Source organism: Brachypodium distachyon, chromosome 2 (assembly GCF_000005505.3).
Source record: "Brachypodium distachyon strain Bd21 chromosome 2, Brachypodium_distachyon_v3.0, whole genome shotgun sequence".
NCBI classification, from domain to species: domain Eukaryota; kingdom Viridiplantae; phylum Streptophyta; class Magnoliopsida; order Poales; family Poaceae; genus Brachypodium; species Brachypodium distachyon.
Genome location: NC_016132.3, coordinates 33,463,677 through 33,601,126, shown reverse-complemented (window position 1 = coordinate 33,601,126; position 137,450 = coordinate 33,463,677). Strand labels below are relative to the sequence as shown.

General features: G+C 46.7%; 15 protein-coding genes, 1 long non-coding RNA gene and 1 pseudogene across 26 annotated transcripts; 10 read left to right on the top strand and 7 right to left on the bottom strand.

The window, feature by feature from the left end:
- Positions 1–3,737: 3,737 nt before the first annotated feature.
- Positions 3,738–6,865, top strand: LOC104582732. Its single transcript, XM_010233345.2, has 3 exons — positions 3,738–4,013; positions 4,829–6,263; positions 6,544–6,865. Exons 2-3 carry the CDS (start codon positions 5,462–5,464, stop codon positions 6,576–6,578), a joined length of 837 nt encoding a protein of 278 aa, XP_010231647.1. The 5' UTR covers positions 3,738–4,013; positions 4,829–5,461; the 3' UTR covers positions 6,579–6,865.
- A 3,082-nt stretch (positions 6,866–9,947) lies between these two features.
- Positions 9,948–13,218, top strand: LOC100839090. The gene is made up of 2 exons (XM_003568757.4): positions 9,948–10,155; positions 12,682–13,218. The coding sequence occupies exons 1-2, from the start codon at positions 10,041–10,043 to the stop codon at positions 12,882–12,884; spliced, it is 318 nt and encodes a 105-aa protein (XP_003568805.1). The 5' UTR covers positions 9,948–10,040; the 3' UTR covers positions 12,885–13,218.
- A 2,225-nt stretch (positions 13,219–15,443) lies between these two features.
- On the top strand, positions 15,444–22,921 carry LOC100825198 (ent-copalyl diphosphate synthase 1, chloroplastic). Of its 2 annotated transcripts, XM_024460334.1 has the most exons (12): positions 15,444–15,741; positions 16,347–16,472; positions 18,470–18,561; positions 18,660–19,365; positions 19,476–19,936; positions 20,073–20,188; positions 20,311–20,409; positions 20,508–20,750; positions 21,113–21,181; positions 21,822–21,948; positions 22,040–22,288; positions 22,522–22,921. In XM_024460334.1, the coding sequence occupies exons 1-12, from the start codon at positions 15,657–15,659 to the stop codon at positions 22,744–22,746; spliced, it is 2,598 nt and encodes an 865-aa protein (XP_024316102.1). In that variant the 5' UTR covers positions 15,444–15,656; the 3' UTR covers positions 22,747–22,921. The 2 variants fall into 2 exon arrangements, with proteins under 2 accessions (XP_024316102.1, XP_014753747.1); XM_014898261.2 differs by lacking the exon at positions 21,113–21,181 and having other exon boundaries at positions 15,451–15,741.
- A 2,774-nt stretch (positions 22,922–25,695) lies between these two features.
- On the top strand, positions 25,696–29,984 carry LOC100838785 (heat shock 70 kDa protein 14). The gene is made up of 9 exons (XM_024460180.1): positions 25,696–26,865; positions 27,705–27,914; positions 28,040–28,135; positions 28,233–28,454; positions 28,789–28,983; positions 29,057–29,203; positions 29,289–29,438; positions 29,523–29,653; positions 29,774–29,984. The coding sequence occupies exons 1-9, from the start codon at positions 25,696–25,698 to the stop codon at positions 29,982–29,984; spliced, it is 2,532 nt and encodes an 843-aa protein (XP_024315948.1).
- Positions 29,985–32,600: 2,616 nt separating this feature from the next.
- LOC104582731 (heat shock 70 kDa protein 15) lies at positions 32,601–37,937 on the top strand. 2 transcript variants are annotated; one of them, XM_010233342.3, is made up of 10 exons: positions 32,601–32,762; positions 33,149–34,381; positions 35,340–35,549; positions 35,684–35,779; positions 35,870–36,070; positions 36,391–36,585; positions 36,699–36,845; positions 36,931–37,080; positions 37,163–37,293; positions 37,373–37,583. In XM_010233342.3, the coding sequence occupies exons 2-10, from the start codon at positions 33,212–33,214 to the stop codon at positions 37,581–37,583; spliced, it is 2,511 nt and encodes an 836-aa protein (XP_010231644.1). In that variant the 5' UTR covers positions 32,601–32,762; positions 33,149–33,211. The 2 variants fall into 2 exon arrangements, with proteins under 2 accessions (XP_010231644.1, XP_024315949.1); XM_024460181.1 differs by lacking the exon at positions 32,601–32,762 and having other exon boundaries at positions 33,212–34,381; positions 37,373–37,937.
- Positions 37,938–40,004: 2,067 nt separating this feature from the next.
- LOC100838473 (noroxomaritidine synthase) lies at positions 40,005–42,082 on the top strand. Its single transcript, XM_003568755.3, has one exon. The coding sequence runs from the start codon at positions 40,287–40,289 to the stop codon at positions 41,883–41,885; it is 1,599 nt and encodes a 532-aa protein (XP_003568803.2). The 5' UTR covers positions 40,005–40,286; the 3' UTR covers positions 41,886–42,082.
- A 180-nt stretch (positions 42,083–42,262) lies between these two features.
- LOC100824901 (60S ribosomal protein L18a-like protein) lies at positions 42,263–51,625 on the bottom strand. Of its 5 annotated transcripts, none has more exons than XM_024460055.1 (6): positions 51,429–51,624; positions 51,176–51,358; positions 50,074–50,207; positions 49,741–49,873; positions 49,559–49,676; positions 42,263–42,743 (listed from the first exon to the last, which is right to left on the bottom strand). In XM_024460055.1, exons 3-6 carry the CDS (start codon positions 50,081–50,083, stop codon positions 42,651–42,653), a joined length of 354 nt encoding a protein of 117 aa, XP_024315823.1. In that variant the 5' UTR covers positions 50,084–50,207; positions 51,176–51,358; positions 51,429–51,624; the 3' UTR covers positions 42,263–42,650. The 5 variants fall into 5 exon arrangements, with proteins under 5 accessions (XP_024315823.1, XP_024315824.1, XP_024315825.1 ...); XM_024460056.1 differs by having other exon boundaries at positions 51,176–51,323; XM_024460057.1 differs by lacking the exon at positions 51,429–51,624 and adding an exon at positions 50,734–50,798 and having other exon boundaries at positions 51,176–51,413.
- Positions 51,626–68,494: 16,869 nt separating this feature from the next.
- Positions 68,495–70,090, bottom strand: LOC112270533. 5 transcript variants are annotated; one of them, XM_024458167.1, is made up of 4 exons: positions 69,138–70,090; positions 69,016–69,040; positions 68,817–68,927; positions 68,495–68,652 (listed from the first exon to the last, which is right to left on the bottom strand). In XM_024458167.1, the coding sequence occupies exons 1-4, from the start codon at positions 69,218–69,220 to the stop codon at positions 68,641–68,643; spliced, it is 231 nt and encodes a 76-aa protein (XP_024313935.1). In that variant the 5' UTR covers positions 69,221–70,090; the 3' UTR covers positions 68,495–68,640. The 5 variants fall into 5 exon arrangements, 3 of the variants coding, with proteins under 3 accessions (XP_024313935.1, XP_024313934.1, XP_024313933.1); XM_024458166.1 differs by having other exon boundaries at positions 68,817–69,040; positions 69,138–69,207; positions 69,690–70,085; XR_002962775.1 differs by having other exon boundaries at positions 68,757–69,040; positions 69,138–70,087.
- Positions 70,091–76,307: 6,217 nt separating this feature from the next.
- Positions 76,308–92,493, bottom strand: LOC100824283 (annotated as a pseudogene).
- A 2,027-nt stretch (positions 92,494–94,520) lies between these two features.
- LOC100823977 (cation/H(+) antiporter 1) lies at positions 94,521–97,027 on the top strand. Its single transcript, XM_024459396.1, has one exon. It carries the CDS (start codon positions 94,521–94,523, stop codon positions 96,813–96,815), a length of 2,295 nt encoding a protein of 764 aa, XP_024315164.1. The 3' UTR covers positions 96,816–97,027.
- Positions 97,028–97,329: 302 nt separating this feature from the next.
- On the bottom strand, positions 97,330–98,194 carry LOC100838176. Its single transcript, XM_003568754.4, has one exon. It carries the CDS (start codon positions 98,129–98,131, stop codon positions 97,709–97,711), a length of 423 nt encoding a protein of 140 aa, XP_003568802.1. The 5' UTR covers positions 98,132–98,194; the 3' UTR covers positions 97,330–97,708.
- Positions 98,195–98,687: 493 nt separating this feature from the next.
- On the bottom strand, positions 98,688–103,559 carry LOC100837872 (protein SLOW GREEN 1, chloroplastic). The gene is made up of 4 exons (XM_003568753.4): positions 102,726–103,559; positions 99,290–99,436; positions 99,132–99,212; positions 98,688–99,034 (listed from the first exon to the last, which is right to left on the bottom strand). The coding sequence occupies exons 1-4, from the start codon at positions 103,470–103,472 to the stop codon at positions 98,849–98,851; spliced, it is 1,161 nt and encodes a 386-aa protein (XP_003568801.1). The 5' UTR covers positions 103,473–103,559; the 3' UTR covers positions 98,688–98,848.
- Positions 103,560–103,776: 217 nt separating this feature from the next.
- LOC100837563 (hypoxanthine-guanine phosphoribosyltransferase) lies at positions 103,777–106,028 on the bottom strand. The gene is made up of 3 exons (XM_003568752.4): positions 105,553–106,028; positions 104,315–104,479; positions 103,777–104,140 (listed from the first exon to the last, which is right to left on the bottom strand). The coding sequence occupies exons 1-3, from the start codon at positions 105,859–105,861 to the stop codon at positions 104,027–104,029; spliced, it is 588 nt and encodes a 195-aa protein (XP_003568800.3). The 5' UTR covers positions 105,862–106,028; the 3' UTR covers positions 103,777–104,026.
- Positions 106,029–107,608: 1,580 nt separating this feature from the next.
- Positions 107,609–113,207, top strand: LOC100837256 (ubiquitin-conjugating enzyme E2 2). Its single transcript, XM_003568751.4, has 6 exons — positions 107,609–107,841; positions 109,144–109,277; positions 109,367–109,392; positions 111,398–111,487; positions 112,117–112,205; positions 112,880–113,207. The coding sequence occupies exons 2-6, from the start codon at positions 109,153–109,155 to the stop codon at positions 113,006–113,008; spliced, it is 459 nt and encodes a 152-aa protein (XP_003568799.1). The 5' UTR covers positions 107,609–107,841; positions 109,144–109,152; the 3' UTR covers positions 113,009–113,207.
- Positions 113,208–116,109: 2,902 nt separating this feature from the next.
- On the top strand, positions 116,110–118,101 carry LOC112270880. Its single transcript, XR_002963452.1, has 3 exons — positions 116,110–116,353; positions 116,472–116,628; positions 117,176–118,101. It is a non-coding gene; the product is annotated as an uncharacterized LOC112270880 (long non-coding RNA).
- Positions 118,102–118,658: 557 nt separating this feature from the next.
- On the bottom strand, positions 118,659–123,235 carry LOC100836951 (60S ribosomal protein L18a-like protein). Its single transcript, XM_003568750.4, has 4 exons — positions 122,907–123,235; positions 122,673–122,799; positions 122,037–122,151; positions 118,659–119,066 (listed from the first exon to the last, which is right to left on the bottom strand). Exons 1-4 carry the CDS (start codon positions 123,067–123,069, stop codon positions 119,007–119,009), a joined length of 465 nt encoding a protein of 154 aa, XP_003568798.1. The 5' UTR covers positions 123,070–123,235; the 3' UTR covers positions 118,659–119,006.
- A 1,750-nt stretch (positions 123,236–124,985) lies between these two features.
- On the top strand, positions 124,986–131,644 carry LOC100836453 (FACT complex subunit SSRP1-B). The gene is made up of 16 exons (XM_003568748.4): positions 124,986–125,180; positions 126,787–126,972; positions 127,215–127,320; positions 127,403–127,539; positions 128,029–128,112; positions 128,191–128,282; positions 128,390–128,498; positions 128,601–128,687; positions 128,782–128,874; positions 129,583–129,780; positions 129,856–130,007; positions 130,104–130,257; positions 130,355–130,450; positions 130,546–130,716; positions 131,041–131,119; positions 131,280–131,644. Exons 1-16 carry the CDS (start codon positions 125,127–125,129, stop codon positions 131,411–131,413), a joined length of 1,932 nt encoding a protein of 643 aa, XP_003568796.1. The 5' UTR covers positions 124,986–125,126; the 3' UTR covers positions 131,414–131,644.
- Positions 131,645–137,450: the final 5,806 nt, after the last annotated feature.

The window sequence follows — 137,450 nt, the reverse complement described above, 5'->3', positions numbered from 1 at the left end:
GCGAATAAAAACTTACCAAGGGCACACGTTTCTTCCGGCTGAACGGAACCATGCCCCAGCCCTAGTTCTCGGACAAGTTCGTCTTAGCGATCGCTTTAACTCGGCGCCGGACTTCGGATCTATCCAGCATGATGGTCGAAACCCGGTTCGAGTCAAACCGGCCGCTATGAAAACACATCTTGTGTGTCCGGCGTTGGAGCTGGCATACCCGCCGGAACACAAATGTCGCCAGCAGGTCGTCGGCCATCATCCCGTTCTCCTTGAGCGCTATGATGCCGGCACGAACCTCATTCATCTCCGGAAGAGAGTCCTTGGGATCATTCTTCCAGTTCTTCTTCTCCTCCGGTGGACCGACTACGAATCCCGGCAGGTTGATCCTGTCGGTGTCGGAACCTTGAATTTGAGGGAAGAAGGTCTTGAGCCATTTCTTGACGTAAAAGAAGGTCTTGAGCCGTTTCTTGCAGGACTAAAGACCTTGAATCCGAGGGAAGATGGAACCTCGACGGGGTATGACGGTGGTGGCGGCGCATTGGGTCATGGGCTTAGCGGCGTCGGGATTGTCTTTGTCGGGAAGGACTTGGGGCCGGAACATAAAGTATTTGGCCCACAAGTCAACAAAGGGCCAGTGGCCGAGATAACTCTCACAGCAGGTGACAAATTCCGAGAGAGTGAGAATGGCGTTAGCCGGAATAGTCTAGGAATTGCCTAATGAAGTCGCTAACCGGGAGCCCGAACCCGCGTTCGAAATGAGCAACAAAGACGACACACTCACCGGGCTCGGGTGTCGGCACGACCTCGTCGCCGAGGATCCGGCATTCCACCTCCTTCGGGATCCGCTGGGTGCGGCGGAGCTAGTCAATGTCTGCCGGCGACACGTCGGAGCCCTCCCATCCCCGTGGCCAACGGTAAAACCACGCACGATCATGGGGGCATTTAACCCCATAAACGGTGCACGCGCGCGATTACTGCGCAACGTGGCGCAGTAAATCCCGCCGAATCCGAGGAGATAAGGCTCCGCGTGGAAACCAAAATTCCTCCTCTTAATGGCCTGTCGGTTTTCCTATCTGATAGGACGACACGCTCGCCTCAAAAGGCGCGCCGGCAGTACTTCTAGTCTTATCTTCCCGTTATTAAAGCAGAGCGCAGAGTATGAGCGACAGGCGGCATTAATGTCGGCAGAAACGGGTTTTCTATTGCCGGCCACGATGAAGAAAGGAGTCTCGGCTCAAAGCTGAAAATACCACGCCGACTAAAAATGTCGGAGTTGCCAGATCTTGGCTAATAAAGCTCGGAGTCGTTTCGGCATTTTCCTTGGTTCAGCCCTACTAGGCTTTGGATCGCCTAAGTCTTGGGAAACTGTCGTGGCCCGACATCTTTTCCTGCCGGACCGCGATAGCTTCGGGGACTAGTGTCGGGGGGATGACCCCGGGTAGGGTCATGACGACACGTATTAGCCGAGATAACGAGAGCAAAGCCGGAACAGGCGAGTACGCAGGCATCTTTAAGCCAAATTAATAACAGGCCGGCATACCCTTGGTATGCCGGCATACCAAGGGTATGCCGGCATATCTATCTTGTCTTATGTGATTGCAGGATAAGCACAAGTAATCTGATCTCGGCCAATGCCGGGATGCGTCAACGGTCTTATCCTGAGCACATGGCTCAAAGAAAAGCAGCGCCCCCTTTATGACGGAAAAGCAGTCGTTGCTCACATCGCGGTGCCAGGCGACTACACAGTGACGCGCCGAAGAAGGACCGATGACGAAGGCCGGGGCGTGGCTACAGTGCGCGCCGCCTGGCGCTACGAAAAGTAAAGCTTCTTTGTCCCCTGCCGTGCAACCCGAAGGGAACCGTGAGGTGTACCCGGCGGGCCCCGTAGAAGATAGGATTTGCTTTTGGTCCACATGTTAGTGTGACATCGGCGGCCTATAAATAGGAGCACCACCCCTCCTGAGAGAGGGATCCTTCACTTAGTCATCTAGGGTTTTCCCCTTCTTCTTCTTCTTCCTCAAGAAACTGCTCAAGGAGCACCATTGTAGCCCTCAGAATCTCGGGTAATACAACAAAGTAGGAGTAGGAGTTTTATGTCATTTTGAGGGCTCCGAACCTGGGTAAAACTGTCTGTGTTCTTGTGTTATGCGTGGTTCTAATCACGTCCTCCCTCCTCCGGTTCCTCCTTCGTCCATCGGCCCCAGCATAAGTCATCCTATGGCATCTACCATGACACCACCGCGACATTTTTGGCGTCTTGATGCCAAAGGGGGAGAAGAAGTCAGGGGGAGGATTTCGCGTTTATTTGACTCAGGGGGAGTTTGCTTTTATCTGGTTCTTCTTCGTTCTTCGTTGTTTGAAAACTTTAAGTCCTGTCCGTCCGTCGTGGTTTAAAAAATTTGGCTGTGTTCAAGTACACTTAATATTGCCTTTGCATGAGGTTTCTGCAATGCCTATAATAAATTTAATCTTCATGCATTTTCGTTCCTCATGCATGCATGTTTACTTCAATACTTATTGGCGCTGCATCTGTTTGCTTCAATTTATGAGCATGTATGAATTCTTATTTATTGCTGCTCTAACTCTGTACACGATGCACACCCTTGCTTCTGAAGAATATGAAGATTTCCTCACACTCCTAAAGCTCTTTGCACTTGCATTCAAAAGCAATCTTAAATAGTGCATATCTTCAAGGGGGTCTTCATATAACTCAGAAGCTAAAACCTTCACACTTATTATTCACATCTTTGAAGCTTTGACCAGTGTTGTCATCAAACACCAAAAAGGGGGAAATTGAAAGGGAAACCTTGCCCCAGTATGGGTTTGGATGAATGATGACAATATGGTTGAGGAACTAATGAGTTACACGGAGTGTTTCAGGTTTTAGTTCCTCAGAAGAATGGGCTTTGCCAGCATCGACGACCCCTAAAAATTGAAGTACAGTTACTGGCTTGAAGTATGAAGAACTCAGTGAAGAATGGAGAAGAATGTGAAGCGTAGTTTTCTTCATAAGTCTTTCCGTAGTCTTTTCCTTCACTTTAGTATAGAAACGCCGTACTATTAAGAGGGGTTTGAAGTGTGAAGCTGATTGAGGTGAAACATAATCTTCATATTCAGCTTAGGCGAAAACCTTTTTCTGTGTGAGTGTTTTTCGTCGGAGTGAAGAATGAAGCATTTCAGGCTTCACAAAAAATTCCGCTTGAAGTTTTCACTTTGATTTCAAATGTGTTTGAAAATCTTTGTCGCTTTATGTTTTGACCACGTAATCTAACCGTTGTGAGACAAAGAGATAAAGTGTGAGCTGGAGTCTCAAGGATCACTTTATCCAACGGCTCACAACGGCTAGATCGGCAGAGGCCAAGACTATATAAGACGACTCACCCCGATCGATTTCGGTGGTGATTCTGAAGGAGATGTTTTGAAGTACATCCGAGAAAACCCTTAGAACTGAACTGAGCGTGAAGAATGGGATCCTCTCTCTAACTTGAAACTTGTTACTCTTGGTTCTTGTGTTCACTACTACTGCTAAACTTGTTTATCTTTCTTCATTCCACTGCAACTCTAAAACTTGCTAAGTATAATCTTTGTTATTGAAATACCGTGACTGTTTTCGGTCTTCGGTCTTCATTTTTTAAGAAAATTTAAAATTTGTCACGTTCATCCACGTAATTGGTGTTTCAAAGAGCTTCTCGACCCGACATTTATGGAAACACCGCCAGGGCACACCATATTTACGGGCAGATTGCCATTGCCCCCCATCCCTCAAAAAACAAATCCAGACTCTCACCCCCGAGGCCCTGACCTCGGCGCCGACCCCCTCCCTCCCCTCCGATTGCTCCCAGCGCTAGGGTTGGGCCAGCGCCGCCGCCCCCGCTCCCCCATCTCTCCGGCCGCTGTCCGGCGAGGAGCTCCTCTCCGCCCTCTCCATCTCCCCCGGAAGTGCCGCAGCTGCGTCCCACGGGCCCAGATCTGCCGGCAGAGCCCCCCTCGTCGCCCGCTGTCCATGGCCCATATCTTTTCAGGTTGTTCTAGTTATAGTTGTATTTTGCCATAGCCAGTGAGGATATATTGATCTGTCCATTAACTTGAGTCTGCTATTGTTGGTATCTTGTGGAGCCTTGAGGTGTTTCATCTTCAGTGGGTCGTTTAACTAAGTATACAGAAAATCGTCATGGTCAATTAGTATTATGTATGTTTTGAATTATTTCTTATCTTTACATCGGATATGTCCTTCTGGTTTAACTTTCACTTATTTGAGCTGATGTTCATTTCATGTCTATACCAAGGCAATTTGGAGTTGGAAATATATCAAATCTCTATTTTTTGATTCTTCTGAAAAGGGAACCTATCTGGCTCATTTTTGTATATGTTGGTGAAGTACTGCAAAGCCCTAAGAAAATCTTGAACAAGCATGGGATATGTATTTATTAACTTGCTCCTTCATGGCCAATCTGGAGCCGACCAAATACCAATCTTCTAAACCTGCCAAACCAGATACCTGATTTGTGTGTGAATGTTGAACTGCTGCATGTTCTTAAGCTCTATGCACTGTACCTTCTTCAGTTTTTACTATTGCTAGTTTGCCTAAGACAGACAGTGCGGATACAGTGACCTATGCATCAACTTGAGTTTGCTGGTGTTCTTATCTTCTGGAGTCTCGGTGTGTTTTCTTTAATTATCCGTCATCATCAATCCATGCTTCTAATTTAAATTTCAGTTATTTCAGATGTTGATTATTCCATGCTTGGAAATACTGGCATCGTGAAATAACAGTAGCGCATCAGTTTTAGCTATAGCACATGATTTCTGACAATCATAATTATCATCTTCATTTCAGATGCTGTACTCAGTGGACAACCTTGAGATTGGTAGTGTCTTTGAATCTGAAATAGGATGAACTGTTGATTCAGTTGGAGCTGTTCTGTTCTCATGTGAGCTCAGTGCCAAGGGTGGCATGGTAGATGAAAGGCACTGGGATAAAGAGTTGTTCCTCACACACCGTGCGCTCTCCTCCCAAAACCCTCGTCGCCGCCATCGCACCATGCTGCCACCGGCAATGATGGGCGGACTCGTCGACGAGGTCTCCCTGTAGCAACCTGCACAGGAAACCACACCCAGCCACTCTGTTCTGTGCTCGCGCTCTTTCCTTAATCCCCAACCCGCCCAAAACCCTCGTCTCCACCGCCGTACCATGCTGCCCCTGCCGCCGCCGCCGGTGCTGCTGAACGAGCTCCTCGAGGAGGTATTCCTCCGCCTTCCGCCGGACGAGCCAGAGCACCTTGTCCGCGCCTCCTCTGTCTGCAAGCCGTGGCGCGGCATCCTCGCCGACCCCGGCTTCCGCCGCCGCTACCGCGAGCTCCACGGGACACCTCCCGTCCTTGGATTTTTCCAGAACATTCGACGAGGCTGCTGATTCCTCCCTGCCTCTGCCTTTCGACCTGCCGGAACTGACTTCCGCAGGTGGGTTGCGATGGACTGTCGCCACGGCCGCGTCCTCTTCCGCGCCAGAAGTCAGGACACCAAGGCGCGTTATGAATTCGTCGTCTGGGACCCTATGACGGGCAACGAGCGTCGCGTCCCCTTGCCGGACATGAGCCTCATTTGCTTCACAGCGACGGTGCTCTGCGCCGCGGAAGGCTGTGACCACCATGGCTGCAAAGGACAAGGTGGGCCGTTCCGCGTGGCCGTCATTTCTACCACAAGGACACGGGTGACCAAAGCCACAGCTGCCTGCTTATACTCATCAGAGTCTGGCTTGTGGAGCGAGCTCACCACTGTTGACAATCTCGATGCCTCGGGCCAGAATACGATTATGACGAGCATCATTGTGGATAATGCGCTCTACTTCAACAGCATTGGAAATCACATTGTCAAGTACCAACTAGCCACACTTGACTTGTCACTGTTTAAGAAGCCGATCAGGTGCGGTGGGGAACTCATTACAACGGAAGACGGTGGGTTGGGATTTGCTTCCCTGAATTACATAACCTTAACCCTGTGGTCAAGGGAGACCAGCCCTGATGGAGCCATGGGATGGGCACAACACAGGGTAATTCATCTCGTGAAGCTGCTACCTCATTCTGCCCTCTTGACACTCAGTGTGCCTTACATCATAAGTGCGCATGTCTTCATGGATGGCATCCAAGTAATTTTCCTGGGCGCATATTTTAGTGTCTACATGGTCGAACTCAAGTCAGGGCGATCCAGGAAGGTGCTTGAGCAGCTCGGCAAAATTATGGACATATTTCCCTATGCGAGCTTCTGCATTCCAGGTATCACTTGCATGCATGTAACCATGTGCAATCCTTTGTTGCGATCTATCTATGGCACATAACAACATAAAAAATATGGCACTTGGCAATGTGACCATATGGATGATGATGATTATATGTTCTCAAGAAAGAGAGGTGTTCTTTTAGATTACATGTTTATCTTCTATTAATGTTTTTTTCTATTTCTGGATTTACCTAGTGCTGCTTGGGTTAGTCTGACTTGGGTCCTTGTGATTGGGAGTAATCAAACCAGCTGATTTTATTTTCTAAATTCTTTCAGCAATGGAAGCAGCTTCTACAGGCCAGGGGCAGTGAGTTGGTGTTTCGAGTGTTGGCAAACTCTAGTTGCTAGAGCAAAGGCTTCTGAATGAATAAGAGGTGGTACTAGTGATGTTAGAGTTGACACAAGTGTGGATTTGGATATGTAAGAGTACTGCTGATCTTATTCTGGGTTTATGGAACTTGCTCGTTGGTGTAGTTTGACGAGGGCTTCTATGTAAGCTGGTCTCCCCAGCATGATCCTCCTCAGTATGTAGCTCAAACTGTCAGTTCCGAATTTGAAATGAAAAAGATTGTGAATTAAAGCTTCATTTTGACTGAAATTATCTATGCTTGTGAAAATAACTTCAGGAAGTTCACTTCGTAACGGCATATTTCATATTCTGTGAGTCACTGCTACCTAATTTTGCTTTCCTTAATTTGTTGTGCCTTGGAAATTGCTGTGTATAACTTGAAATTTATTGATTTATTATCATGCTCCTTTAAGGCCAATCTGGAGCAAATTGCTGTGTAGACCAAACACCACACTTTTTTTTTAGGAATAAACTCTTTGCACTGTATTTTGTCACTTTATCATGGTTTACATAGACAAATTTAACGAAGTGAACAACTAGTCATACAGCGTGTGAATGTTGAACTGTACATACACTTGCGTGTGTGAATGTTGAACTATGGTGTGTTCCTAACTCCTAAGCTCTATGTACTGTATCTTTTTTCAGTTTTTTATATTGCCAGTTTGCCATAGACAGACAGTGAGAATACAGCTAGTGACCTCCATCAACTTGAGTCCTCTAATGTTGTTCTTATCTTATGGAGCCTTGGTGTGTTTTACTTTTAAGTTGGGTCATTTAACGAAGTGAACAACTAGTCATCTTGGTGAACTGCTATGTTCTTCCCGGTCAAAAAAAAACTGCTATTTTCTTTTTTTCTCTTAATTATCCATCATTACATATTTGAACAGTAGCGCACTAGCGCATCAGTTTTAGCTTTTTTTTTTTCGAAAAGGAAGACATCCCCCGGCCTCTGCATCGATTGATGCACACAGCCGTATCAGTTTTAGCTCTAGCACATATTTCCTGATAATCATAGCTATCATCTTCATTTGAATCGGTGGAGAACCTTCATATTGGTAGTGTCTGTTTGAATCTGAAACAGGCCTGATTGGTGCCTTATCTTCTGATGAAAGGGTGGCACTTTGAGGATACTTTGGTCAACGGCAAACTGTTGGTTCAGTTGAAGCTGTTCTGTTCTCATATGAACTCGGCGTGGCACGGTGGATGCAAGGCGCTGGCATGATGAGTTTCCTGAAGTTGTTGGACCCTGGCCCTGTAAGTTGTATTCAAGCTGTACTCAAATATATTCCGTTGAAAAGAACAAAATAATATTTCCATTGCATTTTGTTTGTTTGTTTCCGATGCATGCAAGCAATGATTCACGGGCAGACAAGCTACAGACGTTGGATTTGAAAATTTCAAACATAATATATAGACATGTGTAGTAGCATTGATGTCCTGATCTTTTCAAAACATTTGGATTTGGATAGTCTGAAATATTCGTTCTCTGTTTGGATTTCGAAAAGAAATATTATTTCCTATCCATAATAATGTCGCAGATTTAATCTCACTGACTTCGGGCCCCACAAGGAAGAACCTTAGCTCGAACTATTCTTTTTTGACATAGAAGAATCTCTACAAATCACAGTTACATAGAGGCATCATAGAGCGTGGAGGAGAAAATTACGCAAAAACCATCACATTTGAGGCAATCTTCTAGAAAAACCTCTCAGTTGTGCTGCCACTCTCGTCCGCCATGGACAACGACCACCACGTGGAAGCAGCCGCCACCCTCCACCGTGGATGCTGCAAAGACCGTCTTCCTTCTCCTCCTCTGCTTGCTCGGTAGCGTCGCCAAGACCGCCATCCCTCATTTTCCTCCTTTACTCGCTTGGCGGTGTTGCCAAGACCGGCACACCCCGTCCTCCTCCCTAATCCTCCTTCGCCTGCTCGCGTCGCCGCCAAGATCTGAGGGCTGCTTGCTCGCGTCACCGCCAAGATCTGAGGGCTGCTAGCGCGTTCGACACCCTGTGCGGCAGCACTCCTTGTAGCATGTCACTTTATTTATTTATTTTTTGACCGGAAACAGTAGAGTGGCTCCTAGTGTGGTATATTAATAATTAAATATCTACAAATACATATGTACAAACTGGGACATGTTCCAGGATTATTTATAAAGCGTCTATCAAAACAGGTAAATGTGAAGAAAAGTTTTGTGGTAACCTAAAACCAAGCAGTATCAAATTATCCTTGAGCTTACACCTCCAGACCTGAAGTGAGGCAGCCTCTCCCTTGAAGATTATTAGATTATTTCTAATCTTCCAAAAGTTCCAGGCAGCTAAAGCAAAGACTTCAAAAAAAATAAAGGGCTACCAAAATTTGCTCTAATCTCAGGGAGAATCTCAGCAGTCAGCCACAATGGGCATCCAACGCCAATGAATCCCATGCTGCAAGCAACAGTCAAAACTGAAAGGGCAGGACGAGAAAAGATGATCTAGCGTTTCTTCGTCTTGAGCATCACGCATCACACACACTACAGATCATCCCCAATAAAAAAGTGACTCCTATTGAACATGTTCCTTGTTTTGAGTCTATCACTCAATAACAGCCAAGCAAAGATTTTAATCTTCATAGGCACTTTGGATTTCCAAATCCATTTAAAAGGTCTGGGAACAACCATTCTTCTAAAGTAGAACTCATAAAACTTACTAGAAGAGAGAGAAGACATTACCCCGGACAGGCTGCCAAGCATCAGCACAATGAAAAGAGATGTTAGCCTTCAGAATCTCCTGATCAAGCAGATCAACTTCAGCAAATACTTCGGGAGAAAGAGTAGATGAAAAGAATCATTCAAGCTCCCTTGATTGCAATAGGTTTCCAATGTATGAATGCATATGTTTGTTAGTTATTTCTAGTTTACCCTTTTTTGTTTTTTACTAGGATTCGACATGGAGGCATTCCACGGAAAGGGAGTTTTGTGCATTTGCCATTAGACTGATTTTTAATTTGTCTTATTTCATCATTTATTCATGAATTACAAATACGCTAATACTTCATTCGTTCCACAATTCTTATCTTAAATTTGCCAAAAAATAGGTGTATCTATTCTTAAAAAATGTCTAGATACATATAATATTTCGACAAGAATTATGAAACGGAGGGAGTAATTCGTTGATGTAATCGTGCGTATGCCACTCACCCTCTGGCGGGTTGGCCCACATGTGAAGATCCTTCCTCATTCTCACCGACAAACTGGTCCCACATGGCATCCATCTGAAAGAAAGAAAGGCCTCAACATCCTCGTGGAAACTCGATGGGCTGATAGAAAATAGTGTAGCCTATTTCGAGCCCACGAGCTACTTGCGTGGGCACCAACTCGCATCTAAACCCTTCCCAAGTTCCCATACAGCCCCAGAGAGAGAGAGAGAGAGCGCGGGGGAGAGAGATGTCTCACTCGCCGTCGGGATCAAGCGCGCCGGCGCGGTCGGCGGGGGAGGAGGTCTCCGCTGACGCGGCGACGGAGGAAGGTGGCGAGTCCAAGCTCTCGGCGCTTCTCTTCGGTATGTTTCCCCCCCTAAAACCCTAGGCTTCCCGTAACGTATTGGTGATTTTTCGTGCTTGGTCACTCGCCTCTGCTTTCCAAATTTGTCCGGCGCGATCGCTCGGGCTCGCTCTCTGGGAGTGCGGTTTGGGGTGGGGCGGGGGGGGGGGGGGGATCGACACCGGCTGTTTAGAAGTGTGATTTTGTCCTAATCCATTTTTCTTGTCGAATTCGTTTGTTTCCCCATTCCGATTTAATATTTTCGGACCAATTAAAGTTTGTTATGTCCTTCGGATCATTTCTCTTATTTAAGTAAATTTGAATAAGCAGTTTCAAATTCACAAAGATGAATCCGCTCCACCAATCGCTACCTCGGTTCACATGCTAGATTACATCCAAAACCTCTCAAAACTCGAGCTTCTCCCTCTTCGGACTTCCTTCCCAACCCTACCCACTTACCCTCAGCATTGCCGCGCATATACCCGTTAAACTTGATACTGCCTCAGCGCCGCCGTCAACTATACCAAGTGGAAGCACTGCTTCTTGTACCTCCTCTCCAAGTATGACGCCCGCAATCACGTTTGAAGAGGAATTTTCCTTGCACCTTATGGACAAGGAATGGCGCAAGGCTGACGTCACCATCGTCCTGTGGATCTGTTCCACCATCTCCAATGACCATCAGGACATCATCACGGAGGCTGACGCAATGCTTTCTACGCCTGGCGCAGTCTGCACCTCTCTTCTTCCACGATAATCAACCTGACCGCGAGCTCCACCTCTCTTAGGAAATTTGGTATATTGTCAAGGGCGACATGTCCATCACCGAATAATTCGCCATCTCGAAGCCCTTGCCGATGCACTCGCGGATGTCAGCGTCCTCATGTCATGCTCGACGGCCCTGACGACCGTTTTAAGGTGCAGCAGGAGCTTATCCCGTCATTGGATCCATTTCCCTCCTTTATGCAAAGAATTCTCATGAGGTAGGTGCGTGGATCTAGAGAGAAATCTCATGAGATAGGTGAAAGAGGGAAACGGGTCCAATGATGGGATATGCTCATGCTGCACCTTAAACAATTGTCGAGGCCATCGAGCATCTGCAGAGTGAGAGCCTTGTCAGAGATGGGGGCGTCGACATCTGCGAGTGCATCGGCAACAGCTTTGAGACGGCAACAATATTCGGTGACGGACATGTCGCCCTGGACAATAGACCCAATCTATTGAGAGAGATGGAGCTCGCGGCCAGGTTGATTGTCATGGAAGAACAGGTGCAGGCAGCGCCATGGGGATTAAGCAGTGGCGTCGGCCTCCATGATGATGTCCCTAGAGGTCGTGGAGTAGATCCACAGGACGATCGTCATGTCGTCGTTGCGCCATTCCTTCTCCATAAGGCGCGGGGAAGATTCCTCTTCAACGTGATCACGCGCTTTGTTCTTGGAGAGTAGGCACAGGAAGAAGCGCTTCCACTTGGTATAGTTGCCGGCGGAGTTTAACAGGTATATGCACGGCAATGCTGAGGATATGCATGCTCTGGGAGGGAAGTCAGAAGAGGGAATTTTCCATGAGCGATTTGGGAGATACCAGCACCATTGTGCATTGCAACACCTCAGATTTATTTCTCTCCCAGCAACTGTATGCATTAGAATTTCTAGACCGTGCCAGTATGCTGAATTGCAAACTATTTCCACTCCCATTGATATTCGCTCCAAGCTCTATATATGATGGCCAACCATTCAATGATCCAACTTTATGCCGCAGCCTTGCAGGAGCTCTCTAATATCTCTCTATGCTGTTGTACTTATACATGTAGTTCTGTACACCTAACTGAATGCAATATGAGGAGATTTTGGGTATTCAGTTACGGTGATAGCTTCCAGGTTCTGTCGATGTCGCTGCATGATCGGCTGTCCAGAGGAAAAAGAGACTAGGTAATCTCCCAGGCCATTGCGTGTTTCAATCACATGTGGATGGAGAGGAATTACCGAGTTTTCAACAACAAATGCTAGTCGACAAGAGAAGTTGCAGAGGAGCTCAAGCTAAGTTCCTTATCTGGCAAGAGGCGAAGCTGCTGGCAGGGTTTTGCATGGGGTATATGTAGACCGTGTGTTTGACTGGTGCTATGCCGCAATGCTTCCCTTCTTCTACATGCCTTCTCTAATCTTAATGAAATGACACATAATACTCTTGTGTGTTCTTGAAAACACAACAACTGGTGTCACAGATGCTGAATTTCTAACGGCTTGCTTAGGATTGCGATTTGGTCCTAATACATTTCCCCTTGTAGAGTTCGTTTGTTTGACACCTTTGTTATTTATCTAGTACATGTACATCCGAAGTGGCAGCATCATATTTGCAGGAAAAAAAAGGAGGGATACAGGTTCATAAGATTCCAGCATCCCTGAACACACACGCTCATAGATATGAGTTTACATTGCCTCCCTTGTTGTTTGGAATCCTAGACATTGGAATGCTGTACATGTAGCACGCTTCAGGTAGGATACAGGTTCTGATTTTCTAACACGCCCTGTGCATTAATTCTCCTCTGCAGACGTATCGCAGCATGTTCAGGATGGCCTCCAGAGCATGCTGAAGATGACCGGCGAGATCGAGCAGTGTGGGGGCGAGATCGAGGCAGAGATCGAGCAGGCGAAGGAGGGTGTGGCTGACAAGTGCAGGATGCTCGAGGAGGAGAAGGAGAGGTTCCAGAAAGTGGCCCTCGCCGCGCTCAATATCCTGAGCGGCGGCATCTGAAGCCATGAACCTGCCTCCAGGTGAAACAAGACCGATCCCTGTAGCTGCCGTCCTCTGCAGATCACAGTTTGTGTGCAAGCCTGTACAAGGAACCTCCAATAGTACTAGACCATATGTGATTTGAGTGTTGCCAATTGTCGATTTGTCACCAGGGTTAGACACCTTTCTTCTGCTTATAGCCTGTCAGCCATTTGGACCAGCGCCACGGTGTTGTGAATTCTTACGGGCGGTATGATCTAGGGGAATACGAAGTACGTAGTACTATCTGTGTTAACACAGAGCTCAGCTTACATTGTTACATATAAGTAGTACAGGAGAGCAGATAACTTGCCTATTTTAGTGCAGAGCTCACAGCAAATGATTTGCTGCTGCTAAAAGCTGCTTTCATGGTCGATCGTCACCGGCTTTAGATATGTACAGTTCTATAAAATTCAGCAGACCGACCTGGCGGAGCCTTTCGAAAATGTGGCCTAGGGCTAGGAGACGTGCCTGGATAATTTGGTACAGATTACAAAGGTTTAGACGGCAATGATTTAATTGACGCGCTGCCTAGGGTTCTGATATGTATTTCCCGTTCAACAGCCTGCATGCTCTTCTATTCGGAGACAGGCTAAATACTCGCAAAAATCTTCATCGCAAGTCACTAATTCAATCTGCAGCATGTGAAAGATGCGGCCACTGTTCTGAGGGTCGACATCACCAATTCCTAACGACCTAACGTGCCCCCCTCGCTGCTCAAGTTTGGAATGTGCTCAATATATAACTGGACGCCTCCGCTGTTTAGTCCCTTTGGACAATTGTTCCAACACTCCAGCCTTATGGCCTTCAGTTCTTACTAGTATTCTCTGGAGAATTTGGACTGCTCGCAACGCAAAGTTCTTCTCAAACGAAGATGTCTCACCTCTCGGGTCTTTGAGACTCATTATTGAGTAGTACTTTAAAATAATATATTCAGGTGGGACCGTCTTCCCCAGATTGCCTAAAAAACTATACGCTTGACGTTAGCTAACAAAGTACAAAAATTGTTCTCCTATGTTTTTCTCGCTCAACAACCTGAGTGTTTGATGTTAGCTATAACAAACTAAAAAAATGTTGGAACATAATACCTCCATCCTTAGGAGCATCTTTGATAATACACGGCAGCGGTTACTAAGAGCACGATATGTAGACATTTTTTACGACGTGGACGTGAGAGACGAAGAAAAGTGAAGTAATGGCTATTTGTACAAGAAACTACTTTCGTGTACCAAGACACAAATAACAACCAAATGCTTGTTGAAGAGACCGATTGGTACTAAAGCACTTACTTTGTAGCTCCACCATCTCACATGAACCGTACCACTAGCTTGTTAGGGCATCCGCACTAAGTAGAGTCAGTATTGATACGTGCAATGGCTTGTGTCTTTAAATTGGCTCTAGATAATATGTAGCATTAAATATAATATTGCGCAATGGTTAAAACATCGACTCTTAGTTGAATCTCCGTCGATTCTTTACTTAAGAGTCTGACTTTTCAGTTCCCTTCTCTCTCCTATTTCTCTTTTCTCCACACAAGCAAATTTTAAATAAAAGTCGGTTCAGAGTCCGCCATTGCGGATTCCCTTATATGTTAGTATCAACTCTTACATCTTTTGGAGATGTTGTTATTAGTGATGCAAGAAAATATTTTTTTGTCCTCACAGTAATGGCTAAATAACCACTTGTTTGGATACCCTAAATAAATATAAAATGTGCTAACTTTGTTTTAAGTATGCTATGAAGATATGTATCATGACAAAATTAATAAAAATAATTTATAGTTATTATAGATATTGGTAGATTTTTCTATAGAACTTGTCAAAGTTTAAATAGTTTGACTTAGGATAAATCATGAACATATTATACTAGGAATGAAGAGAGTACTTATGTCGGTCCTAGTTTTGTCGTGTTCGCAACAATGCGTCCAAAAGTACGTAAAAACGGATCGCTAACCGAATAAACGGTTTGAGCTACAAAACTTTTCAAACTTGGAATTACTCCCACCGACAATTCTTGTCGTGAACTAAGGTCACGACAAGAATTTAGGATCGGATGGAGTTCCATCCTAACATGAAGCAGCAGTTTTTGGCTGACTGATGTCTGAAAAAGCGACTCCTTGCATGGCGACATGCAGCCCTCGGCACGTCTGCTCTCCTCTGATGAGAGAAAAACAGAACGTTTTCTAATTAGAATTCCTAATATGTCGGAGTATATCAGTACCACAAATTTCCGAAGATAGACATTAGGTTCCCCTTCTTTCCTGTATTTCCTGTCTGTTAACTCTGAAGAGATTATCATGAAATTTTTATTACTCCTAGAAAAAAGAGAGCTCTGGACTGACTCTAGAGGGGTATCTTGGTGTGATGGGCTTGGAGAATGTCACTCTCGGACCACCCGTTCACAAAGCAAACGTTTTAAGGTTTTTTGTCCACTACTATGAGCTTTCCCCCCGCGGGAATCATTCCCTTCTCACACACACAACCCCGGCCTTCTCCTTCCCTTCAACCTCCCCCGGCCCCGGCCCCGGCCCCGGCCTTCTATATATGCACACGTATCCCTCCAAATAACCCCTGTGCCGTTCTTTTTCGGCTCATTAGCTGCCCCCCTTAATCCCTTGCCTTAACCAGCTAGCTACCAGCGCGATCATCACCCATCAACCCTTACCGCCTTCCTCAGCCAGTGTAAGAATAGCCCAACCCAGGGTGTCGGCTAATCGCGGCACGTGCATTGCAGGGGCCTGCGCAGCTATATAGCATGCAGCTCCTCCGCCTCTCGCCGCCGGCGAGGGCGCCCTTCGGCGGCCTGCACGCCGGGCCACTGCTTCCCGTTCTCCTCAAAGGTGATATATATCCACATCTATCTATATATACATGCATGTATGTACGAAAGGGGATCGATTAATTTCCATGCTCTTGAAAAGCATTTTGTTTCGACATCTTGGTTTTCCTTTCCCCCGGCCCGTCGATCGATTTCTTCCCCTCGGAGATTTGTGTGTCGATCACGTTGCGTGGGGTTCAGCAGGAGCTTTCTTGTCGGTCATCACGCGCAGATTGTGATGGTTTGCTGCAGTTTGTTTGCTGCCGTTTCTCCCTGTGGTGCCACGCTGCATGCCGCACGCGGTGAAACGAAAACCGACAAGGAAAAGCCTTGTTTCCATCCCCTCTGCCCGCTGTGCGCATTAACTTCTGAATTAACCTTCTTCTCCTTCAGATCATCCTCGTCCAACTCACCTTCTTATCTGAAAAAACAAACCAGGTTCTTCATGTTTAATTTTTTTTCTCTTCTATTTTCTTTTTCTTTTTTTTTTGGGAGGGGGGGGGGGGGGGGGGTTGTTTGGGTTTGGTTTTGGATAGCCGAAGAGAAGGGAAGGGACGAAGGGCACTTGTGACTATCGAGATTGGCTCTGATCACTTTTCTTCTCTTTTGTGGGGATTGAACAATCAGGTCCATGCCGTAGCCGCGGGAAAGGAAAAGATGCGGCCGCAGCAGCAGCAGCCGTGGTGGAACCCGCCGGCACGCGCGTCGCTGGCCGGAGGATGGCTCACCCCACAGCCGTATCCAGTGCTAAAGGTATGTAGTTATGTGCCTTGCCTTCACTGGGGCCCACCCGACTATATCATCTTCTTGCAAATGCGCTGGCTCTTCTCCATGCTTTGGAAGGTTTTAACTGGAAATTTTTAGCGTTTCTTTCCTTTAGCGTTACTGCTACTAATAGATGACAATGGAGATTTTTGGAAGGTTTTAGTGGGAAAGTTTGACCACTTATCTTTGTATGAGCATGCAAATGAATATCCCAGCTGCTCTACAATTGCTATCCGCCGTAAAAAAAAATCTACTGCTAATAATTAGGGGTCAAAGATAGAGAAGTTTGGTTGGACTTTCTCTATTGTCATCATGCATATCTTTTTTTTAAGCGGCGGAAGTACTGCTACCACTTACTTATCCTAGCCGGCCATCCTCCCGGCCGTCTTTTGTTTCCTGGGCATACGCCACATTTACTTGCTGAAAATATTTTACTACCGAGAAATTTACAAGGCATACGCCAAGCAAAGGAAAGATACTGGTGCTATAATTAGCGCCTTATCACCTCCGATAGTATAGACCCAATTAATGATATTTACCATCCTATCACCTGCCTCTACTTTTGGCTAGCTTCGTCGTTACAATATCGTGAATCTAGCAAACAGCTAAGCATTGCTAACTTATATACACGTATGGATTGTATATTCGTTCAATAGCTGAATTGCGCGCTAACCGCCTGTCTATTTTCTCAACAACTGAAAAAGATCTAATCTAACCACTCCCCCTCCGGCCCTCCCAATTCGTATACTCTTACTGGATGCAAAAACAAATTATAATACTAGACTAAATAATTTTTGAATGATCACCGGGGGGAGACAAAGTGAATCCACACAAACACACATTAATTCGGGTGACAAACTTTGACCACTAATAGAATCTTTGTATAAACATGTAAAGATTATCATACTGTAAAACTACTGTTTTTGCAATTTCTTATATACTCTTTGGCTACATTTACAATAGTTTTTTTTTCATTAAACAGTGGTCAAATATAGAGAAGTTTGGCCGGACAGATTTTGGCGAGCGACGTCATGTAGTACTCCGTATTTGAAAACGGAGGTACTGGCACCTGCTAATCCGAGCTGGCTATATCCTGTTTTTGGCGTCTTTTGCTTCCTGTGCCTACTCCACATTTACTAGGACCAAAATTCTTTTTGCCCAACATGGGCATCGGACCTGTACTAATATACTCCTCCATTAGTACACGTTAAATATATGCAACATAATCTATACTAGGATTGCGGCCATGTTGACACGTCACATGCAGAAGTTAGCCACTAGTTTTATACTAACTCGATCAGGATTGCAGAAGGGCCTCTCCTCCGGCGAGTTGGTGCGCGAACAATCCCATCAATTCAACTTTACTGTTTGTCCTATGAAGAAGAGCTAGAGGGCCGGGCCGGACTCAAATCTCCATCAAAATGCACGGTCGAACAAGATAGGATTTCGCTTTTGATCACATCCTCCCAAAAGCTACAGTAGCACACAAGCTAAAAAGCTGTTTGATCGATATTCTTGGATCGTTTGGTGAACTTGACCCAATCTCAAAGCAATCTCTCAAGGACGGATGCATGTTTCCGACCCCCCGCGAACTTGTTTTCCAAGTACGGGGCCTGCCGGACGGTGTTCTTTCTGGCCGGGCCGGGCGGTCGAGGACCAATTTGGTCGCCGAATAAAATGATCAATGGAAGATTCGACTAGGACTGGCACGTGAAAGGCCAGGATTAGATTGGGTGTACTTATGCTTAAGATCATACATATATATATGCCCACAAAAAGAGACGATCAGGAAAGTCTCATTTGATCTCTTTGGATAAGGTATCCCTTTTCATGCCCCCATGCGTGAGGGACCAGCAGGCCAAGGAACGGAATTCACTTGGCTCTGTCGCAAAATATTTACGACTATATATATACACGGTGCTTGAATCTTGATTAAAGTACAAATAAGTAGAACGAGTTAGTAAATTTTTTTACTGTACCTGCAGGGATACAAGCCAAAACCGCCGGAAACGAGGTTCAGATTTTAGAACGGCCCGAAGAACGCGACCTCGACGACGACTACCCCGTGATTCCCGAGGCAAATCCTTTGGTTCCACATTATATCGGTTTTCTCTGTAGTTCGAGGTATCGATAATTAACTGACCAAACTGTCTGAACATTAATAATCTCCATCAGGTTCCAGGGGCAGCAGACTCCCAGCCGCTGATCAGCCAAGTCCGGTCCATGCTTCGTTCAATGGGGGACGGCGACATCAGCATCTCCGGCTACGACACGGCCTGGGTGGCCCTGGTTCCTCGGCTCGACGGCGGGGAAGGGCCGCAGTTCCCGGCCACGCTCCGTTGGATCTCCAGCAACCAGCTCGCCGACGGCTCCTGGGGCGACTCCGCCCTGTTCTCCGCCTACGACCGGATCACCAACACCCTGGCCTGCGTCGTGGCTCTCACCAAGTGGCATCTCGGCCCCGGCCAGCGCGCCGCGGGGCTCCGTTTCCTGGAGGAGAACGTGTGGCGGCTGGCCGAGGAGGACCCCGAGTCGATGCCCATCGGGTTCGAGATCGCGTTCCCGGCTCTCCTGGAGGCCGCCCGGAGTCTGGGCATCGTTGGGTTCCCGTATGACCATGAGGCTCTTCAGGGGCTTTATGCCACGAGAGAAGTGAAGCTCAAGAGGATCCCGATGGAGATGATGCACCGGGTCCCGACGTCGATCCTGCATACACTTGAAGGGATGCCTGGGGTCGACTGGCACCGGATCCTCCGGCTCCAGTCCGGGGACGGTTCTTTTCTCTATTCTCCCTCGGCTACTGCTTTTGCTCTTACGCAGACCGGTGACAGGAAATGCTTGGAGTACATCGACGCCATCGTCAGGAAGTTCGATGGAGGAGGTAATTAATTAAGAGACGGTTCCGTCTCGATCCATAATAAGTGTGGGGATTTAGTACAACTGCTGACTGTCGCTGATCGATCTTCATTTCGACGGGCCATTGATTTTCAGTCCCCAATGTGTACCCTGTGGATCTGTTCGAGCACCTGTGGGTGGTGGACCGGCTGGAGCGGCTGGGCATCTCGCGCTACTTCGAGCAGGAGATCCAGCATTGCCTGGACTACGTGAGCAGGTACTGGACCGCAGAGGGGATCTCCTGGGCGAGGAACTCACACGTCAAGGACGTGGACGACACGGCCATGGCGTTCCGGCTGCTGCGGACGCACGGATACGACGTGTCCCCGGCCGTGTTTGACAACTTTGAGAAGGACGGGGAGTTCTTCTGTTTCGTCGGCCAATCCACGCAGGCCGTCACCGGGATGTACAACCTCAACAGGGCCTCGCAGGTGAGGTTCCCCGGAGAGGACGTGCTGCGGCGTGCCGGGAAGTTCTCCTACGAGTTCCTTAGGGAAAGAGAAGCCAAGGGCACCATCCGGGATAAATGGATCATTGCCAAGGATCTGCCAGGCGAGGTAAGTAAAAATTTGTCTGACATGATCAAATTCAGTTTAATTTACATGCAAAAGCAATGTACTCGTACATTATATTATCTTGTTTTTTGTGGAAGAAATTACATTATGTGGATATATAACGGCTATGATGATCTAGGTGCAATACACGTTGGACTTTCCTTGGTATGCAAGCCTGCCTCGTGTAGAAGCAAGGGCCTATCTGGATCAATACGGTGGTGACAATGATATCTGGATTGGAAAGACACTCTACAGGTAAAATAGTTTATGACCGAGAACATCAAATGCAAACTATTGTTCTTGACAGATACTTTCTTCAGCAAAAAGCGATGTAAATTTCCCCATGTACTTGATACGAATGACGACTTTGCATGCAGGATGCCACTTGTGAACAACAATACCTATCTTGAGCTGGCGAGACGTGATTTCAATCGTTGCCAAGTTCAACATCAGCTTGAGTGGCATGGCCTGCAAAAGTACGCATAATAATCTCACAAATCATCTTCCTAATTATATTTTTCCTGCATAAACATGAAATGACTAACTCTTAATTTGCCACCATGCATGTATTCAGATGGTTTGCTGAGAATGGCCTCGAGGCTTTTGGGGTGGCTCGAGAAGATATTTTGAGAGCTTACTTTCTAGCCGCTGCTTGCATTTTTGAGCCAACCCGTGCCACAGAACGACTTTCTTGGGCCAGGGTGTCAGTGCTTGCCAACATTATTTCCAAGTACCTTGGTAGCAATTCGTCGGGTAAAAAAATGATGGAACGATTTACGCACAACAGTCTCTACGAAGGAAATTGTGATGTATCATGGTAAGTATTCTGAACATGCATAGACCACTTTGATTAATTGTTCTTCTGATCTTGAAAAACTGCAAAGCACTATCATTTTTTTTTTGCAGAGATTAAACACTTGCATAGTTTTATGAGAAAAACTTATAAAATTTTCAGTCTAAATTTAGTCATTCAACGACAAAGTCAGGAAAACCTAGTACTTTGTGAAACCTAGTCCATCGTACTGTTCAGAGTGGTTTCATCGATGATGTGGCCTGGTTTTGGCCCAAGCTTGACGGGGTGGCAAATTTTGATCATTGCCGTTGCATGTTAACGTCCATGTCATCTAAATCACATAAAGATAGTATTTCAAAACTAAGCAGACTCCATATGATTGTTAGGGAGGTGGCGCTGTCCAATATTCAACAAAGAGAGCTCAGTTTTAGAAGTACTTCCTCCATTTCACAAAGGTTGGCGTACTTTGTTTCGTTAAGACAAACCTTTGACCAAGAATTACTCTATTAATATGTAAGTTACATGATACAAAACCATGATCATTAGCAAGAACTTTTAAAGACAAATCCACTGATATAAATTTCATGTATGAAAAAACACATATCAATAGAGTTTTCATTGATCAAAATTTTGTCTTAACGAAACAAAATACACCAGCATTTGTGAAATGGAGGGAGTATTGATTAGGAGTGATACCCATGTCGTTATTATGCCAAAGTCAAAACTAGGCCACGTCATCACCAAAGTCACTATAACTAGGGCGATGGACCAAATATATCCGGTTTTACGTACAAGTTGAGTAAATATGTTTTTCCGCTTTTGAAGTTGAGTAACCATTTTTAGATTTCCGCAATAGTTGAAGGACGGAAAATATGCTTCTCTCTAGATTTATTTTGCTTGGCGTGGTGATTGTCACATAATGTCTTTGTATACAGTAACCCATCATTATCACTGGCAGTAAACAAACATGGTCCTTCACTAATGACTTAGTAACCCATCATTATCACTGGCAGTAAACAATCATGGTCCTTCACTAATCACTATAACCTCATTTTGTATTAAACATGTTTCATATAATGCAAATTTTGCGTCTAGGCTTCAGGGAGATGCAAAGGGAGAAATTCTTGTGAGGGCACTTCAGCGGCTTATTGATTTATTGGTACAAGAGGCACTACCTATTGATGAAGGACCAATGTACATCCAAAACTTGTTACAATCCGCTGTAAGTTAAACAAAGAGTGGTTGCACCTGTTCGCAGTTAGTTATATTATTTTCTCAGATAAACATTCTAATACATATCTTCTACCTTGTAGTGGATCGAATGGATGACGGAGAAGATAAACACAGAGGATGATGTATATGGTACTTCAAATGTGGTGCCAACAGGGTCGTGCATGGTTCATGACAAAGAAACATGTTTGCTTCTAGTTAAAATTATTGAGATTTCTGCTGGACGAATAGGTGAAGCGGCATCTATGATAAACAACAAGGACGGCACTTGGTTTATGCAACTCTCATCTTCTATTTGTGACAACCTTCACCACAAGATGTTACTTTCTCAGGTAACTCCTATGCTCCATGTTATTCTCTTGAAACTTAGCACAAATCCTTGATAAAGGAAATCTGAGCTCTCTGTAAAAGGTAATGTTCAGCCATCTATAGAGTTTTCGAAGAAAAAAAGAAAGTAACAACTTTGATTAAAAGACTTGAAGCTGTTATTTGAATCAATATTATTTAAATATCATTTTCCTACTTTCAATATTATTAATCTTCAATCGATGATGAAAATTTACAGGATGCTGAGGAGAACAAGGCGACAATTAGCCACATGAACAGGAAAATTGATTTGGGTATGCAAGAACTTGTCCAAAATGTTCTTTGGGAAGATGATGACAAAACAAGCAAAAAGACGAAGCAAACCTTCCTGAGTGTTGTGAAAAGTTGTTACTATGCTACTAATTGCCCTCCATATATAGTTGATAGACATGTTTCAAAAGTTATTTTTGAGCATGTTGTTTGAAAGATTCCCTATCGCGTACAGTTTTTAGGGTCGTGTGTGAGATTTAGTAAGGACAAAGAAAAAATGTTGAAAAGAGTGCAAGGAAGGATGCATAAACAAAAATTTAACCACGGGATGTTAGTGTAAGACTTTTCAAGTTAATGTGGATCTTAGCTTGAGGCCGCTATTTGTAGGATATGCGTTGTTGGTAGAGATTCCGAATCAGAATTTGGTTTGATCGGTCACTAGTGCAGAGTCACCTATACAAAATGACAAGCCATCCGAAAGAGAACTAATCGTAGCCCACCAGAGAAAGAATCTATTTGAGACAGTGGGGTTGGTACGTTTTTGAGGATTCGGTTTTGTCAAACCCAACAGGCTTGGAAAGATTCCAAGATGGGCCCAGTTTCCTAACCACATTCAAAAGGTGGCTCGTGGTATAGCGTCACAAGTGGCATGTCCGCTAGTGGCATGAAGCGTTACGGGGGGGGCGAGCAAGCGCCCGTCAACACAAGATTGTCGGAAGTGTGACCCCGGGTATGAGTTTTCTGGACAACACTGATGGCAAAGATCCACTAAAAGGTGCGAGATGTCCCTTTTGGACAATTGGTGGCAAATATCCACTAAGAGGTGCGAGATGCCCATCCGTCAGTGCTGCGTGGATTTTCACCGACAGTCCTTTCATGTGGCCGTTAGTGGTGTCTATCCCAAAAGTTCTACAAATCCTAACCCAAATCTTTGTCTCTCTGTAGCCGCCAACCTCACCCTGGACCTTGTGTCGCCGCTTCACCCTCGCCATCCGCCGGAAGAAAATTCACTCTTCATATCCTGGCAGTACACCCTAGTCGGAAGTACAGAAAGGAAGTTCTACTTTCAGGCGCAGAAAATACAAGCTTGTTATGTTAGTAGTATTTTTATCTTTATCTTTATCTTTATATATATACTTATAAGGATTCGAGTTGGTGGTCGTTCATTCACCTTACCGACACTATTTACTAGTTTGTTTGAGAATCACTTAATTGGCACACTATTCTATATGGTTCATACATGTATGACAATCTTTTGATGGTATCTGATTTGTTTGACGTGTACTTTTGAGATAATTTTTCTCACTTAAATATTTTAATATAATAATTCTTATTTCGCATAAAATTGAACACATTTAACATAAAAATATCTAAAACAACTAATGTTTGTAATTTTTATTTTTAGTTCCGTAGCCAACCACGTGCATTCAGCCAGCAGAACATTAAGGCCTCCTTTGATTCATGGGCAGTATAGCAGCGCTCGCCACTACGCCCAAAATTCAAAATAGAAAATCATTCCAATTTTTCGGGCAGGAGACACTAGTTATGCGCACGTTGTCGCACCTCCTCCATTGGCCTCCAACCTCCATCATCGCTAGACTTACATCAACCCGGTTGTGTTAATGTTTACCTCATGTTTGCGATTAAAAGACAGAAGTTCATTATTCAGATCTCAGCGGTCACTATATAAAAACAGAAGTCCACCACAGAATAAAAATTCAAAAGTTTGCGATGCAAAACGACGTTACTCCGATGCTTAGTTTATACTGCACATTATAAAATTCCAACAGTGACGGCCCACGTTTCAGTTGTCAGCGCAACATTTCCAACCGGAGCATTTTTTTTTTTTGAGCGATCCAACCGGAGCATATGGTCCATTGCCCCCTGTCCGCGGTCCACGAAACTGGCGGCCCATATGCGACGCTGGGTCGCTGGGAACGCAGACTTGTCGGTCGCACTCGCACCTGAGGGTTCCCACACCTTCTAGAGTATTCGCGACGACCACCGCCCCGCCGCCGCCAACACCACCACAGCGCGCCGTATATACGTCCTCCTCCTCCCGTTCGTCTCCTCCTCGTCAAGGAAATAAGGTGCTCCCAAGACAACCTCTTCTACGTGCGGCGCTACCAAAATCAAAGCTCCCAGAAGCTTCTCCAGCCTCGGCATCGGCCTTCGCACCGCCGCCGGTATGATCAAATCCGCCCCCTCTCACCTTCCGTTTGTGCTCTGTTCTACCACGGCTGCTTCTTCGATGCCGAACTCTGCCTGCTCGGATCCGTTTGCGTTTCCAGCATTATAGGCCACTTTCTGTATAAATATCAGGATTAACGATCTCTGCGTGTTACCTTGTTGAGGACTAGGCTCCGATCCGTAGAGGCTTTGCTGTTGATTTAGGGTAGCCACAATCAGGCCACAATGTAGATCAGATAGCTATATACATCAAGGACCCGTTGCCAAATTCCAAAAAAGTGGGAACGACAAATTTGAGAAAGCAACAAAAAATTCGAGCAATCCGCCAGCATCCCACCTCCGGTTCTCCCGCCGTGGCGCGGACAAAAATTACATCTGTTCTTAGAGATTCTAATCAAACAGAAGAAGGGCCAAGATGCAGGACTACATCAAAACCCAATATTTTTTTGGATCCAGCAAATCAAGAATTAATTCTTGAGCAGTTTGATCAACATCAGACTCTTCAAATATTCGTCTAGGTGTATATTGTGATCTAGATCTCCTTACCAGCAGAAAAGTTTGATCAGAACAGTTTGAACAGTGTGGAGCATAAGCATTAAGCACTGTGAAGACCAATCCGCTTCTTCTGCTAGGCTTGGGAAAAGAAGGTTGTTGGAGCTTCGACGTCCTTGTGTGCTAGATAATGCCTAGGTGCGAAATTTGCATTTCGCATGCTGTGGATGTCCTTAGGGACAAGTGGGATTAGGTTCGCAAGGGTTTTAGAGCAGGGTTTGTGGCGGATTTCGGTTAAATTTCATGAGTTTTTCAGGTCTGGGTGCATCGAATGGAGAATTTTTTAGGTTCATATGGTGAGATTTATGTGTTTCTATTGTTTAAAGAGGAGTTTAACTCGTAGATCTTGTTCTGCGCAGGTCTATATTGTGATCTAGATCTCGGAACCAGCAGTGACCGAAAGCTACAGTTTGGGTCAGATATGAGTGTTGTGGGGTTTGATCTGGGCAATGAGAGCTGCATTGTGGGGGTTGCACGGCAGCGTGGTATCGACGTGGTCCTCAATGAAGAGTCCAAGCGGGAGACCCCGGCTATTGTCTGCTTTGGCGACAAGCAGCGGTTCATTGGCACTGCAGGCGCTGCAAACTCCACAATGAACCCCAAGAACTCCATCTCCCAGATCAAGCGCTTGCTAGGCCGCAAGTTTACTGATCCTGAGCTGCAGCATGATCTCCAGTCCTTCCCATTCCATGTCTCTGAGGGCCCTGATGGGTTCCCGCTCGTCCATGCTCGGTATCTGGGGGAGGAGCGCTCGTTCACCCCCACACAGCTGCTTGCCATGGTCCTGTCCAACTTGAAGGGTATTGCTGAGGGTAACCTGAACTCTGCTGTTATTGACTGCTGTATTGGTATTCCAGTGTATTTTACTAACTTGCAGCGGAGGGCTGTTCTTGATGCTGCCACCATTGCGGGTCTCCGGCCTTTGCGTTTGTTCCATGAGACCACCGCTACAGCATTGGCATATGGGATCTACAAGACTGATCTCCCTGAGAATGATCAGCTGAATGTCGCATTTGTTGATGTCGGGCATGCCAGCATGCAGGTCAGCATTGTCGGGTACAAGAAGGGTCAGCTCAAGATGTTATCACATGCATATGACCGGTCTCTTGGTGGGAGGGACTTTGATGAAGCCCTGTTTAAGCACTTTGCAGCAAAATTTAAAGAGGAGTATAAGATCGATGTCTACCAGAATGCCCGCGCCTGCATTAGGTTACGTGTGGCTTGTGAGAAACTCAAGAAGATGCTCAGTGCCAATCCAGAGGCACCAATGAACATTGAGTGCTTGATGGATGAGAAGGATGTGCGAGGTTTCATTAAGAGGGATGAGTTTGAGCAGATCAGCGGGCCAGTACTAGAGCGTGTGAAAGGGCCACTGGAGAAGGCCCTGGCTGAAGCTGGCTTGACTACAGAAAGTGTGCACTTTGTGGAGGTTGTTGGTTCAGGCTCTCGTGTTCCTGCAATAATGAGGATCATCACTGAATTTTTTGGGAAAGAACCAAGGAGAACTATGAATGCAAGTGAATGCGTGGCCCGGGGTTGTGCTCTTCAGTGTGCTATTCTTAGCCCTACATTCAAAGTGCGGGAGTTTCAGGTACTACCTTGTCTCCTTTGCTGTCCATTTATGTCTTCTTTTCTTTTATTCTAATGTTCTTCTGTTGTATGTTAAACTTTCTGTACATGCATGATCCTTTATATGGATGAGATGTGGAAATAGATGTATCACTAGAACAGCTAGTTCTTTTTTTGCCGTTATAGGACAGATAGTTTGAACTTTTCATGTTTAATTGTTTTGGATGTCATTTTATATTCCTGTGTTTTCATTATGCTAAATTGTTCTTTGTACATCTCATGTTATTTTGGTCAGAAGTAATATTAAACTCCCTACTCAGGAGTCGTGCAAAATAGTCATTTTGAATAGAGTGTTTCAGTATCTTTGCCTCCTCCTGGCTTTAAGTAAATTAGGAATGGTGGAAACACTAAATTTCTTGTGAATGATGGAATAGGTGTGGTTGCTAATTATGTTGGTGTAGACGGTACAATTGCTGCACTCATTTGAAGTGTTAGTTTTAGTTAGCAACTTCATGTGGCTTGCGATGCAATTTGAACTAATTTCCTTTTCTGATGGCCCACAGTTGGTTATCTCAAAACATCTTAAGGGCACATTATATTCTCCTGGAAAATAGTTCCTTAAGTTTGCTAAGATAGACATTGCTGGTGATTTTTGTTAATTTTGATTTTGATTTGCATGATTGGCTATCAAGTGTTATATATGTGAATTATCCTGTGATTTTAATTTCTGGTTCAAATTGGCATTTATGCCAATATGTTGCTCATATCTGAGTGATTTTCGTATGCTTGAGATCATGGCAAGTGTATCTTGTCTGCTAACCCTGTAGTCCAAGTTTTGACATTGACTTGGATGTTTTGCAGGTTAATGAAGGGTTTCCTTTTTCCATTGCTTTATCATGGAAGTCAGATGCTCAGAGCAACGAATCCCAACAAACAGTTGTATTCCCCAAGGGGAATCCGATGCCTAGCATCAAAGCTCTGACATTCTATAGGTCCAATACATTTGCAGTGGATGTTTTGAATGTTGATACAGATGATTTGCAGATAACACAAAAAATCAGCACTTACACGGTGGGTGTTATTATACCTAAATGTTATTCAATACACTTGCAGTGTGCTGGAGGGCTTGATGTAAATTCTGGTCCTTGAAAATTTTGTAGTGGGAGCTTGATATTGTTTTACCTAACTCTATGCAGATTGGCCCTTTCCAACCTAGCAATGGTGAGAAGGCTAAAGTGAAAGTGAAAGTTCGTCTCAACATCCATGGGATCGTCTCTCTTGAATCAGCAACGGTAACTTTTAAATTTTAATACCCTGTCCTGTAATCTTACTCTTAAGTAGCATACCATGTCTGATGTGGTTAGTACTATATCCTTCTCCTGTATGTAGATGCTGGAAGAGGACGAAGTGGAAGTTCCGGTTTCATCTGCGAGTGAGGTGCCAAAGGATGCAACTAAAATGGATACAGATGATGCACAACGAGACCCTGCTTCTGGTAATGATGTTAATATGGAGGATTCGAAAGGTGCTACGGATACTGCTGAAGGTGCTGTTGAAAATGGGGCACATGATTCTGAAGAAAAATCTGTTCCAATGGATACTGACACAAAGGTATCATTATTTCACTCATTGTTGACAAAGTTTGGGATTAGTACTTTTGGATGGTCTTCTGCTTGCAGCATGTTTTGAAGAGCTATTTTTCCCTGTTGCTTTCCTTTTATGTTTAGTTGTTTACCCACTGGTGTGAATCAACATCACAGTGCTTGGTATATGACAACATTGATAATGTTTCCTACAACGAATTTGAGAATCGTCCATATGGTTCTGAACTGCTGACTAAGAAGCTGTCATCTAATTATTTTGGTCGAAAGAAACATGGAATGTTCTCCTAGCTATATGATAATATTACAGTTTGTAATCTGTGAAATAATTTTGTTTGTTTTAGGTCCAGCCATCAAAAAAGAGAGTAAAGAAAACCAATGTGCCTATCGCTGAATTGGTGTATGGTACGTTGGGGGCTGATGAGCTGGAGAAAGCTGTTGAAAAAGAATATGAAATGGCTCTTCAGGACAGAGTGATGGAAGAAACCAAGGAGAAGAAGAATTCTGTGGAGGCTTATGTTTATGAGATGCGTAACAAGGTACATTCAGTTGCATGCTTGGATTATTTTTTCCGTCTGAGCAGTACCTAATGTCATATTTTCCTGTATTCAGCTCTCCGAGAAGTACAATGATTTTGTCATGTCGGAGGACATGGAAGTGTTGATGGCTAAGCTTCAGGAGGTTGAGGATTGGCTGTATGAAGATGGTGAGGATGAGACCAAGGGAGTCTATGTTGCAAAACTAGAAGAACTGAAAAAGGTATGCTTTCACTGCACTCTGTGGTTGACAGTTTGTTTTTGTTTGTTGAGGTACTAGATATAACTCACACTTTGTTCTCCTGCAGGTTGGTGGTCCTATTGAAATGCGATACAAAGAGTGGTCAGAAAGGGGTCAGGCTCTTGAGCAACTGGTGTACTGCATCCGCAGTTTTAGAGAGGCTGCATTGTCTAGTGACCAAAAGTTTGATCACATCGACATATCAGAGAAACAGAAGGTACACTGACCACCGCATAAAAAGCTACCATGGTGGATGACAGACGAGGTGTTATAAGTTTCTAATCTGTAATTTTTAATACAGGTCGTTAATGAGTGCTCGGGTGCAGAGACTTGGCTTCTTGAGAAAAAACAGCAGCAAGATGCTTTGCCAAAGCATGTTAATCCTGTCCTCCTTGTTTCTGACATAAAGAAGAAGGCTGAAGCACTTGATAGGTTAGCTGGTGACCTGTACTTGTCTTTATAATAACCCTGTTAAGCTTACTTTAATATCCCCTGTTAAGCTGACTTTTTGAGTTGTATTTGGTAATTGTCATGAATTTTTTGCCTTTGTAGGTTCTGCAAACCGATTATGACCAAACCCAAGCCAGCACCCAAACCACAGACCCCGCCACCTGTGGAGACCCCAGCACCCGAGGCCCAAACACCAGAGCAACAGTCAAGTGGAGCCGGTGAGGCTGATGAGCCGGCCAATGACGGAGGGGCTCAGGATCAGCCTGCTGCAGAGCAAATGGACACCGATAGTGCTGAGCCATCCTCAGCGTAAAGACTGTCTATCAGATGAGTTCATATGTCTACCATGATCGGTTGCATTCTCCTGTGGTTTTATCTGCATACATTGTGAGGATATGTTGTGGAACATGGAGAATTCTGCAGTGTCCTAGCCTTCTTTGTTCCGAAGAATAGTTTTCTTGATGAAGAGTGCTTGGATGATTCATACAGGATAAGAGTATCCATTCAGGTTTTAGTGACCCTGTTCTCACTGTAATTCTTATTGAAGATGGTCCAGAACGTTGCAAAAAAAAAATTTGACGGTCCATTATGATTCTGACTCTTTTGGTTACTGCAAAAAGATATCTGTAATTCCTGTTAGTTGAATAGTTCTATTTTTAGAATCGAATGCGGCAGAAGATCTGATCCTCTTGCGTTTACTTCAGAGCTGTTGAAACTGATAAATATCTCATTTTGAACTTGAGAAAGTTAACATATGGAGTATTCTTTTCGGAAGAAGTTGGATTGTTTGATTGCACACGATTGGCTGCGTGTTGCTTTCAAAGGCCCAATTTCACTGTCACCCAAAATGGATGTTTTCACTCAGTTTTCAAATGAGTTCCAAGTAGATCATGCTATCAATCTTGATAAATGAGTCTTTTTCTTTTGAAATACGCTCACTGTTGCTTTTGCTGCTAGGCTGGAGTCAGAAGACACTAGGGGGCATTCCACCTCTGAATAGGGATGTCGACATGAGATCCGGTGGCTAATGGTGTCTGATGTTAGATTTGCACCAAAATAGATTTTTCATCTGACAGTGTCATGCTATACATACTCTATAGATGGACTCCACTCCTGTATGATGTATACGAGGAAAATGCACCCCGTTGGTCAAACTTGTCGCTGTGCATATTCGTTATCGTACTTGAAAATTGCTAAAGTCAGGTGTTGTAACATGGCAAACTTGAGCATCTAGGTCAAAAAATATGATTTCGTAAGTTCAAGTGTTGACGACTAAATGGGTTTGACGGCCACACAATCTTGCGAAAACTTTTAGGCATGGCTGTAATGTAAAACGAGGTTAGGTTAAACATAAAAGAGGAAGAACCCCTTTCACTTGTTTGGAGAAGGAGAACAAGCTGGAACGGGAACGGAAGGCGAGACTGATGGGCGACCTCGCCCTGCGGTCGCGCCAGGTCGCCGTTTGGAACGGAGCCCCTTTCACTTGTTTTGAGAAGGAGAACAACCAGTTGGAGCGCAACTATGCCGCGCTCTGGCGATCCTTTGACGCCCTCCTCGCCGACCCAGACACACTCCATCGCGACGAGGACGCCCCTCCTTCCCGAGGTCAAGGAGTTGAAGGCGAAGCTTAGGGATGAAGAAAACGAGATGGCGGCGAGTTTCTCAGCGCTCCTGGAGTGTTACCAATCCGCCGAAACGCTTCGCATGTGGGGCTCGCCTCCCACTCTTTTCTTTTATTCTTTCCCTATCTCTTTCGTATTCCTGACCTCCTCTTTCCCATCGCTTCCTGACCTCCTCTTTCCCCTCCGCCGACGTCCTCCAATCTCTTCCATCCTCGCAAAGCTTCTCCTATATGTGCCCTACCCCCATGGATCATCTCGTGCGTTGCCCTAGCTCCCCCCCCCCTTTCGGGCGAGCCCACCCCCTCCTCCTCCACACGCCGCCGCAGCTCCATCTACCAACCCCTGACGTTGTTTCTTCCTGCACGGAAAGCCATGGTCCTCCCCACGCTACATTGAGGCCGATATATGGATCTGCCGCCGGGATTGGAGATCAGTGGATTCCTGCCTCCGACCCGGATCTGCACCGCTCTAGCTCCCTCCCAACAGGCAACCGTGATCCTTGGCGCGCCGCCGCCGCCACTCCTTCCCCTTGCAGGTGACTGTGTGTTCTTGTGTATGTCTACTTTCCTTTTTATGTTTTCCAAAGTTAATTTTTTTAGAAAAGCACTAGTTTGAAAAGGATAAAAAAAGGTATTAAAAAAAAATGCTCCGGCAGTCTTCAATTGTCAAGATAAGTCTTGACGGAGCTCCACAAATTAATCGCACCCTTGATTTTCCCCTCCAGTTTTGTACCACGCTTGATGAATATTGTAACCATATTATCGAAGCAGTAGGAGGTTCTTTTTCTCCAGTTCTGAATTCCTAAACATTTCCAGTGTGTTTGGCTCTTGCAAACATTTGCCTTATCAAAAGTTTGGCAACCGATATTATTTTAATTTTTGGTTGGTTGGTATATAAAAATTTAGTTCCAAAAGAATCTTACCAACCTCCTCATATCTCTCTTCACAAATTTTGCCAATTTTTTAAACAACCATGAATTAACAAATTCTTAGCCAATTTTTGACTATCCAATGGTCGGCAATAATTGTACATTCTTGATTCACTCCCTCCGTCCTGAAATAAATTTTTTTTGAGCGGATAACTGTCATTCATATTACTTTTACTTGTCACAATTTTGTATAGATTTTTTCTCAAGAGGACACAATTTTGTTCAGATACGCGAATGATGATGAAGCAAACAATGCAACCTGATATGATCCGCGCTCGTGCCCGCGGCCCACGAAATTCACGGCCCATATACGCGACTCTGGGAGCGCAGAGCTGCCGCACCCGAGGGTTTCCACATCTTCCAGAGGATTCGCGACGACCCCCACCACAACGGCGCCGCGTATATACATCAGCTCGTTCGTCTCCTCTCCTCGCCAAGGGAAAAGTGCTGCCAAGACAACCTGTGCTACGCCGCTACCAGAACTTGAGAAGCGAAGCTCCAAGAAGCTTCTCCAGCCTCGGCATCGCCCTCCGCACCGCGGGTATGATCCAATCCGGTCCCCGCCTTCCGCTTGCGCTCTGTTCTACCATGGCGGCTTCGTCGATGCCGATCTCTCTCTGCGTGCTCGGATCCGCTTTGCGTTTTCAGCATTAGATCATTCCTCTGTATAAAAACATGGGGTTAACTCGCGTGTTACTTTTGTTGAGGACGGGGCTGCGATTTGTATAGGTTTGCTGCTGTTTTACCGGCGTGGGATTGGGTTTGATAGGGTTTTGGATCGGGGTTTGTCGTGGATTTGGATTAAGTTTGACGAGTTTTTCAGGTCTGGGGGCATCAAATCGAATTTTTCTTGGGGTTTATATGTTGGGATTCATGTATTTCCGCTGTTTGCAGAGGGGCTTAACTTGTAGATCTCGTTCTGCGCAGGTGTATCTTGCGATCTAGATCTCGGAACCAGCAGCTACCGAAAGCTCCAAGGGCGGGTCGGAGATGAGTGTGGTGGGTTTTGATCTGGGCAATGAGAGCTGCATTGTGGGGGTTGCACGGCAGCGCGGTATCGACGTGGTCCTCAATGAAGAATCCAAGCGGGAGACCCCGGCTATTGTCTGCTTTGGCGACAAGCAGCGGTTCATTGGCACTGCAGGCGCCGCAAACTCTACCATGAACCCCAAGAATTCCATCTCCCAGATCAAGCGCTTGCTAGGCCGCAAGTTTACTGATCCTGAGGTCCAGCACGATATCCAGTCCTTCCCATTCCGTGTCTCAGAGGGCCCTGATGGGTTCCCGCTTGTACATGCTCGGTATCTGGGGGAGGAGCGCACATTCACCCCCACACAACTGCTTGCCATGGTGTTGTCCAATTTGAAGGGCATTGCTGAGGGTAACCTGAACACTGCTGTTAGTGACTGCTGCATTGGTATCCCAGTGTATTTTACTGACTTGCAGCGGAGGGCTGTTCTTGATGCTGCCACCATTGCGGGTCTCCGCCCTTTGCGTTTGTTCCATGAGACCACAGCTACAGCATTGGCATATGGGATCTACAAGACTGATCTCCCTGAGAATGACCAGCTGAATGTCGCATTTGTTGATATTGGGCATGCCAGCATGCAGGTCAGCATTGTCGGGTACAAGAAGGGACAGCTCAAGATGTTATCACACGCATATGACCGGTCTCTTGGCGGGAGGGACTTTGATGAAGCCCTGTTTAAGCACTTTGCAGCAAAATTCAAAGAGGAGTATAAGATTGATGTCTACCAGAATGCCCGTGCCTGCATTAGGTTGCGCGTCGCGTGTGAAAAGCTCAAGAAGATGCTGAGCGCCAACCCAGAGGCACCAATGAACATTGAGTGCTTGATGGATGAGAAGGATGTGCGAGGGTTCATTAAGAGGGACGAGTTTGAACAGATCAGTGGGCCAGTACTAGAGCGTGTGAAAGGGCCACTGGATAAGGCCTTGGCTGAAGCTGGCTTGACAACAGAAAGTGTGCACTTTGTTGAGGTTGTTGGTTCAGGCTCTAGGGTTCCTGCAATAATGAAGATTATTACCGAATTCTTTGGAAAAGAACCAAGGAGGACTATGAATGCAAGTGAGTGTGTTGCCCGGGGTTGTGCTCTTCAGTGTGCTATTCTTAGCCCTACGTTTAAAGTGCGGGAGTTCCAGGTACTACTTTGTCTGCTTAAGCTTGGTGCTGTTCAGTTGTGTCTTATTTTTTTCTTGCTCTATTGTCTTTCTATCGTATGCTAAATTGTAGACATATTACATGTTGTACATGCATGATCCTTTATATTGATGAGATGAGATGTATCACTAGAACATATTTTTTTACTGTAATAGGAGAGCTAGTTTGACATGAGCTTTCTGTAGTGTATGAAGTCATATTGAACTTTTGATGTCTATTTGTTATGATTGTTGTTTTAACTTTCTGTGTATTCTTTGTGATATAATTGTTCTGCTACATGTTACTCCTTCCGATCCTAAATTCTTGTTGTCGATGTTTTAAAACGACGACAAGAATTTAGGATCGGAGTGATACATTATTTTAGTCAGAAGTAATATTACTCTCCCTACTCAGGTTGTGATGTGAAATATTCCTCCGATCCATATTAATTGTCTCAAATTTGCCCAAATATGGATGTATCTATGCCTAAAAGGCATATAGATACATGTTATATTTTGACAACTAATATGGATTGGAGGCAGTAGTCTTTCTGTATAGTGTATCAGTATCTTTTCCCCCTCCTCGCTTTAAGTAGAAACTTGGAAGGTGTAGTCTGTACAATTGTCATAATCACATTTACACAGCAACTTCATATGTCTCGCTATGCAATTCAAGTAATTCCGTTTCTGAGGACCCCTAGACGGTTACTTAAAGAATCTTAAGGGCACATGATATTCTCCTGGAAAATAGTTCCTTGTGCCCACTATAGATATACCTTGCTGGTGCTTTTTGTTAATTTTGATTTGCATAGCTGCACTATTAAGTGTTGTATATGTGAAATATCTGTGATATTAATATCTGGTACAAATTGTCAATTATGCCAATATATTATTCGTTTGCGAGTGTATCTGCTCTTCTAATCCTGCAGCCTAGTTTTGACGTTGACTTGATGTTTTGCAGGTTAATGAAGGGTTTCCTTTTTCAGTTGCTTTATCATGGAAGCCAGATTCTCCAGGCAATGAAGCCCAACAAACAGTTGTATTCCCCAAGGGGAATCCGATCCCTAGCATCAAAGCTCTGACATTCTATAGGTCCAATACATTCGCAGTGGATGTTTTGAATGTTGATACAGATGATATGCAAATAACACAAAAAATTAGCACTTACACGGTGGGTGTTATTAGTTCCTTTGCCCCAATTTTATTCAATACACTTGCAATGTGCTATTGGGCCTGATGTAAACTCTTGTCCTTGAACAGTTTCTATGGTGGCTAATTTCATTTTTTTTACCTAACTCTATGCAGATCGGCCCTTTCCAATCCAGCAAAGGTGACAAGGCTAAACTGAAAGTGAAAGTTCGTCTCAACATCCATGGGATCGTCTCTCTTGAATCAGCAACGGTAACTTTGAATACTGTGCCCTGTCATCTGACTATGAAATAGCATACCATGTCTGATGTTGTTAGTATGCTATACTTCTCCTGTATGCAGATGCTGGAAGAGGAGGAAGTGGAAGTTCCGGTTACGAGTGAGGTGCCAAAGGATGCCACAAAAATGGACACAGATGATGCTACTGGTACTGATGTCAATATGCAGGAATCTAAAGGTGCTACAGATACTGCTGAGGGTGCTGCTGAAAACGGGGCACAGGATTCTGAAGAAAAATCTGTTCCAATGGATACGGACACAAAGGTATGGCTGTCCACTGCATTATTGACAGACTTTAGAGGGTCTTTTGCTTGCAGCATGTTTTGAAGAGTTATTTTTCTTTATTTTTTGTTTACTTGTCTACCGACTGGTGTGATGCAACTTGGCATAGCTTGCTATATGATGTTAAGAATATTTTCTACAATGAATTTGACAGCCGTCCATATTGTGCTTATTCCTCAGAAGATGCCATCTAATGATTTTAGTAGAAAAGAAACATGGATTGTTCTTGTAGTTCTAACTATAGTATCTAGTTCTTGGTCGGTATGACCACACAATTTGTGAAATAATTTTGCTTATTTCAGGTCGAGCCATCAAAAAAGAAAGTAAAAAAAACCAATGTTCCTGTCACTGAATTGGTGTATGGTGCGATGAGTGCTGCTGAATTGGAGAAAGCTGTTGAGAAAGAGTATGAAATGGCTCTTCAGGACAGAGTGATGGAAGAAACCAAGGATAAGAAGAATTCTGTGGAGGCTTACGTTTATGACATGCGTAACAAGGTACGTTTAGTTGCATGCTTGTATTATTTTTTTAATTTTAATGTCTGAGAAGTTCCTAATGTCATACTTTTTTAATGTCTGAGAAGTTCCTAATGTCATACTTTCTTATTCAGCTGTCTGAGAAGTACAATGATTTTGTCATGTCGGAGGACATGGAAGGGTTGAGGGTTAAGCTTCAGGAAGTTGAGGATTGGCTGTATGAAGATGGTGAGGATGAGACCAAGGGAGTCTATGTCGCAAAACTAGAAGAACTGAAAAAGGTATGCGTTCTTCACTGCACTATATGGTTTATGGTTTGTTTTACTTGTTGAGGTACTAGACAACTTACACTTTGTTCTCCTGAAGGTTGGTGATCCTATTGAAATGCGATACAAAGAGTGGGCAGAAAGGGGTCAGGCCCTTGAGCAACTCGTGTACTGCATCCGCAGTTTTAGAGAGGCTGCATTGTCTAGTGACCAAAAGTTTGATCACATAGACATAGCAGAGAAACAGAAGGTACACTGACCACCAAATAAAAAGCTACTGCACTGGATGACACAAGTGGTAATCGGTTGCTAATCTGTACTTCTGCATACAGGTCGTTAATGAGTGCTCGAATGCAGAGACTTGGCTACTTGAGAAAAAGCAGGAGCAAGATGCTTTGCCGAAGCATATTAATCCTGTCCTCCTTGTTTCTGACATCAAGAAGAAGGCTGAAGCACTTGATAGGTTAGTTGGTGGTTCCTGTTAAGCTGACTTTTTGAGTTGTATGCGGTAATTGTCCTGAATTTTCTTTTGCCTTGTGTAGGTTCTGCAAACCGATTATGACCAAACCCAAGCCAGCACCCAAGCCACAAACCCCACCACCTGCGGAGAACCCTGCACCTGAGGCCCAAACACCTGAACAACAATCAAGTGGAGCCAGTGAGGCTGATGAGCCGGCCAACGAAGGAGCTTCTCAGGATCAGCCCGCTGCCGAGCAAATGGAGACTGATAGAGCCGAGCCATCCTCCGCATAAAGACGGTGTACCAGATGAGTTTGTCTATGATCGGTTGCATTCTCCTCTGGTTGTCTGCTAGGGCAATGTTTTCCATACTTTGTGAGGATTTGTATTGGAACATCAAGAGTTCTGCAGTGTTTTAGCTGTCTTTACCCCTACGAGTAGTTTTATTGATGGCGAGTTCTCGGATGATGCATGCAGGATAAGAGCATCCTTTCAGGTTCTGTCCCTGGTATCACTGTAATTTTTATTGACCATGGTCCATAACGTTGTAATTTTATTGACGGTGGTCCATAACGGTTCTGAATTTTTTTATCATTGCAAAAAGATATCTTTAATTCCTGGCTATTATGAGGGTGGAATGTTGTAGAACATCCGAACATGTCACGTGTACTGGGTGTCGATACAGGAAAAGAAACTCTTTTTATAGGACAGAAATTTCATATACTCTTTTTCGTTTGATGGTACAGCTGCACAATCCTTTCAAATGCGTGATTGGTGATATGGTTCAAACATTACAAGGTCTCAAGGAGCGGCTTTGAACTAGCGTTGAACGGAGGGAAGTATTTCATTACTACTCCCTCCGTTCCATAATTCTTGTATCAAATTTGCTCAAAAATGAATGTATCTATTTCTAAAATACGTCTATATATATGTAATATTTTGATAAGGATTATAGAACGGAGGTAATACAAGAATAGAAATCGTTACATTTCATTCTACCAAACAATATCTTGGTTTTAGTTTAATATTAATCTCTTGCATTTGTTGAGCTATTTTTACTTCATTGTTTGTATTTTACTTTTGTATCTGGAGTTTTTTTCGATACTAGTGTTTTTTTTACATAATTCTTGATTCAAATTTGCCCAAATATAGATGTATCTATTCTTAAAAAACGTCTAAACATATGTAATATTTCGACAACAATTTAGTATTGGAGGGAGTACTTCCTTTGTTCCTTAATAAAGCTCATATAGTTTTATGCATTAGACCAAAACAACCATAGTGCACAGGTGATATTGGGTCAAGAGCCAATATTGGCCGGGTGCTACAGGCACAGAATAAATGAAAAAAGAACTATATAAGATCTTTCATGAAACAGAGGGAGTAGGTGATAGATTTTGCACCGTGCATTTGTTATATCATTTCTCAATAAAGTCGAGAAATAGGAGTGACATGCACAATGACAAATTTCCACTTATTTTTAAGGCAAAAACTTACAACCTCAACCACTAGTTCTCAGATGGACATCACTCGATCGGATCCAGCGGCTAGCGGGCCCTGTGTGCCCAGATGTGATGATACAAGGGCCATGGTGAGGACGTGGTCTCGTCGTCACGGTGGACTACCGGTGCCAATGCTGCTCCCACCCTCGAGGTAATGCATCATGCGGGTGAAAACCTAAGGTTCATAAAATTTGAATCGAACGACAACAATATTATCAACATTTTCCTTCAAAATCCTATCTGACGGCATGGTAGCATGGTGATCTTTGGCTGTGCGAATGTGTCTGACAAGGGTGTGCTTTGGTGTGATCTCGGCGGTAGTGCCTTTCGCCTTCACCAACAACACATTGGTATTATGTTGTAGTCTCGGTGCGTGTGGCCTTTTGGTTTGGCAGAGGACAATCAAAATGGTGTTGATGTGTGATCTTGGTGGGGTTTGACCTTTTGTCTATGTTGGTGATGCGTCTAGCCTGTGTGTTTCCCTTTGACTTATCGGCGACAAAGTGTCATGGTATGGACTTAGCAAATCAATGAGATCATGCTACTTGTTGTACATTGCTCTTGTTGGTGGTATTTGGCAATAAAATAGGATAATAAAATACAAACAATAAAGCAAAATAGAAGAAACAGTCCTGTTGGAGTAGCCTGTTAACCTCAAATACCATTCCATTTTCTCAAATTCCATCTCAAATCCATCACAAATTGCATCCAACCATGGTGGAGGGGGAGCACAAGAGAGAAAGAAGGAAATTTGGTGCAATTTTTTTTCTTTTTTTCTTACTCAATGACTGGGACGATGCTTGGGTGATGTACAGCGCACTCACTGACACATGGGACCGGGTGTCAGTGACTGTTAAGTCACGCACTGTATGGCACCGAAGCAGGATCGCAATCACTGATGTGGCATTGTCCGGACAAGGCAAATCGAAACCAATTTAGCTAGCATCGGCGAATCCCATTGGATGTCTATTTTTTGTTCGTGGATAAAAATGCACAAATGGCTAATGTTCTTGGAGATGCCCTGTATGAGGTCGAGTGGGCACACGGCATGCAGGATGGGGTGCAATCCAATTTCGGATGCCACTAACGTGACCTGATTTGTGGTTTTGACCGTTTGATCGCGATACGGTTGAGAGAAATATCTCCGGTCGGAGCAAAAGAGTAAGCCGATCCGCGCCCGTGTCGCTGAAGCACCAAACAGAACAGCGCCAAAACCAGCATCACCTATCCCCTCGCCGCAAACCACGATTGATTTCTATCACGAACTTAGCATGAACCATTTACCGTCCGCAGCAGCACACTGCTTCCGGTTTCCCCCGTCAGGCACTATCGTTGTGAATCCCCCCCTCCGAGGGCACGGGCACCACTCCCACGGGGAAGTAACAAGTGCCAGTGTCACCGATCAGTACATTAATCATCAGCTCGCACGCACCATAACATATTAACATGCACTTTGGCAGGCAGCTAAGCTAAACGTTTGCCCGCGCAAAGCAAAATGGGCATCACCATGACGATGGGCGCCTTTCGGACCTTCTTCCTCTCCTACCCCGAGTTCCTCCTGGCCGCGCTCTGCTTCGTCTCTCTGTCCGCGCTCCGCCTCGCGCTGCGGTGGTGGCAACGGCGCGGGGGCAGCAGCAGCTTGCCCGTGAGATGGCCCGTCGTGGGCATGCTCCCGTTCGTGCTGCGCAACCGCGGCCGCCTCCTGGACGCCGCCACCGCAGTGCTGAGGGACTCCGGCTTCACATTCATGTTCGGCGGCCCGTGGCTCGCACGCGCCGACTTCCTTGTGACGTGCGACCCGGCCGCCGTGCGGCACTGCCTGGCCGCCAACTTCTCCCGCTACGACAAAGGTCGCGACTTCGCCGAGATGTTCGACATCATCGGCGACGGGCTCCTGGTGTCCGAGGCCGCGTCCTGGGTCGGCAAGCGCCACATCGCCGTGTCCGTCTTCGCCGCGCCCGCCTTCCGCTCCTTCGTCATCTCCACCGTCTTCCGCCAGACTCGCCGCCTCCTTGTCCCGTTCCTCGACCACCATGCCGCGACCGGCATCAGCAGCAATGCCATCGAGCTGGAAGAGGTCTTCATGAGGTTCGCGCTCGACGTCACCTACGCCTCGGTCTTCGCGGCCGACATTGACTCGCTGTCCATCGAGGCGGCCGGCGCCCCGTTCCCGCCGTTCGGCGAGGCGACGAGGATCACGGGCGAGGCCGTCATGTTCCGCCACGTGGTGCCGGCCCGGTGGTGGAAGCTGCTCCGGTGGCTGAACCTCGGCATGGAGCGTCGGCTCGCCGAGGCCAGGAAAGTCCTCGACGAGTTCGTGTACCTCGAGATCGCGAAGCGGAAGGCCGACCCGCTCCTCCAGGGGGAAGGCGGTGGCGACCTGCTGTCCATGTACATGGGCTGGGCCGCCAAGGCGGACCCCGCCATGACCGGCCCGCAGCGGGACGCGTTCCTCCGCGACGCCGCCGTGGGCTACATGTTTGCCGCCAAGGACCTCATCGCCGCCGCCCTCACCTGGCTCTTCTACATGCTCTGCACGCACCCGCGCGTCGAGGAGAAGATCCTCCACGAGCTCACATCCCTCCGCCGCCCAACCCCCACCGATTCCCCATTCACCGTGTTCGACGGGGAGGCGCTGCGGTCGGCGTCGTACCTCCACGCGGCGGTGCTGGAGACGCTGCGGCTGCACCCGCCGGCGCCGTTCGAGGAGAAGGAGGCGCGCGGGGACGACGTGCTGCCGGACGGGACCAGGGTCAGCGAGGGCACCAGGGTCGTCTTCTGCATCTACGCCATGGGCAGGATGGAGGGGATCTGGGGAGAGGACTGCATGGAGTACAAGCCGGAGCGGTGGCTCTCCGGGGGCGGCCAGGTGCGGCATGAGCCCAGCTACAAGTTCGCGGCCTTCAACTCCGGGCCCAGGAGCTGCCTCGGCAAGGACCTCGGGCTCACCAACCTCAAGATCGCCGCCGCCGCCATCGTTTACAACTTCCGGGTGGAGCTTGTCGAGGGGCATGCGGTGGAGCCCAAGGACTCGGTGGTGCTCCATGCCAAGAACGGCCTCATGGTTAGGGTCAAGAGAAGGGTTCATGAATGAGTTACGAGACGAGCCGAGAAGGCTTTTCGTAGCATGTTAATTACAGTCGACACATACAACAAAGTGCGTGGAGCGAATATTTCTTAGTAATGGATTATGATTATCACCATGTGTAAAAAAAAGCATGTACGGAGTATTAGGGTTAACTAAGCCTACATTTGCAAGTATTATCATGGTCAAGTTTGTCTGTTTGGATTTGTCATATTTGCAAATGTTAATGGAAGAAAAAGGATTGATTGATTTTTATTTAACCCTACATTATGCAACTCGTGCATACAGTTCGGCAGTTGAGGTGTTTATCTTTGGTGAACAAGAAGAACACCAGACTTCATAATATCGCAATTACCATGATCTTAAGAACACAGCATGCTGATACATATACTAACTCTTCCGCTTACTAATTCGCATAGACAGAATGCTAATATACAAATAAAATTATTTCAGTGCTAGCTGATATATCGCAATTTGCACATGAAATCTTTGAATTGTGCCAGAAAGAATGAATTCCAAGTGGTTGGCACTTGGCAGTATAAAAAATGATAACAGGTAAATCTGTAGGTACAAAATTGTACAGTTATCTACACTCAAGATCAACTGATAGCTGACAGTGCCGATATGCTATCACGCTAAGGCCAATCCTTCACGTTCTCCTGGTGATTCCAGCAATGGATGAATAAAGGAATCTAAAGAATATCTCTGTCAAGTAAATCATTCTTCAACGATATGCACTGAATATCTTGCAGCTAGCTACTCTATACTTTCCAGTCAGCTAGCACAGCTATTCAAAAATCGTTTATTTACGCACATTATCAGTAAAACAGAAAGGGCAACAATAGTTGCTGCTGTAAAGATGGTTGCCTGCACAAACCGAACCAGAAGAATCATGAGAAAGGAAACTCCACGCTGGCAGAAACTGAATACAAAGAAGAAGAAAATGAAGGAACTAGAGAGGCCCAACAATGAGTTCATATATTATATTTACTTAAAAGCCCTTACATTATAAGGAACTAAAGAAGGCCATGCAGGCAATGCATCACTATTTTTTTTTCAAGAATGCGACTCAGCGGGCGCATCATCAATTAAAGAAGGAGTTGGACAGAGTGCCAATTACAACACCGCGGAGCGGTTACAACGCCACTGAGTGGCTAAGACAACAAGAGAAACTACGTGGCATCTAGCAACCCACTCGCCAAAGCGGCCGAGAACGCAACCCCTCCTCTGAGAAGCCCGGCATTCTCCCAACGCACCACCTCCTCCCAGATGCACGCGACCACCCTGTGGACCTCCGGAGAAGCCCCGTTGAAGACCACATCATTGCGGTGCCGCCAAATAGTCCAAAACACCAACGTGACCGCCGTCCTCAAGTCCTTGGCCACACCATGCAGCCCGGTGATGCCAGCCCACCAAGCCCGGATGTCCGCATCCGCACTCGGCCTCCACCCCTCCCGGTTCCACGCGACAAGCACCACCTCCCACACCTGTCGGGCGAAAACGCACCCCAATAGAAGGTGGGCCAAGGTCTCCGGCTCCAGATCGCAGAGGGGGCAACGCGAGGGGTGGGGAAGCCCTCGCCTTTCAAGCCGATCCGCCGTCCAACATCGGTCATTTGCCGCCAGCCAGGCAAAGAATTTGCACTTGCCCGGCGCCCGAGAGCCCCAGATCTGCCTCGCCAGGGGCTCCACCGTTTTGCCCGCGAACAGATTCCGGTACGCTGACCTCGCCGAATAGACCCCATCTTTCGACCAGTTCCACACCAGGGAATCCTCCACATTCTCCTCCAAATGAAACCCCTGAAGCCGAGTCCAGAGGACAAGGAACTCGCTGATCGCTTCCTCCCCAAGATCCAGCCCCACATCCATGAGCCAAGCGCCATGAACACCATCGCGAACGGTCCTCGTGTGTAACAACCGGGGGCGCACCACAGCCGCCAAAGACGGAAACTCGTCCCGGATCCGGCAACCATCGAGCCACCTATCGGTCCAGAAGAGGGTCCCACGGCCATCACCCACCCGGGAAGAAGTTGCCGCCTCGAAGATGTCATTGGCCAGCCCCGTGGTTGTGACGGCGAACTCCTTCCAAGGTTTCGAATCATCCACCTTGTCCAACCACAGCCACCTAACCCTCAATGCCGCATTGAGATAGCCGAGATTGGGAATTCCCAATCCACCTAGCTCCTTCGGCTTGCATACCTTGTCCCAAGCAACAAGGCAATGCCCACCATGCGCCTCCTTACGCCCCTTCCACAAGAAACCCCTACAAAGCTTTTCCACGCCCTTCAAAACCTTCCCGAGAAGATCCATGGACATCATCGAATAGACCGGAATGGCCGCTAAGGTGGATTTCACGAGCACCAGTCGGCCACCCTTCGAAAGAAGAGGAGCCTTCCACGCCGCCACCTTACTCCCCACCTTGTCCACCACGGAGTTCAACTGGTTAGCTGTGACCTTGCGGACCCCAAGCGGAAGCCCCAAGTATGTGCAAGGAAAGCTGCCCACTTCGCATTGGAACAAGGAGGCAACAAGCTCGCCTTGTTCCTGGAAACAACGAATGAGGTGGGCCGAGCACTTAGAAAAGTTCGTGCGTAGCCCCGACGCCATGCCGAAGTCACTAATGATGGCTGAGCAGGCCAAAAGGTCCTTCCGAGTGGGTCGCAGGAAGGTGACCACATCATCCGCAAAGATGGAGGTACGATGGCGAAACCCACGCTTCGCCAAACGGGAGAGCACACCCTCCGCCGCCGCCTTCTCGAAAAGGCCGTGGAGGATGTCCATCACCAGGATGAACAACATCGGCGACAGGGGGTCCCCTTGCCGAAGTCCACGCCTATGATCAATAGGGTCGCCGGGGATCCCATTCATGAGCACTCGAGTGGTGGCCGTCGAGAGAAGCCCACAGATCCATGACCTGAAGCGAGGTCCAAAGCCCCTCCTCTCAAGAGTCTCAAGGAGGAACCCCCAATCCACAGTGTCGAACGCCTTCGTGATGTCAAGCTTGAGAAGAACGGCATCAATCCTCGCACTGTGCAACCGCCTCCCCGTGCCTTGGACCAGCATGAAGTTATCATGCAGGCACCAGCCCTTAACGAAAGCGCTCTGATGAGGGCCCACCAAGCGCGGGAGGTGGGCCGCCACCCTCGTCGTCACCACCTTGGCGAACAGCTTCGCCATGCTATGAATGAGGCTCACTGGACGAAAATCCCGAACCTCCTTCGCATCTAGCCGCTTCGGAAGGAGGGTGATGAACGCCCTGTTAATGGCCTCCATCCCCCTGACATCGAGCCTAGCCATAGCCCGAAACACATCGACCACATCCTGCTTGATAATATCCCAGCAGACCACATAGAAGCGCCCAGAGAAGCCAACCGGCCCCGGCGCCTTGTCCAGCTCCATGGACTTGACCACGGCCCAAATCTCTTCCTCCGTAAAGTCGGCCTCGAGGCTCGTTAGATCACAGGTGGGAACACCAAGAGCCTCGAGGTCCAGCGTGAAACCATGGTGCGGGGCGGCACCAAGAAGGGAGGAGAAAAAATCATCCACCGCCATCGCTTTGGCCTCATGGTCCGACACCACCACCCCATCCACTAGAAGCTGCGAAATGAAGTTCTTCCTCCGGCGGTGGCTAGCCTGTAGGTGAAAAAATCTAGTACAGGCATCCCCCTCCTTCAACCAGAGCAGCCGCGACCTCTGCCTCGCCATCGTCCTCTCCAAAGAAGCCAGGCCAAGGAGCTTCTTCTTGAGGGCCCACCTCAACGCCCTCTCCTCCGTAGACAGTGAACGGCTCTCCATCGCCACATCGAAGCGGAAAATGACCTCCGTGGCCACAAGGATCTGTTGTTTTGTGTTCCCCACAAAACGGTCGCTCCAGCTTTGGAGCCGTTTTGCCACCGCCCGCAGTCTCACATCCACCCTCTTGAAGGGGTTACCAATCGCCGGCCCAGCGTTCCAAGACTCCTGAACCACATCCATGAATCCATCCACTTTGGGCCAAAAGCTTTGGAAGATGAATCTACGGCCCCTCAACAATTGGGCCTCCAACGAGAGGAGTAGTGGGCTGTGATCCGAAGTCGCAGTGCTAAGAGCAGAGAGGAAGGAGTCCGGGTAGCTAGACTCCCAATCCACGGAGGCGAAGACCCTGTCCAATTTCTCCAAGGTCGCGTGCTCCCTCTCATTCGACCACGTGAACCTCCGGCCATTCAAGTAGAGAGCCTTGAGGTCACTAGGGTCGACAATAAGATTGAAGTCCCCAGCCAAGATCCACGGCCCAACATGAAGATCACGAATATCCCTAAGCTCTTGCAAGAAGAGCACCTTGTCCTCATCACTCTGCGGCCCGTAGACCACCGTGAACCACCAACTTGCCTCTGTCCATCTTGGAAAAAAGCCGTGACCGCATTGTCGAAGAGGTGTGGGTTCGAAATAGTGACTCCACCACTCTTCCAAGCCACAACAATCCCTCCACAAGTGCCATCCGCCGGGAGAAAGAAAAAAGAATCAAACCCCGGGCCCAAACACTCCTCCACCATGTAACGAGTAACCACGTTTAATTTAGATTCCTGAATCCCTACAACATTAGCCCTCGACGAGGCCACCACTTGGCGAACCGCTGTACGTTTAGCTCTAGAGTTTAAGCCACGTACATTCCACACCAATAAATTCAAAGTCGTAGAAGCCATATACAAGCCCACCCACCACCGGCCTAAGGCCCAAAATGGCTCCTCGTGAGCTATCCGCTCGCAGCCACCACTCCTTCACCCTCCTCCAGAGGAAGGGCCTGGAACTCCCATCCAAAAAGTGCCATGATGGCCCCCAGGTGCTCTGAGCTCAAGGGCTGCTCGAAGAGGCGCAGGTAGGCTTGCAAGGCCTCATCGCCAATGCGCTCACCCTCCCGTGCCAGCCCAAGACACCGAATCAACACCTGTTGCTGCCTCTTAACACCAGCCCCCGGCTTGCGGCCAAGTGCGCGCCAAGGAGATGACGACGTCGTTACCCGTCGCCTCGCACGTCTCGCCGGAGGCTTGGGCAGTATCTGAGTCATCGGGCGTCGGACGACAGTCCGAAAGAGCTCAACCGCCTGCCCTTCCTCCACCAACCGCAAATCCTCTCCCGGTGTTGCCGGCGCCGGCGACACGCTGACCCCGAACATGCTCAAGCTCGGCTGAGCAGATCAAGGCGGAGAAAGCGTGCCCACCACCCGCGCAGAAGAGAACTCCGTCTCATCCAAGGTCCAGCACCCCGCCGACCTCTCCAGCCTCCAGGCTGAGCTCGCAGCCGGGTAAGAGGGCCCGTCGGGTCTTGCTCCACCGCAGGTGAGGAAGATCCCTCCAGCCCGTCGTCCACAGCAGGGGAGGAGGACCCCTCCAGACCGACGTCAATCACCGCCGAAAGGGAAGAAAGGGACGCCTCAAGGCGCATCGGGTCCCAATGCCCCCCTGCCTCCACATCCCCACGCTCCGGGAGAAGAAAGCAGGCCTCTGTCTCCAGAGGAGAGGCCGGCCGCGGAACAAACGCCGGTGCCGTCGCCGAGAGGCGGGACTGGCCGACCACTGTGTTTGCCCCAGCCTGCACCCTGCGGCCAGCATCCACGTGTGGCCCCGGGTGGTCGCCGACGTCGTCACTGTCAACACGCCCGCGCGAGCACTCTAAAGAGTTCCGCCGCGGCCCACGTGCCTGCCGACCCGTCCCCGGGTAGTACCCCGGAGCACCACCATCACTGTCGTCGTCCGACACCCAATCGCCGCGCGACGAGCAGTCTATCGACTCCCCCACCTCCTCCACTTGAAGCAAGTGAATGAGGACCTTGTACTCGAGCAGGTCCACCACCTGCGGAACCATCTGCTCCGGAGGCACCCTCAAGTCGTCATCCACATCTTCCTCCACCGGTGCCGGTGGCTCGACGACCTGGTAGAGTTTCTCCTTTGGGATCATGTTTCGCCGTCCACGCGAAGACCCAAAACCGGCCCATATCCACCTGGTTCGCAGTGTCCGTCCCCAACCTCTCAATCGAACATGCCAACCCCAACACAGAGGCAGCAGCTTCCACGCTCCAAGTATGGGGCGGAATGCCTTCAAGTTCAAGGTGAACCCGAAACAGCTGCGACCGTCCCACCGCCTAACGAAACCTATTCCATGGCGCGAAGCTGAGATTGAAGCCACGGCCTCCAATCACCTCTGCAGCCAGCACCGCATCCCGGCCCTCACGGGACCGGAAAACCACTAGAAAATCATCTGGCTAGAAGCGGTGGGTGGAGAACGAGCCCTCCAACGCCGGGAAACGGTTGCCGATGACCGAACCACAAGGCTTCACTACAGAGTCTCCTCCTCATCGTCAATGGCACGGGTTCGCTGGACGATGCAGGTCTCCACCCTCGAACGCGCCGACGCCGCACCCCAGGGCAGCGCAATTGAGGAAGGCATCGTTTGGGGCAGGCCAGCACCCGGCGCCACGACATCCTGCGACTGGACAGCGGGTACCAGAGGCCGCGTCCGCGCCGAGACCCCGGCGGTTGCCCCAGCCTCCTCTGCCACAGGCGCCACCCCTGCCGCCCGCGTCGAAACCACCGCGGCGACCGCCAGCGCAGGCGCCGCGGGCCAGCAGCCGAAGCACGCGCCACATGTCGAGAAGGAGCAGCCGCGGCCGTCCGTGCCGACACCTTGGCCACCGCCGCCTGCGACAGCCTCACCGCCGGCCCGAGTCGCGCCAGCAGGGCCACGCCAGGCCGACGGCCACCAGGGATCAAGGAATGCTCCCCAGCAAGAGCCGCAACAACGGGCGGCGGGGGTCCCCTGACCCGTCTCGCCGGCGATGAGCCCGAGGAGCTGCGACACTCCGAACAGAGGCGCGCGACATGCCCCTCCCCCTTGCAGCGGAGGCACACCGTGGGGTTCGGGCAAAGGGCCGCCACATGATCCTCCCCCAAGCAGTTGAAGCATCGCCCGGAGAGCTCCTGCGGCAGGAGCTGCCGGACCGACATCGCCGGGAGAGGCGCTAGGGGGCGACGCCTCTTCTTCTTCTTGCCCACACGGTTCCAGGCACCGTCCGCCTCGACCGAATCCACACCAGTCGGCGCCGCCGCTGGCTGCACCACCACAGAAGCAATCTGTCGAACAGGTGGCGCGCGCTCCACCTGCCTCTCCACCGAGTTCTTGACCGGCGGGCTTCCACTGCGCAGCACCTCGCAGTACGACCGGCCGGAGTCGCTGCTGTCCGAAGACGGGCTCGCCTCCCTCCAGCGCCGCTCCATGGTGGAGGGGCGAGGGCTCGCCGTCGGGGTGGCCTCCATCGCGCGCTGAGAGCACGGGGAGCCGAGAGGGGAGAAGGGAGCGGGAGAAACGGAGGCTGGGAGGAAGGGCGGAAGGAAGGGAGGTGGCCGACGGGGCCGGAGTGGCCTTCGTCGGGGAAGTGGACGCCGGCGCCGGGGTGGCGGCGGCGTGGAAGCCCTAGTCGCCTACCTAGTCGCGAGAGCCAGCTTCTCTGTCGCCTACCTCACTGCAAATTAATTAGTACCGAGTTCAATGCATCACTATTGCGAGTTATAATTATGTGCACAGATGAATGATGGACTAACTATTTACACGGGTAGGATGAAATAACATTTATCGTGTTACTCATATACTAGATCTAAATAGATGTGATCTGCTTAGTAAGTGTTGTGTGATGACAAATAAAAAACTAACCAGAACAGCAGAAGCAGCAAGCCCAGGACGTTCTCGAGGATCCCGGTTGTAGTACTTGCAGCAATAAAGAAGAGCTGCTATGTACCAAATTAAAGGGCACAGGAAACCTAAGAGAAAACTGCAATAACTTCAATACATTAAACACGAACGGAACAAGAGAATGGAGGAATAGACTGCCTCACCAACACCATCCAATTCCACAACCAAAGAAGGGAAGGCTTCTTTCGAACATTGCCAACCTTGGGTTTTCTTCATCGCCAAGTAGTGTGTACTTGCCAAGGCACACCTGGCAGCGGCAAAAATCATCTGAGTTCCCTACAGAACACAGAAAAATGAATTTAGTTAAACCAAGAAAAATAACATTACCAGGAGACCTTTACTGATAAACACTCTTCATTACAGAGGTCCTTTCCTGATCAATGATCATGCTTTTCATGAAATGAGAGTGGGACATGCAACCAATATCTGATAGGCATCTCACTCGAAGCTCATGAGCAGGTTCAAGAAAACAGTACCTCCCCTCATATATACTATAGTTGTTCGGTTGATGAACCAACAGGAAGAAACTTGGAGCTTCTCAGCATTTTGTAACTCTTTGTTGTAACAGCTAATGGAAACGATGGTCTAAGAATGTCATCACATGAAGCAGCTGGGCAGACGAAACATGAGAAATTAGCATGAAAATCTGGTGGCATCTAATCTGGTTATGTAGAATAAAGTACATTTGAAATCAATAAACAGTTTAGATAGAGCACTACAGAAACCACGATCCTATACAATTTTTCACAATTCAGAAATATGCCAAGTGCAATTGAACAAGGTAACTACTGCATATACTCGAAGAGCGATTCCGTCATGATGAATGGGAAATACAAAGCTCACTGAAGCAAGAAAAGCTTCAAACTTTTGTCATCAAGAAAATATAGCAGGCTAGAACAGCATCCAAATGTAGAACACTATGCAATAGAAGATAATACTCCCTCCGATCCATGATAAGTGTCTTTGATTTAGTACAACGGATCGGAGGGAGTATATATATCACAGTCACCAAAGCTTAAATCAACCAGTGAAGCTAACTAATTTTCTTGATCGCTTGTTAGGTTCACAGCCTTGGAGTCAGAGTCACTAAGTTTGCCAAACATTTCTGCCTTATTTGTCTCGAAGAGAAACATCACCGTCAGTACGTCACAAAGAAGCTTGCACAAGCAAATCTTGAGATTCTTGAAACAACCCCATATGCCTGCGTGTTAGAAATAGCTAATTTTTTTAGCATGCCTAAAGTCCTAAACAGTGGCTATGAACCAATCATTTGACTAGCTTGGTCAAACTTGCCTAAGACGATTGTAACAAGCTGGAACAAAATTTGTGCCTCATGGACATCCATTTTGACCTTTCTCTGGAAAGATGGCAGATTAACTATACCCCTAGGCCTGTAGGTGTGATTATTCTACCGGTAATATTCTGAACTGGATTTCAACTGAAAGAAATGCAATGTGAGGAACGGAGCTACGCTCTAATGTCCTAAAGGGGGCGGATCTAGATCGGGCGCCACTGGCACACCCAAGATTTGCAGAATTCAGATGGGGTTTAGCCAATGACTGGATGACAAAAGCTCACCAATGGCCAAGATTGCGGACAGGTTGAGACAGCAGACGCCGCGACGAGCCGACGAGGTAGAACGGGGACGGCGATACGTGCGAGAGGCGGTGGGCTTCGAAGCAGGGTCGGCGTCGGCGGTGACGCTAGTCTACGGCACGGCCAGCAGCTGTAGGGAACAGCGGCGGGTCGGATTGGAGCTTGCTTGGGTAGGTCAGCAGGAGGTCAGGACTCGGGGGAGGAAGACGGAGAAAACGAAAGAAAGGTACCTTACCTGTACGGGACCGGTGGAGAGGGAGAGAAGCCGTTGACTGGAAATCTCGGATTCTCACACTGGAATTCTGGATCGAGATTTGATTCAAAAAGAAAACGATTACCTAACATTATGAACCATAATGAAAATACAAATGGTTGTACTGTACGTTGATTTGGCTCTGATGCTTGCACGGTGCAGACTGCAGATCCATGTGTCTGGATTGCTGCTCTTGTTGCTATGGCCTACACAGCGCCGGTCGTGGGGTTTCGAAGGCAAGGGGCCCAGCGGCTATATAGCGCGTTAAAAAAATTCAATTTCATAGGCAAAATCAATAATATAAACATTTTCATAGCAAAAAAGAAAGGCTAATCTTCAATGACCAAAAAAAAGTTTTTAGGAAATGAGAGAGAGAGAGAGATTTGCAGAAAAAAATGTCTGCAATCTTTCCTAAACACGCCGACTAATGTTTGAAATAAACGTCAGGTATATATATAGCAGGCTAACCCTAAGCATGTTTAGAGAGCTCCAAGAAAATGTCTGAGAGAGAGAGATTTACAATATAGTCAGCATGTTTAGAGAGCTCCACGAAACTCGGTGGATATCATTGCTCTCCAAGATTGCAGAAAAAACCATGATACTAAACAAGAATTCTTACAAATAATTGTAGCTACAATAGACTTTAATTGTTTTACGAGAATGTATTTTAAGTCGTAGGACAATCCAAATGCGTATGTTACTGTCACCTAATAAGTCAACCATTTAAATACAAAATCCCCGTACCGATCCATGCATCTTTCGCCTTGTGTTTTGACCTGATGTATATTCATTTATTTTATAGAAAATAGTAAACATTACCATGTCACCGTTTTCGCTTAAAAAGGATCCGAAAAATCTTCTAGTGGGCCAGTGGGGTCTACAGAACATAACAAATTTATTCTATAGATATAGTTTTGAGAAGGTGTAGGAACTTTCAACACACTCAACTAATCTCCAAGATTTGTAGAAAAGAATATGACACTAGACATGAAATCTGCAAGTAATTAGAACTGAATTAGAGTTTGTTTACGGGAGTGTGGTTTAAGCGGCAGGGAGCTACGTCTGCCTATATTGTAACCGCCGCCAACTAATGAGACGCTTCAAATCCAAATTCCTCGTGACGCATCGACTACATTTATACTCATTTATTCCCTGTAGAATAGTAATCAGCAGCATGTGTCTGTTTTCGCTTCGAAATGAATCGACGGATCATCTATTTTTTCTTCTTGCTCAGCCCGAAAGGAAATACCCTAGATCCGCTAACGTCGGCCATGCAGGACCAAACTACCATGCCCCTACACATATACCATCGTCACTTCTACACAGGTGGCGCCACCCTCACATTGCTCGCAACTTGCAGCCCGCATGGATCTGGGCACTCAGGCGGAGAAATTGCTGCACGGGAAGCCACTCCTCACCCAACAACAACACCGCCGACCGCATAGATCTGGGCACGCCACCCAACAATAGCTTTGTTGCCCTGCGTGGCCCAAGCCTGTCACACCACCATGTCCCGCCGTCGTACCACCTTGAGGGCCGCCGCCCCAACTCGTCGTGCAACCACGCACAAGGGTGTCAGGACAAAACCCTCATTGTGCTTGGAAGGAGAGAGACCGCAAGCACCAAGGCTCCTAGGTCACCCAAGGTAGGGGAACAACTGGGGAGTCACGAGGGGCGGGCGGGGGGCGGGTCTTAAAGGATAAGAAACTACATGTTTGCATATAACTATATGCTTGATATGTTTTGTTTACGAGATTGTGTTTTAAGTGGTAAGGAGAATTGCTTTGTAATTGAACGCTTTAAATCCAAAAATTTCATGAGATGCGCTGACTCCATGCATAATCTTTTATTCCGCAGAAAATAGAATGAAAGCAGTGACATGTTTCCATTTTCATATCGAAAAGATTCAACGGATCATATCTTATGATACATCACATAATACAAATTATTTAGACGATTCAAAAATCCTGGCAATGTTTCCATTTTCACTTCAAAAAGATTTGACGGATCATCTCTTATTCCACATCACATAATGCAATTATTCAGATTATTCGAAAAGCTTGCCATGTTTCTGCTTTTGATTAAAAAAGATTTGACGCATCATCTCTTAGCCCACAACATAAAACACAATTATTCAGACGATTCAAAAGATAGTAAGATATAGATATGAGATACTTGACGCACTTCCATAGTTCCATGCATCCGAACAACCTCCTTGAGAATTTCAAGGATGACCTCTTTCTTTTCGGCTTATAGTTGACATATGACCACGAGAATCCATTATATCTGTGAAATGAGAGGATGAAAACTCTCTAATGAACCATAGACCCAAGCAACAACCTTCATAGGGATTCTCACAAGATTACTCATTTCTTCTCGGTCTTATATAGAGAAATGCACTGTGAGAAGCAGTAATATATAATTATAGACTTTCATATCTACATATCTCTAAAATATGCTGGGGAAAATAGAAAAAGAAAAACCATAGGAGCCAAAGCTGGTTCCCCCCCCCCCCCTCTCACAGAGCGAAGAAACCAATGGGTTATTGACAGGTTAATTTGACCATCCCCTATTGACAATGGACTTGAAACTGCCACGGCCAAAGGAATTAAGCAGTAGAGGCCAGATCCTAGTGGCGGTTTTTCCTCACCACCACTGGTTATGGGTTCTGTACCAGTGACAGTGGTTCTGAACCTCCACTGGTTCATTTTTCTAGTGATTTTTTTATTAAATTATTTAATATTCCTATAACACGGTGTAGCAGCAGTATAAACACAGTATACATCAGTAAAGAAACATTATATATATCAACAACAACCGTACATTACAAAGTTCCACACAAAACATTCAAGTCTCATCCATACAAAGTGTTTCAAAATGAGATTACAATCTTTTGGCGAAAACTCCGCCGCCGTAGAAATCCCCGGTCTCCTTGAGCACCTCCTTGTTGATCATAGAGGTGACGTCCTTCTGGATCTCGTTCACGAGAATTTCTGAGTTGTGTCCTATTTTTGGCGATGGCCAGAAATAAATTCCTCACATCTTCGAAGGACTTCTTCCCCTTCGGCTTGAAGTCATTGATCCACTTCTGCATGTAGTGAGCGCAGTAGTAACCACAGCAAACGGATCCTCAGGTCGTTGCTCGCAGGGGAACTTGTTGTTGCGTTGGAGCTTAGCACTGCTCTTGCGGATGAAACTAGGCAACGCGTAAAATTTCACGGTGTGTTGCTAGGCTGTGTCGATGACGTATTTGATCTGCGTCCAGATGCGCTGTGGTTCATTGATGCGTCGGAGTGGTTCAGAATATGTGACCGACCCAAGATCAAGGCAGATGGCGATTGTCACCCATTTTGGGCTTAACCCCCATGGGTTAAGCACCAGCAGCATTAGATGCATCAGAGAGAGAGAGAGAGAGGAAGAGGCATGGTCTAGAGAGGGAGGGAGAGAGAAAGGCCGGGGGAGCAAGAGAGGGGGAGACAAGGGAGAGAGGGGGATCGGGCCGGGAGTGGAGATTAGGGGTGGCAGGGAGCTCCGGAGAGATAGGGGGCAGCAGGGGAGCTCCGAAGAGAGAGATCGACCGACGCCCTCGCCGGCGGCGGCCGCCGTGCACCATGGCTAGAAATTGAAGAAGGAGAAGGAGGAAGAAGGGAGAGTCAGAGAAAGAGAGAATTAAGGTCACTACCTGTCCGCCGGCGCCATTTTGCCACGGGTTCGCCGCCGCCGGTTAGGGGGAGCCGCGGCTGGTCTTACAGACGCACGAGCTTGACCAGCTACGGGCTCCCAGTCTACTATTTATATGGACGACCACCAATGTTGGTTATTTGGATAAGCGCCATCGGTGTGTGTTGGGGATTCCCCAAAGAGCACCAGTGGCGGTCCCTTTATTTATCAGGATCGGTTTATCAGCCCCACCTCGCCTATTTACGTACGGCCAACCCAACATAAAAGGGTTTCGGCCGCCCTACTTGTCAGACTTCTACATACAGAATCATCAGTTCTTCCCCTTGCGCTGCAGTACTAAACTGATTGCGTGATCAGTTTGGTGCTTCAGCAGTGAAGGGAAAGTACACCTGATTAGGTAGCAGTTAGCTTTATATGGATGGCATACCAGTGGCGTTTCTTTACCAAGCATGCCATTTGTAGAAACTAGGGTTTTCCTCAAATAGCACCAGTGGCTGTGCGTAACCACCACCACTGGTGCTCGATCACCAGTGGCGGTGAATATTTTGGAACGAGAATCACCGCCACTTGTGGTCGATCACCAGTGACGGTCATCGCGCACCGCCACTGTTGAGTCGCGTGGATGTCCCGAACGGCCTCCAGTGGCGGTCATATTTTGGGCTCATTTCAACCGCCACTGGAGGGGGTCGACGGAAAGGGTTTTTTGTAGTAGTGGGAACAACGTTGCCATTGTCCGATCATTCCTTCTTTCAAAAAGATCAATTTCGTGTCTTCTTGGTGGTCCCTCCACTACAATATGCCACGTGTTTAGATAGGTGTCATATTCAGGGGCAAAACTAGTAGCTCCATATCTCCCAACATGTGTGTGCCAGTCATATGTAGCATAGCAACACTCTTCTAGTAACCGACAAGACTAGCAGTGTGACTTTTATGTTTTTGAACCTTGGGTACATGGAGTAGATATGATATATAACAATCTAAAATATGTGACAGCCACTTTTTTGATAGTGTGACAACCATTTAGCATCATTTACAACATTGCTTTGTTGATAGTTTTGTTACCTAATATGATATGTCGGGAAGTCAAATGACAATAATATTAGTACATGATCGACCTTGAGATTGATCAACTAGGGGTAAACTATTTGCTCAATCAAACTACCCTTTAGTTTAGACTTTTAGTACGTTTTGTTTGCCTTACACATGACACTCCCCTGTGGTCTTTAATTAAGAATTTTTATTCCTGAGTATCAGAAATATAGTACCTTCGACTAGGAAAATCAATGATAGCTTAGCACTAGTTCTATGAATCTATACGTGTAGGTTAATTATTTTCCTTGTTTGGCCACATATTTTTCCAACCGTTGGTGGTGGTGCCATACATTTTGCTCCCTTTTCTGAAAGACCCATTTAGAGCCTTCTTGGTGTTCCTTATAATACAATGACACGTGTTCAGATTTTTCTTCGAGGAAAATAAAACAAGCAGATCTACATCTCCCAACACTTGTCAGTCCCATAGCAACTCTCTCCTATTAACCGAGAAAATTAGAAGTCGACTCTTTCCGTTTATGTACCTTCGATACATCGAGTGGATGCACCTGGGAAACACCTTAATGCTTAAATATGTGATGGCCATTTAAAACCATTTGATACTTTTTTTTGGTTGATAGGTATTACTAATAGAGTTTGGGAAATATGATTAAATGACAATAATAGTACTTGACCTTAGGTTCATAGAACAACTAATAGGATTTCTTTTGTGGATATGTGAAATTTTTTCAAAAGTGTGTTTCACACTAGAAAAATACTGGTCGCCGTCTGGATCAACTAGTGCATGTAGTTAGTGGCATCATACAGTTTTGCTCCCTCTTTTGAAAGATCCATTTTGCGCCTTCTTGCCATAATTTCTAATAAAATATGCCATCTATTTAGAACCTTTATATATATACGTGTTCGAGGACAAAAAATTAGTAGACTAAATGTGAGATTCTGGCCTAAGCGTGCTTGGTAGAGAGTAATTTAAGGATGGGTGACCGATCGGAAAGTTGATCAGGGAACGCACGAGTGAGGAAAAAGTGTGCTAAAAAGACTTGTGTTGGTATGTGGGGTCAATTTTGAAGACTAAAGAGCTACCAAGAGTGACGCTACCAGTCCGTGGGGCTCGGGTGTTACACTAAATCTTTCAGTACGTGTGGTAGCTTTTTTCTAGGAACCACCAAAATTAGGTGTGTGCTATTTCCACTTTTGTACCTTTGACACATCCAGTGGGTGCCCTTCAGAAAGCACATTCCACTTACAGTATAAAAGCTAAAATATGTGACCACCATTTAACATCATTTACAACACTGCTTTTGTTGATAGCTGTTATTCTAATAGGCTTGGGAAAAGTGGTCAAATGACAATGATAGTATTGGACCACACCTTAAGATTTATCAATACTTAGGACAGATAATGGCATTTTCCCTATTGGAATGTTGTGTTACGGTTACTTCTGTCCGGCCTCTGTCAGCATTATTGCTAATTTTTCCAAAATGTATGTCACACAAGAAAAATAATGGTCCCGATCTGGATCAACAGGGGAAGTTAATGGTGTCCAGTAACTCCAGTTTATTTTGATTTTCTGCATTCCAAAGCTGATTAGGTGATCATTTGTCATGCAGTGGTATCTGCGTACGACGACACGGTGACTGTGAGGAAGGGGTTAAGTTCTGGGGCATTTTGCTATTTTGAAAAATCAAGAACATATGGCAGCATGTTTTAAGAAAGAACGAAACAAAGAATCACAAGAGCAGTGGTAATACTGATGCTGATCAGAGGGTGCAAGCAGGGATTGCTGAGGCTGAGCAGGGTGCATGCAAAGAGCACCAGGAAGAACTCAAGGAGGAAGAGAACTCAACTAAGAAGCCAAGGGTGAGATGGACGAGGGAGCTGCATGACAAGTTTGTGGAAGCTATTAATCGGCTCGGCACCGGCACGGATCGTAAGAGCTGACATATTTAATGGTTATTCCAGAAAATAAACTTATGTCTTTTTGATTTGTTTTCATCATCAAAACTTTTGATTATGTAAATGCAGAAGTTGTTCCGAGGAGGATATTTAGTATGATGGATGTGGATTACATCAGTAGAAAGAGCATTGGAAGTCATATGCAGGTTTGATCTCTACCCGTAAGCTTAATTTCTATATTGAGTTCCTATTCTTTCCAATATTTGCCATAACTCTACATTTTTGTAATGCATCATTCATATAGTAGTTATGTGCAGGACACTTTTACTAACTTTTTTGGTCAATGAAAATGTGAGATACACTTGATCATTCTTTCAAAGAGAAAATGCACCTGCTTTCCTTCAAAAAGAAAATGCACCTACTACAAGTTTGGTAGGTGCACTTGGCGATCATTCCAAGTTTCGAGACCTTGTTGGGAAATGCAACAACTTATGGCAAACTGCAGCATCGTCAAAGTTTCCTGATCTTCTCCGGAAAGATAGGATCGGACCATCTCTAGCACTACTACAGAACGGTCTATATGCAACGGCACATCAGTAACGGATCCGGCGTGACCGTTACTGATGAACAACATCAGTATCGGTCGCTGCCGCGACCGTTACTGATGAACAGAGCAGGCTCTACCCGTCCCCGCCCAGCCACACATCAGCGGCAGTCGCGCGAGGCGACCGTCACTGATGAATAATCATAGCTCGCGAGTTACATCAGTGGTGGTCGGTTAAGAGGCGACCGCCACTGATGAACAATTCATCAGTAAAGGTCGGCCTAGCGCGACCGTTACTGACGTGCCCACGATTATCAGTAACGGTCGCGCAAACCCCGACCGACACTGATAATGTTCGCGGTTTAAATACGCTGAGATGAGCCGCAGCTGGTTGCGCCGCGTGTCGTAACAGACCAGCTGCAGCCCCTTCACTTCCGGCGACGGCAAGGTGCTGCCCGATGGCGCCATGGCCGCCGGCGACCCCCAGGTAGCCCCTCCTCCCTCCCCCTTCCTCCTCTCTCCCCCCGTGCCGGCGGCGCCGCCTCCATGGCCGTCGAGCTCCATTTTTGAAGCTCCGGCGGCCGGCGAGCTCCGATTCTCGACCCCGAAGCTTTCCTCTCCCTCCCGATCTCTCTCGCCGGCCTCCAATTTCTCTCCGAACTTCCCCAATTTCAAATTTTTGAGCTCCGCGGCCGCCGGCCAAAATGCGGCCTACTCGTCGTCGCCCGGAACTTCCTTCTTGCTTGCGAGCTCTCTCTCCCTCCCGATCTTTCACGCCGGCCTCCAATTTTTCTACAAATGTCTCTAATTTCAAATTATTAGTTAGCTCCGGTTAATTAACACCTTAATCCCCTTGTCAATGATTAGGCTAACTATTTTGTTTTGTTTGTTTTCTTGTGTATTGTGTTGTAGATCGAAGGACCGTTCTTCGATGTACGCCAAGGAAAGAATCAATGCTCGATGGATAACCGAATGGACGGTCTTTTTTGGAGTCGCGAAAGGTGATATGGAACGAAAAGGACTTTTGATGATGTGTTGTCCATGTCGCAAATGTGGAAACACATGCATGATGAAGCCTGAAGATATTCAGATGCACGTGCTGGCATCGGGTTTTGTGGAAGGTTATTCTCGCTGGACTTGTCACGGGGAGGATGCGGTTGATGTCGGTAGCGGTAGCGAAGATGATGATGTCCTGCGGTATGATTTGACGAATGATTCTGAGGAAGAAACAAGAGTCAATGAGAAGGCTAATGTGGAAGGTGAAGGAGCTCCACGTGGTAGGATTGCCGAAATGCTAGATGACCCGTACCTACAGGACCAGCTGGAGAACCCCGAAGATGAGGCAGAGTCTGCTCAGTTCAAAAAATTGTTGGAGGACACAAACACACCCTTGTATGATGGAGCTGGCGAAGAAAACAACGTGCTCGAAGTGATGCTCGAACTTTTGAGGCTGAAGGCAGCATCATGCTGGTCAGACAAGGGCTTCACGAACTTGTTGAGTTACCTTGCTTCGGTTTTTTCACAGCCAAACAAGTTGCCCAAAAGCACATATGAGGCGAAGAAGATTACATGCCCGCTCGGATTAGATTGCGTGAAACATCATTCATGTCCAAACGACTGCATGGTATACATTGGAGAGTACGAGAACCATGAGAGCTGCCACATATGCGGTGCATCGAGATACAAGAAGAAAAACGCCAGAGCTGGCGAAGACGATGGGGAAGAAGTGATGAAGGGCAGGCCGGCAAAAACTGTCTGGTATCTTACGGCAGGTGGCCGAGTTGAACGTTGGATGCAGAACGTTAAGGACGCGAGGTATCTCGTCCATCACGATCGTTACTGATGTTGTTTTTCGATCCCGACCGTTACTGATATTGTTTTTCGACCGTTACTGGGTATCATCAGTAACACGAAGTTAGTAACGGCGGTCCCGACCGTTACTGATGTTGTTTTTCGACCGTTACTGATAATCCTTTCTGTAGTAGTGTAGGCCCGTCAAAGGCGAATGCGAATATCCCCAAGATCGACCAACTCCCAATCTTTGCAGGTGCCTCATCTGGCCAGATACATACGGTTCTAAACGGACTGCAGAATCAGCAGGTGCTTAATCCAGTGGCAGCATTCATGAGTAACACCACGCAGTGGCAGGCTTCAATCATCAGATGGCGCCCGGAAGCAATACAAGCTCAGTTGAGATGTTTAATGGAAACTTTGCACATGGTAGCACTTCAAGCATGAGTTTTCCTAGCCTTCAGACAAGCAATTATGTTACACAAACTCAGATGGTAAATGGTCAAAAGGCACATTTAAGACTAACCAAGCAGGACCTTAGTCTTGACACTGTCTCTAGAATTTTCAGGCTGTAGATAGATATCAATTTTCTAAGCAGTTCAGATCTAATTCAAATTTATTTTCTCACTGCAGAATTTCATTGAAGATGATGCTTTCCTTAAGAATTCCATTGAAGACGATGTTCTCCTTAAAAATTTCATTGAAGATGATGATCTCCTTAAGAGTTTCTTGGAAGATGATGATCTCCTTAAGAATTCCATTGGAGATGATGATCTCCTTAATGCCAGTTCTAAGCAATTTGTTAGCCTCTAAGAGCATCTCCAGGTGCGCCCCCAGTTCGGCGTCCGGCGCGACCCATTTTAGGCCTTTTTTTTTGGGGGTGGGCGGGGGGGGCAAAATAAAATTTGGGAATCCGCCGCGCCCACAATACCAAATTCCAAAAAAAAAATTAAAACTAGTGAAATTTGATTAAACTCGATGACATTTGATTAAACTGGGCAAAATTTATACAAAATAATAAATAAATAACCCTAGCCGCCAGGCGTCGTCATCGTCGGTGAGGTTGTCCCACCAGGCGTCGTCGTCCTCCTCCTCGCCGACAAGCTCCTCATCGCTGTCGAGCACGACAAAGCCGCCGCAGTAGAGCACCTTCTCGGCCCGCTCCTTCTTGTGCTCCGCCTCGCTGCAAGCGATGAGCTCCTGCTTCATCTAGTTCAGGCCGAGGTGGCGTGCCTTCCTGGACTCCTCCTCGCTGGGCTTCTCCGCCGTTCGCTGGCCAGGAAATTCCTCTGGGTCCTCCGGTGCGGTCGCCCAGGCTTCCTCCTTCTTTGGTCGGACTAGGCGGAGGTGGGCGTGGGACGGTGACCACGCCCGGCGCCCTCGGGAGGAGTCAGGCTCGGGCTTGACGAGGCGCAGCATCGACGGCGTGCATGCCGGCGACAAAGAGCGGGACGAGGAGGTGGAGGAGCCATCGGACCGCGCCAGCCCGCGATTGTGTCCGGCTGGCGCAAGCGGGGATGGGGGGGGGGAGGTCTTGACGCTGGCAACGTTCTGCTAGATGTCCCCATAAAGCCCGCCGCCTGACGATGTTGTTCCTTGACGGCGGTAGGACCTGGCCAGGGCCGTCGTACCAGGCCAGGTTGTAGGCGCGCTGGTCCTCGAACCATTGCGCCCAGGCGCTGCCTGTGTGGTGGTCCCACTCCGGCAGCGCCTGCTCCTCCTCCGTCAGCCCACCGAACCAGTGGTTCGTGATAGCGGCCTGGCGGCGTGCTCCCTGCAGCAGCAGCAGCAGCAGCAGCATGGTGACGCCGCCGAGGCTGAGCACCCAGCCGCTTTGGAGGCGCCAGTCCAGCGGCACTGGGTAATCCGCCCGGTGGAGGGCTTCCGCGTCCTCCACGGTGAGCCAGTGGCGGCTCCAACCGTTCGCAGCACCATCCATCTCAGGTGTCGGTGGCGAGAGAGGAGAGGGGCGAGAGGAGAAGAATGGTGAGGGTGAGAACTGCGAGCAATGCCGGGGCCGGCACTGTTTTTATAAGCGGGGAATGCGGGCTGGCAGGCGGGGTGAACACGGCGTGAAACGGGTGGTGGTAATGTGCGGGGGCACGCCGCAGGGTATCCGATGGGACGGTGCAGCGGGTTGACCTGGCGACCGCCATTAATCGCCTCGGAAGCCGGTGAAGACGATTAATGGATGCTGACAAGCAGGCCCACCGCAATAACGAGTGAAGCCGTCGCCCCCGGTCACCTTCCCGTGGGTTCGGTTCGGCCTGGGGGCGCCGGCTATTTTAGTGGGCTACGCCGGCGCAAAATTTCAATTCATGAGGCCGGCTAGGTTGGGTTTTTTGCACCGGCGCCCCCCAAGCCCGTTTTGGGGGCCCTTTAGGGGGCGGTGCTGGAGATGTTCTAATCTCCGTTTGCCGCAGGCCAGCTGCTGATCAATCCATGGTCTTGCACACTGCATGTGCAAAGTTTGTGTTAATTGTAGCAGGCCAGTTAGGATTAGTGTGTTGCAGTTTTATTTTAGATCGGCTTTAGCGTCGCTTTAAGGTGGCTGTCTTTTGAAACTAGGTTGTGTTATCTGAGGTGGAGCTAATTTCCATGTATGGTTGACATTATCAAATAAATTGTTTTGTTATGGACCATCGGAAATGTTGTGCTTCACTTGCTTGTTATCTATGCAATGCTTCTTATTTTGTTCTGACTTGCTCCTGGAAAGTTTTCTATACCTATCTAAAAAATACGAACCGTTCTCTTCACCGTCGTTTGTCAAACTTTCCATAAAATTTGTGGACCCCCTAGGGTTGCATGTATATTAGGACTACTAAACCGGCTGGCCCGTGACCTGCACCAAATTGAACTGGAACTCCACCAGATCGGTCCGATTCAATCAATCACGAATATAACACGACTTCAAACTTAACGTATCAATCACGACGGTCCAATACAGCCTCCCGTAACCAAGCATGTATCAATATTCGTATGGACTATGGATCGTATGAAAAAAAGTCATAAAGCAATCTCAGGAAAGGAAAATCAATCCAATCCGAGCCAGAAAAACTGATCCATCCCTCTCTCCCAGCGAAGCTCCACGCCATGGCCCATGTATCGTTACGATAGTCGGGATAGGATCGATCAATGTACTTGCTCGTAAATTATGCCTACGGCCTACAAGCGTCTGTAAAAAAATTATTACTCCCTCCGATCAATATCAATTGTCTCAAATTTGCCCAAATATGGATGTATTTATGCCTAAAAAGCGTCTAGATACATGTAATATTTCGACCACTAATATGGATCGGAGGGAGTACGTCTATGGGTGGACAGAAACTACAAGTCCGAACGCATGGCACAAGCCGCTGCACAACGTAATCACCCACGAAGATGCAAATCGGCACAGGCGCACAATGACAATTCGACTGTCGGCAGATCGGCTTATACGAGGGATTCTACACTAAACTCTAGACATCGCTGACGCCTTGAAGCCAAAATTATTTAGGTGGATCTATTTGTAAGCTAGCCTTTTGTGATAGGTTTAATTAGTCCTAATTGTTGGTTAAAGTTTTGAGATTGTCATGTCGACTAAGAAATACGCATCCGACAAAAGAAAAAAGAGAAAGAGAGAGGATAAATTTATTAAATTTTATGTGTTGTGACGAGTTTTTGACATATTTTATATATACATATTTGGATATTATTTAGATGTTTATATTAGGGGCCCGGTTTTTTTAAGTTTTTGACATATTTTATACATACATCTTTTGATATTATTTAGATGTTTATATTAGAGGCCCGATTTTTTAAGTTTTTGACATATTTTATACATACATATTTGGATTATTTAGATGTTTATATTAGGGCCCCCCGAAATCACAGGACCGGCCCTGGCCGGATGCCACCCAGTTACCCACCATATCATTGGCATCCGCCTTCGTTGATCCCATCAACACAACGCCAGGGCTGCCGCCGCATTCCACCCTCCAATCCGCCACCACCAGGTCCACCACCACGCTGCTGCCTATCGTTGTTTCTTCCTCACGGGTGAGCCCCACGATCGTTCCCTCCTCTTATCTGGGCAATCCGGCCATCGCCTCACACCTGCGCCGACGAGGTCGTCCACCGCCGGACCCCGAGCCGCCTTGCTCCCGTCTGTTTCCGCACGACGGGTTCCGTCGAATCAGGCCACCCTTGTGTATCAGTACTTTGCTAGAAAGAGTGCACCTGCTAGCTACTAGCTCCATCCATTAATTCAGAGAGATACATCGTTTGTGGATCGAATTTAGCTAGTTACTAAATACCCTGTTTTAATTCCTCAGTTGATCGGTGTATATACATGCATCGAATTTAGCTAGCTTACTAAATACCCTGTTTTTGCTTATACTGCTACATGTTTTTATATGGAATCTTGCAATGTGAGAAAAGGCTTATGGCCCATACGGAAAGTCGAAAACGCAGCAACAAAGATTTTTGTGATAGTGCTCCTCCGTCTTGTCGGGCTTCTGGTTTCCGAAGGTCTTTAACCGAGGGGTCGTCCCACTCGCATACATAATCAGGAAGAGAAACAACATGACCGGGCTGTCATTCACCTACTAGACGGCATCTACCTTCTGTGGAGTGTGGACAAGCTCAGCGGGCCATGGCCGTGGCCGTGGCAACGCACGGACATTTCGGCTAGTTTTATAAAAAATATAGACCATGGAAAATCCACACACTATTAATTTTTCTGTAAGGGCGAATCCTAGTTTTGAAAACCGGACTGAACCGCGGTCCAACTCTGCAGTCTGTTTAGCGCATTGGACCAGAAAAAACAAGGTGAACCGGGCGGTTTTGGTGAAAAAACGTGAACCGCAGGGTTTGGCTCGAACCGCCGGGTTTGATTCCTGTCCAAAACACCGAACGATATAATTCGTGCACAAATGTGGGATGGAACTCACGACCTGCATCTCTCACACAAGCTGGGCCTAATAACCACATGGGCTACCGGTGCTTGTTTGCTATAGAAGGAACAACATTCATTTTCTTGTATATTCAGTGTTGGGCCTGTTTTGGTCAGGGTTCTGGACCGTTATTTCCACTTGGGCTGTGTGTCGCACGTTGGGCTTGAGCCAGTTCGGCCCACTTCGTCAGATGTGAAACCGAAAGAAAAAAAAGGCACGAGATGCAGCTGCATTTTCTAAAAGAAAAAAGGCACGATGCTGCTACAATGTGGACTAGAAATTCAGTTAAATGATTATTTTTTGGTACTTGAGGTTTTAAACATGTGACAAAAATTTAGTATTGTTCGAAAATATTCACGTTAACTACTCTTAATTGCAGGTTACACTAAATTTTTGCAGTATTTAATTAAAATATATTATTTTCTATCTAGAAAACCAGACAGGTTCGATCCGAAAAACCGGAGCCGAGAGCCTCGCCGGTTGGTCACCGGTCCGGTTTTCAAAACTAAGGGGCGAACACAAGTTTGTCCTTAAATTTAATGTTCATTCCACTACAACAAAACACAGTTTAAGTAACACATAAAAAATCTGTTACAAAGTAATTTACAGTAACACATCATATGTGTTGAATGAATAGTCAGTAACACATACTAGATAAGATCTGAAAATGTGTTACAAGGACATTGAAATAGTAACATAGAAGTTTGTGTTAGTCCATACGTGTTACAAATTATACCTACCATGGTATCATAGTAACATATAATTTTCTTTTACTGCATATGTGTTACAAATTGTAGATACAGTAATACATAATTATCTATTAGTACATAGTGTTACTAGTTTGTATAACTCAATGAAAAAAATATATCTTAAACCAGTGCTACAATTTTGATTTTGATGTATTCCGCACATCCACATGAATTCTTCACGGCCATCTGGTAACCGCTAGACGTCTAAACCTTTTGCACGCTAAGTATGAAAAATAATATTGTTAACTATAGATACAATATTATACATTTTTAATGGCCCAACTGAGTTTTGGTTTGGCCCAAAAAACCGTACTAACTTAGCGTTCCCAACACAATAAAGTTGAAAGCCAAGAGAGGACGTGCTAAACGACTAGAAATGATTGAGATTCCATGCATAAAAAATCCAGTTTTGCTGATCGGATTTTCATCCTTCAATTAGGCAATTTAGGTGCATTTTCATTGATGGGCTAAGTCATCGTGTGTAGAAGTCTTGCATTCGTGATAACTCCTAGTTGCTTAGCTTGGCATAGTTTTTTTTAGAATGTTCACATGCAAAATAGAGTTTATGGCAACAGCTTTAAGATCTACAATTAAGGCAATTGTATTACTCGTCTTAATGGACCCCAATCAACAAGTAGATGCAAGTGAATATATATTACCAAAATCTAATACCTCTGGAAAAAAATTGATTTGCAAGATATTTTGTCTAATATATCACCCGACTAGACAAAATTATAAAGCTATGAACCATTGAGATAAACAAATACTCTTATAATTAAATCGAAGCGGGTTGACAAAAAAAAACTGAATCACAAGTCCAGGTCTTTGACATCAAAATACAAACATTACATAATTCAAACATACATTCGAAAGTGGCGTAAATTAAGTTCATAAAATGGTAAGTCTGACATAATAAATCTTTGACAAATAGTCCAGATATTCCCAACGACAATGTGAACCAAAGTTCTATAAAATTTTCAGAGCTTCCCGGCAGGTGAACCAAAGTCTGCACCCTAACCATAATGGCAGAACTGATAGCTAAACATCCTGAGTACACAAATGAAAGAAAGGAATCTTCAACAACTTCATGCAACAGTTCTGAAATGATCCTTTCAATCTCCACTTACAAAAATTCCTGAAAATTAAGATTAAAATGAAGCGTTTGAGCAGCCGTTCCCTACTAATCAAAAGAGCCAAGTTAAATTCTAAACCTATGCGGATTACAGACTGTTACTTTGTCAGAATTAATGGCTAACTCACACTAGATATTAGATCATCAACTCACAATTTGAATTTTGAATTTATCTAGTTTGCATTCACTCCACATGGGTCAGTTATACTCGTCATTGACGATTCAGCACACATATCTTTATTAAGAGTAATAAAACATCTTATCGAGCTTCAGAAAAGAAGTAAAAGACACGATGCCAAGAACATAGCTATTGCTTCAACACTTAAAAACAGATGCATAATAATTCAAATGCTAATAATTTCAGGCGTGTCTAAACATTTGCAAATGTTCTCAACAAATTAAATAGCACATTATAGAAGAAAGTTCATCTAAAGCAAAGAACTACTGATTAAAAATTTCAGCCCACCGATCAGAGTAAGTAGGACGGCAAGGATCAACTACTTGAGGTAACACAACAGAGTGTATATATATTCAACAAAATGTAGTTGAAAAATACAGATACCTTGATAGGATTTCTCCTCCACTATTCTTCATTGCTCAAAGCATTATTATTAGCATCCACCACCGTGCCCTCAACGTCGGTTCTGACCCAATGCCGATCTCTCCTTTTCTTTTTAAACATCTCCTCAAGGTGAGAAACATGGAACGGCTCTGATTCTATGTCTTCTGTATATTCATCATTGCCTGTGTCACATCTATCTCTGGGTAGCCTATTCTTTATTACCAACGACCAACCTGGTTTCAGTTCGTCCTCCACGTAAAATACTTGATCAGCTTGGTTTGGAAAAATAAAAGGCTTGTGGTCAATCTTGTCTCCTTTGTGCATCAAATGCGAGAAGTTCACAAGTGTGTACCCATATTTGTCCTTTGTTATTCCTTTTTTAGAAGAAATATCAACCCATTCACATTTAAAAAGGACCACTGAAAATTGCCCAGAGTAGTTCAGCTCAATAATATCAATTATCCTCCCATAGTAAGTCACTTCACCTAAAACAGGGGTTGCATCACCTGGTGCAGCATATGTAGAGGTTTTTGCAGTTACCACTACTCCACTATTTTGAGTCACTCTATCCAAGCGTTTAGGCCTGAACCGGTAGCCTCTGGAGATGAAAGAACGGTATCTTTTGGCGACATCAACCGGGCCACGTGCTAGCCATCTAATATTGTCATCAATACTATCAATGCCATTTTTCCTCTCCAATTTCATTATCTGTATATTAACTAGTTTAGTAAATGGTATCAGTAGACAAAGGATGTGAAGTACACGCTTATATGAGCTTTGAACCAGTTGTGGAAGTTTTCATGTTGCATTGACTCAAGGGTATCTGCGGAGACGTTACGCTGGCTAGTGACCTCATCAACATGAGCTCTGCAAAGTAAGTGGTTTCATAAGAAATATCGAAGTCAGGAAACACAAAATGAAATTGTTTAAAATAATGAGATATTACTGAAGGTATGGGTTGACGTCCGCACAATTGAACAACACATATCTATGTGCCTGCAGTCTAGCTATACCCCTTATAACATAATTACCGGGCTTTCCAAGTGGTTTGCAAACATGAGGAAAGAGAGTTGGTCCTTGTTCCACATCAGCCACCTCGTCCTCATCATTCCTTGAAGGCCGATTATGCTTGGTTTCAAAACCTTCAATATAGAGAGAGCAGAATGTCATGCACTCGTCTGCCAAACATGCTTCTGCAGTAGATCCTGCTGGATGAGCTTTATTACGAACATATGACTTCAACACACCGAGATACCTACAAAAATAAAACGGAGAAAGAATTAACAGAATTATCGAGATACCATTGTACCACAATATTCAGAAAATATAGCCCATATGTACTGAAAACATACCTTTCCACAAACCACATTGAACGGTAGGCCACGGGACCACCTATTTTTGCCTCGGTTGCTAGATGAATAACTAAATGCACCATAATAGTAAATGCACCAAAAAGTGTACAGTTATTACCCCCGGTATAAAAGAGAACACAATGACAAGGAGGATAAAATGATTTGTCACAAATTTAAGTTGAGACGAGCATGAGTAGCTAGCGTGAAACAGTGAGGCAACATGTAAAATAACTGCAGATGCATATAAAATATACTTAGTAGACTGTCCACTACTGAAGATTGTAAGGATGTCATTTTCCGTACTAAATTGGAGATCTGCACAAAATTATAAGCATTAACAGGTGCAAAACTCACAACACAGTCCCAGTATGCTTACTTGGGGCACAATTTAGTGCCCTGATGCTAAAAGTGTGGGGTATTCATCTAGTACTACTGTACTTGATACTACTACTGTTGCACTGCTACCGGTGCAACAAAAGAGAGCAGATATATCCAACACATGGGGACAATGAACTAATTTGTTTCAGAGAAAATCGAATCAGAGAAAAATACCAACTGAAATGATGCCTGTTTCACGCGCTTGGAGGGGGATGGGTGAAGTGTTCAGCCTGTACTACACCCTGTTTCCAAGAACGCCATTCAGGCTAGGACCAGCAACGCCCCAAGCATGTCGCCTCCTGCGGCGGCGGCCAAAGCAGCGCAGATGCAAGGGCGAGGTACAGGCTCTGTTCCTCCTGCACTTGGGCCTTTGAGAGTTCGGAGATTCCTGCGAGAAGAACGTGAAAGCACTTAATTTGTGGGATTTGGAGTTGGGAGAAGAACAACAGTACTGTGGGGGATTTTGGAGGAGAAGAGGCGGAGGAATATTTTTGGAGAAGAGGAAGGGTGGGGCGGTGGGCCTCTCATTTACTACGTAGATTTTATTGCTGCAGTTCACTTTGCGAACACGACACGAGTAATCGACGATTGGTCTGCCATAGCAACCGTGAACAAATGGCAAAATCTTTTTTTTATGGGAAACACTCAATTAATCAACGGTTCCCAGTGGTACATATTTGGTTCTGCATCTCCTGGACAGGCCCAGGAATTGCAGACTCTACGTAGCAATAAAATGGTAAAATGGCAAAATCTACGTAGCAATAACACGACGATTTTGTTGCGTATTGGGGGTCCCGAACTAAGCGAAGTACATCGTCCAAATGGCAAAATATGCAAGAACAACGTTAACTTGTCTATATTTTTGTCTAAATTTATATTGTCCAAATTTCCTTCCATGATGTGTAAGTATAGACAACTAACCACAATATCTAAATTTTTCACTAGAGATAAAAATGCGTGATGGACATTAAATAATATTTCCTTCTCTCATTTGATCCGTTTGGCTCCGAACAGCACTCGGTGTTTTCGATTTTGCCGAATATTGCACCGTTGGATTGTCACGAGATAATAGTAGACACAATTCAACACACTCCCACCGAAGGCATCGGTGGTGTGATTGTTCATGAGCTCGCAGTCAAGGTCCCTATTTGTGCTCCAATCTCGATGGTGCGATGCCCGTTGACAATGCTAGTGGACAAAGCAGCTCGCAGGTGAAGACAAACTCAAATTCAAGAAGTGAAAACATTCATAATATTGCCAAAACTCGATCAATGGCGTGGAATTGTCAAATTTTGGAAGTCGAAAAAAGGAAAGGTAATGAATCTAAGTACTTGAACTGATCTTAACTGAAGCACTTATGGTATGGTTGCATAACGTACAGGCCCAAAGTGAGAAGAACAAAATAAGCCGTTCACTGGTAAAGAATTCATATAATGCCAGGACAAAGAGTTATGCTCGTTGGTCAGAAGACATGGTGATTAATCATATTTTGTTAAATATTCTTTCCTATGAATGTTGCTTTGTCATATAAATGTATTTTCTGTTTTGCAGAGACAAGCTGATCGTGAAAAGAAACGACTACACAGAGCAAAGGTTTACTTAGCAACTCATAAGAAGACTGATAATAATAATGATAAAACGGACAATCTATGTGGGGCACGTGCCCCACATAGTCTTACAGGGCGACAGCTTCTTTCTCTTCTATCTCCTCTTCTCTTTCTCCTCCTGACCTCTCTCCCACCTCCTTTCCTCTCCTTGCTCTCTCTCTCTCATCTCATCTCCTCTCCCTTGCTATGCGTAGCATCGTGCTGCCGCGCGCCGCCGCTGCAAAGCCTCGCTGCTACCATGAGCCCTCACCACCACGCGTCGTGCTACCATCGCCGCACCGCTCGGTGCTGCTGTGCGCTGCCGGAGCCACGCACCCGCGAGCAGTGCCTCCAGCCGGCCATGCACGGAGCAGTCGTGCTCAGCCCCCTTTGCGTATCTCCGAAACGGCATCGCGTGCAAGGACGGACGAGCAGACCACGACGGCGATGGGCTCGAAGGCGCGAACGACGGCGAAGTTTGCGGCAGAACGGGCTTGCAGACCTTCGCTCGGTGGACTAGGATCTCTCCTCCCGGCTCCCACGGCCACCTTCTGCGAATGGTGCTTGCAGTAGAATCCTCAAACTCGTTTGCTGTGCACACCAAGTGTTTGTCATAATGTCTCCAAGCGCTATGTCATGTTTTGTACAAATTGTACCTTCTCAAAGTCAGCAATCAGCACATGCTTGATGCAGTGCCACGATGCATTCGAGTTTTCTCAGAACGTACAGTTTGTATGATGTGTTGATCTCATGTATGATTAACATACTTTAGAGTTTAGAGAGTTTAGAGTTTACAGAGTGAGATGCTTTGTATTATGTCTTAATATACCGACAAGCATACACCGGGCATGTAGGCACACGTAACATGTCAAGTAGGTATTGTTGATCTGTTAATTAGGCAAAATTAACCCGGCAAGTAGGCATAATTAATCCGGCAACTATGAAGAGTTAACTCGGCAAGTAGGCAAACGTAACCTGGCAAGTAGGTACCGTTAATTTGGCAATTAGACACAATTAACCGTCAATTAGGCACAATTAACCCGGCAGGTAGACATATTTAATCCGGCAAGTATGAAGAGTTAATTTGGCAAGTAGGTACGGTTAATCTGGCAATTAGACACAATTAACTCGGCAAGTCGACATAGTTAATACGACAAGTATGAAGAATTAATTCGGCAAATAGGCACACGTAACCTGACAAGTAGGTACCGTTAATCTAGAAATTAGGCACAATTAACCGTCAATTAGGCACAATTAACCTGGGAGGTAGACATAATTAATCCGGCAAGTATGAAGAGTTAATTTGACAAGTATGTACGGTTAATCTGGCAATTAGACACAATTAACCCGGCAAGTAGACATAGTTAATCCGGCAAGTAGGCACACGTAATCTTGCTAGTAGGTATGGTTAATCTGGCAATTAGGCACGATTAAGCGGCAAGTAGACGTATTTAATCCGGTAAGTATGGAGAGTTAATCCGGCAAGTAGTCACACGTCACCTGGTTAGTAGGTACGGTCAATCTGGCAATTAGGTACAATTAACCCGGCAAGTATGAAGAGTTAATTCGGCAAGTAGACACAATTATTCTGTTAAGTAGACACAATTAACCTGACAAGTAGCTACGGCCGGTAAGTAGATGTGAATAAACTGGCAAATACACACACTTAACGTGGCATGTAGGCACACTTAACTTGGCAAGTACACAAACTTAACCTGGCGCAAGTAGACAAACTTAACCCGACAAGTAGGCCTGAATAAACTTGAAGTAGTCACAATTAACCTGAGAAGTGGGCACACTTAATCTGACAAGTTGGCACAATTAATTTGGCAAGTAGCTATGGTCGGTAAGTAGACGTGAATAAACCGGCAGGTAGGCACAGTTAACCAACAAATAGACACAATTAATCTGACAAGTAGTTAGGCCGGTAAGTAGACGTGGATAAACGGATAGACGGATAGATAAACTGTAAGCATGAGTTCTTAATATACATGTCAAGTGAGCTGCTTTTTCGCACACATAATGAACACGTAGAATCATGCATGCGTAGAATACATCAAAATTTTATGCACGGTAAAAGATAGGTGCGATTTTTAAAGGAAAAAAATGCTAAAGCAAGATGGTTCTTAGGCCTTGGTGGACAGCCCTGCTCTGCTAGACTGGCTACGTTGCTAGGGGACTAGACGAGGCTGCGTTGCGGGCTTGGAGCTGCGAGCGGCTGGCGCATGGGCTTCGAGCGGAGCTAGCACGTGGTGGAAATAGGACCTGGCGCCTGCGGGTCACGGTACGAGCTGGCGAGCACGCATGTCGGCGCCGCTGCGGACGCTTAGGGCGGGCACACCGCTACGTAGTCAGGTCCATGATAAAAATGAACGCCTGGTAGGCAATATATACATCTAATGGTTTTAGGGATCAAATTAATTACAATTCAATCTAACAAGTATTATTGCATGATTCTTAATTGTCTTATAGGCTCGATTGGAGGATCTAGTAGCTCAACATCCAGATTTGGCACAAAATGTCAATGGAAGAGTTGCATGGGAAGGTGATGCTTTGCGCAAGTGTTGGGGAAAGAAAAGGCTGGACAAGTGCATGGCATGGGTTTGCTTCCAACTCCTAAGCAAGTCTATGGTCGGACACCGCGCTATCTCAAAAACATCAATATGACTACGGCTGATGGTTCAGCATCTAAAGGTGAAACTGATGTTTGGGAGGTAATGGCTAAGCTCGAGGAGCGTATAAAACGGCAAGACCAGATTATTGAAGATATGAAGAACAATGAAGGCCATAGGAAAAATGAAATGGCAGCGGTAAATAAATTTCCTTGAAACAAATATTTATTGCCTGATTACCTTGTCATCCTATGCTTGTACATGCTATATGTTAATTAGTTCGTCTGAGCTAAGAATATTTGCCATCTCTAATTCACATATGAAACATTGTATGATTCCTCTAAATTATACCCGATGCTAGACCGTTCAATTTTTCATTGTATCAATATGTCACTCAAACTTGGTTTTGTAGGAAAATCACGAAGCAACAGATCATGGTAATATTCAATCACAAATAGTACATGTTAAAAGGAAGGTAATGCAAACACTTGGAAATAGCTTAGTCCTCATAAATTCTGTTTATTAATATGTCAATTTTTAGAGAGTCCAATGCAATGGACGTGATGAAGTACGCTCGTTGATGGAAGATGACACATATGAGGATGATCATGGTGTATTTTCAAGTGAAAAGGTAACAACTCTGCTGCTACTCATGTTACAAAGATTGTTTACAAAAATACACTTTTATTTACATTCTTGTTTCGTAAAACCAGGATATCGAGCATGATTATGTCAATGGATTACCAGGTCAAGAAAAATCATCATCATCACAACATTGGGTTCTCGATTCTCCTTCAGAGGTAAGATCATTTGCTTTACATTTTTTTCTCTAAATATATATACTCCCCTGCAATTCTGGTGTTGTGGCACTTTCACTGGCAACCTTTTGCCTAGTTTAATTTTTCAATAAACAGTGGCTTACATATATTAGGCAGTAGTATCGAATGATGTAACTAGCATCATCATCTCTGTGCAGATGAGAAAGACCAGGGATAGAATGAATGAGAATTCTGGAAGCCTACAGCAGCAGGTGACTAGAAATAAGCAACCACACTCAGCTTCCGCAAAGAGAATGCGCACTCCTTCTATTCCTTCAATGCAGGTAAATGTCACCATGTATACCTATTAGAATATTGTTCATGCAAACTAAGTAATGTTTGCCGCTGAGTACTAATATTGATGCCAATATAGGAGGGTACCAAAGTAATTCTAAAGACTTGGAAATATCCAAACAAGCGGCAAGTGGCATATGCTACTTTTTTTAGTTCCAATCCTACAACTAGGGTTCAAGGTGTTCAGCTAGGTGGTGAATTTACACTTGTAAGGATAGATAAACCTATCCAGGAAGATGAGGAGTTAGTAAGGGAGTACGTGATTGCAAAACAATAGGTGGTGCTTTTGCTACAGGATCGTTTATTGCTTGGCCTTCAGTTTTTGTAAGTTAAGATTCTTTTATTCAATATTAATATTATATAATCATATTTGTGAGGACTCAATCATAACTCTCATTTCGCATGTTCTCTCATAGATTGAAAAGGATGGTGGTTGTTGCAGTTTGATGCTCCATAGAGGCTGGATCAAGAAGCGCATAATTTATGAGGATTTTATTCAGTAAATGTAGTTTACATCGATGGATTGAAAAATGTAATACTCTGATGTTTTTCTATTACGAAACTGTTATGAATGATATGGTGTACCGTAAAACTATCGGTATTTGTTCCTTATTGGAATGCATATGTGCTTGGTCTTCTGAATTTATGAAAGTGTTTGTTGTCCTTCATTTATTTGCTTTAATTTATTATCGTGTCAAGCATTAATACATTGAAATAAATAAATCTTGTATAAGCTGATTTACACATTATGTGTTACAAGAGTTACAAAACAATGACACTAATTAAGTTGCAACATTAACATAATCCTGTTGCTACTTGTGTTACTGTAGTCAGACAAAAGTCAGTTGTGGTGTTGGGCTGGCCCATATAGATGACTATTGTGGAGTGGGCTGACTTTTGGTCACAGTGGAACTGCTGCTAGAAAAAAAGTGTTACTGGTTCTGTTACTACAAGTAAAAAAATATGTTACTAATTATGTTACTGTAACTAGAAAAAAATGTTGCTACCCATGTTACTAGAATTGAAAAAATGTGTTAATGGTGATTGTAATAACACATATAATAGGTGTTACTGTAACAAAGTTGTAACATAATTTATTACATATAGGAACAGATATCATGTGTTACACCATCCGAGCTCTTGCAACACAGCTTAAAGGAACACATAAGAAATTGTGTTACTAGGGACCCCAGTAACACTTTTCTTCAGCTATAGTATCACATTTGTGTTACTAGAACCTTGTTTTGACATAGTGTTCAGCACTTCAGAAGTCGGAACTGCGCGAAGAGAAGACATCTGTGATTTGCATATGATTGACAATTTCTAAGTTTGCGTGCCAGAAGTTATTGAATTTGCCGTTGTGCTAAATGTGGTATCTTAATCTTTTGTGTCTATCATCCTGTAAAGGAAAGAAAATCTCCTTGCAGTGCATTGGGCCAAATTTTTTTTTTTACCTTTCTTTGTGACAGCAATTGCGTCTTCTTACCACGACTTCTGTGCAATGTCCTTGTTATACTGATATATCCAACCCTTTATGATCTCAACTTCTTGTCTTCTTTGTTCTATGACCCACTTTGGATCATCTTTGGTTGCAGATCTGAAGTCCAAGTGATGAGCCCCTGAACATCACCATCACAAGAAGTAACCATCCATAAATAAGTTTCGGACCGCCTCCTAAACCTTTTCTACAACTTTATGTTTACCCTTCATTGTGATAAGAGCAATGATACTGAATGATATGTTCTTGAGCACCCTGATAGTAATTCGAAGTGAAACTCAATATTATACCATGGTAAAAAAATGTTATCTGAATGACTGGAAACTGCCAACAAGATTAATCAGATTGTAAAATCTTTTTAGTCCTACCCTCCTCGGCTCCACAGGTCTCGCATTCTTTTGGAGAAGATGATGTTCCTCCCAAAGCTCTTGAGAACTTTATCAATTTTCTGCGACGTAATTATAGGTGACTTGCAACCGAACCATTTTTCTCTTGGCGTTTCAGATGCATAACATTTAAAGTCTGAATTAACACTCACATGGCCACCATATTCAGTAGTGCTCAAATGCATCCTCGGCCGGACTCTGTAGCTTGTGAGGCAGCCCTCAGACTTTTCGTAGCTTGGGAGGCAGCCCTCAGACTTTTCCTTATAACTTACGCTGGATGGCGGGAACATGATCTTGTTGGACACTGTCATCAGCATGACCGTCTCTGCAAGCCTGCACAAAAATTGTGTGAAAAGAACATATATGGTTTATTTATTTCTAGTCTTCTTTCTTTCAGTCATAAACCTGCCAGCCCCAGCCCCTGAGGCCATGAGGGTCTTCACAACCCTCTAGGTCGAAGCACTTCTGGTCACTTTTGTAATTGTAGTACAGGCTTGCCGCAGTGAAAGCTTTGTGAACAATGTCTGTTCCGTGGGTGAACTGAGCCTATCTCAGGTGGTTGGTTCTTTGTGATGGAACCAGCCCACCCAGATTCAAGTTCCAGACTTGACATGGGTGCTCGCATTTCCTGAATTTATTCCAGGCTTTAATTGGCATTGTGCTTTCAGTGGGAGTGACGTACCCGTCAACTACGAGGTGCTTGTGGTGCTGTGTTTCCCAAAAAAAACAGAAATTCCATGAGAATTACATGTTCAATACAGGAGAGGAACATCAAGTCTTGTTTGATAGCTCTGAAAACACTTGCTGCTCTGGTCATCTGTTTGGTATAATGCAGATAAGACAACAGGTTACAAGTGACAAAACCTCTTTGACTGGGTAAGCAGGCAGATTCATCAGGAAATTGGCAAGGGTTGGATAGTCCACCATGGCGGTGTACAAGATGGTTGTCCATAGCCAGTTGCTCAGCGAGTCTTCACGGTCCTGAAATTTGGAGAGATAACACAATTTTATGAACCCGGTTCACCATTGATTAATTGCGTGCAAGCCACGGCATTCTTCATTAGTTGTTCATCACTCTGGCAAAATTATCCATTGCAAATTTAGTGTACAATCTCTGTGTCAGCAAGGCATTTTTTCAAAAAAACTTAGCAATTCATTTTCTCATGTGTTTCCTGCCTGCAAGATTTGGCTATTTGTTTGATTTACTTATACTTGGCACAGCAGAAAATTGACATTAATTTCTTTTTTCTCACTGTATAATAAGATCGAGGCTAATGTATTTTGTTGGACAAGCTTACTTGCAGGTCCTGAATGTTTTGCTGAGCTGCAAGAGCCCTTTGTCACTGGATCTCCTTTCATCCAGCACATCCCAAACCACCTTGATGACACTGAAGCAGTTCTTGCTCTCAGACTGCAAAAACAGTTGCAAGCAACACTTGAGTCAAAGATTCTACATTTGTGTGTTGAAATTTCAGCTTGGGACAAAGGACTAATTAAGCAACAATCAGAGAGAGATGTCACTACTCACTAGTATGAAAGCCATTATCTTTCCCTTTTTAGTACTGATGAGCTAATGAATTAATAGATGAGTTACTGGCAAAGTTACAATCAACTCAAGATATCATGTAGTAGTACGTTATTATTGAAAAAACATTTCAGGGTTCCCATTAAAAACAAGCACGCCACATATCTTTTCAAGAAAGCAAATGGAGGGCCTGATCCGCAGCTGCCTATTGATAGTCCTCCGGCGTGGTTAAGTGTCGCAATCTAATCTAGCTAATCAACAGCTGAAATCACCACCAGCCATGATGAAGTCCTCATCAAGGCCTCCCCAAGACATGTACATCATTGGCCAGCCAATGCCATTTTTTTTTCAAGAAACTTTGTCTTTTTCTTTTCGAGAAACTTTGGCCGGTCCTCGTCTAACCGCACGCTGTAACAATTATCGAAAGAGACCAACGGTAATCCAGCGAATACGAATCTTGGTAAATTCCACTGAAATGGAAGCATAACCATGTGATTTTTTTAAAAAAAAAGAGGATAACCGTGCGATCGATCATCAAACACATCCAAGTGTCATGCTCATATGAAGCGTAAAGGGGTTATGGAATATTCACAGTCCACGGCTGTTGAAAAGCCATCAAGTGGGTGCCAAGTACAGATAACCATTAAAAGGGCAATCAATCAATGATCATTGGTCCTGTTTGTCCAAACTAACTAATGCCAATACAGAGACTCCAACCGATTGCCTATCTATTATAGTGAACAACAGGTGTTCACATCTCTTCAGGCAAGATTAATCAGCAGTAGTACTATCAGCATCGATTCAGCATCCGTCAGTTCAAGAGACGTACAAGCTGTACCCCAGCTTACAGGTCAGAAGGTTCTGCCGATCGATGGTCCAATGGCATTGGGCCATGGCAAAAAAATTTGACCAGATCTTGCTTGTTTTTTATGCTACTCCTGATTTTTTCACCATTGGGCCATGCCCTGAGCTATTCGTGTGCCCGACATGCATGGTAGCGTAACCATAAAATGACATATAAATAGGTTTATTTTCTCCAAATTCTTTTATTAGATAAAAAGGACAAAGCTAGCCTGAGCTTTAAACCTTGATACTGCTAGGTTGGCACGACAACCTAACTATGAGCCTCCAACGCGCCTGCTCCTCTTCGAGCAGTTTCAAACACTATCTCCTTCGTTGCAAAAATCGACATGTTGCTTTGTATGAAATTTGGTAAGAACATAATCATGGCTGACTAATCGTAGCAATAATGATATGAAATCTTCTTTCATCATAGTCCTAATCTTTCTTATACAACTATCAGGTCAACATACAAGCAGTCAAAATCTATTCCAACTATGGCACGATGTCCTTAAGTACAAGGCTATACCTTGCCCACATGGAGATGCCAAAATTAACTTCCATGGTCAGTTTACTTTTTTTTCCGAGAAAACGCAAAGCTTGCGTCTCGATGCATTGATAGAAAGAATGTATTTACAAGTCCAAGAACAGGCCAACACAACCAATTACTCAAAACAAGAACACGACCAAAGACTGCTAGACTACCATTACAACCAACGCCACCAAACAACCCTAGGCCTAAATGCCAAAACACAAAAGTACAGGATAGCGAAGAAGGCGCCGCGGCCCGCCGGCCTCGTAGAACTCGAAGACAAGCCCGTGAGGCGTCTCGTCAACTACAGAAGCCTCAGGTCTCCTATCGCCGCACTCGTCCCGACCATTGCGCCACCATATCTCACCGCTCCCCTATTGGTCGTAACAAAGGCCCAGCTTCGTCCGTCGAAACCTGTTGAGTGCACCCATGCGACCAAGATGCCGCAGCACGGGATCCTCCGCTAACCACTATCCTTGCCGTCCAAGATGGCGCACTTGCACGATGCCAGTGTGCCCGAGACCTCCTCACTAGAGCCAAGGCAGATGCCACAGGAACATACTCCAACCAAGGGTTATCCTCCAAGAACAACGCCTCCGACAAGGGAGCGACGTCAACAACGTCGCCGTTGTCCGATCCAGCAAGCCAAATCTGGGTTTTCACCCGAAGGATTGGACCACAGTCCACAGCGCATGGAGGTTAGCTGGGGCTCCTCGACGACGCCACCAGGGAGGAAACGACGCCCGAGAGCGTCGCTGTCGTCGGCACCGATAGATATCAGGCAAGGCTTTCACCCGGAGCGCCACGAGCAAAACAAATGTAACAACGGCAACCCGCAAAGGAACAGTAGCCAAATCTAAGCAACGCCGACAACCACACTTGTGCAAGAACCTTGGATGACCCACCGTCCCGCCTTCAGAAGCCACCACACGCCGCACAACTTGGTGCACGCACCAGCAACTATACCAACCCAGGAAGGTGTTGGTATTGTGGCCCAAACGACCTGTGCACAGACTAACCCATACCCGCGGCGAAGACACCCAGATCTGCAGTTAGAAGACAGTGCACACGACGACACCCCGAGCTAGAGCCAAGCCACGAGGTATGTCGTACCGGTGGTACACGGGGTCCCACTGATACGGGACGCGTGGGTCGCCAGTGATGAAGCCCCGTCAGGAAGACCTCCCGCGATGAGTCCGGGAAGCCTGCCTCGAGGAGACGACCCTTGATGAAGGTGAAGCTAAGGGCCGAGTACAAGAAGCCCCCCGGGAACCCCGGTCCCGGGAGCTGAAGGAACGCCTCCCAGCAACTAGCAGGTGCCCTAGCCGGGAAGGGGCACCCCCCAAACCCACGCTCGAGCATGCAGGCAGGACCCGCAGAACAGTGAAGACAGGACAAGACGGCAGGCGCAGTGCATTTAATGCACCGACAAGAGTTTTATCAGCAGGCCTAGACTTGCTTAGCAAGGCTAGGACGACTACCCTACGAACCATTTTTTCTACCGTGTACAGTGGACCGGGCGCTGCATGGCGTCCAGCATGGGTGAGCAAAGTTGTACTTCATGTGGCTGTGACACGCGTCTGGGAAACATGTCGCGCTGCATGCATAGGCACCTGTTGTATCCCCTTGTCTATAAAAGGAGGACCGATGCCACCGGTCAAAGGGTTCGGTTCTGTTCAGTTTAGGATTCACCCAAGTAGTCAAGCCCTTAGAGGGACAAGTAGCAAAGTCCGGGAGCTCCCCGGCAACCTGTAACACTCATACTGAGAAATACAACTCCCAAGCTGGACGTAGGGTATTACACCTCCGGGTGACCCGAACCTGGGTAAACTCTCGTGTCTACACTTCGTGTCCATCGCCACGCCGGCGATCGCCGGAGCGATCACCTCGCCCTCCATCAAACCAAAAAAGGGGGTGCTCAGCATCCCCGGTGCCGGAGACCCGTGCTCCGACATCTGGCGCGCCAGGTAGGGGGGCGTGCAGAAAGCTTCGGGTGACCGCCGGCGTCATCGTCTTCAACACCGGCTTTATCTTCTACGACATCTTCAACGAGTAGCTCGCTATGCCACCCAAGAGGGCAGACGAGCCTCGGGTCGACTTGCGCGACACCCTCGCCATGCGCACTAGATCCCACAACGTCGCCCGCGCCAGCCAGCGAGTCCACTCGTGGGCTGAAGACGCGCAGCGACAACCGCACCACGAGCATAGCGTGTCGCGTGCAACGGAGTCTCGCCCCACACATCCGAGGGCATCGGGTGACAGGGTGGAGGGCAGCCGGTCGGAGAATCGGCAGCCTCCCGCCCAGACCCCGCGGAAGCCATCATAGCCGCGCGTGTCATGGTGCGCTACGAACCACCGCGAGGCACGCCGGCGCATGAAGCGTGGAGTGCGGAGCTGGACGCACTCCACGCGCTCGCTGCCCAGCAGCCGCAAGGCGAGGGCGGCCTGGCCGCTTCAGACCGAGGACAGAACCCGGGATGTGGAGACGCGCCCCGCGTCTCAGGGCACGGAGAAAACCCTCCCCCGCCGGGAGGGCAAGGAGGCAAGGATCCCATGGGGTCCTCAGACTCATCACCGACCGTTACGCTGGGTGATGCGCGGGGCGTCCTGAACGCCCGCCAGCAGGAAGACTTCCGCCGCGCTTGGAGCGCCGGCGCTGGTGTCTCACGCCAGCGCCCAGAGGAGCAGGAAGATGCTCCCATGGGCGCCAAGGACGGCTGCGCCGCATTTACTCACGAGCTGCGCCAGGTGATGTGGCCCCGCAAGTTCCGAGCGTCGACACTCGGGACGTACGACGGGACCGTGAATCCCAAGGATTTCCTCCTGACCTACACGTTGGGCATGCACGCTATTGGTGCCGACGACAAGGTCATGGCCAACTAGTTCCCGATAGTCCTCAAAGGATCAGCGAGAACTTGGTTGCTCAACAGGCCCGCCGGGTCCATAGCCTCCTGGGCTGACCTACGCGAGTAGTTCGTGAACGTGTTCCCGAGCGGCTACAAGCGCCTGGGAACCATGGTGGAACTGCACACAGTAGTGCAGAAACCGGGGGAGACGTTGCGGGACTTCACCAACAGGTTCTCCAACCTCTCGCCATCAACGTCTGCGATCCGGAGATGCATGAGAAGCTGAACACGCACCGGATCCGGACAACACGGGACCTCTATGCTCTCGCGCACAAGTGTGTGATGGCTGAGGAAGGGCGCCTGGCGCCCGAGCTTGCCACCAAAGCGGCGGCAAACCCGCCGGAGGGCTCCGGGAAGAAGGGCTCCGGAAACGTGGCGGGAAGCAAGTGCTTGCTGCAGAGCCGGGGGCTCTCCAGAGGCCCACCAAGAAGGCGGCGTCGGCGGGGGCATTGGGTAGAAAGCCGGCAGCGGCCGCGCGCTGCCCCATCCACACCAACGCCACCCACGACGTGCAGGACTGCCGCACTCTCCAGACCATCAAGGAGAAGCGCGAGCAGCGCCACGAGGAGCGGCGCGCTGCCAGGGCTTGCTTCAACTGTGGGGACATCGGGCACCTCTCCCGGTACTGCCCGAAATACCCCCGCGGCGGGGCAGGCCGGGGCCTGGCCGGCGGCGGTAAAGAAGAACCCGCGGGGGGTCGCGGTCAAGCCCGCGCCGGCTAGGACCGGCCTCCCCGGGGACGCGACAAGCCTCGCGCCGAACAGCGTGAGGATGACTGCAGCGACGATGCCGACGAGCCTGGCTTCTAGGAGCCCCGCGACGTCGCCTGCATTCACGGGGCAGCGTACGCTCTCACGTCTCACGCTGCCGTGAAGCGGCTTACGCGTGAGGTCTGCGCCCTCCTCCCCAGTGTGGAGGCGCAGTAGCCGTTGAGGTGGTCGCACGTGCCGATCACCTTCAATTCGGACGATCACTCACCCGATCCGTCCCTTGGGGTCAGGGGTACTCCCCCTCGTGGTGTCGCCGATCATAAACAATGTGACGGTGACCAAGGTACTGGTGGACAGCGGGGCAGGCCTCAATCTGCTGTCCACCAAGCTAGTGGAGAAGCGTCAGCTGCCCCTGGAGCAGATGAGGCCACCGACCCGTTCCGGGGGATCAACCCCGGAGTGGTGCAGCCCATGGGGCGAATCATGCTCCCGGTGACCTTCGGTTCCTTGGAAGCGTTCTGGACTGAGCACATCATTTTTGATGTGGCTCACACCCCGTTGCCATACAATGGGATCATTGGTCGGCCAACGCTGATCAAGTTCATGGCGGCAACCCATTGCGCCTGTGGCGTGATGACGATGCCGTCAACATACGGCGTACTCTCCATCAAGTGCGACCTGAAGGACGCTGCTTGGTGCGTGGGCAAGGTCGTGAAGACCTCCGCAGTGGCGGATCCCGGCGACTACGACGTTGCCGGGAGCGAGGATCCACTTGCGGGTGAACAACCCGCACAGAAGAAGGCGCGAGCCGCTCCCGGACAGGATGCCGAAACTGAAGGAGGAGGGCACAAAGGTGAAGAAGGTGCCACTACATGCCGGCAACGAGGCACGCACCATTTCCATCGGTGCGAGCCTCGGCGACAAATAGAAAAGCGCCCTCATCGCCTTCCTCCGGGAGAACTCTGACGTGTTCGCTTGGGAGCCGTCAGATCTTCCCGGAGTCCCTAGGGAGGTGATCGAGCATCGGCTGGCGGTGCGGCCGGACGCGCGGCCCGTCAAGCAGAAGGTTCCTCGGCAGGCACAAGAACGCAAAGACTTCATCCAGCAGGAAGTGGAGAAGCTCAAGAACGCCGGGGCAATCAAGGACGTGTTGTACCCCACTTGGTTAGCGAACCCTGTTGTAGTCCCGAAGGCTGGAAATAAATTGCGCATGTGTGTAGATTTTACTAATTTTAATCGTGCATGCCCTAAGGACCCCTTCCCTATACCCCGAATCGATCAAATAGTAGATTCTACAGCAGGTTGTGAGTCTTTGTGCTTTCTAGATGCCTTCTCCAGCTACCATCAGATTAAGATGGCAGTCGAAGACGAGGAGAAAACAACGTTTATCACCCGGTTGGCTGCTACTGTTACACGTGCATGCCTTTCGGGCTGAAGAACGCGGGCTCGACATTTCAGCGCGCCTTGCGCGAGTGTCTGGGACCCCAACTAGGCCGGAATGTCGAGGCCTACATGGACGATATCGTCGTCAAGTCGCGGCGTAGGGACTCGCTCGTCGGCGACCTGCAGGAGACGTTCGACAACCTCCGCAGGATCAAGCTCAAGCTTAACCCCGAGAAGTGCACGTTCGGTGTGGACTCGGGGCATTTGCTGGGCTTCTTGGTCTCTCACAGGGGAATCGAAGCCAACCCACGGAAGATCGAGGCGACCGAAAAGATGGAGGCACCCCGCAAGGTCAGAGACGTCCAGCGCCTCAACGGGTGCGTTGCGGTGCTTGGGCGTTTCATATCAAGGCTGGGCGAGTGAGCCCTGCCTTTCTTCTAGGTGATGAAGAAGAAGGGTCCAATCAATTGGACTCCCGAGGCGGAAGCGGCGTTCCAGGACTTGAAGAGATACCTGAAATCGCTGCCGGTCCTCGTCGCCCCCAAGCCGGGCGAGCCGTTGTTGCTATACCTGGCAGCGACGGACCAGGTAGTGAGCTCCGTGCTCGTTGCCGAGAGAGGGAAGAGAAAGTCCCGGGGGCTGAGACGGAAGGGCCGGGGGCTCCCGGCGAGCTGAAGGAACCCCCGGCAACCTCCTCTGCCCCTGGATCCGAGGGACTGCCTATACAGACTGCTCCCCCTCCCCCCCGCAGGCGGCTAGTGCAGCATCCCGTGTACTTCGTTAGCACGGTGCTGCGCGATGCCCGGGGCGGTACCCGCAGGTCCAGAAGCTTTTGCTGGGGATCCTGCTCGCTTCAAGGAAGCTGCGCCATTACTTTCAGGCGCACGGCATCACGGTGGTGTCGGGGTTCTGCCTGGAGAGGGCCCTCACTAACCGTGAAGCCACCGGAAGGGTGGCCGAGTGGAGGATGGAGCTAGCGGAGTTCGGGCTGCGTTTCACAAACACCAAGAGCATCAAGAGCACCTCTCTCGCTGACTTCGTTGCGGAGTGGACATCGACAAGCATAGAGGAAAAAGAGCCGGAAACGAGCCTTCCTAGCAGATTGGACGAAGGGTACTGGGTCATGTACTTCGACGGCGCCTACTGCTTGAGGGCGCCGATGTCGGAGTGGTGATCGAGTCACCCACTAGAGACCAGCTCAAGTTCGAAATACAGTTCGACTTCGCCAACTCCACCAACAACATAGCAGAGTACGAGGGACTACTTGCCGGGCTGCGCGCAGCAATCGCCCTCGACATCAAGCGCTTGGTTGTTCGCGGGGACTCCCAACTCGTGATCAACCAGGTAAACAAGGACCACGACTGCCCTCAGATGGCAGCATACGTGGAGGAAGTGCGAAAATTGGATTCCAAGTTCAAAGGACTTCAAGCACGTAAAATTGGATGCGGGGCTGTTGTGCGAGCTGCATGCTACCAGCAGGGGCTCCGTCGTTATCACGACAGGAGAGTCCGTCCCCGGAGGCTCGAGGTTGGAGACCTCGTCCTGCGTCGGATGCAAGGAACGAAGGCCGGGAACAAGTTGACTCCAATCTGGGAAGGCCCTTTCCGAGTAGTGCATGTGACCAGACCGGGAGCTGTCCGGCTGGAACCGAAGAAGGCTTGCCGGTGCCCAATAGTTGGAACATTGAGCACTTGCGCAAGTTCTACCCGTGAAACGGTGGCGCCTTACCCACGGGTGACGCTTCGGCAGCTGCCTCTTTAAGCTAGTGTAGCCCGGCAGGGCCCGATTGTAATCCGCTAGCACAAAGTTGAATAAAGATAGGTGTTGCTTCAATGAATATTGTGCTTTGCTATTTATGAATGCTTCTGTCTCCTGCTCTAAGCGCACAGAATTGTCTCCTCGTCCTGGGCTGTGAGCAGGGGGCTGCCGGAACCCCGAAAACCAAGCTCGTTGCCGGGACGTCCCGAAACGAGGCCTAGCAGTTGCCGGACCCGTCCGCAGCATGCTACGTGCCAGCAAGGCACCATGGGAACAGAAAGATGCTCACACCCCAGGCTAAGGTCGACTCTTCCGTGCCCGGGGGCTGGGAGGCAGGAGGTTATCGGTTGTCCAGTTTATACTATTTTTCATGCGTTCCGAATTTTTTTCGCTATGCACCTTGGGCGCTGCAGGAATTTGACATGCAGGTTAAAGATGAGGCGAAGGCACACTGTGATGCTCGTGGGGTGGTCACGGGTGTCGTTGTCTTGCAAGTAAGTTGTACATATATGGCAATTACTTCGAGGCTTGATGCAGGAAACTGAGACAGGGCCAGTGCCTCCACGCGGCGACTGGTGGTCCCGCGTGTGTGGAGGCAAGGGCAGCGCTTCGGCTATTTAAATAGACCAGAGCAAGTGCAACACCAACAACAGGCAAGAAAACAAGAGATGTCGCAGAGAGGCGATGGTGGTGCATCCCTCTGCGCTTGTCGCTGAGGGTGTTCCCACCATCGTGGCCCTGCCACATCTCTTATGAAGCGCACCAAAAATGGCGGTGCAGTGGGCGAGGGACGTCGCGAAGACGTTGTGGCGGTGCATGCCTCCGAGCATGCCGCTGGAGGGTGCACTACCACAGCATCCTTGCCACGGCTCTCAACAAGGTGCTACAAGACCAAAGAGAACGGGAAGCTAAGTATCCCATTTTGGGTCCTTGGTTTTTCCCCTTTAGTAACGCTGGTTTGTTGAGGTAAACTTGGTCCCCGTGTTGCCGGAGCGTAGGAAGGACGCTTGCGGGGTGAGGATGCCCCCCGCACGTGGCTTGCGGGTCCGTCCCGAAGGCGTGCGCGCTGGGGTAGTTAACCCGCAGGCAGAGTGACTAGCCGCTGTTGTTTGGTCCTAGGTCGGCACCGCGGGTCCGTCCCGGGTCCCTAGTCTGGCCAAGCACGTGGTTGTCGAGTCCCCGAGTATGCAAGACTAGAACACGAGAAGGATAGAACCCCTCCCCGGCAAGCTAACGTAAAGAGTTCTAAGGCGCCATGCGCCACTCGTAGGAAAATTAAAAAAAAACAGGCAATCATGCGGGAGGTTCTCTCAAGGCGACTGCGTCGGTGTCGGGTGCATCCACGAAATCAGGGGCTTCTCCGGCAACATCCTCAGCAGCGGCTTCGTCTTCATCGACCTTGCCCTGCATCCGCGCCACCATCTCGTCCACGACGCCCTGCACCGCCTCCCGGTGGGTCTTGGCCTCTTCCTCGTCCGACCAGGTGTCGAAGACCGACTCGAATGGGAAGTCCGGGTGGGCGGACTGGACCCGGGTGAGAATTTGCCCGGCGACCTGCTCGGCCGCAAGGCCGACTTGCCGGTCCCCGAAGGCCGTGACGCAGCTCTGTAGGCCGCTCAACCGGCCGACGAAGTCAGCAAAGAAGGAAGTGAAGCTCCCCATGTCTGCCCCATCGAAGGAAGCCACAGGGATGTCAAATCCTTGCAGCGCCTCCACCGCCGAATCCGCCAGTTTCTTCAGCCTGGCCACCTCCCCTGTCCTGAGGGCCCGCAGCTCGGTGTACACACTGCAAGCCTCCTGGGCCTGCAGCTTGTGCTCGCGGCACTTGGACTTCAGCCTGCCGATCCCGGACGCCTTCTTGGTGTTGTTGTCGTCGATGAGCCGGAGTTCCTGCCGCACCATATCGAGCTCGCCCTGAAAGGACGAGCCGGCATCTTGGGCGGCCTTGAGCTGCCCCGCAAGCTCGCGCTCCCGGGAGCGGGCCTGGTCCTGCAGCTCCTACTCCCGGCGCGCTGAGGCTTCGGTTGCCGTTGCAGCCGCCGTCTCCAGCTCTCCGACCTCGCGGCGGAGGCGCTGGATCTCTAGGGAGTAGCCGGACAACAAGTCCGTTTTCTCCCAGAGACGCCCCTGGAACGAGTCCAGAGCCGCTTGGTGCTCCTCCTCGCTCTTGGCGTGTGTGGCTTTCACCAGCTCGAGCTCCCGCTGGTGCTCTTGCTGGAGATCCCAAAGCTGTTGGAGGACTTCCGCCTCCAGCACCCCTCGCACAACAGGCGTCGCCTCGACTTGCCGCGCCTGCTGGAGCTCCTCCCAGAGCCGCTGCAGCTCGGTGCGCTGCTCCTCTGCCTCCCGCCGTGTCGCGCCCAGTTCCGCTACCACGCGGGCGTGGTGCTACTGCGCGTCGTTGAAGAAATTGACGAACATCTGCTGCTGCTGCTGGATGTTGTCGATCACTTGGTGTCCGTACTGGAACACGTTGGGGTCGAAGGTAATCCGACCCCATGTCCGCCCTGCGAGCTCCCCTGCTCCCGGGCTGAAGGCGGCTCCGGCGGAGGAGGAGGACCCCGCCGCGACCTTATGTGATCCCGAGGGCGCGTCAGGATTTGACGGCGCGCCCCCGGCCTGGCCAAGCCCTGCTGCTCCTTGCCCGTCCGAAGGGGCGAGCTGGGGCTTCGGGGGCTTCTCCAGGGCACCGCCATCTGCTCCGGATGGAGGAGGCTGCCCTGTATCACCCGCCTCCAACGGCGCTCCCTGCGTGGCGTCACCTGCGGCAGCGGTCTCGGCCCCGGCGGGCGCCGTGGCCGATTGTTGAAGGGCTCCGATGGAGGCAACCTCCGCCGGAGCATCATCGTCAACCTCACCGGTGAGGTCAATTACCCGCACCTCCGTGGGCGTGGGCACAGCCGGAACCTCCCCGCCAATTGCACAAGGGGCACCTGCGTCAAGTACGGAAAACGGCGCAGATGAATAAAGGAAGGGTGGGAACTCGCACGTACCTGCCGCCGGGCCGGAGCCCTGCGAGCTCGAATCGGGGACCCTCGGGTCCCCAGTGGCCGTTGCCGCCGTCACAGCAGTCGCGTCAGCGGCGTCCCGTCGCCGCCGCCCGATGCCGGGCAGGACTTCTTGGTCGGGTCCGCCGGTGACGTGCTGGTCTGCCCCCTCTTCCTCGATGAACTGAAAAGCACAAGAACAAGTTAGTCAGGCACACAAGAAATTTTGTGAAATCAAAGGCGTTTTGGACAACACTGAACTTACCCCGCCGGTTTGAGCTTGAGCACCCTGTCCGCCAGGATGCTCCTCGCCGGAGGGCCGCTTCGCGCGGGGGGAGTTGTCGGAGCCGGTGGGGTGGTAGGGGTGGCTGCCGCAGCCTCATCACTGCCGCCGGAGGCCCCAGCCCCCGTGTCGCCGTGAGGCTCCTGAGGCTGCGGGTTGGCCTCCTGCCTGCCTGCCCGCTCCCCCGCAGACCGCCTCACCAGGGGGACGTCGTCTTCCTCGTCGTCCTCCTCTGGTGCGACCCCGGCGGCTGCCCGGGGAGCGTCGTCGTCGTCGTTGCTGAGGTCTCCTCCGACGCCCAGCGAGGAGTCGTCGGAGTTCGAGCCCTCTGCCTTGGCGGAGGCCTGACCTTGGCCCCCTTTCCCCGAGTCGGCAGCCGGCTCCTTGCCCCTCTGGGGCCTGGGCGGCGGGGGGGAGGGTTGCGCCGAGGGGTCCTCCACGATCCCCCACTCGTCGCAGAGTGGGAGATCCCGAGCTCCCGGGTTTGGGATCCCGGCGAGGAGCGGGTGCCCTCCAAGCGGGGGCAGCCGGTAAGGTTCGTCCTCGCCGGTGATGCCCCTCACCCAGAACTGCACTTCCTCTGGGAGGAGGTCCGTGCGCTGCAGCCGGGTCCGGTCGCCGGCCCTGATGTACATTCACGCCGGATGTGAGCGCCGCTGCAGGGGAGCCACGCGCCTCCCGATGAAGTGGCGCGCTGTCCGTGAGCCCAGCCTCATGGAGCGCCTTGATCTTCACACAGATTGGGGCCAGCTCCTCGTCCTTCTGGTCGCGGAGCGTCTAGTCGTCAGAGCCCTTCGTAGGCCCGAGGGGCTCCTCGTGGAACTCCTGGAGCTCGTCGGTGCGCACCCAGCACCAGTCGCGGCACCACTCGTGCTCGATCTTTTTCTTCCCCAGCTCGATGAACTCCGACTTGATCCTGTCGCGGAATCGAAATACCACCCCCGAGGACAGGGGAGCCTTCTTCTCCACCCTCGGGTAGTAGTAGTGGCGGAATAACGCCACTGACGACATCACCCCCACAAACGCTTCACAGAGGTGTTGGAAGACAGCCAGTGTCAAGAACGACGTGGGGTGAAGCTGCGCCATGATGAGCCCGTAGGTCTCCATGATGGCTAAAAAGAAGTAGGAGTGCAGCGGTACGAACCCAGCAAGGATGAACCTCCCGAAGAACCGGAAATACTGCCCGTCGCGCTCCGCACCGATGGGGAGAATCCGCGTTGGCCCGTACTCTTTGTGCTTGGTGGCCAGCACCAAGACCAGCTTGTCGACCCCCTCACCGTTGTACCCGAGGGGGAAGAAGGCGAACTAAGCCCACATTTCCTCATCCTTCCGGGCCCTCTCCGACATCTCCTTACTGGCCTTTTCGCGCTTTTCCCCCTTGCTGGTGCTCCCCTTGGGATGGTTCTGGCCCTTGGAAGACATCGGCGGAGGTGGAGAGGTGGTCTGGTCAGAGTTGGGGGCGCGGAGAGCTTGGGAGGAGGCAATGGCAGAAGCAAGAGGCAATGGGGAGTGCCCGCCGCCGGCCTTGGGTATTTATCGAGGCTGGCGGGCCGCAACGGACACCCCCACGATCAGTAATAAAGTGCCCTAAAGAATCGGGGATTAAGAGGAGGGTGCGCGATGTGGCCTTAACCCTCTGGTGATTAAGGGGGATAAGGCACGAAATCGTGCGCCCAACCGTTTCGCTCGGAGGAGTGGAACTATAAATGCGTCCCGTGAGGCTGGGTGCCAGAGGGGGTTCTCCCTTGGGACCCACACGTCGGATAGGGCGTAGCCCGGCAACCGACCGAGGATAGCACTTGCTGGAAGATTCAGGGCTGCCGGCCCACGCCCGGGGGCTACTGTGCGTACCAGTGGCCCACGGGGTCCCACTGATACGGGACGCGTGGGTTGCGAGTGACGAAGCCCCGTCAGGAAGACCTCCCAGGATGCGATGAGTCCGGGAAGCCTGCCTCGAGGAGACGACCCTTGGTGAAGGTGAAGCTAAGGGCCGAGTACAAGAAGCCCCCAGGAACCCCGGTCCCGGGAAGCTGAAGGAACGCCTCCCAACAACTAGCAGGTGCCCTAGCCGGGAAGGGGCACACCCCAAACCCATGCTCGGGCATGCCGGCAGGACCCGCAGAACAGTGAAGACAGGACAAGATGGCGGGCACAGTGCATTTAATGCACCGACAGGAGTCTTATCAGCAGGCCTAGACTTGCTTAGCAAGGCTAGGGCGACTACCCTACGAACCATTTTTTCTACCGTGTACAGCGGACCGGGCGCTGCATGGCGTCCAGCATGGGTGAGCAAAGTTGTACTTCATGTGGCTGTGACACGCGTCTGAGAAACGTGTCGCGCTGCATGCATAGACACCTGTTGTATCCCCTTGTCTATAAAAGGAGGACCGATGCCACCTGTCAAAGGGTTCGGTTCTGTTCAGTTTAGGATTCACCCAAGTAGTCAAGCCCTTAGAGGGACAAGTAGCAAAGCCCGGGAGCTCCCCGGCAATCTATAACACTCATAGTAAGAAATACAACTCCCAAGCAGGACGTAGGGTATTACACCTCTGGGTGACCCGAACCTGGGTAAACTCTCGTGTCTACACTTCGTGTCCATCGCCACGCCGGCGATCGCCGGAGCGATCACCTCGCCCTCCATCGAACCAAAAAAGGGGGTGCTCAACATCCCCGGTGCCAGAGACCTGTGCTCCGACAAGGTACCGCCAGATGAGCGCAAAGGCGCGCGTGGCACAACCTGCCACACGGCGTCGGCGACCACATCAGGCCACAAACCAACACCCGCCTCCCTCCGGGCACCGGCTAACCACATTTGGCCTGCCAAGCTGGTCAACACGCACAAGCACGCCTCCTGAGCCATCTCCCGAACAGCCCGCAACCTCCAAACACACCCTCCCAAGCGCGGCCTACCGCCCAACAATCAGCAGCAACATACCCGCATCCACATCGCAGCGACGGCAGCGTCGCCGACCCGTCGGAGAGAGCGTCACGCTGGGCGCGTTGTCCAACCGATAGCGCAACACCAGCAGGGGCGGCACTCCAGGACCGAATCGCCGGCCGCAGCAGAAGAAGGCCCCACCGACGCACCACCACCAGCAGCATCGCGCGCCTGGGCCATGGGCCGGAATCGACAACAGCGCGCCTGCCCCCGCCGCATCGGGTCACCGCTCGAGGGTGCGAGGCACCGCCGCACGCCCGGCCCTTGTCACCGGAGCCTGCCGCCGCATGTGACCCGCCGCTTCGGCCGCCGTGAGCCGGATCTTTGTCGCCGGAACTGCCGCCGCACGCCCCGCGCGCGCGAGAGAGAGAGGGGTGGGAAGAGGACGACGGGATGGGAGGGCAGCGGCTGGAAGGCCCTGCCGCCGCCGCGGGCCGGCCGACGGCCGCCGGCAGCGGCGGCAGGGAGAGAGAGGCGGAGAAGGTGAGGTTGGAGGTGGCGGCGGGGTATCGCCCCGTGAGTCGCAGGAGCGGCTCGCAGAGCGCTAGGGTTTTACCCATTTTCTCATGGTCAGTTTACTTGATCAATTCTAGTTTTAAGTAGTAGATTCTTAATTACTCGTGTAACACGCGGGCGCTCTCAGACTCTGTTGAACAAAAATATTGTTTCGACAAAAATAGAACATGTAAATGCTTCTATGTCTGTGTACCCGTAGATTTCTAGTGAGAACAACAAGTTTCTCACTCGAGTGAAAAGACAAATTTGTTTCTAAATCACATCAAGTCAAATCAGGTTTGACCATATATATGTCATCAAGTTCATCGAGAGTAGTTACTAGTGATCGGATCCAATCCATGAAAACGGCCCTATTTCTCTTTATTAGAACATCCGTAAGACTCATTTTAGGCTCTTTTAATCTTATGTTTTATTCTACAGAAAAACATTTATTATGTAGGTTTAATCGATTTGTTCATTGAATTAATGCACCTAAAATATATATTAACAATATTGCTAAGTGTGCTGGGATACAAGAGATTTCATATTTTGGTTCGGTCAAAATGTACCACTTATGCGAAAAACACCTTTTGGTTGGGCAGATAGGTCGTTTAAACGGTATGAATAGTTAGAGGTTGCGTTCTAACAAGTATTGAAGTTTGTGGATAATTTAAACTCTAGTCAGTTCAGAATTGTAATGTGGACTTATCTCACAAATAAACATCAATATGTTTTTGGTACAAAACGAACACCTATATTTAGCAGTCCCCGCCTGTAAACGTTTATTGAGCATGCAAGGAAAGACCAACTATGGATGAACTGCCCATAAATGGTTTGTATATGTTTAGAAAAGCAATTTTGTCCTGCGGAGGCCAACCAATCGCATAACCTCTCAGCCAAATTAGACGATACTTGTCGCCTTGTCGGATTGTTGACGAATTTGGTTAATTAGAGTAGTTCATTAACCTAGCTAGTTAGATTAGATCGGTTCATGCATGCTAACAAATCAACCACCCAACGGAACCCACCTAGCTAGCAGTTCATATTCATGAACACCCCATATAGCGAGCAAGCTCATCGGCGGAGGCCTGTCTGGCCAGCCGGCGACGACCGGAGACGGAGAAGAGACCATGGAAGAGGACGAGGTGGCCAAGTGCTCGGCCGACGTGGCCGAGGGGTCCTACTTCATGGCCGGCGTGATGGCCATCATGGGCCTCATGGCCGCCGTCCTCGCCCTCTCCGGCCTTTTCCATTCCGTTCTTCGACGCCTAGGCCAGCCAAGCATCATCTCCCACATCTTGGTACGTTCATATATCTTGGTGATTCTTGGCTACATCAATGGCAGAACAATGAATTGATTATGAATTGCGAACTTCTCCCTGGATCAAGCGCAGGCCGGCGTGGTGGTAGGGCCGACGGTGCTGGGTCGCATGGTGGACTTCCGGCTGCTGGGCATGGAGGACGCTGGCACCGTGCTGGGCAACGCCATCTACTACCTCCGCATTGTCTTCATGTTCTTCATCGGGCTGGAGATGGACCTGCGCTACCTGCGTCGCTACTTGCGGGCCTCCCTCGTCGTCGCCTCCGGTGGATCCGCGCTCTGCTTCCTCCTCGCTGCCGCCGCTGGCCCCTTCTTCTTTGGCCTTCTCCACCCAGGAGGGCCAGGGCAGCATCCCTTCTACCCTGGCAGCATATACGCCTCCACCACCCTCTACATGGTCGTCCTCACCAGCACCGCCTCGCCCGTCCTCATCCGTATCGTCACCGAGCTCAAGCTCACCGCGTCCGAGACCGGTCAGCTCGCCATCGGCACTGCCTTTGCCAACGACATCGCCAGCCTTGCGGTCATTAGCATGATGGTCATCACCCCGACTACCTACGACAAGGACGGCAAGGCCATGCCACAGCCCGCTCGGTTTTCCTCTCTGCCGGCCGTGAAGGCGATGGTGTTCCTTTGGATGGCTTTCAATGTATGGATCGCCGTGCGCGTGGTGGTGTGGATCGCCGGGCTGCTCAACAAGATGAAGCAGGGGCGGCAGTACATCAACAAGTACGAGCTGTGCGGGATGCTCGTGCTCATCGTCGGCATCTCGCAGCACGTCCAGATCTTCGGGTACAGCGCCTCCATGACCGCCTTCCTCATCGGCCTCGCCATGCCCCAGGACGGCCCCACGACACGCACGCTCATTGACGACCTCACCTACCCAGTGCACCAGCTCATCATGCCGCTCTGCTTCGGGGCCATCGGCGCCAGGCTCAACTTTGCAAAGATTGGACGCTTCACCACCAGCCGGCTCATCATCATTGTGGCCTTCACCACGCTACTCGGCACCGCTGGGAGGGTGATTGGCACGGTGCTGGCAGGGCGATTGATTGGCATCCCGGCACAGGAAACGCTCGTGCTTGGCTTCTTGGTCAACGTCAAGGGCTATGCGGATATCCTTGCTATCAACCTCGGGGATTCGATTGGGATCTGGGGTGAGGCGGCACAGGGCGTGCTTCTCTTGTCCTTGATCATCAACACCTTCATGGCCGGCCCAGCATCCGCAGCGATTGTCCGCCAACAACGTCGTGCCTTCCGCTACCGCTCGAACTGCCTACAAGACCTTAAGGTGGACCGGGAGCTCCGCGTCCTTGCCTGCGTCCACGGCGCCGAAAGCGTCCATGCCATGCTCACGCTCGCCGAGCTCTCAGAGGGCACCACGCCGATAGCCATATACCTCCTCCACCTCATCGAGCTCATGACCTCGCGCAAGTATGCCATCACACATCTCTACCACGCCGGTGGCGACGACGATGACGATAGCCACCGGTGGGGCTACACCCGTGAGATTGACCAGGTGGTGGCTGCGGTCAACACCTTCACCAACGATACTTTAATCCCGGTGCGCCAGTTGAGAGCCATCTCCAACCTCATCTCCATGGATGTCGATGTGTGCCACGGTGTTGAGGACGCCCGCGCGTCAATCCTCATCGTGCCATTCCACAAGGAGCTGCGCTACGATGGCCGTATGGTGTGCCGCCGCGAGGGCCGTCGAGAGCTCAACCAACGGATCCTACAGACCGCGCCGTGCACCGTCGGGATCCTTATTGAGCGTCGCAGCAATATCATTGCAGAGAGGAAGACGGCGACCGAGGAGGATCAGGGTTCAGTAGAGGAGCCAGCCGAAGAAGACGCGACAATGCACCAAGTGATGGCTGTATTCCTCGGCGGTCCAGATGACAGGGAAGCGTTGGCGTACGGGGCGCGGCTAGCGACTCACCCATCCGTTAGGGTGATGGTGGCAAGGTTCCTTCTGGCAGAAGCGGACATGGACAACAACAACAGCGAGGCGGAAGACCCACTGATGTCAACCGAGTTAGACGGCAGCGATGATGATGCCATCACAATGGTGGTGGGCGAGGAGGACGAGGAGGCCATGGAGGATGAGAAATTCATGGCGGACTTCTACGCGAGGTTTGTGGCCCCCGAGCATGTGTCCTACACGGAGAGGTACGTGAGCAACGGGTTGGAGATGGTGGAGTCGCTGGGGTCAATGGCAGGGATGTGCTCTTTGTTCGTCGTGGGCAAGGGTGGCGGCGGCGGAGCAGCGGCTAAGATGACGAGTGGCATGGGAGGCATGGAAGTGGAGTGCCCAGAGCTTGGCCCCGTCGGTGAGCTCCTGTCCTCCGACGACCTGCTGGGTTGCTGCGCCTCCGTGCTGGTGCTTCGGCAACACAAGGTGCGTAGGAAGGTAGAATCAGAGTAAAAAATACACCCAGAATACATTTATCATATCCCATATTCAGAGTGGCAAATCCCCAAGAACCCCTCAAAAACTGATTTCCCGCTCGATTTCCTGCTTAACAAGGGGCTCATGGGCTCGTGGCCAGATTCAGAAGCTTGCAGGAATTAAGTGCAGTCAAATTCACCTTCCAGCTTGAAGGAATAATCAAGTTCAAGTGTAGCAGCTGCGGTACATGGTCTCTGGGAACTTTGATGTATTGTCACAAGGCAACACATCAAAGTGTGGTAAATCCATCATTTCCATGAAGCAACATCACAATTCACAAGTGCAGCAGATTATCGTAAAACCGCAATTGAGAGGGTCTGTCATATATTGGTTTGGTAGCTCGATTCCTTAGTGGAGCACCATCACCTATCAACATTAGAGACTGGTCTAATTTCAGAAGATGCCAATTTCACCCAAACAATAGAGTACATGCTACAGATAGCTTAAAATCCCTTTTTATCGTAACTTGCATTAGTTCTCATCAAGCTCATTCAGCAACACACCTAAAAATCCCAATTAATCTCACAATGGTACACGCAGATTACCAGTTTAGCTCCCCTAAGTTGATTATACAGTTCCATGACATTAAGATCAAATTTTCTTCCCGGAAATGAAAATAAAGATCGATTTTGCCGATATAAATTGCTTGCGGCCAATTTGAGTACAAGGAACAAATCAGCTCCAAATCTCCCATCATAAAAACAATCTGTCACAGCTTCTTGGTTAGGAGTAACATTATTCCCAATCAGAACACCCGATATCATGAAAAGAACATGTATGCTAATACAAAAACATCTTCAGATTTCCTCCCAAAAACCGAACCTCTGACCTCGATGGGCTCGTCAAGGAGCGGCGGCCTGGAGCAACCGTTACTCCTCGAGCTGCTTGAGCTCGGCCTTGAGCTGCTCCATCTTGAGCCCCATGGAGCGGCGGAGCTTGTCGGCGTCGGCGGGCGGGACCCGCGCGAGCAGCGCGTCGAACGCGCCGAGGGCCTCGCCGGCGGCGTCGCGCGCGCAGGCGGCCTCCTCGTTGAAGTAGACGGTCTCCTTGCTGTCCATGGCCGCCTCGATCTCCTCCCGCGCCTCCGCGAACTTGCGGTTCACCTCGTCCACGTCCTTGCCGTAGTCCGTCGAGAAGGCGCGGCTGTGCCCAGCGAAGGGAAGGCGGGGCAGAGGAAGCGGCTGGGACGCCGGTGCCGCGGCATTCGTTAGGGTTTGCGGAGGTGGAGCAGCGGTGGTGGGGCGGAGGAGAGAGGCGGCGGCGCGCAGGAGGACACGAGGGTTTCTGTGCATCCTCGCTTGCGGGGGTTGTTTCTCTTCCTCTCTCAAGGACTCTATGAAAACGTGGGGTGCTTTAGTAGTTTGTTGTTGCAGATGCTCCTCCCTTTTTTTTCATATATACTCCGTATATCTTGAGTTGTCAGCATATTTCTGTACTCCCTCCGATCCTAAATTATCGTGTCAAAATATTACATGTATTTAACGTTTTTAAAAAATAAATACATCCATATTTGGACAAATTTGAGTCAAGAATTTAGGATCAGAGGGAGTAGAATATTGGTTTGAGAAACATTTTTTTAGAGTATTAGTTTGAGAAACTAGGAAAATTATGTACTCCTGGCATTATTTGAGAAATTAAATTGGATTTTTTAAATACTCTGTCCAGCATACCTAAAAGGCATTTTCAAAAAACTTACGCACAAATACAGAACTTTGAAAATAAATCATGGTCTTTTCTTTCTTAGATAGATTGTCAAATGTGTCAGAGAAATCAATCGTTGCGATTTTCCTAGCTAGAATATCTTGGATTTCCCCCAGCTTAGGCTGGTTTCAAAAAGACAAGGTAATCTGAGAAAATTGGTGACAGGAGACACAAATCTCCTCTTATCTTTATTGTAGTATATTTTTACTTATAACATCGTTGTACTAATGTGCACATCAATAGGGGCAAACTACCTAGAACTACCACTAAGTATGATGAGCCGTTCAGGAATGGAAAATCCTGCATTGTCATTTCTTAGATAGGAACTCAGACACAAATTTCTTTTGTAGCCGATCTTTTGACTCCATTTTCGCTGATAGTATAACATCATTGATAAAACTCTTGTCTGGGAATTCATCCGGCACAAGACTTCTGTATGTATCAAATTGCACGTCCGCTTCTTCCTTTTTGTCCAAAAGTGCATATACAATACCCTACAAAGAAGAAACAGACCAGACAGAGAGTTCACAACCAGTGTCCAAATGAAAGCAGCCTGGGAGCATATGAAACCTGCTGATGGTAAAGGAATACCTGGCAAAGATGCGGCCGAAAATCCCGAGGATCCTCGTTAATAAGACTTTGCAATTTCTCTGATGCAACATCCAAGTCACCCTGCAAGTTGGGAACTCGGTTTAGAAATCAGATCAGGACATTGCGTGACCAGAAGAACATGGGTATTATTTTGCTACCTTCACAACATGCATCTGTGCAATCAGAAGCTTTATGTTGCGCTCTTCTGGGACCCTTTCCTCGGATATCGCGAGTTGCAAAGCCTTCTCCAGCATTTCAAAAACAGTGGGGCCTTCTAGTCTTTTATGCATACACAATGCGAGTCCCTGCAAGAATGGAAATGTGGAGTCAGGAAAACATCCGTAATGTTTGTAATACCATAAAACAAAAAGGAGTGGACTATAGTAAAGAGCGAACAAATACTCAAGTTTCCATAATGAATGCCATGAATGCATCATTCGCCAACAAAAGCCTTGAATACACATGCTTACCGGAAATTTCTCACATAAGAACTCTAGTTCAGCTGTATACTTTCCTAGTGACTGTACGCATAGCAAGACTTGATCAATCGTAAGTCTGGTGTCATCAAATATATAGTAAACAAGAAGAGCTCATGTCCATAACGATTTCAACTAATTCACAACATGCAAGACCTTAAGTAAAGAGCAGATTTTAAGTCTAAATACTTGAGTTTTGATAATGAAAGGTAGCATGATTTATGTACTCTTGTTAAATCAGAATGGCTAGCTGCCACACGGCACGCTGCAAATCCTGAAATAGTTCTCTAAAAAAGGCCTGGAGCGTAAATGCAGAGTAAATATTACACCCGTATGAACTCTAATACAGCTGTATTTCCCTAGTAAACTTATGTGTACCAAGGCTTAATCAATCATACATCTGCTGACACCCAATGCGTAGTAAACGACAAGAGCTTTGTAATATAATCTTCTATATCTAAATAGTATAGCTAATCACCACTGTAAATCTCTAAAAATTCGTATTACCCAACACCTCATCCCAGGGCTTTAGTCCAGATCAATAAGGGTTAGTTGTAACAGCCAGTTCACGTATCGTTTGGTTTCTCCATGTGTTTAAGTACTGAATATACTTCCATACCAAAGTGTTATCGATGCTTTGGGATAGAAATTAGTTATACTTTTGGCGATTGAAATTTAGCCCTGGTCATGACCAAATCCTGGGTCCGCCACTGCCCCCCACCACCTATTTCTCTCAACATGCAAACATGCTACATCATCAAACCCACCTCCACTATTTATTTCTCTTGACATGCAAGCATGCCCTCTCATTAGGCCCACCTCCACTACATATTTCTCTCAACATGCAGTGGATGCCACATTAGCAAGCCCACCACATTGACATGCAAACCATGCGACCTCATCAAGTCTTTCAAGCCATGTATATATTCATTTGCATTCATTTATCAATTCAAAACATGCCACCTTATCAATTCAATCATGTCTTTTTATTTTATTTTATTTTTCTCTTTTTATACATCATTTTGTCACATACTTAGGTTTTATTGTTTTTAATTAAATGTAAACAATTACACTTCTACATTTTTTTCTCCCTCAGTTGTAATTAATTTTGAACATCTACTTATGTAAGCCATGAATGTATTCATTCAGATTTTTGCATTAATTTATCAACTCAAACCATGCCACCGCATTAATTCAATCATGTTTTCATTTTTCAGGAAAGTTTTTCTCCTTTTATACATCATTTTGGCACATACTTCTTAGGTTTTATTTTTAACGTAAAACAACAACACTTTTACAATATTTTTTCCATCAGTTTTAGTTAATTTTAAGCATTCATTTATGCATTTGTATAACACAGTTCCGCAGCAACGCGTGGGGCATCATCCAGCATTAATAGATCTCAATCATTAGATTAACTGGAAGATGACTTATATGTAACTGTCCCTACCTTAAAAAATGTCCTTACTTAACAGCGGTAGATTACACTTCCACCAGCGGCTTCCTTATCGATCTCGACGCATGTGTGATGAGAGATCCGAGACGGTGGATTAACCTGGAGGTCTGTGGTAACTGCCAGCCGGCCCTCGCTGTCCTCTCTCTCCATGCCTCCATTTTGTGTGATATAACATACAATCGACGTCCATAACAGCAACCAGTGATTCCTCTGTACGCGTGACACACATTGGTATTTCAGCTTGCACCAACACCTCATTTTATCTGGTTTGCCAACAGTTCAGGAAACTATAAACACCGCTGCAAGCTCAAGTGTGTCCACTTCAATAGGAAAAAACAAATGGAAACAAGAACCTCTCGAGGAATTAATTGCTCCATGCTCACTGATGAGTAAACGAGAACTTCTACAGCAATGTGTTCATTATCAACGAAAGCAGTATATATACTGCTTTTGCCCAGTGTTGATGAGGTTTGGCATGTATTAATTAGCTTCAGAAACACGGGTAGCATGATTATGCTTGGACCACCAGATCATGAGGAAGTCATTGGCAAGAATTTCAAGATGCAGTTTTGTCATGCTCTAATTACGTATATTCAAACTTAGTTTTGAGTTTTGACATGCCACGTTATGGCAAACTCTGCTACTATACGAAATCTGAATTAGCCACTTGACAGACCAGTGCTCCTCTGACCTGGCTCTGCCCAGCCCTCACCTCCCTTCCTATCGAGACATCCACCCGTGCAAGGAAGCTCGCTCCGGCGGTCTGGCCCTCGTGACCACATCCCGTTAACCCAAGACCCCTCTGTCAAGTATCTATAAAGAGTGTCAAGGCTTGACAAGGACAACATGCTAGCAAGAATCCGCACCACCTGATCAGCTCTTAGGTCTCTGGCGAGTAGGTAGTAGCTGGGGCTCGGTGACCCCAGGTTCTGGGGTGTTTTACCCAGTTCCTTCAATGTCCTTAAACTGGCTTGGTGTGCACCCTTAAACTGGTATCCCCTGCGAACATTTGTACTTTCGATTTGGCTGGCATGGCTTTATTCATAAAGACAGTCAGAAATGTGTTTCATGTAAATAGACTAAATATTACTCCCTCCGTCCCATATTAAGTGACTCAAATTTGCCTAAATATGAACGTATCTATGCCTAAAATGTGTCTAGATACATGTAATAGAAAGTCAGTTAATACGGGATGGAGGGAGCACTATTGAACTAATTCACAAAATGCAAGATTGGCACCAAAGGGTATTACATAGCAGGACCCTTATCATAAATCCTCTCACACATGAAAATGCTAGCATCTGAGTCGGTCACCTAAAGGACAGTATCATGATTCAAATTATTTTCTTCTTTTTGCTTCTTGATAATTTTGAGCATTGTAACCAGCATTTGCAAGGACGAGTACTTATTTGAATTAGAAACTCTTTTATCAAATCGCAACAATACGCATAGCACAATTATTCCCTCGATTGATCTCTAAGGACACACCACAATTATTGCTACTTCTACCAATTTGATTTCTCGGTTCTTCCACCCGTGTGATCCGACCACAATAGCAGGGAAAAACCAATACTCATTGCATGTCACTAGTTCAATCAAACTGTTTTATTTTTCGAAAAGAATTCAATCAAACTGTTGATGAGAAAGAAAGCGTGTACCCACATGGAGAGCCCGGACGAGCAGGGGCTTCTCCGCGAGGACCTCCTGGAAGAGCCGCTCGGCCTCGGCGAGGTCCCCCTTGAGCTCGTGCAGCAGCGCCTCCATCAGCCGCCACTCCACCTCGCCGGGGTCGGCCTCCCGGAGCTGCGCCGCGTACCGCAGCGCGCCTGCCCAGTCCTTGCGCCTCATCCTGGCGAACAGCAGGCACTTGAGCGCGCTCACGTCGCCGGGGTCGGTGCTCAGGACTTCCAGATACATCTGGACCTCGTCGTCCTCTTCTTCTTCCTCCTCCGCCCCCTCCTCGTCGCTTGGCTGCATCCACGCCGCCTCCACCTCTTCTTCCTCTTTCTCAAACCACTCCGCTTCCTCCTGCACCCCTTCTTCTTCGGGTTCTTCCTGCTCTTCTTCCGGCCCCTTGGCCTCCTGCGGTTGCTGCGTGGGTGGAGGAAGGGCGGCGAGGGAAGCGAGGGGGCGGACGCCGGAGAGGGAGACGAAGGAGGCGACGAGCAGGAAGAGGAGGGTTCTCGAGACAGTCGTGATTGACGAGAAGAGGTTGGTGGTGGGGGTCTTGGAAGAGGAGGATGTGGAGAAGCGGCGGCGTTCGGGTGGGAGAAGGGAGCAGGACGGTGAGCGGCGCTGTTTGGAGGGGAAGGGGAGCGAGGAGGAGGCGGTGGGCTTGTGGAGGGAGAGGAAGCCGACGGGAACGGCGAGGGACGAGGCAGCGGTTGTGGACAAGAAGCTCGTCGCCATGGCTGAGGCCTCAGCTCAGCCAGGAGAAAGAAGGACCGGGATTGGAGCGACACACTGTGCTTTATGGAATGGGAACACCCAAGACCGAACGGCCTGTTCCGCGAAATTCGTTTTAAAAATAGGAAAGGTGACTTCGATATCTACAGTAGAAAAACCTTGTTAATAATATTTGTAGGTGAACGTTTGTATATTTAACTGGATATAAAAACATGAGTTTAACTTGTTAAAAACAAACATGAATTTAACCGTTTGAGAGACAGATAAAGATCATGTGTATGTTCTACAAAATAAATAAATAAACCGATTGAAAAGAAATGTTAAGGAATTCTCGGAGGCTTTTCTATTACCATGTCATACAACCACATAGTGTTTCTTTACGGTTTATAGTTTGGAGTTGGAGATAACTTCTCCTCAGCCTAATTGGACAAATGTAAACTAGTCGAATTTGTACTTCTTGCCTGTACAAAATTAAGCACCATTTGCCCAAGGATAAATGTATTCCTTTATAAGTTGCGTTCTTGCATGTGTTGCAAGTATTGCCTGCCCTCCCAAGTCTAATCGTGCGTCTTCTTGTTGTATATCTCAGGCTTCAGAACTCCAACATAAGGCAGGTTACGGTAGAGCTCGGCGTAATCCATACCGTAGCCAACAACAAAGCTATCAGGGCACTGAAAAGGAACAGAAACAGTTTGGCAATTAATAAGAGACTGATACTGCAGGATAGCTTTTCAATACGATTTGTTACAAATGTAGCAGACAAACTGGAGAGTGACCATAACTGATGAGAAGTTTGGTTGTGTGTCAAATAGCAGACTGTTAAAGGGAATGATATTCGTTCGTACCTCGAAGCCTCTATAAAATTTTCCATCCCCCACAAGCTGAAAATTGACTGTCCTTCTTGCTGGTTTGTCAAGGAAAGTGCAAACTGATATGGATGATGCTCCTTTCTTTTGTAAATGAGCAATGAGACAGGAAAGAGTATTCCCCGTGTCCACGATATCTTCAACCTACAGAGGTATGGAACCGTCAATGACTAGATATCACCAGAACACATGAAATGTGACTGTATTACTGCCTGCTTGCACATGGCATGCCAAAATATACACTGCAATTCACAGGTCAGACCAACACTCAAAATAGGGGAAAACATGAATCGGTAAACTTCAGTTCACCTCCTAACCAAAAAATGCATGCCAAGTTGCTGTTCTGTGCAAGACCATCCTTGGCAGCTGAAAACCCAAAAGTACAGCAAAGTTTGTAATCATACACATTATTCACAGGTTATTGTTACTGTGTTGAGTTGTTGACCTTGTCAGTTCTTGATTTATCACCTTAGCTGAACATAACAATTCCATTTATATATGCTTTGTTCCCTAGAGGCACTACACATGTTAAACCATCATCATTAATACCACAATTTTTAGTATACAAGACTAAAGGTAACAAACAGAACCTCAATGGGATGTTGCATTTCTTAAGGCAATTTGAATATTAATATATGTGCTGCTATTGTCCTCAAGGATGTTTCACATATAAATTGTTAACTCTAGCAGGCAACTGACACAAATGTTAGTCCTAGAATGTTGGGATATTAGTGAAAACACAGGACCAAGGTTCTTGCAAGTTGCTTATTGAAAAATAAAATTTGATTTATCGTAATGATGTTTGATAGAACTAAATTCAGCATCAAGTTAACTATCAAGAAACTCAACTGTGCTGACAGGTAAACAATGAGACACGCCAATACAGAGGACATACGAACATTAAACTATAGGTGATTCAAGGACGAAGAGACCACTTCCATGATCTTAGTTCTATCTTGCTTCCATGCAGGTTCAGGGTAAAACAACGGTCAACAGGTATGCAGACAACCATTATTCTTCAGTCCTTGCATTGTATATAGTACTCCACGCAGTCTAACACCTTAAAAATAACTTTGGCTATTGCATTTCTTTTAATAAGAAGAGTGTGCGGGCTGACTAAGGTCAGCCGTAGTTCCCCTCTAAAATAATGTTTAGCATACGACCGCAGCGAAAGCAGCAATACAGAAGAAGAAGAAAGAAAAGGCTTAGGCACTAACCACAACGACATGCTTCCCGGCGACGTCGACCTTGAGGTCTGCCGTGACCCGGGGCCGGCCGCTGGACTCGGTGCCATCGCCGTACGACTCGGCGCGCACGAAGTCGACGGAGAGCGGAACGTCGACGCGCCGCACCAGGTCGGCCAGGAAGAGGAAGGCCCCCGTGGCGACGCCCACGATGACGGCCGGCTCCGGGAGCGGGCGGAGGTCGGCGGCGAGCTCCGAGGCGACCTCGGCGACCCGCGCGGCGATCTCGGCTTCCGTCCACAGCACGCGGTCGATGCTAGCGTCAGTGGCTCCGCTCACCATGGCGGCCGCGGCGGTTGCCTGAGCCTTGGCGGCGGGAATGGGTAGGCCTAGGGTTTGGAGGTGGCGCGTGCGATGGAGCTTGGGGAATTTATTGGCCGGCTGGGGAGCGGGCGGCGGAGCGCGGTTCCGAGAATAGAAAGTCGCGAGAGTAGTGGGGAAGAGCACCGGGATTCCGGAATCCAGAAACGTCGTCATGACACAGATGGCCAACGGGCCAGGCCTCTTTGCAAAGCCCGAAAGTCCAGCGGGCTTGGCCTGATTGTGCCGGCCCGGCACAAAACTAAATGGGCCGGGCCGGCTGTGCTGCGCCTGGGCCTCAACCTCAGGCCAGGCCGGCCCATTTATATTTTTTTACTCCATAGTCCACCAAACTATGGAGTATTTTCTAAGGAGTATTAAGTTTTTATATTTGGTCCATCAATTCTCGAACATTTGGTCCAGCCCAACTATTTCTGTCCATTATCTGTCCATTTTTTGCCCATTCTGATCTTTTTTATTTTTTCTAGCTGGGCCTTATGCAGAGATGGGCTTTCCTCAGGCCTCGCGGGGCCTTCACGGTCCCGAGTTGGCCCGACCGGGCTTTGTGTCGCGCCTGGGCTGCCGTTTGGGGCCGGCCTGGCCCTCTATTCTCGGGCTTCACCGGGCCGCGCCCGAGCCAGGCCCGTTTATCCTGTGTCGGGCTGGGCCGGCTGGCCCGTTGGCCATCTATTGTCATGTTGATGATCGATGAGTTGGCATCTGCTTTGCTAATTGTGCAGCACATATTCAAGTAATTTTGCTTGCACGTAAAAAAATGAATTCCACTTTTTACTTCTTATCTCACTTCGTGCTAGTTTTTACTCCATCTAGCGACAATTCTCCAAACTAAGTACGAGTACCACTTAAACATTTTGGTTCAAAATTTACCCCTTTTAACTAATTATCGCATCCTGTCAAGTATGTCCATCATGTCATGTCAATGTGGCGTGTTAAGTCTGTTGATATGCACGTTCCTCCTAAGCACGTCCGACGAGGTAAAAAGGCGTGCCCAAGCTGGTTAAGCCCCAACTGGCTCGTTGAATCGAAGCTAGGGAGCAACAACTTGATGTCAGCTAAAGTTTGTTGGTATTCTTTCTCCATGGAAAAGGATGCGCCTCCATTCAGTTTCGTGTTCGTGGGCAATTTTTGGACATCACCTCTCTCTTGAAGGGCGCATCAACTACTTCGTTGATCCTGTTTCAGCACTAGTGGTTGTTGCCATTTGTGCCATTGTTGTTCAGCCGCTGAATCCCAAACCATACCTCGAGAGTGACAAAGAGGGTGATGGGTAGCATGGCCCGAGTCACTGAGTTGGTAAGGCTAAAACTCTCTCGGGTGTCCTTGTATACTTGATCAAATGTGCCCACAAGTAATACACCTACCGTGACGTCAAAAAATATCCGAGCGTGGCCAAGTGGCTATTCCAGCATGGTTAATGGGTTAATCCCATGATTTGGACTTATGTGAATGGGAAATTGTAAACATGTTTGCTATGTTCCACGAATACATGCAGTGAACTGGGTAAATTTGTTTAGAAAAATTTGCTGTGGCCTAAATTTGTCAGTTTTTTTTACTGTAGCCTAAATTTGTCGAGTTAATACAGACTGTTATCACTGTTCATTGTATTCGTCCCGTTTGTCGTCGCAGATGCATTGTGCTTCACATTTTCAGAAGAGGGTTGGGCCCCGCTCCCCAGAGACAAGTGCACGCTGCATCCTATATTTTCACTCGTGACTCGTCGTCCACTCCTGCCACTATCCCGCAGAATCGATCCCCCCTTCCGTCCCTCCCCTGCCTTCCCCTTATCTACCGAATCTTCCACGCCCCCGGTTCCGATCCCGTCCACTCCGCTCGCGTCTCCCACCCGGTTGGCTCCACTGCAGTATGCTATAGCCCGTGGAGTTCGGTCCGTTGTCGGTTCCAGCGGGATCTGCCGGGGTGGCGGCGGCGGCTTGATCGGAGGTAATAATCCGCCGTCTCTCCTATCACCGATCGGTCTTGGTCCCCGACTCTGGTAGATCGATCCGAGATTGTGATGTGGGCGACGCGATCGCGCTGACCAGTTAGTTCGCCTTGCTGTAGACGTACCTAGGTCGTGGGATTGGTCGCGCGCGTGAAGAATCTGCGAGCGTAGGACGCTTTATTGCTTGTCATGGTTTGTTTATTTTATTGTTGGAGATGAGGAGACCGTCTTTCCTTCCGTGGTCGTGTTTTTTAGGTCGAGGTCGTTGATGAAAACCGTATTTTCTTGACAGGCAGGACACATTAGGTGCTTATTTTGTATAGTTCTGTCCTTCCCTGAAGAGGCATAGTTGGTTTTGCATTAGTTTGACTCCAATCAATGGAAAATCAAATAATCTAAGCACCTAAAATGAGGTGCTTGCCGTAGAAGAGATGGCTCTTTTATAAATGCTTGGCAACGTGGATATATTCTTTCTCTTAGCACCTGTGTAAAAGCACCTTGCGTTGTTGATGCGCTGCCAGTATTGGTTTGGATTCTCTAAGAATAGCATGTGGAGTTGTGGATGGAAGGGTAGGATTGCCGTGTTAATTATATAACTCACCCACTCCAGGTACTAGATTGTTCTCGTGTTCACTCGCTGGATTTTTCGGTATGCAATTGTTTCATCTGCTTGCAATCAGGTGCAGCTCATCTCCAATTATTATGGGCCAACAACTAATTCCGAACACGACAAACCGTTCTAAATCTTTTTTATTCCTTGGTTACATTTAGTTGTTAATCACTAGTACATTTGTTTTGTTCTGAGGTATTCTTTTGGTGGTTATTGAGGAAACCAATGCTTCTTGAAACAGCATACTTGACTTTGCACACTAAAGTTTGCCCAAGGGCAATGATTGAGTGAATGTTGCTAATAGAGCGGTCTGTCATCTACATATGAAACTTCTAATTTGGAACAATCTGTACGAGCAGCCAAAGTAGCTCATAACCATGTTAGTAGCAGGGCGGAGCTGGTATATACTCATTGGTGTCAACCAATGATTTATTTCTAGTTCTCTTTAAAAATAGAAAATGGACTTGACAATATGCAATGACACCGATCAAAATTCTGAAGAGTGATCCCAATGGTGTATTTTCTTGGATTCACCCCTGGTCAGTAGTGACCATGTCAAGTGTGGCTGTAATTTCAGAAAAAGGTCTGCGATTTTACAAACCTTTTGTGGATGTTGCAGCACTACTAGATTGATTCAAGAGTTTTTTCCTTACTTTGCCATTCAAATCACGTGGTGATATGGTTTCTGCAGAAGTCGAGGATGTCAACACCTGCAAGGAAGAGGCTGATGAGGGATTTCAAACGGCTGATGCAGGATCCTCCTGCGGGCATAAGTGGAGCCCCTCAGGACAACAATATAATGCTGTGGAATGCTGTAATATTTGGGTAGGTTGTCAAACTTATGGTAGTATATTTTTTTTACCTATTTTCTTTAGAGAAACTATACTTAATTTCCAGTGTTGTATGTTTTTCAGTCCTGATGATACTCCCTGGGATGGAGGTATGTTGATTTGAGGCCTTAATTTTATTCCGGGTTGTGGTTTGCAGTAATCACAAATTCACTGCTCTACTTTGTTTTGATTTTATGATATTATTGTTTTTACATAGTTTCTATTCTTGATGTCTGAGACTCCCAGTTATGTTAATTAAGAGATCATTTATTTCCTGTCCCAATATGAACTTTGCTATGCAAATTTATAATACCCCAGCTAAACGAACCTACACTCCATTTTATTCTTGATGTTGTTTTATTAGCCTCTTAAAACAACTACTATTTTGGTACTACATCTGGTGTTTCTTATCTAATTCTAGGCATGCATATTTTAGACCACCTGCTTCACCTACATGTTGTTTTGTCTTCGTGTTTTTTTTAAACGTCCCTGCATTGATTAAAACAAAGTGATTACAACCCCATGGGCACGTGCCACCCAACCACGCAGGGAGGAGGCACGTGTATACACACGTGTCAGTACAGAAGGGGGACCACCGCCTAAGCAAATCACACCACAAAGCCTGCTCACCGGCATCTGCCTCTGCCTGGACAACACGGGCAATCGCCGGAGATTGGGGAGAAGGCCGGTGTCAACCTGATCCATTGTTGCCTCCCAAGATGCCCAAACCTGAGCAGGAGGGAGAAGTTTCTTCTGACGCCATTGATTCTTTGGAACCTCATGCATCAAAGACAGAAGGGTAGCCCAAAGATGGTCCAAGAGCTGACGGAGATTTCGTCAGGCAGTGACCGATCCCATGATCCACTATGTGGTCCTCTGATGGAGGTTGAACTGGGATCTGGCCACCTATTGACGAGCTTTCCGCGTAAGACCGTTCTCCCAGCGACGCATGAGGTGAAGAGTGATACCCATGCGGCCTGCCCGGACCACCAAACAACTGAAACTGTAGTTCCAAGCTGCCGGCCAGAATAGAACATATGCATTGCTGGCTACCTAAATAAGGGGCGCTTGCAGTTGCAGGGAGGAACCATAAACCACAGAAAAAGAAGAAAAACACCAGATCTAGGGAAGCTGCATATATATTTTCTCCAAAACCGAAACCCACCATGGATCTTGGCTTCCAGAGCTCTATGGACTCCGTCACCATGGCGAAGGCGCCTCAGAGAGCGGGTGGAGGAGATGGGAAGCAGATGATCTGGGGGAGCTTATTAAGGGGGCTATCCTTCGGGGAAGACCGAGAGGAGCTGCTCTCTCCGGCAACCTTGCCGGCTAGAGCATCGCCATCACTCAGCCTGAGGGTACCAACAGAGCTCCAGTCCAGAGGATGGCAGATAGCCGATGGCATGACGCTGTGGGCCCTTAATGCAACACCAAACCTAAAAGAAAGTGGATTTACAGGGGGAAAGGGGAGCCAGAGCTCCTCCCCCCTCCCTTCCTGCGGGCAGCGGAGAAGGGGAGAGGAGGCAGCACGGGGGCTGTGGAGGCAGAGACAACAGAGAGAGGAGAGAGAAGAAGATGTGGAAAATGAGAGCCCCCGCTTTGTCGTCATGTTGATGATCAGCCTAGGAGAATATAGTTCAAACATTACACATTACCAGATATCTGTAGCTACTTGCTATGTCCAAATTAAATTCGAAACTGTGCATACATTTTATATCTAGTTTAGTGAAACATGTCATCGACTCATTTCAGATTTGTCTTCAGGTCAAAGTTTGGGGACTAAACATTAATAAGATCACAACTTGAGAATATGTTAGATCCATATAAGTGACCTTCTATTCTAACGGATGGATTAATTAAATCACGTTACACTTGTCTGTTAGTTATGATCTGCTATTCATACCCTCTTTCTGGCCCTTCTTGGTCTTACATGTAATATTCTTCACGCATTTTTAGCATTCTGTTTCTAAATGAACCACTATTGATTTCTTGTTACCACTTACCATTCTTCTTTACTCATGTATATTATTTACTCATGCAATTGCCTTATGTCTTTAAATGATTCTGTATTTGTTTCACATTAATAGTAAACCAAATTGTGCATGCTAATGTCAGGTACGTTCAAGCTGACCCTTCAGTTTACTGAAGATTATCCTAACAAGCCACCTACAGTGCGATTTGTTTCTCGGATGTTTCATCCCAACAGTAAGCATTTTGTACTCTTGTTTAATACTTACTGTGTGTTCTTTTGGTTATTTCTAAGTCTAGGTCCTTCTAGTTAGTAGATGGAGCACTCCAAAATTAATATATGCTGCCGGAGGAACATATTAAATGAGAACAACCGATTTAATAGGTTAACAGTATACCAATATGCATTTGGTTGGATCTTAGTGACTCTCAGAAAAATCAATAGCCACAAGCTCTTTCTATATCCCCCTTGAATAATCCCACTCACAGCTATGCGCCTATGCTATACCATATTCACCTTGATCTACACCATCCACATCCAGAGTTGATGTAGTGGCTGAGATTTGAGTTCTCGTCATCCTATTTTGAGGTTTATTCCTACCTCGATACACCATCTAAATGCTGTAATGTCCAGTTGTGGTGCTATAAGCTGCAGTGCAGTGATTGCCGAATATCTAACATGTACTCTAGAGATTGAACAACAGCCCTGCAGTCTTCACAACATATCTTGAGGGTACAGTACATACAGTGACCATTATTTTGCCACTTTATGTAATTATATTTTTGTTACAAGATCCTTATAACGGCATTATGTTTCCGCACTCTCTTTCATTTTATGCTCCTGACATATGTTTTACTGTGACCAGTTTATGCTGATGGAAGCATATGCTTAGATATCCTACAAAACCAGTGGAGCCCGATATATGATGTAGCTGCTATACTTACATCCATTCAGGTAAATGGTGCCTTATTGTTACTTTAGTCAATCTTTTTCGGTATTGGTATTGTGGGATGTCATGTTTGTTACAACATTGTGTAACATGATTCTTGCCACAGAATGCTTACAGTTTAGTGTTATCTCTTTGATATTGATGTGAATTGTTCCTTGTAGGAACTTACTATATTTCCTCGTTGCATGCTGTGTTGCTGCTATGCACTTAATGATGTTTGTCTTTTTCTTTGTTACAACATGATATGTGTGAAATAATGGTCATATACTTTGGGGTGAATGTGTTGCATTTTAAGCCTTGATTTTGGGATCAAGTATAATCTATCTCAGGTGTCTGAGTAGATTAGAAACTTCTATATTAGGTACATTTTTTGTAGAAACCCACAACCTGTTGAGGTAGCTAGTTATCAACAATAAGGGGACATGGTGAGAGGACGGATGCAACCAAACTTGATCTGGCCGTCTCCTTTTAGGCTTCTTGTACTAGCCATGACAATTAAATATAACTCTTGGATATACCAATCCTGGCATTTGCATCTCTTGCTTCGTTGGGAGTCACAAGTACATGCTGCAGATTTTAAACAACGAATGAACAAGTCAGTAGTCATTTTTTATCAATTCAGCAATCCTATTTATTTGCTATATTGACACAGATCTGACCTGGCATTGGATATTTGCAGTCACTGCTTTGCGATCCAAACCCAAATTCACCTGCCAACTCAGAAGCTGCACGCCTATTCAGCGAGAACAAGCGGGAGTACAACCGTAAAGTACGTGAAATTGTGGAGCAGAGCTGGACCGCGGATTAAAATCACTGCATCAAGCATTGTCCCATCAGCATCTCGCGTGGTGAATCTGCTTGTAATGTAATTAAAATGTTACCATATGCTTGCTGTCGTGTTGGGTCAGATTGGGTACAATATGAACTTGGTATATTGACTTAACACTGGTGCGAGCGTATTGACTAACACTTTTTTTTTGCCGAGAAAGGCAGGAGATATTAGAACTTTTGAAGGGACTAACACTGCTTCCATGAACGTTTATTTGTAGCTGTTTCTAGGAATTGCTTTGTTAATCATCGACAATAGCAGATGGATTAGAAAGGCAGTGTGGCAGTTCACTGCTGCATCCTGTGATCTTCCAAAGATGCCGGCAAAGAACTTCAAACGGTAGTTAAGATTTAATTTCGCGAAAGTACACATGCAACTGGATTGAAGATTGGTCTCCGTTCAACTAGCCTGATAGATCTGCAGTGGGCAATGCGGTGAGGGTGTGTTTGGTTCTTGCCCATCCTTACCCTACCATTTTTTGCCAACAATTGCCTAGCCAAAATATTGGCTAAGGATTTGTTGGCCCAATGTTTGCCAAAAATTGGCAAGATTTGTGAAGAGAGGTGTGAGATAAGTTGGCAATAACCTTTGACAACAAAAAATTTGGCTCCCAACCTAACAAATACTAAATTAGTATAGTTTGCCAAAATTTTGGTTGTGCAAATTTGGACATAAACAAATACACCCTTACTCTGGTCCAGACACTTACTTGGCCCATGTAACATAACCTAGCACATGAATGCAAGCAGCGGGATTGGCCCACATGAAGCACCACGCCCATGTCGGACCACATCGGAGCGTACACGTGGCGGGGATTCCACGGATATTTGCCTTTGACATCCCTATATTGCATGGTATATTTATATGGGGGTTCTATATTTATTTAGAAGTTTTTTAGGTATGATGAATGGCGGCGGATTTCCCTTGCCACAGGAACCAGGTTTCCACCCTGGCGATCTTCCATTCACGCCACCGCCAAATAGGTATGTTGAGCGGTTTCCAGATCCATCTATACTACAAAATATTTCCACCATCTAAGTTTTGCATGCTAATGATTCTTGCATATATACATCCATTTATCATATGATTTTTGCATGTCACAGACTATATCCCCAATCGAGTGGCTATAGTTAGCACTATTCTTGCTCGGGGTGCGGGACATCTTCGAGCAAACGACAAGTGAGGTCGTGAATGATGAAGGTGGTGAGTTATGGACGTGTAATATTGCCTTTGGCATCCCTATCAGGTATCAGCCAGAGCAGAGCCATGGCATCGTGCAGAGGGGACAACAATCGCCGAACTGGAGAGGCGCCGAATTCAATACCGTGCTGCACTGTTTACAGTGAGGAGTGAGAAGAAGATAGACTACCCCATTCCTCAAACCAAACACACCCTAAAAAACCACACAGCCCATGATATTGAGGTAAACAAACAACAGTTTATACTTTTTAGAATAGAACAGTACTATTAGAACCAATCTACTGATAAATATCCTTCCATGTAAGTTTACAAACACTTGCATGACCATCATCTCCAAACAACAACATGCAAGTTGCATTTTTTTTCTCTGTCCTTATGGTGATATAGTTTGCGCCTAGAACCATAGCTAGTAAGTTCTTCTAAAGACAAAACAAGATTTGCTTGGAGGTCAGTCAAAAACTACGTCATATTTACTAAGCCATAGGACTCAGAATATTGTCGTCACAGCTGTAAACCTTTGTAACAACCTAGCGTGAGATCACATCTCTATGGCTTAACCTGAGACATGTAAGAGGATGTATATTAAAGCTAGTGTAGAAAGTCCTCCAGAGAAACCTAAAAAAGTGTCAATAGAAAACAGCCGGCATGGTTTCATGGTTACTACAAAAGCAATTTAATTTTTGTAGTAGTGGTAGTTGTATATTTAGACCCAATGGTAGTTGTAGTTACACCTAATGATTCTGATGATTATGCAAAAGCGAATCTGTGGCATATGCGTCTTGGGCATATGAGTGAACATGGGATGGCAGAGTTGGTCAGGAGAGAGCTGATCGATGGCTGCAACTTGAGTAAGCTTGAGTTTTGTGAGCACTGCGTTTATGGTAAGCATAAAAGGGTTAAGTTCATTTCTTCCGTTCATACCACCAAAGGCATATTAGATTATGTGCATGCTGATGTTTGGGTACCTTCCCATAAGATTTTTATTGGTGGCGCTAATTACATGCTTACCATTATTGATGATTACTCAAGAAAAGTTTCGCATTATTTTCTGAAACACAAGTCTGATGTTTTTGATGCTTTTAAGAAGTGGAAAGCTATGGTAGAAAAGCAAACTGAAAGGAAGGTAAAAAATTTGCATATTGATAATGGTGGTGAATTTGTTTCTGATGAGTTTGAGGAGTTTTGCAGCAATGATGGTGTGGTTAGGCACTACACGATTGCCCGTACTCCACAGCAAAATGGTGTGGCTGAACGCATGAATAGAACCATCATGTCGAGGGCCCGTTGCATGCTGTCCAATGCAGGTTTGGGCAGGCGTTTTTGGGCTGAGGCAGCTTCCACCGCATGCTACCTCATAAACAAGTCACCTTCTATTCTACTTGACAAGAAAACTCCCATTGAGGTATGGTCTGGTAAACCTGTTAATTAGTCACAGTTGAGAGTTTTCGGTTTCACCGCTTATGCTCACGTTGATAATGGAAAGCTAGAAAACTTAGAGCTGTTAAGTGCATATTTCTTGGCTATGGTTTTGGAGTTAAAACTTATAGGTTGTGGAATCCTGAAGCTAAAAAGATTTTGCTGAGCAGGATTGTTGTCTTTAATGAAAAAGTTATGTATCATGATACTTTGTCCACCAATGCCTCTCAAATTGAAGTGGAGAGACTTAGAGTGCAGGTGGAGCACGCTGATAAAATTGTTGACAACGATGATGCTCAGGTTGATCATGGTAATGATAATGGGAACAATGATGACAATAATGATGATATTGTTCCACCATCACCACCTATTTTGCAGCAAGCCAACGGTCTATTGCAGTTGACCATTCGAAGAGAAATAAAGGTCCTCGTTCACGTTTAATTGAAAAGTGTGATCTTGTTTATTATGAGTTGAGTTGTGCAGAACAGGTGGAGCATGATAGTGAACCTGCCACATATAATGAAGTAGTTGTTTCCGGCAACCGTGTGAAGTGGTTGTCTGCCATGCAAGAGGAGATGCAATCTCTTGAGAAGAATGGCACATGTGATGTTGTGCCCTTGCCTAAACAAAAGAAGGTCGTTCGCTACAAGTGAATCTTAAAGAGAAAAGAGGTTTGTCTCCTAATAAGCCTATGGGGTTTAAGACAAGGTTAGTGGCAAAAGGATTTAGTCAAATATCAGGTATTGATTACAATGATATGTGTTCTCATCAGTGCCATTGTACTTTCTTTGGCATTGTTGCTATGCATAATCTTGAGCTTGAGCAGTTAGATGTGAAGACTGCATTTTGCATGGAGAGCTTGAGGTGGAAATATGCATGGACCAACCTAAAGGGTTCATAGTTCCTGGTCAAGAGGAGTTTGTTTGCAAGTTGAAGAAGTTCCTTTATGGTTTAAAACAATCTCCTAGATAGTGGTATAAAAGGTTCGATTCATTTTGATCTCACGTGGCTTTAGTAGATCTCAGTATAACTGTTGTGTCTACAATAAATTTGTTGATGAATTACCTATATAGTTGCTGTTATATGTTGATGATATGTTAATTGCTGCCAAGAGCATAAAAGTAATCACTACTTTGAAGGCACGACCAAGTAGTGAATTTGAGATAAAAGATCTTGGTGCTGCTAAGAAAATCCTAGGTATGGAAATTAAGAGGGGCAGAAAATCTAAGTTGCTATTTCTTAACCAGCAAAGTTACATTGAGAAAGTACTTCATCGTTTTAATATGCATGATGCAAAGTGTGTTAGTACTCCTATTGCTTCTCATTTCAAGTTGTCAGCGTTGCAATGCCCTATTTCTGATGAAGATATTGAGTACATGTCACGAGTTTCCTATTCTAGTGCTGTTGGTTACTTGATGTATGCCATGGTTTATTCACGTCCTGATTTATCATATGCTATGAGTTTGGTCAGTCGTTACGACATGGCTAATCCCGGTAAAAAATATTTAAAGTTGTTCAGTGGATTTTCAGGTACCTTCGTGACACATCCAATCCTTACTTGAATTTTGGCAAGACTAATGAGGGACTCGCGGGCTATGTGGATTCAGATTTTGCTGCTGACTTGGATAAGAGGAGATCTCTCACAGATTATGTGTTCACGGTAGGTGGATGTGCTGTGAGTTGGAAGGCAACACTGCAATCAGTTGTTGCTCAATTTACAACCGAAACAGAATATATGGCTATTGCTGAAACTTGCAAAGAGTCTGTTTGGTTAAAGAGTTTATATGTTGAGCTTTGTCAAGATGTTTCTTGCATTAACCTGTTTTGTGACAGTCAAAGTGCTATTTACCTTAGTAACGATCAGATGCTCCATGAGAGAACCAAGCACATTGATGTCAAGTACCATTTTGTTCGCGACGTTGTTGCACAAGATAAATTGAAGATATGTAAGATCAGCATTCATGATAATTTTGCTGATATAATGACAAAGACTGTTTCTATTGCTAAGTTTGAGCTATACTCAAGTTTAGTTGGTATAACTGTTTAGCTCCTAGTGGTTGTTGGCGCCGAAAGTGTTTTTTTTGTTGTTTCAGGAGTTGTTGTTCATGCTACAAGGAGGAATTTGCTATAAGGAGAAATTTGTCTCAAAGTGGAGTTTGTTCGTTCGTGATCCAAATTCCCAGGCACTGGAACTTCCGGCCGAACCTCTGGCCGAACCTCCGGTTGCTCTCTGTTACTTTTCGGAAAAATACGGAACTTGCTGCGGAACTTCTGGATATTCAAGAATTACCGGAACTTTCGTCCTCCAACTGGAACTTCCGGTGTTCCCGTTATGGATCTGTTTTGTTATAATGCTTCTGCTATATATAACCCTTGTAAGCCGCCGTTTTGGGTAGAGTTCGCTCAAGTTGCATCTGAAAGAATCTCCCTAGCGTTGTAAACACTTCTCATATAGTGAAATTTCGCTGGTTGACGCACGTGGTTTTTTCCTCTCGTTTTTTGAGAGGATTTTTCACGTTAAATCTATGTGTACTTGTGCTGTGATTTTTTTTCGTTGTTGCTTGTTGCGTTCATAACAGAGGCATGCCATTTCTTTTGTCTACTCCTATCACGGTAGTGTTTCTATGTAAAAGCTTACTGGGAATGTAAAGTTTCTACGTGACGGATGTCCAATGCGGCCGGTCGAGAACTCGAGATGCGGTTAAGAGCAGACTCGTTTACTACTTGCCTACCCCTACAAAAGAATCATGATATTTCCCAGGACATTTCAGAAAAGTAATGAAAGAACTGCTAACATTTCCTTCATATTTACAAACTGATTTGCACATGCATACATAGAGCATAGCACATCAAAAGGCTTCCTTTCCCGAGTAATAAAGCATTTCAGGATGCATACGGAATTTAGTATTTTTACGCATTTACTTTGTTTCCGTTTTAGAGGGGCTATTAAAGCACACAAACTTGCTACCACAATTGTAACATATTATAGTCAACTGTAGTCAATTGTAACATATTAAAGCACACAAACTTGCTACCACAATTGTAACATATTATAGTCAACTGTAGTCGAAACATGCTACCACAATTGTAACATATTTTCTCACAACATGAACTGTACTGTAGGACTAATTTCAACACATTACATATATATTTGCCCCTGCCAATGATATACGGAGCAGAGATATTCTTTTTAAAACGTAAGGTCGTCGATTATGTTTTTCACATGGATAAGCATATATTACAGCTGTACACGTGACAGAATGTGGTGAGGATTTGGACTGCTGACGTCCAGCAGGATCACCAGAACAGACATGAAGAATGTGGTGCTTAAATAATAGCTACATGATTGACGACTTCCACATCACCACAATGGATGCATTCTTATGCCATTGAGGGCGAAAGGGACTAGTGCAAAAATGCCCTGCAAGAGAATCCTTTGTTATTACCAACAAAAAATTAAATGATTCAAATGCACCACAATGTTGAAATTTATATAAAAAAAGCAAGTATAAAATCTATGCGTCAAAGGTGGTAAATACTGTAGAACCATCTAAGCAAACTTCTATGCTACAATATATCACAAGTTCTTTTTTCGAACACAAAATCTTTGCGCGTCAAGTATCAGAAGAAGAGAATAAGTACCAGGTTTAGGCCACAGCGACCTTAACAACAGCCCGGGATTGCAGATGGGCAAGCCTACTATCGGACCAACACAACTCCCTATCCTACTCCTCAGCCGCAACGCAGAGTGGGCAGGATCCATGATTAGCCATTCAAATTCAACGGACTGTATCCTATCCGCCGTCCAAAGCCGTCGTTAAGAAACAAGTTCAGTGAAAGATCAAATTCTTGCAAAGTTGCTATGTACATGGCCAGTAACCAAGCTGATGCACACAAGAATAAAGAACCGGCATGTCCTCAAAAGAAGAACCCAATCAGCCGATCCAGACATTCAAGCACGCCATCACAATGCCGAAAGTTCAATTCCAGAGGAGTAACAGAAGATGGAAAGGAATCATCAAAATCTGGAATCCACACCTTAATTTCCTTTAGCAGCTGCAGGAACGAGAACACAGAATGCCACCAAGCACGGAGCCTAAAATCACCAACATCGGTCCGATCCGTGTGGCCAGGTGCAATAAGCACCAGTAGTATGTTGCCCCGGAAAAAGAAAAGAGTCAAAGACACAATAGAACAAATATTGGAGCTAACCCTGCAGCCGCCCAAGACCACCTGGCCATCACCGTGTTTGAGCTCGGCATATAGAACTGTATGTCAACCATTAATTCTGGATGTACTGAGCTCGGTCCAACATTTGAGTGGGGCCATACAGCACGGAGGAGCCAGCAAATGAGTGTAGTCGGCTAGTAGGAAGAACCAGAAGGCAACAGTGGGAGAGTACAGAAGAAGACGAAAAGGGTACATTTTGTGGTATCATTAGAGTATTATTCGGTTTAGTTCCATTTGCTCAGTGGTTGACACATCTTGAGCCATGTCAGCTAACATGCCTTCAAAACCACCTTACGAGATTATATGCACTGGTTTTTTTATAGGTCGGGAGACGGGGGAAAAGTAAAGAGCAAGGTACTTCAGGTCTGGAGGTTTAACAGAACTAGCTAAATGTCCGTGCTCCGCTACAAAATTAAGAATTGTATTATGCATGAGTTGTTTAAATATGTGTCGCACATATTTTTTAAACATTTCTGATAAATAAGAATTATGTCAAAATATTATTTTTGAAAAAAAATTTATCTTGAAAGTCATGAAAACCAATCAAGCATAGTCAAAAGATCGTGATACATATAGAATGATTGGCAATTAGATGATTCTATAACCATGAAGGGATAGTCTTGTTGTGGTGAACTCACGACCACCAACTCAAATCTTTATAAGTGTGAAGATATGGCCCAAACCGAGCGATAAATGAAGAGCATCATAATCGGGTACAACTAAAGATTAAATCTGTGACAGAAAAGTCAACCTTAGTACAACTGACCAATTTTATTTTTTTGACAGGGAACTAACCAGATTTCGTGAGTGGCGTCTTTTTCCCCCCCATTCAATCTGAAGATCACGTTCCACTATCAGATGATAATGGAATAACAGAAAAGACCCCCACCCCCCCATGAGTGACATCTTTGATTGTAGAGTAAATATCACAAAACCCCATCCTTGTGACCCCAACATCACTTTACCGACAACTTTTGGAAAGAAGTTCACATAACCAGCACTCTAGGGGCTAGTTGTATCCGAAAGCCCAAATCTCATGCTTTGATGCTCTTAACAGCATTTCTGACTACCTGGGTCCACCAGTCGGTCAGTGCTGACTGGGCACGAAAGTGTCAAAATTCAGATGATAAGCAATTAAGCATGAAATCTGAACTTAATAAGCCCAAACCTTCGTCAAAACAAACTGAAATTTTAACTGTAGGAGGAGAATATTTATGAATTTCTAGATATTTTAAGATTTTCTAGAAACTTTGGATTCTGAGGCCAAAATTTGAAATTTGAATGTTTGACGCTATGCTTGCCCAGTCAGCACTGACTTGTGGACCCAGACAATTAGAGATGTGGTTAAGAGTGGCCAAGCCAGAGATTTGGGCTAACCAGCCCCTAGGGTGGTTTAGTTTTTAGATTTGGGCTAACCGAATCCGTTCTCCCTCTGTTTTTCTTTGCTGTTGCGAGTTGCGACCTGCAAGCGGCGCTGTTTTCAGGGGTTTTTTTTTGTGTCGATTAGGCAAGCTGGCTACCTACTGCGGCTGATTTTGCTACTTGTTAAGTCGGTGCTGTGGTCTGTGCTGTTTTATTGCTATATGCTGCTGCTAAGGTGTTGTTTCTTGTACTTTGCTTCCTTTTTTTTATCATGTCTTAAAATAATTCTTTCATATATGGCATTTTACAATTATTTATATATATCTGCCATATCCCTGTATGACTGTTTTTGGAAAATGCCACATCCCGTATCCCCGCATACGTACCACCGTGTCCATATCCCCATATCGGTGCAACGTAGTCATCAAGTGTTAAGTTAACAAGTCAATATACTAGTGCATAAGTAGGATGATGCGTTCATTGTTGCTAAATGCTACCACCATTTCAAAACAGTAAATAGCAGAAAGCACTCGATCGTTTCCTTTTGTTTTGTTGCACCTCTCATTTATCATAACTGTCTATTGAGAGAGCATCTAGGCAAACAAGAAGTTATAACAGTGCCTAACAAAAAGGGCATCAGCGCTAGTGTATATTCTTTGAAGTTTGAACTGAAAAAGAAGCACTCTCAGATACAGAAACAAAGAGCACACAACTGTTCAAAATCTATTTTAGAAAGCATTTGTACAAGCCAACATCAAGAAACAAAGAACAGTAAGTTTATAAAAAATGGGGCACTTACAGCAATTGTGCAGGCAATCAATCCAGGCTTCTCCCGGTGGTCCAAAGCAACAAAGAATAAAATAAAAGCACCAATATACCAGGGAATTGCAGCTATGAAGAACCCCAGTAAGAACCTTCAAAACAAAACCAAACTAAAGTTTTCAACATGGATGGATTGTGCTTTTATTTCGAATGCAGGTGAGAGCAATGAACTTACACCGGTTCCTTAATAAGAAATATTACACCGATGATAAAGATGGCTCTTTACTAGATACCACAGCACCACACACTCCACGAGTAAGTATGCTAGTTAGGACAATCCTGCCGTATCGTTTATGTTCTAGTCCAATTCCAGTACCATTAACTGCCAATTATTCAATTCCACCTAAGGTTCCCCAACCAGGCGAATAACAATAATAGTATCTCACAAATTGTCACTAGAAAGGATGATGAAAACTGGTCCTGAAGTATATGCTCCAAATGCTTCTTACCAAACTTATAAACATACCAAGTAAACAGCCACATGCTCATGATGTTATCCAGTTCGGCTGTCCTAGCGAACCTAGGTCTTCCTAACCTCGCCGGATTGATTCAACTCACCTCCACACGGATCACATTGGAGAGGAACACCAAAAAGAGGCAAAAGATCACTTACAAAGTCCAGCCGATGCCGACGCCGCAGAACGGCAGCCGCGGTTCCCGGACTGGGAGGCCCTCCACGAAGATCTGCTGCTGCTGCTGGACATTGCACGGGAAAGCAACAACGCCCTGAGCACCGCACCCTGCACGCACGCACAGCACAGCACAAACGGAGCCAGCTTCAGCCTCCACAAAATCAGAAGAGCCGGAGGCCCGGAGCTGAGGGCGGTGCGAGAAAAGGAGCGCTGACCGGTTACGGATGCTCTGTAGGCAGCGGCTGCTGCGACGGGCGGCGGCGGAGGAGGAGGGGAGAACGTGCCGTAGTGGTGCTGGTACTGGTAGGGGGGAGCGCTGGGGCGGGCGGAGGGGGAGGTGGAGGGGAGCTTGGAGGTGGGATCTCTGGCCTCTTGCATCGCACTGGACGGAGGAAGGACGTGAAATTGCAAGGTGTTGTGGTAGTGCCCGGCGGACTTTCGACTTTGAGAAGGGGGAAAGGGTGGCCGGTTTTGGGGAAGAATCTGGATGGTGGAAGCGCGTCTAGCTTTCTGATGATTGTGATTGTTGCTGCAGCTGCCAAGACGACTTCGACGAGTAAACTTCAGTAACCAACCGCTAATGAAAGACCCCCTGTCTAATAATTCCCTCAAGAAAAGGAAAAACGCCTCTGGGCGAAGTTTTACTCGGTCCGCACACTCCAGTCAAATACCAGTGACCGATGAATTCATCTTTAGATTGCGTTTGGATTCAGTATTCAATCTTAGAATTCGGAATTGGAATCGAGTAAATTCTAGGATCTCATTTTGCTTTTGGGGTAAAATTTTAAATTCTAGATCTCATTTTACATTTCGTTCCGGGACCCCAAATTCTCCTGAAGACCATCTTGCTTTAGAGATGGAATTGTTCCAACACTTTGTGCACATGGATGACCACATTAAACTATCCACAACGCTTCAGTTTGAGAGACACAAGTGTCGCATCCATGCAACGATGTTAGTCACCAATGGTTTGACACTTGCGGGATCTCCACGACAAAGTCGAGATGATAGGCAACCCTCTTCATGGCGTCTAGATCCCACCACGTTTCGACAGCCGTCTCAATTGAGCTTGATATAAAAATCTAGCTTCGACCTCCTCCGAGCGGAAGTATGGGTCAAACAGAAGGAAATAAGGTTTGTTGATGCAATCCGCTCGTCGCTCGTCGAGACAAACAACAACACAGGCTTGTGGTCGTCAAGAAATGGGAAGTTGCTAGCCTCAACGCATGTGTGGCACTGGCACATCGAGACGCAACATTGATGCTCAATGCATGACATGGAGCAACACCTCACATGCAGCGAATGATGGGAGTGCACAACGAGACTACATGTCTATACTCCGGTCACAGATCAGGCTTGTCATTATGGTGGATTGCTAGAAAAGAATTCTAGCACATCATTATTAATGGAAGAGGAGCACGATGAAGGCTACGGAACGAATGAGCAAGCCGGCAACCGTAGTAAAGCGGAACAAACTAGTTATGGATTCAAGAGGTGGGAGAGAAGGGAATTTCGGAGCATGGAAAATTTTCAAACAAATGCCCATGTGTAAAGTTGAGGGACTGTTCTCGCGCCAACAAGACTTCGCGCCAAAAAAGTCATGCATGTGCCTAGGTGTCCACGTAAATGTGGTTTCTTGCCTAATCTCTTAATTTGACTGCACTGCACATAAATGGCAAGATACACACGCATTTGCTACATTTTGCGGTTACACACATTAATCCGCTCGCCTTAATATAGTTAATATATGGCTTATCTTTTTACCTCCAATGATAATAAGTACAATAAGAATATTATCAATTAAACATTACAGATCACAAATAATTTCACATTGAAAACTTCTCTATTTGATATTGACTGACATGAAAAAAATACCAAATACTCTCACTTGTTCAAACTATTTTGCAACATATGTAGTATGAGATAATAGCTTCACATAACAAAAAAATTCATTTATCGTGACGATTTACATATGAAATTTGCGTATTTGCACTTAGATAGAAATTTTATTATACATTTTCCATTAGGAAAAAAAAGCTAATTACACATTCGTCATTGACTAATGGACAGTTGACATGAAAAGTCTAAACTAACATTCAAACTAGATCTAGAAAAAGAAAAAGAAACTAGTGGCATACATGTAAAATTTATCGTTCGAACACATGCTAATTACGCCTTTATTAAATTTAAAAAAGACAAAGAAAAGACCCATAAATCCTTCATTTCCTGTGATTATCGACCCCACCCGTCAGATGCTCCTTGTTCTGTGTCCCAACGCCTATATTTACCCTCCGCGCGCCCCCCCCAAATCAAAGCGAAAGCCACCTCCTCGCCGCAAAGCTCCCAAATCCCGCAGGCTCGTCCGCAAGCGAGAGAGCGAATCGAGGATCTTGTAGCAGCGGCGGCGGCCACCGGCCGCAGGGGCAGTGCGCGAGATGACGGACGGCCACCTCTTCAACAACATCTCACTCGGCGGCCGCGTTGGCAACGTGAGTGCTCCTCGCCGGCCCCCGTCGAGTTCATCTGCGGTGGTTCGAATCGATTCAATTGGTTGTTTCGTTAGGGTTTTCCGCTCGATGTCTTGATTACATGCGGGCGATTTCGCGGATGGGTTTGGTCCCCGGAATTTGTGTCGGGGTCTTCCGTCCCGTGTATGTCGCTTGATTTCTCTAGGGTTTACGTGCTAGGGTTTCTTATGGACGGCGCAATCAGCTGCCCCAAAGGGTAAATTCGTAATCCGCCACTAGTTGCTGGAGACTCGTATTTTGGCCAGGCAAAACGAATTATTTTACTACAACACCAATTAGATTGGAGGAGCTCTCCTAGGGGAAATGGATAGAATGACAAGGTTCCACTTAGCTCACCTGAGTTCCAGTCTCCCCACCTTCTATCTTAGGATGATTCTGGAGGTTTCTTTCCCTCAGTCTCATCTTTTAGTAAGCTTGGAATGGAATGATTTGGAAACTCTAGAAACAGGCCCTAATACTGGGATTCATGCAATTGCTCTTGTTATCCAAAATTCCAAATGTGTTGTGCAATTTCTGCCATTATCCAGGTGCCTTCCATTTTGTGTGCATTTTGGCATTAATTTGCGCCTATCGTGCCATGCAACGGTAAAAAAAAAGGCGTGCAAAGTGCTAGGCGACAAAAAAACGCCTAGCCTTGACTCTAGGCGGTTAATTAGGCACACCGTGAGGTTCTCCGGCGAGGCATTGATGACTCTGGCAAAAAATTGGCCTGCTCCCTCACGAAATTGAGGAAGTGAAAATTCAGCCTCCTCCAGCGAGAAAACAGGGCTGAGAAGGAGAGGAGAGAGGCTTCAGTTGGAACCGTAGTAGGGAGGAGAGGTGGCGGTTGAGGTCACTGCAGCACTTCATCACTGACAAGATGTTGTCATCGTGACCTCATATGTGGCTGGCGGCTGCTCATATGTGGCTGGCGGCTGGGATTGAGGGGGATAGGTAACCCTAGGTCTCTAATAGAACATCAGCTGGTGGGCCAAATGGGCCATATTGCGCACTAAACAAGGCCTTATTTCTCCTAATCTTTTCTTTTTCTCTTATCTTTTTTTCCCTCGTCTCTCTCTCTCTCTCTCTCTCTCTCTCTCCCTTCTGCCACAGTAGCGACCACCTAGGCGCAATCAAACGTCGTTAGGCACCCAAGGCTCTAGGCATTGGCAAACCACTCGGTTTATGTCTAGCGCTTATTTTTAACGTTGGTGAGATGGCTGCATAGTATTGCAAAATTGCAGCCCCTGGCCTCCATAATCACAAGAGTTTAAGAATCTAATCTGTTTATTATCAATTTGGACACTTGTTTAAAGGATTAATCCTCTCCTAGTGCTAGCATTATTCTTGTTTATAATACCTAAGATGTGATTAACACACTCGTTCTATCAATTTTGACGATTTAGAAATGTGTAATTTGTGTTCACTCATGATCGTTCATTTTTCAGAACTAGTATTTGTTGCAAAAAAGGAGCACATAAGCCATGTGTAGAGCAAACCTCTATTTTCAGGATTGTTATTTATCTGGTTTTAGTGTCATCAGAAAATGCTGAAATTATTGTTGTCCGATGGATTTGTGCTCTTGCAGAACCCTGGTCAGTTTAAGCTTCATTCGGGAGGCCTTGCATGGAAGAAGCAGGGTGGAGGAAAGACCATTGAGGTTGATAAAGCTGATATAATTTCCATGACATGGATGAAAATCCCCAGATCATATCAGCTTAGCGTCGGGACCAAAGAGGGGATCCGGTACATGTTCAAAGGCTTCCGTGAACAGGTAATAGTTCCTCCACCATTTCCTCCTAGGGAAATTATGTTAGTATCTAAATTATGTTAGTATCTACATCTAACTTGATAGATGCTAGAAAGTAAGAGAACAAGGCAGTCACTTTTGCAATTTGGTTTGTACACTCATAGTAACACCTAATTTCTTTGTCAAATCTCAGTCTTTGTTGGATAATTGACTCTTGTGTTTATCCTCTTTGTAACCTGAGAAATATTTGTTCAAATTCTTTTTAGGATGTTAGCAATCTTGCTAACTTTATACAAAAGAGCACGGGAGTCGCACCAGAGGAGAAGCAGCTTTCTGTTAGCGGCCATAATTGGGGCGGAGTTGAAATTACTGGTTAGTGAGTTATGTGTAGTATTTCTGTCAGTGGTACTCCATTGGCTTTTGTTAACTATGTTCGGTTTTCTTCCCATTTCAGGCAATATGCTTAGCTTTAACGTTGGTTCAAAGGAAGCATTTGAAGTTTCTCTAGCAGATGTATCACAAACTCAAATGCAAGGAAAAACAGACGTTGTTCTTGAGTTCCATGTTGATGATACTACCGGGGCTAACGAGGTTCGTGGTTTGCCTGGCTATGTTTCCTTGGATCGAAATTCACCTTTTTATTTGTAAAGTGTTACTTGTTTGGTTGTCTTGTGGTTAATTTACTGTTTGCTGGGTTTAAAATGGTAGAACTCTGTCTATATGTATCTCAGCATTTGCGTGTATAATTAGAATTACATTAGTTATCTGTTTACTCTCTTAAACTTTATAGTGTCTGTTATTAGTTCCTCACCAGTATAACTAAAGATTGTGCTGCCACCTGCCATAGATTGCTATCAATCTCATTTTTACGTATTTTAGGTCTAACTTACTCTGGTGGTTAGGCCATATTGCAAATACTAGATGAACTTTCCAAGTCTCTGGACTGTTCTGAAATAGCAAATGCACTACTGAGTGCCACTCAAGGGGATTCTGATTTTTCCGTTCTACAGTGTCTTGTACTATTTTTATTAGTAACGCAGCTAACTGTAAACCCCCTTTTATTCATTCTTCCTACTGCAGAAAGATTCACTGATGGATATAAGTTTTCATATACCAACTACAAATACTCAATTTCCTGGAGATGAGGATCGTCCTTCAGCTCATGTGAGTTCGCTCGATAAGCATTATAAGACAAAAATGCATGCATATTTAGTGCAAATTATGAAATATTTTCTCCTGTAGATCTTCTGGCAGAAGATCTTGGCTATAGCTGATGTTGGCTCATCAGAAGAGGCTGTTGTTACATTTGAAGGAATTGCCATTCTTACTCCAAGGTGGGAAAATCTTGTAATTATAGTCATTTGCCTTTGTCTAAACAAGGATATGCTATTCAGTGTTTATTTATTTTTATGAAATAGCTAACTGCTCCTTCTCAATTCAGAGGTCGATATAGTGTTGAGCTTCACATGTCATTCTTACGACTCCAAGGACAAGCTAATGATTTTAAAATTCAGTACAGCAGTATTCTTCGCCTGTTTGTTTTGCCGAAGGTTCTATTCCTTTCGTACTTTATGATCATATACTGTCAAGAATTCTTTGCCTATTTCTGGAAGCTAATATGGTTTCATGCTTATGCTTTTTGACACATCCAGTCAAACAATCCTCATACCTTTGTGGTTATTACACTTGATCCGCCAATTCGGAAAGGACAGACATTATATCCTCACATTGTTATTCAGGTGTTGTATTATAAATCATTTTACATTAACTTGATTACAGTTATGAGCTATCCTTCTATAGACATTTATTAAAAGTCAATTTCTTTATGAACAGTTTCAAACAGAGGTAGTAGCTGAAATGGACCTGAAACTAAGTGAGGAGGTTTTGGCTGAAAAGTACAAGGATAGGCTGCAAGGCTCTTACAATGTGAGATATTTGTTCACTTTCACAAGCAAACTTTGCTTGCAGTTGTTTAAGTTTAACGTCCTTTATCCCAGGCATTGATCATAGCTGCTGTTAATTTTATTTTCCTATGTTGATGCACACGCTTTAGCGCCTATTCTTTGTTGAACTTACATGCTGTAGCTTGTATTATTCTATTAGAATACACCTCCATTTTAATTACCAAATACTCCGAACTGCATGTATTGTTGATTATGTACTGCTGAAACACCGGGAACCCTCCACTGCATTTGTTACTGAACTTGTGATTCATCAGTGTCTGTATATGTATTTGCAGAGTTGCATTCAATTGTTATTTAATCATACATACCACTGATGTAACCTGTTCCGTTTTAATGACGTTTTGGAGAACTAGTTAATTGTTCCATTTTAATTGAAAAATTAGTTCTCCAAAATGTCAATTAGAACGGAACAGAGGTAGTACAATTCTTGCAAATATATTTACTGAAAAACTTCTTGTGATCAAGTACTGAAATTTAACTAAATATTGCATAGTCCCTGTTAATTTCATCTGTCTGTATTCTAGCATCCTGATCAAGTGATCGTCTCCTTATGTTTGTTTATTTCCTACTTGTACACCTGTTCTAGATTTACAGTTCCTGGATCTTGATTAATTTGTATAGAACTCCAGATAGATTGATGGACTCATAATGTATTTGATTTATTCCATAGGGTCTAGAACATGAGGTATTCTCCAAAATCCTCCGTGGCCTGTCTGGTGCTAAAGTAACAAGGCCAAGCACATTCCGCAGTTGTCAAGATGGATATGCTGTGAAATCATCACTTAAAGCTGAAGATGGATTGCTCTATCCTCTTGAAAAGGGTTTTTTCTTTCTACCAAAGCCTCCAACACTCATTCTGCATGAGGAGGTATGTTTTGTACATTGCTGGCGTGATTGATGGTTTTCATCCCTTTGTCTCTTGCTAAGCTGTTATTTACTGCAGATTGAGTATGTTGAATTTGAGCGTCATGGTGCTGGGGGTGCTAGTATGTCATCTCACTATTTCGATCTCCTTGTCAAGCTAAAAAATGACCAAGAACATCTTTTCAGAAATATCCAAAGGAATGAATACCATAACCTCTTCGACTTCGTCAGGTATATGCTCTTGTTTTATTGATTTAATCGTCAACATACCATTTAATTTTTTTGGAGCTAATAAGTACTCGTGTCTTCCGTTTTTCTTGTTTCAAGTGGTAAAAATTTGAAAATCATGAATCTTGGAGAAGATGGCCAAGGTAGAACTGGTGCCGTTGCAGCTGCTCTTGACAGCACTGATGACAGCCTTCACGATCCACATCTGGAGCGAATAAAGAATCAGGCTGGTGATGAAGAAAGTGATGAAGAGGTACTGCATTTCTGCAACCGCTCTGTGAATATTGTCCTGTATTGGAATACCTAATTCATATGCATATAAATCTTACTGTTATTCTCTCCAACTTTAGGATGAGGATTTTGTGGCAGACAAGGACGACAGCGGATCCCCCAGTGATGATTCTGATGAAGGTTCTGATGCTAGCTTAAGTGGAGGAGAAAGCGAGGTACCTAAAATTTACTCTGGCAGTATCCCTAAGAAAAATCGTCCTGAGCCAGAGTATATGTAATAAGACACTGGGGTAATAACTGATTGTTTCAGAAATCTTCAAAAAAGGAAGCTAGTAGTTCAAAGCCACCGGTGAAGAGGAAGCCAAAGAGTGGGGACACAGAAGGTTCAGAGAAAAGAAAGCCGAAGAAGAAGAAGAAAGATCCCAATGCCCCTAAAAGAGCATTAGCACCATTCATGTACTTCTCGAAGGCTGAGCGAGCGGTAAGTTACTTGCACCATCCATATATAAATTTCTGCTTTCGTGGTGACAGTTGTAGTCAGGTGCACACTCACGATTTAGCAAATCCCCGAGTTTTGCATTCTGTTCATGCTTTGCCTATTTTAGAACCATGTGCCCACTAAAATAAAATTTCCTTCTCTTTCATTATACTTTGCAATGTCAGTGTAAATATGTTAGGTTGTGCGATGTGCTACTCTTAAGAGTTAATCATTTTACGTACACTTGGCAAATTAACCAAACAATGGAGTTATGCAGACAAAGATGTTATGCATTCCCAAACTATAATTGATATTCTTCTAATGCAGAATTTGAAGAGCAGCAATCCCGTACTGGGTACAACAGACATAGCGAAGAAGCTTGGGGAGAAGTGGCAAAAGATGTCAGGTAATTATTTCTAGACCCTTATCTCTGCAACATGCCCTAAGTTACGATGGCAGTGTGACGAGTTCATACTGTCAGTTTAATTTAAGTTCACAAAAACAAAACAATGCAGGAAAAGTGAAGAAAATTCCTTGGTAATAATTTCCAATTTGTGAATTTGCAGCTGAGGAGAAGCAGCCATACGTTGAGCAGCATCTAGTGGATAAAAAACGATACCAGGAGGAGACTGCCGCATACCGCGACAACGCAGGCGCGGCTCCAGTTGACGTTGAGTCCGACGATCAATTATCTGACTGAGTAGCTACTGGCGAAGTTGCGTGCTTTGAGAGTTCATGGTATAATTAGGCATCCGTTCTGTCTTGGCTGTAGTAACCAGTGAGATGTTCCCTCCGTCTCCAAGTTTACTAAGAACTGTCGTAAGGATTTTGTAGCTAAGCTTTTCTCAGGTAATGTTGAATGCTAGTGAATGTCAGATGGTTATTTGCTCCTTGCGTGTGCAATATGCAGTCATGGCGACCTGGCAGACTATCATTGCGCGGAGAGATTCTGAAGCGTTTTGCGCCCAGAGTTGTGCACTTGCACTGCGATTGATGTCAATCTTCCATGCTGTTTTTACAAAGATATATATAGCGATTTCCGCTTTACTGAACAAAGCTTTTCGGTCGTGATCACATCCACTGCTGGATGGGGATTGTGCTTAGAATATATCCATCCATACGTTGATGCAAATTTGCACTCATGAAGCAGCTAGCCCAATCATAGGTAAAATTAGGGCATTCCTTTAAAAAGGCAAAATTGTCTTTCTGGGAGTACGTAACTAAGGATGTGTTTGGTTGGTTGGTGAGTGAAGAACGATGGGTTGACTCTAACCAAATTTTAGGGGCGGGGTCAACCACTTCATGTTTGCTTAAAATGGGTGGGGCCAACCAGTTGGTTTTCTTCAATTGAGAAAAAAAGGTTGTCTTCCTCCTCTGGCTTCGCCGTGGGGCTCAAGGCCACCGTCGCACGAGGCTTTTACCATGTCCTCCCTTCATCCTCAGTTTAATTCGGCCGAACTAGAAAAAAGTTCAAACACTTAGGGAGGTTGAACTCAAATATATCTGTCACCTGACCCATGGCCCCATTACTCAACCGAGTGGACCCGCGCTGTCAGCCACAGCCGTTACCTCTTGGCCAATGTGTCAAAAACTCAAAATTAGCTCATTGTCTTCTTCATCTTCCTCCTCTCCTCATCCAAACGCTAGGCCCCCAAACACTTCAAGCAACACCTCAGTCTTGCTCTTCTCCAACCGCTTCGATGATGTTCCACTGCCTTCGTTCTCCTTTCCGTGCCGAGTTGTCCATCTGCTGGCGGTGGTGACTAGGTTTCCCGGCGACCAGAGAAGAAAAAGAAAAGAGTGAGTGAGCTAGCTGAAGACGAAGACGGTGAACCGATGCCAGTGAGCTTAGGTGCGGACCTACGCTCAGGCCCATGGAGGCAGCTGCCACCACTTGTTTTTTTCAGTCGGCTAGTATTTCGCCTAGGGTACAAGAAAAATGTGCCCTCCCTCAACCCATTGATTTGCCTGTGACAGAGACGAGAAGACAACGTCATGGCGCCGCAGTTGTGCACAGATGGTAGCCAACTTTTTTTTTACCAGTGCGGATGGTAGCCAACTTTTTAACATGTCAATACTATTTTTCCATCTCTAGTTTATATTTTGCCAAAATCAACAATTTATGGGCAAGCAAAAATCTTGATCAATTTTTTGGCAACCAACTTTTTGGTAGGGCAATGCTAGGATCAAACGCACTAGGTCTCGCCTTCGCACATAAACTGTGAAAAATAAAAATCTGGCTAGTTAAGACATACTACTTGACAAGTTTTACTTTTTTGGCACTTGCAGGCATGGGAGGCTAATTGAGAGATTCGTTAAACAATCTACGATTCTAATATATGCCCGAACTAGTTGATTTGAACAAGCTTTTGGCTTATGCATATCAGTAAGTATCTTGACTTCTGACAGGTTTTTTCTAGGTTCACCCTTGAGGCCTTGTTTGGCACCAGTGTAATTTAGTCACTAGTGTTTTTTTATTTGAGGGTTTAGTCGTTCACCGAAATCTCTCAAAAAAACCCTTCAACCCCAAAACACTACTCCCTCTGTCCCATATTAAGTGACTCAAATTTGTCTAAATATGAACGAATCTATATACTAAAATACGTCTAGATACACGTAATATTTCAGCACTTAATATGGGACGGAGAGAGTAGTAGAAATGTTTTTAATTGATACGAAAATGATGTGTTTTGGGTGTGTATTAGAGATTATCCCCTCCAACCTCATCTTATCGAACAACCATTTGTGGTTTCAAGTGTTTTCTAATTTGGAATGGATAATACCCTAAAAAACACTACAAAACAATAGTGACAAACAAGGCCTTAGCAGGTTAGCACGGGATAACTAATCTTTTGACGCGTTGGCACGAAAGACAACAGTCTCTACGTAACAGTGTTTGTATTGTTCCGGTTCGACCAATTTCACCAGAATCTTATGATTAACTGGTCCGTAAACATTGGTTTATTACATTAGAGCATCTTCAGCACGGCTCCTAAACAAAACCCCTACTCATTTTTTAGGGGTCGGAGAAAAAAAACGTCTTTAGCAGGCTCCCTACTCAAGCCCCTAAAGTAGGAAGGCCCCTACATTTCTCCTCTTGACTCTCCTCCACAATCCCCTGGCCAACCTCTGTTGCCGCTGGCCAACCTCTGTTGCCGCTGGCCAACCAGCCGCCTCCTCTTCCGGCCGTTGCATCTCGCCTCCCCTACCCGACCTCCGTCATCGCCGGCCAGCCTACCGCCCCCAACTCCAGCGCCCGGCCGCCCCCAACTCCAATGCCTCCGGCCGCGCTGCGTCCCTGGCTTCGTGCGCTCCCGGCCGTCCCATCCCCCGTGCCCCATGTCCCGCGCTGCCAGCCGCACCATTGCCCGAACGCTGCAAGCCTCTCCCGCCGGCGACCGTCTTTCCTCTATCGCACACGGTCGCGCCCTCGGCGACCTCGCCTACCTCTCCTCTGCCTCGGCCGTTGGCGCCCTTGCCTGCCCCTGCTCATCGGAGAAGAAGATAAGAAAAGTGAAAATGTCCCACTGACAGATTGGCCCCATATGTCAGTGTAATAGAAAAATTAAATAGGGGCTGAAATATAGGTGCTCCTGCTGAAGATGGAATTAAAATAAGGGCTAAAAAAATTAGGGGAAAGCCCCTAAATGTTTAGGGGCCTTGATATAAGGGTAACCACTGAAGATGCTCTTACGTCATTACCCGCTAGTTAAGTGCCCGTACGTTGCAACGTTGAAATAAACATTTTGTCACTTAGTAAAAATGGCAAACATGAAAAAGAATGACGCATACTCTTATGATCATGCACATATTCCAAGTCCTGTAGTCACTAATTGTGATAGTGTGGGAGGAAAACTCAGGATGGCAATGGATAGTCGAAATGTGGATATCCATGGATCGCGGATATGGAGCGGGTTTTCGATCCATGGATATCCACGAATGGATACCCGCCAACTCGTGGAGCGGGCACGGATATCACATTTGATCCATGGATACCCGGTATTTATTAAAATAAATAAATTATTTGACATGTGGGTTCATTAGTTAGCTAGAGTCATATAAATAGTCTTCTTCCTACTCAACCCTACCCTAACAACCTGACCTCGATCTGTCCTCGACTCTTGATTCCCCCATCGATCCCCTCCCAATTCCTGATATGTTGTTGTTGCTCCTGTTTATGATGTATTCGCTCTGTTCCATAATTCTTGTCTCAAATTTGCCTAAAAATGGATGTATATATTCCTAAAAAGTGTGTAGATACATGTAAGATTCGACAAAAATTATGGAATGGAGAGAGTATATTGCATGGATATGGATAATCCATGGATACCCGGATACCCGGTGGATATGGATGTGGATATGGTTTTGCATCCACGGATACTTTCGTGGATGGATACTTGATTTGGCAATGGATATGGATATGGATTTGGTCGACCCGTCTAGACCCACCCCATTGCCATCAAAAGGAAAACTGAGTAATACAACCGATATGGAAGTTTTACAAATAAACACGGGCAATTACCTTTTTCTCGGAAATGTAAATATCACCTATTTGAGTTACATTTCCAATTCCTTTTGATCTGTCAGTATATCAGTTTTGTAGCAGCAGCTCACCGACCAAATTATCATGCTCCTTTCCAACGTGCAAAGAATATCCAAAAATAGGTAGGCTAGTAAAACAGGATACCAATGTTTAGGTAGGAGTGCGTGATAATTTACTAAAGCATTAGAGATAACTCTATGTTGCGTTGAAGTAAAATGCCATGTAACCGATCACACTCAGTTGCTCACCATATACATATCTATCTCTAGTACACATATTTCATCATACACATTACATCTGTATCTCTATACCATCATTCGAATCAGTACATTCGCACTGATATGGATAATGCGCCCCTGCGGAGAAAATTTGTTGGAAATATGCCCTAGAGGCAATAATAAATTTGTTATTATCATATTTCATTGTTCTTGATAAATGTTCATTGCCCATGCTATAATTGTATTGATTGGAAACTCAAATACATGTGTGGATAAATAAACAAATACCGTGTCCCTAATACGCCTCTACTAGATTAGCTCGTTGATTAAAGATGGTTAAGGTTTCCTAACCATAGACATGTGTTGTCATTTAATAACGAGATCATATCATTAGGAGAATGATGTGATGGACAGACCCAAACCTAAACATAGCTTTTGATCGTGTCACTTAAGTTTAAGTTGCTTATGTTTTATTATGTCAAGTATTATTTCTTTAGACCATGAGATCATGCCACTCCCTAGTACCGGAAGAATACTTTGTGGGCATCAACCGTCATCTCGTAACTGGGTGATCATAAAGGTGTTTTTCAGGTATCCCAGAAGGTGCTTGTTGGGTTGTATGGATCAAGACTGGGATTTGTCACTCCTTGTGACGGAGAGATATCTCTGGGCCCTCTCGGTAATATAACATCCTAATGAGCTTGCAAGCATGCGACTAATGTGTTTAGTTGCGGGGGTATTATATTACGGAACGAGTAAAGAAAACTTGCCGGTAACGAGATTAAACTAGGTATGGCGATACCGACGATCAAATCTCGGGCAAGTAATATATCGCGAGACAAAGAGAATTGGATACTGGATTAATTGAATCCTCGACATAGTGGTTCAACCGATGAGATCTTCGTGGAATATGTGGGAACTATTATGGACATCCAGGTCCCGCTATTGGTTATTGATATTTGATCATGTCCACATGTTCTCGAACCCGTAGGGTCACACACTTAACGTTTCATGTTGCTTGGGTTAGATGAGATAAATGATGATGATATCGAATTATGATTCGGAGTCTTGGATGGGATCCTAGACGCAACGAGGAGCTCCGGAATGTTCCGGAGATAAAGATTTATATATGGAAAGTTGTTTTCAGGGTTCTGGAAAGTTTGGAATATTTCCCGTTTTGACCGGGAAGCTTTTAGAAGGTTCCGGAGGGATCCGGAGGGTTCCACCTTGAGGCCCACCTATCCCTGGGCTAAATGGGCCTGTGAGGGAGCACCCTGGCCTTAATGGGCCGAGGGGCTAGCCCACAGGGCCCATGCGGCCAGGAGGAGAGTCCTGGCCGCGGGAGAGTCCTGGCCGCATGAGAGTCCTGGCCGCCGGAGAGTCCTGGCCACGGGATAGTCCTGGCCGGCCACGCCTCCTCTACCCCTATATAAATAGAAGGGGGGCAAGGGAGAGAGACACCCCAAGCTTTCAGTTGGATCTCTCTCCCCTGAGCCCTCCTCTCCTCCTCTTCTCACGCGCACGGCGTAGCCCTGCCCGTGAGAATATTCACCATAGTCACCACGCCGTCGTGCTGCCGGGATCTCGTCTACCTCTCCCTCTCGCTTGCTGGATCGAGGAAGGAGGAGACAACGTGAAGCTGAACGTGTGGATACCAAGGAGGTGCTGTCCGTTCGGCACTGAGATTGATCTCATTGAAAGTTCCACTACACCAACAACGATCTCGTGATCGTAACGCTTAGCGGTCTACGAGGGTATGGTGTTCATGATCCCTCTCGTTACATACATCTAGTATATATATTCTTGGGTTTTCTTCCGCACTTCTCGTAGGAAATTTTTTGTTTCCTATGCAACGAACCTAACAAAATTTACCTCAACCAAGGCAAGCAATGATAAGTCCCCAAAGATATTCTAAGCCTTCAGGTGAAAATGAACAAACGTTGTGTAAAACTATACAGAGCTATAATATGCATGCA

What these genes read in the sequence shown, in the direction of transcription:
- LOC100838473 (XM_003568755.3), top strand. Translation starts at nt 40,287, where the DNA reads ATGGGCATCACCATGACGATGGGCGCCTTTCGGACCTTCTTCCTCTCC.
- LOC100837872 (XM_003568753.4), bottom strand. Translation starts at nt 103,472, where the DNA reads ATGGCGACGAGCTTCTTGTCCACAACCGCTGCCTCGTCCCTCGCCGTT. An exon ending in TGCTCGTCCGGGCTCTCCAT is followed by an intron (nt 99,437 to 102,725) that starts GTGGGTACACGC and finishes CCATTCTTGCAG; the next exon opens with GGACTCGCATTGTGTATGCA. An exon ending in TTCGGCCGCATCTTTGCCAG is followed by an intron (nt 99,035 to 99,131) that starts GTATTCCTTTAC and finishes TCTTCTTTGTAG; the next exon opens with GGTATTGTATATGCACTTTT.
- LOC104582732 (XM_010233345.2), top strand. Translation starts at nt 5,462, where the DNA reads ATGGACTGTCGCCACGGCCGCGTCCTCTTCCGCGCCAGAAGTCAGGAC. An exon ending in TGCGAGCTTCTGCATTCCAG is followed by an intron (nt 6,264 to 6,543) that starts GTATCACTTGCA and finishes AAATTCTTTCAG; the next exon opens with CAATGGAAGCAGCTTCTACA.
- LOC100836951 (XM_003568750.4), bottom strand. Translation starts at nt 123,069, where the DNA reads ATGCAAGAGGCCAGAGATCCCACCTCCAAGCTCCCCTCCACCTCCCCC. An exon ending in CTACAGAGCATCCGTAACCG is followed by an intron (nt 122,800 to 122,906) that starts GTCAGCGCTCCT and finishes GCGTGCGTGCAG; the next exon opens with GGTGCGGTGCTCAGGGCGTT. An exon ending in GTCGGCATCGGCTGGACTTT is followed by an intron (nt 122,152 to 122,672) that starts GTAAGTGATCTT and finishes TTTGTTTTGAAG; the next exon opens with GTTCTTACTGGGGTTCTTCA.
- LOC100838785 (XM_024460180.1), top strand. Translation starts at nt 25,696, where the DNA reads ATGAGTGTTGTGGGGTTTGATCTGGGCAATGAGAGCTGCATTGTGGGG. An exon ending in AAAAAATCAGCACTTACACG is followed by an intron (nt 27,915 to 28,039) that starts GTGGGTGTTATT and finishes AACTCTATGCAG; the next exon opens with ATTGGCCCTTTCCAACCTAG. An exon ending in AAGGCTGAAGCACTTGATAG is followed by an intron (nt 29,654 to 29,773) that starts GTTAGCTGGTGA and finishes TTGCCTTTGTAG; the next exon opens with GTTCTGCAAACCGATTATGA.
- LOC100823977 (XM_024459396.1), top strand. Translation starts at nt 94,521, where the DNA reads ATGGAGGACGCTGGCACCGTGCTGGGCAACGCCATCTACTACCTCCGC.
- LOC100839090 (XM_003568757.4), top strand. Translation starts at nt 10,041, where the DNA reads ATGTCTCACTCGCCGTCGGGATCAAGCGCGCCGGCGCGGTCGGCGGGG. An exon ending in GCTCTCGGCGCTTCTCTTCG is followed by an intron (nt 10,156 to 12,681) that starts GTATGTTTCCCC and finishes TCTCCTCTGCAG; the next exon opens with ACGTATCGCAGCATGTTCAG.
- LOC100825198 (XM_024460334.1), top strand. Translation starts at nt 15,657, where the DNA reads ATGCAGCTCCTCCGCCTCTCGCCGCCGGCGAGGGCGCCCTTCGGCGGC. An exon ending in GCTTCCCGTTCTCCTCAAAG is followed by an intron (nt 15,742 to 16,346) that starts GTGATATATATC and finishes TTGAACAATCAG; the next exon opens with GTCCATGCCGTAGCCGCGGG. An exon ending in CAGGAAGTTCGATGGAGGAG is followed by an intron (nt 19,366 to 19,475) that starts GTAATTAATTAA and finishes ATTGATTTTCAG; the next exon opens with TCCCCAATGTGTACCCTGTG.
- LOC100836453 (XM_003568748.4), top strand. Translation starts at nt 125,127, where the DNA reads ATGACGGACGGCCACCTCTTCAACAACATCTCACTCGGCGGCCGCGTT. An exon ending in GGCTGCAAGGCTCTTACAAT is followed by an intron (nt 128,875 to 129,582) that starts GTGAGATATTTG and finishes TTTATTCCATAG; the next exon opens with GGTCTAGAACATGAGGTATT. An exon ending in ATGAAGAAAGTGATGAAGAG is followed by an intron (nt 130,258 to 130,354) that starts GTACTGCATTTC and finishes CTCCAACTTTAG; the next exon opens with GATGAGGATTTTGTGGCAGA.
- LOC100838176 (XM_003568754.4), bottom strand. Translation starts at nt 98,131, where the DNA reads ATGCACAGAAACCCTCGTGTCCTCCTGCGCGCCGCCGCCTCTCTCCTC.
- LOC104582731 (XM_024460181.1), top strand. Translation starts at nt 33,212, where the DNA reads ATGAGTGTGGTGGGTTTTGATCTGGGCAATGAGAGCTGCATTGTGGGG. An exon ending in TTAAAGTGCGGGAGTTCCAG is followed by an intron (nt 34,382 to 35,339) that starts GTACTACTTTGT and finishes GATGTTTTGCAG; the next exon opens with GTTAATGAAGGGTTTCCTTT. An exon ending in CAATGGATACGGACACAAAG is followed by an intron (nt 36,071 to 36,390) that starts GTATGGCTGTCC and finishes TGCTTATTTCAG; the next exon opens with GTCGAGCCATCAAAAAAGAA.
- LOC112270533 (XM_024458165.1), bottom strand. Translation starts at nt 69,220, where the DNA reads ATGGTGCATTTAGTTATTCATCTAGCAACCGAGGCAAAAATAGGTGGT. An exon ending in TCAATGTGGTTTGTGGAAAG is followed by an intron (nt 69,041 to 69,137) that starts GTATGTTTTCAG and finishes TTATTTTTGTAG; the next exon opens with GTATCTCGGTGTGTTGAAGT. An exon ending in CAAACCACTTGGAAAGCCCG is followed by an intron (nt 68,653 to 68,816) that starts GTAATTATGTTA and finishes CTTACTTTGCAG; the next exon opens with AGCTCATGTTGATGAGGTCA.
- LOC100837563 (XM_003568752.4), bottom strand. Translation starts at nt 105,861, where the DNA reads ATGGTGAGCGGAGCCACTGACGCTAGCATCGACCGCGTGCTGTGGACG. An exon ending in CCGGGAAGCATGTCGTTGTG is followed by an intron (nt 104,480 to 105,552) that starts GTTAGTGCCTAA and finishes ATACCTCTGTAG; the next exon opens with GTTGAAGATATCGTGGACAC. An exon ending in AATTTTATAGAGGCTTCGAG is followed by an intron (nt 104,141 to 104,314) that starts GTACGAACGAAT and finishes GTTCCTTTTCAG; the next exon opens with TGCCCTGATAGCTTTGTTGT.
- LOC100824901 (XM_024460058.1), bottom strand. An exon ending in TGTGGAATTGGATGGTGTTG is followed by an intron (nt 49,677 to 49,740) that starts GTGAGGCAGTCT and finishes AAGTTATTGCAG; the next exon opens with TTTTCTCTTAGGTTTCCTGT. An exon ending in TTGCTGCTTCTGCTGTTCTG is followed by an intron (nt 42,744 to 49,558) that starts GTTAGTTTTTTA and finishes CGGTTTGTGCAG; the next exon opens with GCAACCATCTTTACAGCAGC.
- LOC100837256 (XM_003568751.4), top strand. Translation starts at nt 109,153, where the DNA reads ATGTCAACACCTGCAAGGAAGAGGCTGATGAGGGATTTCAAACGGCTG. An exon ending in TGATACTCCCTGGGATGGAG is followed by an intron (nt 109,393 to 111,397) that starts GTATGTTGATTT and finishes TGCTAATGTCAG; the next exon opens with GTACGTTCAAGCTGACCCTT. An exon ending in TCGGATGTTTCATCCCAACA is followed by an intron (nt 111,488 to 112,116) that starts GTAAGCATTTTG and finishes TACTGTGACCAG; the next exon opens with TTTATGCTGATGGAAGCATA.